At 42.4% G+C, this 144,179-nt stretch overlaps 1 protein-coding gene across 5 annotated transcripts; it reads left to right on the top strand.

The window, feature by feature from the left end:
- Positions 1-59,037: 59,037 nt before the first annotated feature.
- On the top strand, positions 59,038-124,752 carry RMDN2 (regulator of microtubule dynamics 2). 5 transcript variants are annotated; one of them, XM_030557118.1, is made up of 11 exons: positions 59,040-59,211; positions 60,656-61,120; positions 67,001-67,196; positions 69,504-69,606; positions 71,833-71,893; positions 86,876-86,951; positions 91,337-91,414; positions 100,009-100,107; positions 104,873-104,926; positions 105,019-105,099; positions 124,045-124,752. In XM_030557118.1, exons 2-11 carry the CDS (start codon positions 60,666-60,668, stop codon positions 124,096-124,098), a joined length of 1,257 nt encoding a protein of 418 aa, XP_030412978.1. In that variant the 5' UTR covers positions 59,040-59,211; positions 60,656-60,665; the 3' UTR covers positions 124,099-124,752. The 5 variants fall into 5 exon arrangements, with proteins under 5 accessions (XP_030412981.1, XP_030412982.1, XP_030412978.1 ...); XM_030557119.1 differs by lacking the exon at positions 59,040-59,211 and adding an exon at positions 59,335-59,430; XM_030557120.1 differs by lacking the exon at positions 59,040-59,211 and adding an exon at positions 60,344-60,396.
- Positions 124,753-144,179: the final 19,427 nt, after the last annotated feature.

Below are 144,179 nucleotides of genomic sequence, written 5' to 3'. Positions count from 1 at the left end.
AGAGCAGACCTGTATCCATGCTTGCTGCAAAATGGCGTTTCCCTCACTGCAGCCAGTAAAAACAGCGCGAACTGACTGTGTGCCGTTTACAGGAAGGGGGGGGTGAAGCTGTACCCAGAACCACCCAGGACGGGGACTTTGATCACATCATGCACTGGGGTAGTAACCCATAATTCCAAAGGCCAGGGACCCGTGCAGGAACTGTGGGATAGGTACCCAGAATGCAACGCTCAGGGAAAAGATGGAGGCCAGGGAACATGGACGCTCAACATCGATGTAAGTAGCCCTAGTGTGGACGCGCAAAATCGATTTTATAAAGCCTGCTTTATAAAATCGATTTTACCCTGTAGTGTGGACGTGGGCTGAGTGTTTGACAGTCGTTAACAGATTTCATCCTTACAATACTCCTGGGAGGTAGGAAGCTTTAGCTGCATTTTACAGATGGGGAATTGAGGCCCAGGGGAGACCTGTCTAAGGTCATAGAGAAGGGGTGTGGCTGAGCTGGGAATTGAACCCAGCTGGCCTAGTTCCCCATCCACTAACCATCCTAGCAACCTGTTCTTTCCATTGATCCAGCTTTCCCCATTGACTTCAGAGACTGGATCCTACTCCTACTGATCAGTAATGGCCTGATTCTGCCACCCCGTCTTACAGTGAGTAGTATCTTATGCCTCAAGCAGCCCCATTCATTCTATCAGGGCTACTTATGAATAAAGTACTACTAAATGTAAGGATGACAGAACTGGGGACAGAGGCAAATCCACCCCATTCTCTATGGTGCCCCTGGTACTGTGGAAATGGTTCATGGGAGGAGCCTGGATGTGGGAAACAAGATGGGGATGATACACAACCTACATGAGCTTCTTAAATAGTACCATGGGGGAGGAGGTGGGGCATTGCTGAGCTGGGGCCAGGGGAATCCACAACATGAAGGTGTTCCCCCAGTTCATTTATATATCTCTCCAACATCCAGCCTGACTGGGTTTGGGCCTAAGAGTTGTATTCTCCTGTCAGCAAGATTTGCATATATATTCCTTCCAAGTCAACTTCTCAGTGCACCAGTAGGAATTCCCAAAACTCCACTGCTTTGCCAGGCAGGACTTGTAGGTATGGCTGACTGCATTTTCTAGACTTGCACCTCCCCTGCAGATGCTCCGAGTTCAACCAAGAGTTATTTCCATAACTGGGGCATTATGAATATAGGAGTATGTGTGGTTGACAAAAGTTGCCACATTTCAGCTGGCAAACACATCTTATGCCTTAATTTCCTTCACCTTAGTACACACAGGTCATCATCCTATCTGGCATCACAACACAAACAAGTTCAGTGGCATAGCAACATGTGTGATTAAATAACAGGTTCAAACAGGACAGCTCTTGCCATGTGATGGATGTCATAAAGCAACACAACCTGGAGCACCTTCCAGAAGAAGGCTGCAGTAGATTAGGCATGCCCACCTCAGTTTTCCTTCTTCAGAGTCTCCGGTAATTTCCTGTAAGGTTTTTTGACTCATTAATACACTCCTCTGGGCCAACTTATTACCAAAGCATAGTGCAAAACAGTCTTAACTAAAGTTCCAGACTGAGTCCCTTTCTCACCCCCAGCGTATATAGCTCTTGAAATCTGTATCCTCTAGTACTGTGACATAGCCCATACCACACTCCAGCATCCCCACAGACAGGCTCTTCTTTGATCCGCTCTTGTCCTTGTGCCAGGAAAGCCATCCAACCACTTTCAGCTGGAGTGCAACAGCCTCTCTCTGCTGGGAGTTCATCTTTAACAGCGAAGCAGCTATTGTTTCCTCTGTTCCATTAACTTCTTGGCAGGTAGGTCCTTCCACTGTTCCCCTGTCTCCAGCTCTCTAGCCTGGAGACATCAGCAAGTAACTCTTCTGCTGGTCTCCTATCTTCAGTCTTCCCTCAGGAACCACTAACTAACACCTTCCTTCAGGTACCTCCTACAGTCTCCTAGTCTCTGGAAGCTTTCACCTATCAATTTCTCCCTCACAGACAGCCCTCACTTGTCTTTTTCCTGACCACTCTTCTGCCATCTCTGTCTCTCTCCAAGTGCCTTCTTTTAAGCCAAGTTGGGGTCAGCTGACCACTCTGAAGTGAACTAACCTCTCCTTTTTAAAAGGCCAATGTCACCTCTGACAATGGGCCATCTCATTAAACAAAAAGCCCAGCCTAATTAGACAATATCATTCATGTAACAATAGTTTTCTAAGTACTCTAGATCAATGTTTCTCAATGTTTCTTGGTCTGTGGACCAAGGCCAGTCCCTGAAATCTCCCTGAGACAGTTTAGGAAGGCAGCAAGCTGGTCTCTGGTATCTAAAAGGTAGAGAAACCTTCTGGATCACAGGCAACACTTGAAGGCCAGTATTAGAAAAGAGGGCCCACAATTACATTGTGACATCTCTGTAAAAACAAAGTGGAATCACAATAACAGGACCAAATATCACACCTTTCGTATACACATTAATGCTGTGGTCATGAGTAGTAATGTCAACTCTGATACAAGGACCACGTCTCTGATTCTAGGCATGTAAAATAATACATGCTAATGGACTATTATGCAATGTATTAGTAAGTAGAACTACTTGGGAATTTTATGATTTTTTTTTAAATCAGAAAATACCATTTTGTCAAACCCAAAACTATTTGTGGGAAAGGGTCGGCTTAAACTAATCTAATTTGAAAAAGATTATTACATCTTTTTTTTAAATGATCACAATGTCCCGTTTTGACAATTTCCAAAAGTTTTTTATTTCCTAGTTTGGAACAATTTTTTGTTTTAAGACTTTAGTTTATTTATACTGAAAAAGATTAATTTAAAAAAAGATCAAAACAAAACATTTGTTTCAATTGACTCAATCCCCCCAAAATTTGGATTACCGGATCATGAAAAATTTGGACTGTTTGTCTCAATTTGGGACAGGAAAAATATTCAAAAACTTTTGCAGTTTGGAAAAACAGTTTTTTGCCCTTCTAGTAAACCACATGTTCCCAAATATGGCTGTTTTTTAAGGTATTGGATATTAGCTCAGGTTCTCAAACACATGGGCCAGTTCTTCTGCAGGTGTAAGCTGGCATTGCTCCATCGAAGCCAAAGTTTGAACATTTTTTTTCCCAAACCTCTATAATTATTACATTTAGTAGAAAGTTCACTCAAGTACATTAAGGCTAGAAAAATGGATTTATGCGTTTGGTAACTTAGTATTCCAGCTGACCAAGTACATGTAAAACACATTCCTCCCTGAGGCCCATTTCCCTTCATCAGTATAAATAAAATTATTTAAAAAATAATCAGTTAGTTTTGTAATTCTCAGCTAAACTATCATTCTGAGGGATAACTGAAGAAAGAATCCCCTAGCAACTGTACCATTACTAAAGAAGACATGTGTCACTAGATAGACACAGGTGCAGTACACCAACCCATTAAGGCAAATTATGCATTCTTTGAAAATGTGAGACCTTTTATTCTTTAGTCCAAACTGTAAAACAAAACATCAGAAGTACAAGCCAGAGAGTCAAGTAAACCAAAGTCTGCAGAAAAGTTGTTTTGGCAAAATTACCAAAGAATACAGAGCAAAATACAATAGAGATGGGGAGTGTATTCTAAGAAATATGAAGGCATTCACAGTAAAGTTTTACTTTTTTAAATCAGGATTTTTACTAAAAATTGCTACATAAACTGAAAACTTCATTTAAAAACGTATAGTCTGAAAGAGCTTAGTGGACAGGGCTCTTATTTATTAGGTGGGTCTGTGATGTAGGTCCAGGTGGAGGCTATAATGAAAACAGTTTCATGATTTCAATTCAGTTTCCTTGAAGGTTAACCAGCATCCCAGCGCAAGCTGGCAAGAGAAAAAAAAGCCCTAGACTGTATGGAGAGTATGTAAACTTAACTACAAATCACTTGTGGGAGAGTGGCTCAGTAAATGTAACTTTAAATCTTTTGATCATTATTGTGGATAATTTGTAAAATATTATGGTCCAAATTTTCAACAACATGCATGCATCTGTCTTGTATGTGGAAAACACTGACTGCATGTGAATGAGTTCAGGGCTTGCACATACACATACAAAGTGCACACACAACCCTGATTTATGGGCAAGCCGTGGGTGTTGTGTACACTCGAATCAGGGACAATTCTAGACCATTTAAAAGATAAAACAAATAAAAATTGCTCTTCAGAAATCTATGATAGGGCCAGGGATAAGTCATCTGCAAGGATGACTGAGCAGCATGCAGAGGGGAGTGAATTCCACTACAGCCAGGGAAATCAACACAAACATCCTTTCAGGTTGGTGGCAGAATTTTATCAAAGAGCTGATGAGAGGCTCCAAGACCCTCCTGCATCCAACATGTCAAGGAAGTTATGTCTACAGTGCAGCTGGAGAAGTAAATGGCAGCCCATGTAGATGTATTCACTGTAGTCATACTGTAGCTAGCTCACTAACAATAGAAGCCGCACAAGCGGGTACCTATACAGGGGTGCCAGGTGGACTTGTATAGCAGGTGTTGAAGCTCGTGCCACCACATCCTCACTTCTGTTTTTCTGAGAACTAGCTAGAGTACAGCTAACAAGAGCACATCTACGCGAGCTGAAAATCACAGCCCTGACTGCAGTGCAAATGCACCCCGAATTAGCTGGTACTAGAACACAGGATCCAACTGCCCTGCAATCTGGGAAAGTTTGGATTTGGATCCAAACTTCTGGGTGTGAGGTTGTTTCGAACAAAGATATAGGGGGAAGGAAGAAATTCTTGGCTGTAGCCTGAAAAAGCAAGTAAGAGAGTAAGACGAATGTTTCCCTACTCCACAGAAAGATAATAAAGTTTTGCCTGCAGCTATTCTGTGAAAACAACACAGGGCAGATCCTCAGCTAATGCCAATTGTCATAGTTCCATTGGTCAGGCTGAGGGACAAACTTATTAGAAAGAATGCAGGACAGCCAGAGGCGGGAGACCCAATGAGAGGATGGGTGTGGGAGGCCTCTTCTGGAAGGAGAGGCTGGGTAAGGAAAGGCAAAAAGAGATATAGCTGCAGGAGCTAAGGTTACACTGTAGTGGGCCCTGCAAAGGGGCAGGACTTGAGGAGAGGAGCCCTATGGATCAGTGTCCTAAGGAAAGGATGGAGAGGCTGAAACTTCAAACCCGTCAGGAGTGAGAGAGATCCAGTGGTATTTGTTTTGGATGCTGCCGTTGTTTCAGAGGCAGACTGAAAGCAAGTCCCGGAAGGGGCAGAAGACCTTTGGGAGTTTTCTGTTTGCTTTAGTGCTGGCAGAAGACGTTATTTGGAACCTGAATAACATCACTAGTACTGGAAGAGGCAAGACTCCAGAGGAATCTGGCTGGATGGCCAGGACCTGAACAGGAAACCATCAGAAAAAGCCACAATGGGTTGCTCAGGGATAGTAATTCTGCTAAACTACACTATATTATTCTCTTGTCATATGGTAGCTGGTCCCCTGTGGATAGACTAGGCCCAGCTCCCCTGGACCAAAGTAAGTGAATCTAATGTAGCCAGTTAAAGAGGGCTGGGCTACACCTTGGCCTATAAAGGACTGCTAGTAGGCATGAACAGTGCAGATTGACTGAAACAACTGGGAGAGGGATAAAATGTGACAGTGGAGTGATAACAGCTATGGTGAGTCCCCTGGAGCAAAGATGACCAGCAGCTCTGGGAAATGGTCCTGAGGTTGCTGTCCCGAAGCAGGAGCAGAGCTCCCAGAACTGGGAACCTGCCAGAGGCCCCTGAGAGGGGTGGAGCTGACATCTGCAAATAAGGTCTGAGTTAAGTCTGTTTTTCTATTTACTTGCTTTTATTAAGAAAAAACACCTCCTTGAAAGAGACTGGGTGTGGCAGCGCATACTATGGAGCTGGGGAAGCCCAGCCCGGTGACATTCCCCCACTGAATTTCCAATCTAATGCCATTTCAGGTGGCAAAGCCAGACATACCAAGCAGTACATTTTTGTTTGGAGCTGATGTTTGGACACTGGTGAATGTTTGTGTTTTTTTAATCAAATATTTAAAACTTTTGACAACTTTTGTTTAAAAAACAACCAAAACATTTCCACCCGTTCTCTAGTTTTGTAATGATTGGGGTGGCTCAGTAATAGAGTGCACCAAAGCAGTGTATCAGCTGCTGGTAGTGTGCTAAGTCTACTGGGACTCTGAGGCAAGGGCTGGAGGTGCTTCCACAGCTAATAATTGTGGGTGCTGCTAACCCTTGTGGGTCCCACTAACCATGCAGGGTGCATCTACACTGGAGCTGGTAGATAGACATGGGGTAATTCTGCTTGAACTAGTGTGCAAAACCCAGCAGTGCAGCACAGGCAGCGGCTCAGGCTAGCAAGGGGGTCTGGGTGGGTTTGTATTCAGGCCAAAAGCCTGTGCAAAGCTAGTGCATGCCTGCCTACCTGAACTGGGAATCATGTTCCCAGCTGCACTGTAGACCCTCAGACACATGGCTAAGGGAAAGGGTTTTCTTCCAGGGATGGCAGGAAAGGGGAAGGTTGCAAATACCTTGGGAACAGAGGTTTAAACAATTGTAGTTCAACCCGAGCAGTGGTGGTAAATGTTTAGGCTCCTGGTGGCAGTGCAGTCAAGAGCTAGGGCTCATCAGGCCTAATGCCTGGGATTCCCTCTGCAGCCCAATTCAAGCAAACAAGAACTTATGAGTTTTCCAGGCCAGGCCAGGATAGTGTCTCTTAGTAGGATCCCTCTGCACTGGCTCCCTTTCTACCTGCGGTTGCACCTGCATTGGTCCACACAGACCTGTATCCAGCTGTGATGTGTGGCAGTCATGGCCTGTTCCACACGAGGCTGTGCATGTAGTTAGTGGGAATTCTGATCTATACCTGGCTTCTCTGCAGCTCCTGGCTAGCCATGCAGCCACCGCTTCCAAATGGCACCAGGACACTTTCTGGAACTGGACAGGACCTTTCTCCTGCCCTGGCCAGGAGGAAGGGGATGTGCAATGGGGAGGGGGTTGATGGGTGTTGTAGTCCCCTGCTTAGCAGATTCATTATATTTTCTGATTTCTGAACAATTGATGGAAGTGTCATTGACATTTCTTTATTTACTGAAATTTAGAATTTTTACAAACTCTTTTTCTGAGGAGGGGGAACCCTCCACAATATGTATCAGAGGGGTAGCCGTGTTAGTCTGTATCCACAAAAATAGCGAGGAGTCCAGTGGCACCTTAAAGACTAACAGATTTATTTGGGCATAAACTTTTGTGGGTAAGAAACCCACTTCTTCAGATGCAACATTGGAAAATGTTGCCCAGCTTTAATTATATATAAGAATAATGCCCAAAGCCAGTGGACGCTAGCCCTTGCCATGTGACAGGGCTAAAACTTGTTGTAATCCTGTCTCCGGTCATGTGCCTGGGCCAAGAACTAGAGGTTTTGTTTTACCAGCACTTCTGTGCCACTTTCATTACATTGTGGACCTACTTGAGCCGATGTGATTTTGGACTTTGTTCCTTTTTGACTTTACAGAAACTGACCAGAAATACACTGCTTGCCACAGCTTACTGTTTAATCAAAAAACAAACCAACAAAAAAACTTGTGTAACTATAAGAACATACTTCCCTTTATTCAGTCTACTGAAATATGATTTGATAGCCATTAAACAAGCTTTTTATTTCATAATTGTCCATGTTAAGTAGATGCAGTGGTGCTGTAGCCATGTTGACCCCAGGATATGAGAGACAAGGTGGGTGAGTTAATATCTTTTATTGGACCAACTTCTGTTGGTGAGAGACACAAGCTTGTGTAAGCTCAAAAACTTGTCTCGCTCACCAACAAAAATTGGTCCAATAAAAGATATTACCTCACCCACCTGGTCTCTCATGTTAAATATAATTGGTTCTGGAATAAATGTGATACATTGTCTTATAAATATGTATAATCCTTTTTGTTTTCCTTTGACCTCAGTCTATTTTTAAGGCTATTAGTGTTGAAATGGAAACGTCAGGTTTAGTCCCTGAATTTATACAAGCTACTATTATAAAGCTTCACTTCTCTTCTCATAGGGCCCTACTTTGGCTCGCTACAGACAAACCTATTAAAAATGTCCATTTAGTCACCTATGTTAAAATGAAATCGCTTGACTGCCAGAACGTTTCTAGAGAGTTTATTGTGCACTTTTCACTCTTTGTTAGAAATGTTCCAAATCAGACCATGACATCGTCTTGTTCTGAATGTTGCCTTACTGTTTCAACTACCCCACTTGTCCATGCTTACACTAGTTTGAACTCTTCGAGAAGCATGTTAGTTCAGAGGCGTAATTTTTGACTCACTGTTTCCTCCCAAGTCTAAAAGGCAAACAACAGTGAGGTAGTGTGAGGGAAGGGGTTTATTTGCAAGAGTCTGATTCCTCAGAGAACAATTTATTGGCCTGTTTGAAAAGCTGAGGATGTTTTTGTAGCATATAATCCAAGCTGACCTTGATAAAAACCTCTTGGGGGTGCAACACCAGAGTGTTTTCTGCCTTTGGTTAAACCCTTATATTTGGGAATAACTTAAAATGTTGATTGTTTTACTGAAGATTTGCAATTTTCTCAAGAGGCTTGTGAACACTAGTTTCTTCCTAGGCATAGCCTGTGAGTAACCCATAGGGAATTCACCACACTTACACTATATATTTCACTGTATAATCCAGTATATTTCTAGCATGAACCCAAACAAAGGAGACACTGCTGCAGTAACACTGTCAGAAAATAAAGCTCTCTAAAAACCAGATGCAGATTCCAGAACCAATGAAATCAATGGCAGAGAGGGAGGAATACATGTGTTTACAACATGTCTCAAGGAAAATATTAACCCCTTGCCACCAACAGCTGTGGCAGCACCAGCCGCATGAGTGCAGAGAGACATAATCACCCACTCACAAGGGACTAAGGCCTAGTGCTGCAAAGCAAACTAGATGTCTAACTCCCATCCCCAAGATGTTTCAGGACCTAACGCACATTAATTTTAATGGCAGTTAGGTGCCTAAATACCGTTGAGTATCTGGGCCTAGAAAGTATGACTGTAACGGACAACTATTTAAATGATTCAAACTATATAAATGTGACCATCTTCGCGCTGCCTGTGAAAAGAGCTAACATTTGCTTTTTCATTTAACATCATCATAAGAAACAACCCGCTCTGAGTAAAATTGCTTTTTTTTCTCTCCAGTAAACAGCACTAGCACTTCGTGCCTGTAGGAAAAATTATGTGAGACATCTAGGGCTGAAGGAGGGAAAAGTCCATCCCTGAAATCTATTACTATCCTAGTGTTCTTTGCTGTGTTTGTTCTGAAGATCCCATATTCCATAGTGGAGTTCCAGTGTTATAGCTACAGCCAGGGTCTGTCTCGGGTGGTGTTAAGGACTGGCAGTGTAGAGTCGTTAATTACTGCTGCCTCCAGGTACCTGCATTATAGCCTCCCTAAGCTTTGTTTAAAACTAGCAAATGGGGAAATCACTCAAATCAAGTCCCAAGCAATGTATTAAATAATGATTTCCAAGTGATTACAAACGAGCACTGAGAACCAGAATCATGGTGTCCCATGTATGTAGTTAGGCCTTTGCCATGATATTAGAGCTGAAGCTTGTATTAAGGCATCCCAGCACACCAGTCATTCTGTAACCAGCACTCACTCTAGCTACTTTTGATCTTATGGGTCTGGCTCCTTTTGTTCAGTGGACAAACATGCTTTGTATCACCAGTGCTCAAGAAATCCTCACCATCAGCCCCATCACTCTTTCTAAATACTGTTCTTCTATTCACCTCTAACTCAATAGGCTATTTACAATCACTGCGTCGGGTCCTCTCCTAACGGTGTCGTGGATTTCCACAATCTACTTTCCACCCGCTCCACAAAAACTACACCCACCAAAGTCAGGAATCACTTCATCATGGTTAAGCCTGTTGGCCAATACTCCTTTTTCGTCCTCCTTGATCTTTCTGCAGCCTTAGATCATTCCCTCCCCTTTGCCATTTTCTCCTCCCTTGGCTTTCATGGCCCTGTCCTCTTTCAGCATCCACTTTGGCATCCTCTTTTCTGCATCCCTCACTCCCAGTCTCTGCAGGAATCCTTCAAATCCTTCAACACTTTCTTTTCTTCCTCTTACCCTACATATTATTTCCATGTCTTCAGTCTCTTTGCTGATGACTTCCAAATCTGCCTCTTCTCATCTATCATCTTCTCTCTCTGTGGCCAGCATGTGCTGTGCTCTGGCTGTCCCCAGATGGTGGACAGTCCTTTTGGACTTTGGCAGAAATCACAGGGTAAAGTTCTATGGCCCCTGTTATATAGAAGATCAGACTAAATAATTATAATGGTCCCTTCTGGCCTTAAAATTGATGTATCTGGTATACATTAGAGCAGCCCACAAGGTGTTAGCAGATAACCAAAAAGGTGTCACAGGCTCCCCGATTGTCCCCCACTTTTTCCTGCCTGCTGTACTGAAAGAGGTCTGGCACAGCTGAGAATTTTGGCCATTATTTCTAAACCAACACATTTCTTATACCTTCTACACTGTAATCTCTGAGGCAACGGCTGTCTTTATCTGTCGGCACTAAGATCATCAGTGCTTACAAGTAATAAAAAGTAAATGTTAGCTCAACTCTGGTTCTGCATATCCATGATTACAGATAACACTTTGTTAGTTTATAAGGTCAGGTTACTCCTTATATTTCAGTTTTTTTCTTCCAGTCTCCAATCATTAGTATCATGGAGAGATTAAAATCATACATCAAACATAACCAAATTCTGCCATTTCTCTTCCTAATATATGGAAGACGATAGCACATGGATAGATCAATTATATAGAAATATGACAGTTGATCTGAGAAAGCAGAGGCACACGTAGCTCCTTAAAAGAAAAATTTATATATAAGGAATAATGTCCCTACTCATTGCAAGAACATTGCTTTGATTACACTAAAAAGACCCAGCAGCCTTGAACTTATATACAGACTCTGTAATTCAAATAGATCTCATTTGCATCTCAGTCAGTTAAGTTGATAAACATGAATTTAAACAACTAAAATATATAATAAAAATATATTTATACACCTCTTATTGGAAATATATCAAGAGAATTCACTTTCCTCTGCAGATAAAAAAGACATTTAGTAAGACAAGTGTAAAGAAAAAGAAGGGTTTTTAGAAATGAAGTATAATGTTACTAACAGGCTCCCTTTGTTTGTTTGTCAAGTTGCCTGTAGTATTTCAATAGCTACATCACATTGAATGAGCATTTCTAATTTTGGATGGGCAACCTTAAATTGTTAAAAGTATAGTCGGGGCTGAATTAAGGCAAGCCAGGATGTGAGGCATACCATACAGCAAGGCCCCTCATTGCTTTCTCATCAGCCCCATGATCCTGCCTTACACTCTGGCTCCTCTTTTCTCACATTAGGGATGGTGATGATGAAGGCTTGAGCTCGTTGGAAGTTTTCCAATGGAATGTTTTTCCATCAGAAAATGCAGATTCATCCAGAACTGTGGGACGTGTTGATTTCAACAAAACTTTGGATAGAAACCTGCCTGGTTTCCTGGCACTTCAGTAGCCCACCTCAGCAGCCTCTGGGACTCCCAATCTCCTCAGAAGTTCACTGAGGGGCGGCTCCAGGCAGCAGCATGCCAAGTGCGTGCCTGGGGTGGCAAGCCATGGGGGGGGTGCTCTGCTGGTTGCCGCGAGGGCGGCAGGTAGGTTGTCTTCGGCGGCATGCCTGTGGAGGGTCCGCTGGTCCTGCGGCTTTGGCAGACCTCTCACAGGTGTGCTGCCGAATCCATGGGACCAGGGACCTCCCGCAGGCAAGCCACCAAAGGCAGCCTGCCTATCATGCTTGGGGTGGCAAAATACCTAGAGTTGCCCCTGAGTTCACCAGGCAGTGTGCCAGAAAGCCTGGGAGCCCAAGATGATGAGGCCAGAATTTTTTGAAATTTCCATTTCAGTTCTCCTGAAATGGAATTTTTGGAAAATAGCTCTCCTGTGAAAGGTTTTTACATAGCTGACCTATTGTTCCAATTTGGAATGGATGTATTTTTTAAATGTGAAAATTTCTGTAGGAGAAAAATTCCAGAGTTCCTGCACAGCTATAATTGAGATCCTTTCCTAGAGAAGCATGGGCAAGGGCAGCAGCAAGGGGCATCCTTCTTCATTCCAGGAGCTGCAGGAGGTGTACCCTGCTCTTGGGTCCTCTCTTACCTTTGGAGACAGGCAGAAGTGGGTAGTGCACCATTTACTCCAGCAGCGAGGGGTGTCTGCTTAGTTGAGGGACCAGAGCTGCTGTATTTTTAACCTTCTGGCGCACACAGTTCTCTGTTGGGCTGGTATTGATGTACTTCTTCTGCCCCCACCCCCTGAACAGTGTCTTGGAGTTAACAGTCCATTGAGATACATGGGGCAGTTCACTACACTCAGAGCTGTTATTTCAGGTGGGCTGCGGACTGGGCACACATTGCTGCCTCGGTTATGCTCAGATCTTGTTTCAAACTTTTCTTCACAGTCATGAGTGCTAGATGCTTGCATTTTTTAAAAATGAAGGCTGAGATTCTGAATTAATCACGACACAAGGAGTTTAGGCCCTATTCCTATATAGTACCTATGCCTCAATCCAGCTTTGACGGTATTAATTTTCGTTACAATAAAAACACTGGAATAAATTAGCAGGCCAAAGCAGGACAAATGGCAGTTACCTTACTGTAAAGTTTAGTTTTTCCCAAACCCCTGCATCATATAAAATCAGCCAAATCCTGAAGTCCTTATTCAGGCCCTGATTCAGCAAACCCCTTAAGCACATGTTTAACCCCCATTGACATAAGTGCTTTGCTGAACTGGAGCATCACTTCATACTCAGGTGAAGCTTTCATTCAAGTCAATGGAAGTTTTTACTGGTAAAAACTGGGCTTAAACTTTTTACCCATTCTTTGAAGTCAGGAACATTGCACCTGTAAATAAAAATCATTATCAGAGTCTCATTTTACATTGTCCCATCTCTTTTTATCCCATTTAGATTTTTTCTTCAGTCTTCTCCTAATTTATTTTACCACGTATGGGTATTTGTACAAGCACAAACTGAGCAGTACAGCCTTGTAAGGCATCTGGTCAAGAGGCAGAATTAAACTTGTCATGACTAATAGATTTGCCATAAAAACAAGTGAACAGCTCATTCCTCTTTCATTGATTCCATTTTAGGTTGTAAGCCGAGAAGTGAATATTTTGTTAAAAAACCTGTATTGTACACAATACCAGAAGGTTAAACATGATTTTTTTTTTTTTAGCAAGTGCAAGCTTTTGGCTGCAACCCAGCAGACGTTTTTCTTTGTCCATTAAGATGATCTCCTACACAATGTTCCAGGGGAGGATGAAATTCCTTGGGTCATGTTGTTATAAACATTCATCGCTGCAAACACGCTCCTAATAGAAGGAACAGGAGACAAAATGTAAGACAGTGCCATGTTGAATGTGCTCTACATATGGAGACTCTAAAGTTAGGACTGAACCAATAAAGCCAAACACCAAATAAGCCACTGTGAGGCAATTAGAAAAGACAATTTGCAGATAGTCAGGCTCAGTAAAAGTTAGGAGGAGAGACATTGAACTCTGTCACTGTAAACATAAGACACTGTAATATTGAGATGTCAAAGGAAAGAGTTAGGTGTGTTGACTTTTAAATATCTAAACAAACTGGAAAAGTACTGAGATCTCCCTTGGGAATATTTTGCTAAACAGATCTTACCTGGAAGCATGTCAAAACCAAAGAATTAGCTTTAACTTCCTCCATGTGGGCTGGAGGCTCCCTGCATCTTCCTAAGAACTGTGTGGAATCTCTATGTTATCCCATCTCTTCCTAGTCCCTCATCTCCAGTTACTTAGTTCTGCCCCTGAACAGGTTAAGTCTGAATCACCTTTATTTGGCCCTGCTTTTATAGAATCCTAGAATATCACAGTTGGAAGGGACCTCAGGAGATCCTCTAGTCCAACCCCCTGCTCAAAGCGGGACAAACCCCCGACAGTTGTGTGTGTGTTTGTTTTTTTTTAACCCCAGGTGCTAAATAGAACCCTCAAGGATTGAGCTCACAACCCTAGGTTTAGTAGGCTGCTGGGCAAACCACTGAGCTATCCCTCCCCACAAACTATTACCCACTCTGAGGCTTGAACTCAGGACCTTCAGATTATGAGACTGACATGCTGCCAACTGCGCTAAAAAGACCTTTACACTGAAAAATTAGATCGACCTAACTATGTTGCTCAGGGGTATGAAAAATTTACACCCTATGCACCATAGTTACGTCAACCTATTGCCTGGTATAGATGTAGCTACGCTGATGGAACAATTCTTATGTCGACCTATCTACCGCTTCTTGGAGGGGTGGATTAACTATAGTGATGGAAAAAACCTTTCCATCGCCATAGGAAGCATCTACACCATGATGCTACAGCAACACAATTACAACAACGTGGCTGTGCAGCTGCAGTGCAGATAAGTTCTTTGTCCTCTTCCTGTGTCTTTGCTTATTTCCCCACCTCACCCTCCCCAACAGTTTTCCTAACTAGCTCAGATAATTTGGCTTCTGTCCTAATATACAGGGCCTACCCTCAGGTGAATTGCTGCTGTAAACAGATATTTTTTGGCATTCAACCATTGGCGTGTTGTGAGTCAAACTGAAGAAGAGAAATCGGTGTACCCTGCCACCACCACTGGTCTATAATTCATGCATCTGACCTCTCACATTCCACAGGAACAGATTAAAGGGTTGGCTGATGCTACCGCCACAGACACTGCACCATCAGTTCCCAGTCAATCCTAAATGGGTGGTGTCAGGAGAAGAGCAGGTTGTTGGGCAAATGTCCTTAAAAGGAGCTTTCTGCTGCTTTGTCTGCACCCATCTGAGTCCCCACTAAGTTCCCAGCCAGCCAGAGTGCCATACATCCTGCAGCATGGTATCCTGGCTGGTTGGCTTTTAGTCCTATGCCTTGGGCCACCACTACTGATTAATTGGCCATTTTCCCCTTATGGGAGAGTCCTATGGAACTGAATAGAGGTGAAACCAATAAGGTTCTATAGAAATGTAATTCAGTTCTGTTAAATTATTCTGAAAACTTGTAGAATATAATAGAGAATTAAGGCTTTTTATGCAGGGTTTTATTTGTAAAACCAAGCTATATAAATCTATGGAAGGGGTGTAAATTTCTATTAAATTCAGTAGGGTGGTGCAGAAAACCTATAGAAAAGTTATTGTGTTATATTAAATCCTATAGGACTTTTTCATAAGGGCCAAAAGTGTGACTTAGCTTTTCTACAAACAGCACTTCCTGGCTGTGACTGGCAAGCAGCTCCTCCTCTGCAAGAATGGATTTTCTCCATCTTCCTTTGTTTTTTCTCTGTTTCTTCCTTTACTTTCTGCTTTTTTAACTACTCAGTTTTGCCTCTTCTGCTTCTCTGTTCTGTTTTCTGTTTCCATCCTTCCCTCACAATATTTTTCTTCAACGTGTCTCCTGCAGCTCCTATGTTATAGTAACTCAGAGAACATGGGTTTGTTCTGAAACTTTTTGTTTCTGGACAAAATCATGTTTGGCATTTGTGTTTTGTTTAGGAGTCTGTTAATAAACAAATCCCATGATAAGTGAGCCAAGCTCAAAAACAAGAACAAAAAGAAAGGGGACTATACTGCTCTCTGAAACTAGCAAACCCATCATAGTAACTGCTGCCTTGCTGGTGGAGAGATTTGGTATATGCAGGAGTATTAATGTACAATGCCATTCCTTCCTCCGCTAGTATCCTCCATCTCTCCTTCCTTCAAAGCGTCTCTCAGCTTAACTACCTGCTTTCATGATATATCTACAGTGAGCTGCAGCGAGTCTGAGTCTGGTTGACAGATTGTGATGGGTTGGCCTAGAGTAGATCGAGAGGCCTCAGGGTCCTACCACACCTCGTCCCTGAAAGGAGCAGAAGAAAAGTCCTCCAAGCCTCCTAGACTGGTTGTGGTGAAGCTGCCAATGAAAGAGGCTGCAGGGAGCAGCCAGTCAGGGTCCAGCAGACGCGCATAAAAGGAGCTGCAGGGGCAGAGTCAATCAGAGTCTGCCCCAGTCCCGCCCCCACTCCACCCCTTCCCCTGAGGACTGCAGCAGGGGTCGGGCGCCCTGCACTCACTGGGCAGCGGTAAGTGGAGTGACCCAGCCCCAGCCTGCTCCATGCTGCCTGCTCCGTGCCGCTGGCTCCCAGCCACGCCGCCAATGAGTGCTAGGGTGCAGTTCTCCCCTGCTCCCCAGTCTCAAGGCCAGGAGCCAGGGGAGCAGAGCAGAGCAGTCTGGGCTCAGGTCACTCCACTTACCGCCCCTGGGTGAGTGTAGGGTCAGGCCCGCCTTGCACTCACTGGGTGGCAGGAAGTGGAGCGACCCGGCCCCAATCCACTTCGCTCCGCCGGCTCGTGCTGGGGGGTGATTTGCCCCCTGCCCCCCAAGCCTGCTCCTGCCCCCTCACGGAGCGCTGGGGCCAGCCCCCAGGCCCGGGGCCACGCCCCCACCCCCAAGGGGGTGGGGCTGTGTAGGACACCAAAATGGCTATGGACAGCCCTGCTTACAATGAACACATCTGGTGTGTATCTTGTTCAGTAAGAAGCTCTGTGACCAGTCCATATCTGGTACAAAAGCACGACCCACCCAGTTCTTTCCTTCTCAGTCATTCTGTCTCCATTCTCCTCTGTTCCAAATCTCTCTCTTTTCAAACTTCTCTTCTCTTTCAATACCTCTTCCTAGAAAAACTAGTAATAGCCAAATAAAAAAAAAATACTTTAAGTTGTTCAGTTCAGCAGCCAAAACCTTATGTAAAATGTCTAAGCATGTTGGGACCAAGATTGTAAAAACTGGGTGTCTAACTTTAGACACCCATGTTCATATTAAAGCCCCTAAATAAATAAGTGGACTGATTTTCAAAAGTGCTCAGCACCTCACAGTTTCCAGTGAAGTCAATCAGACATTTTTATCAGTGCCTAGCTACGGATTCTGAAGTCACATTTTAGGCCTCCCATAAAAAAAAAAAAAATCTTAGCCCAGCTTTATAGACTTTTACTGAGAATCCCACACAGAGGCTCTTACGAGAGACTTACTGTTTATTGCCACAAGAACATGTAGTAAGACCTTGTAGCATTTCAACATTTCCGTGTTCAGTCCAGAGTGGTATCAGAAAGTACAAAGCAACTGATGAAAAATTGGGGGTGGAGGAGGGACTGCGTATTTTTTAACTTTACAAAAGTTCCTTTCAAGGGATGAAGCAAAGGTTCAGGGCAATTCTTATTTTTATGTAAACTGTGCCTGTCCAAAGTTAAAATAATAAACTAGAAGAAAGAAATACTGGAATGTAGTGTGCATTGACAAGTGTTTGTGTTGATACGAATCATAGGCGCCGACTTCCCCGCTAGCTGAGGGTGCTCGACCTCCCCACTCTGCCCCAGGCCCCACCCCCACTCCTTCCCCATGCCCCTGTCCCTCCTCTTCCCACTCCTGCTCTGCCCCAACCCAGGACCGGTGCTAGAGTTTTTCACGCCCTAGGCGCACGGCCATTTTGCCGCCCTGGGCACTGCTCCCGCAGCTCCGGTGGAGCTGCCGCAGCCATTTCTGCGGAGGGTCCGTTGGTCCGTGGCTTTGGTGGAGCTGCCGCAGCCGTGCCTGTGGGAGGTCCACCGGAGCTGTGCGGGACCAGCGGACCCTCCACAGGCATGCCTGCGGCAGCTCCACTGAAGCCGCGGACTAACGGACCCTCCGCAGGCATGACTGCGGCAGGTCCACCGGAGCCGCCTGCTGCTCCCTCCCTGGCAAAATGTTCGCCCCCCGAAAATCCTGGCACCCTAGGCGATTGCCTAGTTCACCTCAATAGAAGCGCCAGCCCGGCCCCCGCCCTACCTCTTCACTCCTCTTACTGCCCACTTCCCTGCGTTGGCCCCATCCCTGCTCCTCCCGCTCCCTCCCGGAGCCCCAGGCACACTGAGAAACAGCTGTGGGAGTTGGAGGTGCTGGGAGGGAGGGGGAGGGGGAGGAGGGGGAGGGGGAGGAGTAGATCCATGGAGCTGCAGGTGAGTGAGACATGCTGGGGGATAGGAGGGAGCTTGGCTACTGTGAGTGCTGAGCACCCGCTAATTTTTCTCTGTGGGTGCTCCAGCCCCGGAGCACCCACGGAGTGGGTGCCTATGATACGAATAGTGTGCAAGAGAACAGGGCTGAGATGTGCTAGGATAAATGAAGACCTTACACATGCCTCTGTGATCCAGAAGGTGCTGTATAACTCTGGAAAGGCACCAAAAAAAATTCAAGTCAGTGGGAGTAAAAGGGACTCAGGCCTTCACAGGATCAGGCGTGGGGTCGATCCAAATGTTGGGGACTGCTTTGTTTCAGCACTGATATTCATGAGGAAGAGGAGGGGTACTTGCAGCTTCATATGTACAGTTACATCCCTTAAATAGTTATGCTTCAGCAATTGTTTTACAGAGATCTGCCAGGCAGCAAGTTACATTCTAGCCCCCCCTAGTGGATGACCACAAATATGAGCCTGAGATGACATGAAGGTGATGTAAGGAGACCTAATGAATAACCTAGATTTTTTTCTAAAGTTAAAACAAACCCTGTTAATAGTAGGAGGGCCCCCGGGCCACAGGAACTGAGGGTGATCCTTCCTTCTCCTAGAGTCAGCCCAAGAGCAGCCAAATATCAGACATTTTCATGTGCGTGGCTGAAGGTGGAAGTCATAGCTAGCATTTCCAGATGTTCACCTTTTAACCTGTAGGGTAGTAACATACGGTGCAGCTGCTTTCACAGAGTAATGAAGCCCACCTGCCTGCATTGCAATTTCACGCTGGGGATTTTTTAAAAAGGCTTGCTGCTTTGTGATGTAATTTTTGTGCCATAATTGTTTCAGTGCTGAATTAAGCACTTCCAATGTCACCCGTGCTTGTCCAGTACTGTTGGATGTGCTATTATCAACACCTTTTGGACCAAAACCCAACTACAGAGGCTCCATTCCCTTTCCGTGTCCCTATTGTCTCACCCAAGGATGTAAAAAAATACCCAACAACCTGAACATAAAGTAATGTGAACCACCGCGGTCTGCTGCAAGATGGATCTAGGAAGACCATTCACAGGCCAGGGCCAGCACCGAAAGCAGATTCTTAGTGAGATGACATTCAGCACCTGGTTTCCTGCATCAGAGGAAGCAGGGACCATGGAGACACTCCCCCAGAGCTCTTCCCCCTATCAGAAGCAGCAAGGTCAGGTAGAGAAGGTGTTGCCAGAAGATTTGAAAGCAATTGTATTAAGCCAATCATGCAGCCTACAAATGCTGCTCTTAATTTGAAACCTTTATTTTTAATTTATCTATTCTGATCATTAAAGTTTTGGCCTGCCCTGAAGGAGGTTCCAGGCAAAGCCGCGGCTAGCTAACTTTCCCTTGAAAGGACACGATTACAGATCTCCGATCAAGAATAGACAGTCAAGCAGTAAATCTTTGCAAACAAAAGTAATATTTATATAGAAGTGAGTGGCTACTGTAAAAGAATAGGGCTAGATAAATTAAGGTTACAATTAAAAAGGGAATGAAGCGGCATGACAAATAAAAACACTACACTACAATAACAATTTCAATTTAACTCTGGCATACAGCTACTCCTTGCTTAACATCATTGTTATGTTCTTGAAAAATGCGACTAAGCAAAATATTGTTAAGTGAATCCAATTTCCCCACAATAATTAATGTAAATGGGGGGGTTAGGTTCCAGGGAAATTTTTTTTGCCAGACAAAAGACGTATACGTATACAGTATAAGTTTTATATAATTTTAAACAAAGAATATAATATTGTACTCACCAATGATGGTTGTGAAGCTTGGTTGAGGTGGTGAAGTCAGAGGGTGGATCCTCTGCCTGCTCCTTTTACTGAACTTTCCCAACTGGAAAAAACACATCTAGAGATCGTATTGCTTTCCATTTTTTTTTTGGGGGGGGTAAACTTCTTTATTGCAATTCATTACATCACCAACTCCTCTAATCACTCTGGAGCTGCATTCCCTGTTAGGATAGTCATCACTAAGGATTTGCAAGCCAGATTCAGAAAGTCGTTTGGTAGTAAAAATTCAATCGGTTGGTTCTTCTTCTACTTCTTGACCCTCTTCTTCCATTGCTCTCATCACCTCTAGTTGTATCAGTTCTTCATTGGTTAACTCTTCTCCGTATGATTGCAGAAGTTGTGTAACATCGGCTTCTTCCACCTCATCAAAACTCACTTTCTTGGCCAAGCCAAGGATATCTTTCTTCATAGCAGGGACATCTTTAAATCCTTTTAAGTCATTGACACATTCAGGCCACAACTTCCCCCACACACCATTCACGCATGCCTGAGTAACTTCAGCCCAGGACTCACTAATGTTATCAATACACTTGAGGATGTTGTAGCTATGCCAAAATTGCCGAATTGTAGGCTTGCCTTCCCTATCGGTGCCTTTCATGACTGAGCTAATTGAAAGTACAGCATAAGTAATATGCCTTAAATGCAGCGATGGCTCCTTGGTCCATGGGTTGGATGAGTGATGTGGTGCTGGTGGCAGAAAAACAACTTTGGCATTTTCGCACAGGTCATCCAGGTTGACTGACTGAGCCGGTGCATTATCAATAAGTAATAAAATCTTGAAATCAAGATTTTCCTTGGCACAGTGTTCCTTCCATGCACGGATGGCATAGTCAGTCATTTTGAAAAAATAGCTCTAGTTACCCATGCCTTCTTATTGTATTTCTAAATGACCGGAAGGTGTTCCTTTGAGAATTACTTGAGAGCTCATGGTGCTTTGGAGTGGTACACTCTCAGCAGTTTCATCTTCATGTCTCCAGCAGCATTACAACCTAGAAGCAAGGTTAGTGGTCTTTAGCTGCTTTAAATCCGGGAGCTGTCTTCGTGTCTCACGAAATGCAAGTCCGTTCACGCATCCTCTTTCAGTAGAGTCCCATTTCATTGACACTGAAGACTTGCTTGGGTGAATAGCCACCTTCCTTGATTATTTTCTTGAGATAGTCAGGGAATTTTTTAGCTGCTGCAGTATCACCACTAGCTGTTTCACCGGACATCTTGATATTATGCAGGTGGAAGTGCCTTTTGAACTGATCAAACCATCCCTGACTTGCCATGAATGTTTCTGTCTATGATCTTTCACTTTGATCTCTCTTTAAATTGTCATACAAACTTTTTGCTTTAGCTTGTATCACTAGCAAACTTAGAGGTATGTTCTGCGAGTTTTGGTCCTCTAGCCAAGCTGAGAGAAGACACTCCATGTTTTCCATCAAACTGCTTCTTGATCAACTTATTTTAGTAGCACTAAGCGGTGTTACCCACTGAGCACTAGTCCTACTCTTGTCTGCATTACTCCGAATTGTTCTCACAGTGGTCAGAGTAAGACCTAGAGTGATGCCAATGTCTACTGCATGCTCACCTGCATCAAAATGCCTTAAGGCATCTAATTTAATACCCAAACTAATGGTTTTCCTGGTTTTCTTACTGCTACTGCTAGGCACTCCACTATAACTTGCTGGGTGTTTTTGACTCATGATGCTGGGTGATACAATCACAACGGGTTAGACATGTTCAGGGAATACTTGTACCAACACAACGTAAACAATGGCTGCCATACTGAAGCGGGAGTGTCACTTGGCTTATGTCACAAAGTAGTTACCTACTAGCAGGCAGTGGCCAAACAACATTATAACCGAACATTGCATGACTTTAAATGAGTATGTTCTCTAATAAATCAGCGATGTAATAACTAAACAACATTATCCAGGACGATGTTAAGTGAGGAGTTACTGTAAACAATATAAGGTATAGAGTATTAAGTGAATGATTATAACAATCTAATAATTAAACATGTAACAATATATTAAACATTCAGTATTAAATACTTAAAACTAAGCATCTAGTAAGCGCTGGCCTGGTGATTACTAAATGAGTAGGAGAAGAACTTAGGCCACAGGCATTCAGCTTTATTTACAGTCAAAATTCTACGGTCTAGGACAGTGGTGGGCAACCTATGCCCCCTGGGCTGCATGTGGCTCATCAGGGTAATCTGACTGTGGGCTGCGGGACACTTTGCTGACATTGATGTCCACAGGCACAGCCCCCACCAGCTCCCAGTGGCCACGGTTCGCCATTCCCGGCCAATGGGAGCTGTGGGAGGCAGCAGCCAGCACGTCCCTGCAGCCCGCTGCTTTCCGCAGCTCCCATTGGCTGGGAACGGCCTGTCCCCTACAAGGTTTTAGCTGGCTGTCACCCTTATATACAATTTGCAGCTTATTAGCTATAATTTAGGATCGTAATTCAGCCAATCAGCTTTCAAGGATTTGCATATGCTAATTTATGTCAGTGTACCAGCATGGCACTCAAGCTCAGCCAATCAGCTTCCAGAGATTATTATATGTTAGTTATATGCTACTTAGTCCCATGTATTTGTAGGTCTTCCTCTCATAAACTTGTATGGGCTCAATTCCTATTCAGTTTTTCAATTGACCTTTGGATGAACCCTAGCTACTTCCTGTTTGAAAGTCCCATATATTCCTATGGGCTACAATATATATGGGATTTTGCGGAGTCATTCCCCAAAGGAAGTGGAATTCACCATTGCATCACAGAAAGTGATGTTATTACATCATATGCAGTGGACCCCTATGAGCCCTAGAAATGGGATCTCCCACTATATTACATCACCCTATAGTTACCATTACTATTCTTAAGTTTTATTTAATTAAAGACTTATTCCTAAAATGAATTACTCTCCTAAGCATTCCAAGGGGTCCTGATACTATTACCACTCAGTTTATGTCCAATTAAACAGTGCATAATTTTACCGAATTTAAACCCTTTCCGAGGTTTTTCTGCAAATTTCCAATTTAAAGGTTGTTTGCCCACACTACTCCTTTTGGACGGCTATTCTAGAACTCCATTCCTCTGATGGTTAGAAACCGTTGTCTAATTTCAAGCCTAAACTTGTTGAGGGCCAGTTTATATGCATTTGTTCTTGTGACAACATTGCACCTTAACTGAAATAACTCCTCTCCCTCCCTGCTGTTTATTCCTCTGATGTACTTATAGAGAACAATCTTATCTCTCCTAAGCCTTTGTTCTGTTAGGCAAAACAAGCCAAGCCCCTTAAGTCTCCTCTGGTAAGGCAGGTTCTCCATTTCTCTGGTCATCCTAGTAGCCCGTCTCTGCACCTGTTCCAGTTTGAATTCATCTTTCTTAAATATAGGATGCCAGAATTGCACACCATATTCCAGATGAGGTCTCACCAGTGTCTTGTATGATGTTAATAACACTTCCCTATCTCTACTGGAAATACCTTGCCTGATGAATCTTAGGATTGCATTAGCCCTTTTCATGGTCGCATCACATTGATGGCTCATAATCATTCTGTGATTCACCAATACATCTAGGTCTTTCTTATCCTTCGTCACTTCCAACTAATACATCCCCAGTTTACAGCAAACATTTTTGTTGTTAGTCCCTAAACGCATGACTTTTCACTATTAAATTTAATCCCATTTCTATTACTCCAGTTTCCAAGGACATCCAGATCTTCTTGTATGATATTCCTGTCCTCCTCTTTATTGGCCATACCTCCAAACTTTACCTCATTTGTGAATTCTATTAGCACACTCCCACTTTTTGTGCCAATGTCCTTAATGAAAATGTTAAATAATATTGGTCCCAAGACCAATCCTTGAGGAACTCCACTAGTGACTTCCCTCCTGTCTGATAGCTCACCTTTCAGCATGACCTATTGTAGTCTCACCTTTAACTAGTTCCTTACTTACCTTTCAGTTCTAGTATTAATCCCCATCTCCTCTAATTTAACTTCTGTTGAAAAAAGAGACAAGCTTCTGAACTCTAAAACACTCTTCAGGTTACCTGAAAGCTTGACTCTCTCACCAACAGAAGTTGGTCCAATAAAAGATATTACCTCACTCACCTTGTCTCTCAAGTATATTTCAGATCACTTTGTACTGTCCATGACTACACTGACCTTCACACCTCCTGAGGCACCCTTCATGGAACAGGTCCTGCTTTCATTTCTGTTTGGAAATTGTGTCTCTCTCTGTGGGTATTATCACAAATGAAATGTGTAATAAAGCTTAGGTAGCAGGAATGCAAATGAGAGTTAGCAGTTTTTCAAAGGGACACTATTAAGGGCCCAAAAGCAAGCTATTCCGATGGTCAGGAAAGATAGAAAATGTGGCAAAAGACCACCATGGCTTAACCACGAGATCTTGCGTGATCTACAAAATAAAAAGGCGTCATATAAAAAATGGAAATTAGGTCAGATTACAAAGGACGAATATAGGCAAATAACACAGGAATGCAGAGGCAAGACTAGAAAGGCAAAGGCACAAAATGAGCTCAAACTAGCTATGGAAATAAAGGGAAACAAGAAGACTTTTTATCAATACATTAGAAGCAAGAGGAAGACCAAGGACAGGGTAGGCCCACTGCTCAGTGAAGAGGGGGAAACAGTAACGGGAGACTTGGAAATGGCAGAGATGCTTAATTACTTCTTTGTTTCGGTCTTCACTGAGAAGTCTGAAGGAATGTCTAATATAGTGAATGCTTACGGGAAGAGGGTAGGTTTAGAAGATAAAATAAAAAAAGAGCAAGTAAAAAATCACTTAGAAAAGTTAGATGCCTGCAAGTCACCAGGGCCTGATGAAATGCATCCTAGAATACTCAAGGAGTTAATAGAGGAGGTATCTGAGCCTCTAGCTATTATCTTTGGGAAATCATGGGAGACGGGGGAGATTCCAGAAGACTGGAAGGGGGCAAATATAGTGCCCATCTATAAAAAGGGAAATAAAAACAACCCAGGAAACTACAGACCAGTTAGTTTAACTTCTGTGCCAGGGAAGATAATGGAGCAAGTAATTAAAGAAATAATCTGCAAACACTTGGAAGGTGGTAAGGTGATAGGGAATAGCCAGCATGGATTTGTAAAGAACAAATCGTGTCAAAGTAATCTGATAGCATTCTTTGATAGGATAACGAGCCTTGTGGATAAGGGAGAAGCGGTGGATGTGATATACCTAGACTTTAGTAAGGCATTTGATACGGTCGCGCATGATATTCTTATAGATAAACAAGGAAAGTACAATTTAGATGGGGCTACTATAAGGTGGGTGCATAACTGGCTGGATAACCATACTCAGAGAGTAGTTCTTAATGGCTCCCAATCCTGCTGGAAAGGTATAACAAGTGGGCTTCCGCAGGGGCCTGTTTTGGGACCGGCTCTGTTCAATATCTTCATCAACGATTTAGATGTTGGCGTAGAAAGTACGCTTGTTAAGTTTGCAGATGATACCAAACTGGGAGGGATTGCAACTGCTTTGGAGGACAGGGTCATAATTCAAAATGATCTGGACAAATTGGAGAAATGGTCTGAGGTAAACAGGATGAAGTTCAGTAAAGATAAATGCAAAGTGCTCCACTTAGGAAGGAACAATCAGTTTCACACATACAGAATGGGAAGAGACTGTCTAGGAAGGAGTATGGCAGAAAGAGATCTAGGGGTCTTAGTGGACCACAAGCTTAATATGAGTCAACAGTGTGATACTGTTGCAAAAAAAGCAAACGTGATTCTGGGATGCATTAACAGGTGTGTTGTAAACAAGACACGAAAAGTCATTCTTCCACTTTACTCTGCGCTGGTTAGGCCTCAACTAGAGTATTGTGTCCAGTTCTGGGCACCACATTTCAAGAAAGATGTGGAGAAATTGGAGAAGGTCCAGAGAAGAGCAACAAGAATGATTAAAGGTCTTGAGAACATGACCTATGAAGGAAGGCTCAAGGAATTGGGTTTGTTTAGTTTGGAAAAGAGAAGACTGAGAGGGGACATGATAGCAGTTTTCAGGTATCTAAAAGGGTGTCATCAGGAGGAGGGAGAAAACTTGTTCACCTTAGCCTCCAATGATAGAACAAGAAGCAATGGGCTTAAACTGCAGCAAGGGAGATTTCGGTTGGACATTAGGAAAAAGTTCCTAACTGTCAGGGTAGTTAAACACTGGAATATATTGCCTAGGGAAGTTGTGGAATCTCCATCTCTGGAGATATTTAAGAGTAGGTTAGATAAATGTCTTTTAGGGATGATCTAGACAGTATTTGGTTCTGCCATGAGGGCAGAGGACTGGACTCGATGACCTCTCGAGGTCCCTTCCAGTCCTAGAGTCTATGAGTCTATGAGTCTCCATAACCTAGATCTTGTTTTTTCTTCTATTCCCTTCTCCTGTTTCTGCCTCCCCAGAGTTCGGATACTCTTTCCAAAGTGCATATCAATTACTGACTTGGCTGACAGTTATGAGAACTATTTCAAACACTCTTAAATAAAATAATATTTGGTAGTATTTCCTTGGCAATTTACTTGAAGTAGAGTTAAATCATAAAATGAAAAATAGGCATAAAAATATCCTAGCCTGGCCAAACTCAATGGAAAAATGTTACGTACAAAGTATTGAAACATCATCTTGGACCTAAATTTCTGTGTCGTCTTGACCTTTTCTCCTACCCTTGTCAGGAAACACTGCGCCAGCCTCCAAAAGGAAAATTTCTCTCAGAGCCAAATTTAGCCTGGGAGTTAGTAGGTGCAATTCACGCTGAAGTCCCTGAGAGTTGTGCCTTCTTACTGAAGCAAAGAAAGCCTCCCATATGCTTCACCAGGTATGTGTTTGTCTGCCTCCATTGTGACTGAAGAACCTCTATATCAGGGGTAGGCAACTTATGGCATGCATGCCAAAGACGGCACGAGCCGATTTTCAGTGGCACTCAAACTACCTGGGTCCTGGCCACCGGATCGGGGGGCTCTGCATTTTAATTTAATTTTATATGAAACTTCTTAAATACTTTAAAAACTTTATTTGCTTTACACACAACAATAGTTTAGTTATATTTTATAGACATAGAAAGAGACCTTCTAAAAATGTCACAATTATTACTGGCATGCGAAACCTTACATTAGAGTGAAAAAAGGAAGACTTGGCACACCACTTCTGAAAGAGCAGCAAAAAATCCTGTGGCATCTTATAGACTAACAGACGTTTTGTAGCATGAGCTTTCGTGGGTGAATGCCCACTTCGTCAGATGCATATAGTGGAAATTTCCAGGGGCAGGTATATATATGCAGGCAAGCTAGAGATAACAAGGTTAGTTCAATCAGGGAGGATGAGGCCCTGTTCTAGCAGTTGAGGTGTGAAAACCAAGGGAGGAGAAACTGGTTTTGTAGTTGGCAAGCCATTCACAGTCTTTGTTTAATCCTGAAGCTCAGCAGTTTCTCTTTGAAGTCTAGTCCTGAAGTTTTTTTGCTGCAGGATGGCCATCTTAAGATCTGCTATAGTGTGGCCAGGGAAGTTGAAGTGTTCTCCTACAGGTTTTTGTATATTGCCATTCCTAATATCTGATTTGTCCTTTTCCGTAGAGACTGTCCAGTTTGGCCGATGTACATAGCAGAGGGGCATTGCTGGCATATGATGGCATGTTGGTGGGGTTGGCAGGGCAGAAAGAGAGTCCCCAAGATAGGACAGACTTTTCTTCTGGGCTGAGTGTGTAGTTCGATAGATTGACAATATTGCTGGGTGGTTTAGGGGTACCACAGTTGTGGCCCCATGTGGCAGGTAGGAGTTTAGACAGCTTACAGTCCTTTTTCCTTTGTAAAGAGGTGAAGTGAGTAATGTAGATCTCCTGTCTTATTTTAGTGAAGTCCGTTTGTGTGGAAGTTTGGTTATTAATGAGAGTCTCCAGGTTGGAGAGCTCTTTTTTGATGTTTTCCTGTTTTCTGTATAGGATGCTGATCAGGTGGTTCCTCAGTTTCTTTGATAGAGTATGGCATAATCTCTCGCTGTGGTCTGTGTAGTATGTAGATAGCAGAAGAAAAGTCTGTCCTATCTTGGGGACTCTCTTTCTGCCCTGCCAACCCCACCAACATGCCATCATATGCCAGCAATGCCCCTCTGCTATGTACATCGGCCAAACTGGACAGTCTCTACGGAAAAGGACAAATCAGATATTAGGAATGGCAATATACAAAAACCTGTAGGAGAACACTTCAACTTCCCTGGCCACACTATAGCAGATCTTAAGGTGGCCATCCTGCAGCAAAAAAACTTCAGGACTAGACTTCAAAGAGAAACTGCTGAGCTTCAGGATTAAACAAAGACTGTGAATGGCTTGCCAACTACAAAACCAGTTTCTCCTCCCTTGGTTTTCACACCTCAACTGCTAGAACAGGGCCTCATCCTCCCTGATTGAACTAACCTCGTTATCTCTAGCTTGCCTGCATATATATATACCTGCCCCTGGAAATTTCCACTACATGCATCTGACGAAGTGGGCATTCACCCATGAAAGCTCATGCTCCAAAATGTCTGTTAGTCTATAAGGTGCCAGAGGATTCTTAGCTGCTTTTACAGATCCAGACTAACACGGCTACCCCTCTGATACTTGAGACTTTTGAAAGGTTGCTGACCCCTGCTCTAGATGCTCCATAACTTCAGAATCTGCTCTAGTGAGGTGGTGAGTACCCTCAGCTCCCTGTGATGTCAATGGAAGTTGATGTACACAATATTGTTGTAGACATGTTGGTCCCAGGATATTAGGGAGACCAACAGAAGTTGGTCCAAGAAATGATATTACCTCCCCCACCTTGTCTTTCTGATAGAAGTTGACATTCATCACCTCTCAAGAGGATCTCATCACTTTGCAGAATTGGGCCCTAACTGTTAGCATTGGGCACTGCCACACCTCCAGTTAATGAATTACCATTACTATACTTTTGTTTTACAAACTTGTTTCCTATTCATTTAGCAAACTCAGTTATAATATTTCTTCTCACGTTAATGTCTGTAATGCTTAGAGCTAATTGACATTTTTAAAATGAAAAAAGTCCATTGAAAAATGACCCTTTTCCAAAAAAGAAAAATCGTTGCAAAAACCTGTTGACAGGAGATCCCCTGCATCATGACCCCAAAGTACAAGGATCCACCCCTTAGTTAAAGAGCCAGTAGTCAAGCTCAGAAAACAACCAGTGCCTTGTGGGCATGGAGTTGAGCTCCATTTGGTCTTAAGTCTGTGGTAACTAAACTTTTCCTGTCATGCCCCCCCCCTTATCAGTAATGGAATCTGTCCAACCCTCCCTCCCCCATTACTGCATAGTTGGCTCAGCTCAGCAGAGGAGCTTGGCCTGAAGGTGGAGCTGCGGGAAGCATTGGGGATGGAGGAGGATCTGGGGCTAGAGGCAGAGTTGGGCTGGGGGCAGAGCAGGGGATGAAGTGGAGCTCTGGCTGGTGCCAGAGCCAAGCTGGGGATGGAGCAGGTGGCAGAGCTGCGTTGTGGCTGGGGGGCAGAGCAGGGATGGATTGCACTTCCGCCCTGCCTCCTGTGGGGGCAGGGAGGGGCCCAAACATTCCTCCATGCCCTCCTAGGGGGACGTGCCCCACAACTTGGGAACCACTGCCTTAAGTGTCTCAGTCAGACTAGTTCACATTGTAGCAAGCAGCCACTTGGAGCTAAATGTCCTGTACAGAAAAACTACATGAAAAGAATGTTAAGGTTGCAAAGTGAAGTATTCAGGTGTTAGGAAAAGAAAAGGCATAAGGCTGGCCTCTTCTCCATACGTGTTTTGATGCAGTCTTTCATTACACAGTATCTGATTATCCACTATACCCTAGAGGGGCAGCTGTAGGGAGCGAGTTAGGGCTCTATGATTCAGAGCTGGCATGTTCTGGTGCCAGTTATGGCTGCACAGGGGCAGCTGTAAATTATTCCATCAGAGGCTTGAGCATAGCAGACCTCTCCCATACCACCTCCTCCCTGTCCCACCCATGTCCTGAATCCAGAATGCTTGCAATAGGCCTAGGGTTGCCAATTTGGGTTGGATGTATTCCCGGAGATTTCATCACATGACATAGTCTTTAATTAACTTTTCACCTTACATCCAGAGTGGAGAGGGTAGGTAGATTTAAGATAGTTTGCCAGATTATTGCCAAAAAAGAGTTCCTCTGCACAGGGGCCACTGTCGGCTTCTTTAAAGTCACTTTGTGCTGCATATGATATATTGATTCTCCCACCGTATCCAGTCACCCCCACACATGCAGTTACACCTAAATATACAAACTGTCAGACAGTCAGACGACTGGTCATGGCTTTAGCAGGAACAGGAAAAGGCACAGTCTGTCGAGAACTACCAGCGGATGGGAGTATCCCCAACCAGGCAGCAATGTTGAGCAAGATGGGGTGGCTGCTTTCATTAGGAGCTTATATATCTGCCTCAGAGTGACCTGGTTAGATGCTTGCTTATGAATTGGCTGGACCATTAGGACTTGCAGAGAATTACTTCAGGTGACTCATCAGGTTTAGAGCACATCAGGTTCACACTCATCACACAGACTATTGTATAATTTAGTAGGAGGGATGCAAATTATAAACATAAAATAATCTCAGATCCCATTTAAATATAGCAGTAGTTCTGTCTGCCTCACTGGGAACTACTTGTGTTACTGGTTTTTGTTGTTTCCCTCATGTTGGTTGACTTTCCAATTCCACGGGTCAAAATGCTGATTTTAAGCTTTGGCAGTACACAAACAGGAGATGCTCTGGTTCTAATTTAGAATCAGCTCTGCAGAACCTATGGAACCAAAGAGGACTCCATTTATTAAAAAAAACTCAACACTAAAAATGTATGGGAAAATATACCTTCATAGTAAACCCTTCTAGCTGTCCTTACACAACACTTTGAGTTATGTAATGTGGTTGTCTAGAACTGAGCATGTTTCAGATAGAAAAAGCAGTAACACTCTCCTAATGGCCAGAGGTGACAGAAGCTTTGGAAGATATTGATATACCTTTACTATATTGCTTTTACAGGCTTTAAAATTTCTTCAGGGCATTTCCTGCTCTTAAGGGTGAATTCAATTGAATAATACTGAATTCCTGTTTAAAAAAAACGCCAAACACTCCTTTCCTGTAGAACAATTGGAAATTAAAATGCCCAGGATTATACAAAAAGGGTACTGGCAGTTATGAATGTAAAGCTTTAGGAGATGAGATGGGTTTTCCTGTACAAAATTGAAGGAGAACTTGCAGTTTGTTGAAAGCCAGGTAGAGGCATTAAGTAAAGGGTAGAGGGGACTGCCCACCCCCATCCTCTGTTCAAAGTACAAACTGATTGAAAGGGGTCCTGTAGTAGTGGTGGGGGAATGGAATCCTTACCTCCGGACTTTGTTAAAGAGACATACTCTAAGTGTATCAGGGAAAATAAATTACTGGATATTTATCAATATACAATGTTTGCCATAGAATACATATAAATTAAATTAATTTAAAAGTTATAGGGTGGCTTTAGATTCTCAATGGCAACTTTAAAAGATGCAATAATTTTATAACTTTTTGTCCTGTGTCAAATATACTGTATATATATTCTGTTTTCTTTTCCCTTTTGTAATCAGGCAATTTTCAGAAACTGTAAATGTCCTAACTCACTCAGAACATGTCAGAGGCAAGAAATGTCTATATATGTGCTAGCTGGTTAACATCCAGTATTGAGCCACTAGTCATTAACTCTTAGGATTTGTGTAACTTTCAGGTAATGATGGTATTCTAGGATGGCATTTGTGTAAACTGCTGGATACGATGTATAAAAGATTTAAAATGTAAAAATACATTGTGTGTATTTTTCCCCTTTTTCAGGAGCAGGGAATTAACTATCCTTTGAAAAACTGGCTTGTGAGTCCTATTTCTCAGTCCTAGAAATAAAATATACTTAAGTTCATCCACTTCATAGAGTGGTAATTGAAAGAACTTCTGGCATCTTAAAGCGAGATTTAAATGTCTAGATAAACTCAGGTGACACGTGAGAACATTATACTTCAAAAGCTTACCATATTGTCAAGCCAAAGTGTGTAAGATGTTCCTGCCTTGCTGCATGGCACACAAAGTAGCTATTAAACATGGATTATCTTTGAAAAGGCAGAAAGTATTGAGTCAAATGAAAATGATGGATGAAGTGATCTTGATGGGGTACAATTGTAAAAAGTTATGTGTAGAATCCAGGAATATCCAAGCTCCAATAAAAGAACAGAGTTTCTAAGGTACATACTTTATATTTGATTCACTCAGTATTGCAAGGCTATATTGGTTGTGTTAAACTACTTAAAGATTGGAATAGATACTTATTTGTAAATACATTGAAATAAACCACTCAAATGGCATGTATTTATGATCCAGCTATGTAAATGTTTCTTTTTTTACTTTTGTTACACACGGTGATGTTGCCTTGTTGGGAACTCTATTTCTGCAATTTCTCCACCTCAACGTAGCAGGTACTAAAATGCTGCTAAAAGCCTCTACTGCAGGCATATTACATTGGTAATTTATTGCATTACCGTATTGTATTACTAGTGTAAGCCCCATTTTAAACTAGTACAGTGTGCTTATATTAGGGGTTTGCACTGGTGTAAGTGCACTGAGGTATTTACACAACTGCAAATGTCACTAATCTAGATGAGCCCTGCTGAGCCTAATTCTTTCTCTTCCAATGTTTTCAAATTCCTGCCTGAATTCAACTGTGCCTCTGTTATGCATGGCAGAGAAGTGCTAGTCGATTGCATCATCTTCACAGCTGATGCTTAATGCTGTGCGATTATACAATTTATATTAAGCTTTACTTGTTACAGATGGAAACAAGTTGCAAATTTAGGCCCTGATTCAGGCCTCAAATTAAAATTAAGCACATGCTGGAGTACCCTTCCTATATAGGGACATTTTCCTGAATCAGGGCCTAAGACAGTGGAACTGTTGACATAGCTATGTCATTTGCAGCACAGAACACTGCAGCCATGTCAAAAAAGTTCTTTTGACTTGGTGTGAGATATGTTCAGGGACCCAGTTGTGAATTCTGTGCACCTCTCAAAGTCCTGTTGATTTCAGTAGGAATTTTGGATGGATAAGGAATAGAGAATGGGAACCCATGGATTGTTTTACAACTTTAAAATTCTTCTAAATATTAAAAATGCAAGTTTTTGCAGACACACAATTTACTGCATTTAAACGTTTTAATAAAATGTTTTGCATCCTTGAAACAATTGTAAAAAACAAAATAAAATAAAAAAAGTGAGATTTTATTATAGATAGAAAACAGTTTATATTACAGTGGAGTCGCATCTTACGCGGGATTAGGTTCTAACATCAGTGCATAAGGTGAAAATCGCGTATAGTCAAAATTACCTTTGAAAGTCCCTTAAATCGCCCATAAATTACAGTATACTGTACATGGTTTTGTGTATACAACCCTGTACGGTAATATGTATAAATGTATAATGTATACAGTAATGTACAGTATATAATAAAGAGTACATATGTAAAATACAGTTTTACAGTATTGTAATTTTAATTACAGGGAGTTGTCAGGGCTTGAGGTCGATCCAGGAAACGGAGGTGACGGAGAGCTTGGGTGATGGAGAGCAAGTCGTAGATGAAGTGGTTGGCTCTGGTTCAGCTCGAGAAGTTGACTGCGTAGGCTCATCTGCTGCTGGCTGCTTTTCCTTGAAAAACATGGTAATTGGCACCTGTCACTGTTGTCTCTTGAGCTGCTCAAACATTTCTTGATATGGTATCAAATCATCCATAATACTACGTGTGATTTTGAGGGTTTATTCTATAGGATTGTATTCAGAAATTAAATCATTCAAGTGTTTTGCTGCTTGGAACACTTCAGCAAATTTATGAAGATTCCAACTTGCTGGCTCTTCCTGTTCGTTGTCATCATCTTTGTCTTCTGTAGATGATTTTATCAGTTCCTCTAACTCTTCATTAGTCAATGTTTCTCTATGGCTCTCAATTAATTCTTCAATTTCTTCCTCAAGGATGTCGATGAAGCCATCACCACCCACTTGCCTGGCCACGTGAACAATGCATTTCACTTCTTTGTCAATGGTCGGGAAACCCTTAAAATCATTCACACATTCTTTCCATAGGTATCGCCAACATGCATTGACTGTTTCAGGCTTGATTGCATCCATTGCCTGTTTAATGTAAGTGATGCAATCGGCAATGTTGAAGGACTTCCAACACTCCATCACATTAAGATTGGGATCAGCATCCATAGTGCTACATATCCATGAGAATGTAAGCCTCGTGTATGTGGCCTTGAAACAGCAAATCATGCCTTGGTTGAGAGGTTGGAGAATGGAGGTGGTATTAGGGGGGAGAAAGACGACTTCAGTGTCGTTATGTGCAAACCAGAGTGCCACAGGGTGGCCAGGAGCATTGTCTACAATCAGCAACACTTCAAAGTCAAGTTCTTTCTCTTTGAGGTACTGCTTGATCTCTGGAATGAAACACTTGTGGAACCAATCCAGAAATAATGTTGCCGTCACCCAAGCCTTTTTATTTGATTGCCAGAAATCAGGCAGAAGATTTTTGTTCTTGCCTTTTAGGGCATGGGGATTTGCAGCCCTATAGAGCAAGCCCGGCTTTATTAAATGCCTAGCCGCATTGCCACAAAACAGCACAGTAACATGGTCTTTAGCTGCTTTGAAGCCAGGGGCTTGTCTTTCTGATTTCAAAATTTAAGTGCGGTTGGGCATTTTTTTCCAGAAGAGCCCAGTCTCGTCAGCATTAAAAACTTGTTCCGGAAGATAGCCCTTTTCTTCTATGATTTTCTTTAATTTTTCGGGGTAGGCTTTTGCCACCTCTTCATTGGCAGATGCAGCTTCACCACTAGTCTGCATGTTTTTGAGGTTGAAATGGTTCCTAAAACTGTTAAGCCAACCTTGGCCGGTTTTGAATTCTTTCTCATCAGAAGGCTATCCCCCTTTGGCAGGAGGTTTGAACAGCGTAGAGGCTAAGAGCCTTTTCTCACAATGTGTTGCCATACGATTCATGTCTTCCAGCCATGTCTTTTCAGTCTTCATTAAAGTCTTATCATGCACCTGGCTCGTCACCTTAGCAGTTATTGGAGCACTTGATGCCACAGCTTGATGAACTTCTCTCTCTCAAATCTTGATGGCATAGATGCTAGATTCATTGCAGCTATATTTACGTGCCACGTTGGAGACTGACATACCATCTCTCAATAAGTCCAACACAGCCAGTTTTCCTCCAACATTGGAACAGATTGCTGTTTTTTCGGTTGAGCACCAGATGAAGTAGTTGGCTTGCATTTAGGGGCCATGCTGTACAAAAAATACATATCTTTAAACACTAGAATCACACTCAGCGCAGCGAGATGCTCATACTATGAGAGGCACGCGGGAACTGAAACAGACTGAGGGAATAGCAGATTCACATCTCTCATCTCACGCTCACTCCGGTGCATACGCTCATTGGGTGGAATCGCCCACACTATTTACAGGTATCATGCTGTTTTTCTTTTTTTTTGCCAACCGCGTATAGTTGAATTTGTGTAAATTAAATGTGCGTATGATGCGACTCACCTGTGTTTTTTAATCCTGAAGCAACTCTATAACTGAATTCAAAGCCTTCTTATAAATCTTGAAACATTTAAAACAGCAGTGGATAAGCAGTTGCTCTAAAATTCACTACATATTGTGGTAACAGACATTGTCCCACTGAAATTAATACAATTTTGTCAAATTGCATTGAACAAATTATTAATTTTGCAGTCTGCAAGTCTAATCCTGCCATCGCTATCCATGCAGAACTCCAAGTGAAGTCAGTGACAGTTTTGTCTGTGTAATCTGCAGAAATAATCTCTATGATCCTAATTCAGCAATCAATCCCTATTCAGCAAAACACTAAGCATGTTTACTGAATAGAGATGGATTTAAGCATATGCTTAAATGCTTTCCCTAATTGAGTATGAATACTTTATAATATGTAATCACTATTTAATGTGCCTATTAAAGTGCAAAATAATATATTTGGGTATTTGAAAATTTGACAATATAAATTTGTTACTGATATTCCATTTATTATTGTCAGTAAATTTTCTTTTTGAGGTTGGCATCACTAGTCAATCTTCAGATGTGACAAAACTGTTGCTTCACTGAGTTGCTGTATAAGGGCAAAAATTAATGAAAACAAAGAAAACATACGGAGAAAAGCTATAGTGCTTGTGTTCCTCCCACTTAATTCCAATACTGACCTCTGCACCAGAAAAGTGACAGCTAATATCACAATGGCATTGATAGCACTATTGGGTAAGCAGTGTTACTAAGGCTAGGTGTACACTGGTGGGGGTCGACCTAAGATACCCAACTTCAGCTACGGCATATCTTAGGTTGATTTACCTGGCTGTGAGGACGGCGGCGAGTTGATGGCTGCCACTCCCCTGTCGACTCCGCTTCCACCTCTCGTCAAGGTGGAGTTCCAGAGTCAATGGCAGAACGATGATGTGATAAATCGATCCTTGATAGATCGATCACTACTCACCAATCTGGCGGGTAGTGTAGACGTACCCTAAGACTGAGCATCCCATTGAAGTTCAAGAAACTCTCGCTACTTTTTTCATCTTCTGGTAAAGAGTGGATCAGTTTAATTTGTAGCTCATAGTCACCCATGAAAAATGACACCAGAAGATAAAACTGGGTGCAAACGATGGAGGAAAAATAGAAGCCTGAATTTACACAGCGTGACCCTAAGCACCACTGTATTCACATGCTATTGCAATGATGTTTGTACAAAAGATGCCTTGTAAGGTAACTTTGAAAACTAACAGCACACTGGTAATTAATATAATTGCAAAATGCATGTGCTAACCTTATATGAGAAGTTATGAATTCCCTCTTTATAATGTTACTAGGCCAGTTTTAAGAAGACAACCTAGCTTAGGTAAAGGCAATGAACAGGTCTGTCCTACCTCAGTTTACATATAAGCCATAAACAAAACTATTAAGCAAACCAGTGTGTGGTTGTCTTGAGCATGAACTCGAGAGACAGAGATTTAACATTGCACCCGCACCTCAGAAAGACATAAGAGACTGAATCCCCAGGACATCTCCTATCTCTATGAACAAAGACAGTTCTTTGGGAATATAAGGGACAGAGGGAGAGTCCACCTTTTTCTTTCACACCTAAGATAACAAAAGAAACCAACATCTTGTTCTTCTGTGGAAAGTCCTGATGGAGAGAGAGTCAGCCATGCTGGACCAACAGTAATTGGTGAGTAAAACGATCTTAAACAGAAATTGTGCCTTGCAGGATTAAGTTAGACTTTTAAGTGTGTGTTTTCACTTGTATTTGTTTGTAACCATCTCTAGCTTTATTTCTTCTACCTGGCAACACTTAACCTATGTCCTGCTGTTAATAAATAATCTAAGCCATCCCAGTGCTATGTTTGAATTGAAGTAATCGTTAACTCTACTTAATATGGCTAACTGATGGGTATTGTCTCTTTAAAAGAGCAAACTAACTGTATTATTTCTCTGAGTGGCCCAGGAGAGGGTCGGACACTTCCAGGAAGATGGTTTTGGAGAAATTTGGGACTGGAAGTATTTTGGGGTCATCTTGCCAGGTGTAACCAAAGCTGGTGGAAACCTGGGGTGTCTGTTGTGTTGTAGCAGACTGCTGGGGTCAGAAGCACTTAACCAGGGCTGCACATCACATAGACACTTAGGATACTGAATGCTTGTCTGTTGGCTGTTGGCATTCAGGCTGTGAGCCGCAGCAGCAGAGCATTTAAGGCACCAGAGTGACTGAGCAGGCGGTGACACAGCCCCTTACAGGTTTGGATTGCACCCCAAAAGGTGACACACTGTACATTAGCACACCAGTCAACTGCTGAAAAATAAAACCTGAGGGACTTGCAACATCCAAAAGTGTCAGGTGCTTCCTTCTACAGAGCAGAGATGTTTTATAGAATTATTTTTGCTAGAAGCAACCTAAATCACAGATAAAAATTATGGTTGTATATAGCAAATATCCCATAACATATTGTGAATGACTTTTGTGACAGATCCAAACCAGTGGGGTACAGGAGTCTGGTAGAGGGCAAATATATAGGTCACTGGATGAGTAGTTTTCTGTTCCCTGAGTGACCAGAGCAGGGGCTGCATTAGAGTAATCAGGAACCTGCTAGAACCAATTAAGGCAGACAGGCTGATTAGAACACCTGCAGTCAATCAAGGCAGGCTAATCAGGGCACCTGGGTTTAAAAAGGAGCTCACTCCAGTCAGGAGAGGGGAAGCCAGAGGAGAGGAAGAGCATGTGAGGAGCTGGGAGCAAGAGGTGCAAGGAGCTGAGAGTGAGAGGGTGTGCTGCTGGAGGACTAAGGAGTACAAGCGTTATCAGACACCAGGCGGAAGGTCCTGTGGTGAGGAATAAAAAAGGTATTAGGAGGAGGCCATGGGGAAGTAGCCCAGGGAGTTGTAGCTGTTATGCAGCTGTTACAGGAGGCACTATAGACAGCTGCAATCCACAGGGCCCTGGGCTGGAATCTGCAGTAGAGGGCGGGCTCGGGTTCCCCCTAAACCTCCCAACTCCTGATCAGACACAGGAGAAGTTGACCCAGACTGTGGGGAAGATCACTGAGGTAAGCAAATCTGCCAAATAAGTGCAGGACCCACCAAGGTAGAGGAGGAACTTTGTCACAACTGGTGTCAGCAGTGGGATCTAGTGTGCACAGTGCGGTAAAAGAAGGAGGATGTTAAAAAAAAAAAGGCAGAGGGTTTTTTTTTCCACCACAACGGATGACTTAGTGCAGGCATTGATACAAGCTATGGCAGCCCAGGAGGAAGCTACCCGTGTCCAGGCAGCCGCTCAACAGGAGGCAGTGGAGCTGCAGCAAGAGACTAATCACCTGCCGATGGACCAGGCTTCTCAAGACTGAGCTATGTTGCAGGAACTGGTAAACCAGGTAAAGACCCCTACAGAGCTGAACCGCGGCCATGATGGGACGCAGATCAAATGGGCCAGCCATTGGCTGCAGAAAATGATGTGGGAGGATGATGTAGAAGCATACCTCCTGGCCTTTGAGAGGACAGCCCTATGAGACACCTGGCCTCGAGATCAGTGATTTGGCATCCTTGCCCCATTCCTGTGTGGGGAGGCCCAGAAGGCCTACTATGATCTGCCTGAAGAGGCTGCAGCAGACTACCCCCAGCTGAAAGCAGAGATCCTGGCCAGATCTGGGGTAATGACCGCAGTGCAGGCCCAGCGGTATCACAAGTGGAGGTACCAGGAATACAAAACCCTGCAGTCCCAACTGTATGACCTCATCCATCTCGCATGAAAGTGGTTGCGAACGGAGTTCCAGAGTCCGGAAGAGATACTAGAGGTTCTGGTCATTGACTGATACATGAGGGGACTTCCTCCAGACCTTCGTGCCTGGGTAAGCCAGAACGAACCCTCCACCTATGATGAGGTTATTGCACTGGTAGAGAGGCAAAGGACAGCAAGGGAGCTAACCCGACCAGTTAAGGAAGAGGCACCCTGGGTTAAACTAGCAGCACCAAGCCCTAGAGCTCGGGTGACTGGGCAACCAGGAGATCACAGGTGGAAAAAGAGAGGGGCTGAAGGCCCACCAGAAGCCACAAAGAGTCAGAGCACTGAGGGAGAAGAGGATCGTGATGTTAGACTGCCCAAACAAAGAGACCGGGGAATGCCTAGGGCCCCATACAGATGTTATGCCTGCGGGGAGTGGGGACATACAGCTGTACAGTGTCCCAATGTGGAGGAGCCTATGCAGTGTAACCTGAGGAACTGGGCAGACCCATGCTCCCTAATCCGCCTTGTGGGGGTCTCACTACCCCACATATGTACACCAGACCAGTAAAGCTAAATGGGTTAGAGACCACGGCACTGGTTGATTCGGGGAATGCTATCACGCTTGTCTCGGGGAAGCTCATGACGTGTAGTCAGTTGCTACAGGCTAAGGGTATGGGGATAACATGTGTCCATGGGACAGTTGGTTATTACCCCACCATCCCAGTAAAAATCGAGACTCAGGGGAACACTACTGAGGTAGCAGCAGGTGTAGTCCCTAAACTCCCATACCCGGTGCTCATAGGGAGGGAATTCCCAGGGTTTGGAGACTTACTCCCAGTAAGAGGATTGGAGAAAGAGGGGAACCCTGAAGTTAGTGAGACATCCACAGTAGACTGTCAACCCCCAGTCTTCTCCGAAATATCCCGAGATTTATTTTCCATACCCAGACAAGGTAGAAAGTTGAAAAGGGGGAGGAGGGCAGCTAAGGCCTTGGGAACCCAAGTACTGACTCAAAGCCAGAGGGTCACTCTAGTAGGTAGGCAGACCCAAGCAGCTGAAAAGGAGGCCACCCAGGAGGGAGAAGCACCTGAGTCTGACCCCAACCATAACACTTCTGAACCAGTAGAGGCAACAGAGACTGAGCCCCTAGATCTTGGGCAGATTAGCCTCGGGAGAGGAAATTTTGGATGAGACCAGGCTGAAGACCCAAGGTACGACAACATTAGAAAGGAGGTGACTGAAATAGATGGGGTTCCCATGGAAGGGAAAACCCAGGGACCAGGACCCTACTTCATAATGAAGAAGAATCTCTTATACTGGGTTGCACCAGTACAGGGGCAGAAGGTAAAGCAGATCCTAGTACCTCAAAAACACTAGAACACTGTATTAAGTCTTGCTCATAGTCATCTTTTTGTGGGGCATCTGGGGGTGGAGAAGACCCTGGCACGAATCCTATGACGGTTCTTCTGGCTCGGAATACATGAAGAAGTGCGGAGGTACTGTGCGTCCTGCCCGGTGTGTCAGCTGCACAGTCCCCATCCCCACCTGAGGGCACCTCTAGTACTCCTTCCCATCACAGAGGTCCCCTTTGAGCGAATAGCCATGGACCTAGTGGGACCCCTGGAGAAGACGGCTTGGGGCCACCAATATATACTTGTTGTTTTGGACTACGCTACTCGCTACCCAGAAGCCATCCCCCTGAGGAACGCAGTCTCTAAAACAATAGCCAAAGAGCTGGTGGGGATCTTTGCCCTAGTGGGGCTACCAAAGGAGATATTAACAGACCAAGGAACCCCATTTATGTCAAAGCTAATGAAATACCTCTGTACGCTGCTTCATATACATATCCTGAGAACATCAGTCTACCATCCGCAGACTGATGGGTTGGTAGAAAGGTTTAACCGAACCCTCAAGGCTATGATATGGAAGGTGGTAAGTTGGGACGGGAAGGATTGGGACACCCTAATGCCCTAGCTTATGTTCGCTATCCGGGAGGTACCTCAGGCCTCAACTGGGTTTTCCCCCTTCGAGTTATTATACAGGCGTCACCCCCGTGGCATACTAGATATTGCCAAAGAGATCTGGGAAGAGGAACCCAATGAGGGGAGAAATATAATAGAATATGTAATACAGATGCGAGACCGGATAGCCCGGGTCATCTCTATTGTACGGGAACATATGGAAAAGGCACAAGAGGCCCAGAGAACCCATTACAATCACCAGGCAAAATTCTGACAGTTCCAACCAGGGGATCGGGTGATGGTGTTGGTACCCACGGCAGAAAGCAAGCTTCTGGCCCAATGGCAGGGGCCCTATGAGGTGGTTGAACCTGTGGGGGAAGTAACCTACAAGGTACGGCAGCCAGGACGCCAAAAACAAGAACAGATTTATTACATCAACCTTCTGAAACCCTGGCATGCACAAGAGGCATGCAAAACTGTCTGAAAAGACCTAACCCAGGAAAACAAGCCTTCCAAACAGGTGAGAGTATCTCCTGATTTGACACCAGACCAGAAGAATGAGGTGTCTGAGATGATCTTCCAGAACCAAGATGTGTTCTCAACAAAACCGGGTCGAACAACCGAGGCATATCACCACACCGTCACATACTCTGGGGCCAGAATAACAATGAGGCCCTATTGGGTACCAGCGGCCAAAAGGGAGGAAATAAAAGCGGAACTAAAAAAAATGCTGGAGCTGGGGATCATCGAAGAATCCCACAGTCAGTGGTCCAGCACAATTGTGCTAGTGCCAAAACCTGATGGCACCACAAGGTTTTGCAATGACTTCTGGCAACTAAACTAAGTATCTAAGTTCGACGCATACCCCATACCTCACATAGATGAGCTAGTGGACCGTCTGAGTAATGCCCAGTACTTGACTACCTTAGACTTGACAAAGGGGTACCGGCAGATTCCCCTTGCAGAAGACGCAAAGGAAAAGACTGCATTCTCTACACCAGAGTGTCTTTTCCAATATACTGTCCTCCCTTTTGGACTACATGGGGCCCCGGCTACTTTCCAGCGCCTCATGGACAAGCGATTACGCCCGCATACCAGTTATGTTGCTGCCTGCTTGGACGATGTGGTCATTCATACCCCAGACTGGGAAACCCACCTAGAGAAGGTGGAGGCAGTCCTTGATACTTTCAGACGAGCTGGCCTTATAGCAAACCCTGCCAAGTGCACTGTGGGTTTTACGGAGGCCAAATATCTTGGCTACAATGTGGGAAAAGGTCTGGTAAAACCCCAAGTGAACAAATTGGAAGCCATCCAAAATTGGCCTCAGCCACATCACAAGAAACAAGTCTGGGCATTCCTAGGTGTAGTGGGGTATTACCGACAATTTATCCCCCACTTTGCCACAAGGGTGAGCCCCCTGACAGACCTAGTAAAAGCCCATGGACCTGATCTGGTAAGATGGTCTGACGCAGCAGAGGAAGCATTCGCAGACCTAAGGACTGCCCTCTGCAGTAACCCTGTACTGATAGCCCCTGATTTCACCAAGGAATTTATCCTGCAGACAGGTGCATCGGAAGTAGGGTTGGGGGCCATTCTATCACAGATGGTTGGGGAGGAGGAACAACCGATTCTCTACCTCAGTAGGAAACTCCTTCCGAGGGAACAAAAATATGCACTGGTAGAGAGAGAGTGCCTCGCCGTAAAATGGGCCATGGAAGCATTGCGCTACTACTTGCTTGGGTGCAGATTCGTCCTCGGGACCGATCATGCCCCTCTTCAATGGATGCAGTGGAACAAGGAGAAGAACACAAGGGTGACCAGGTGGTTCTTATCCCTCCAACCTTTCCAGTTCCGTGTGCAACACACAGCAGGGAGCTGTCACGGCAATGCCTATGGCTTGTCACATGTGCACTGTCTGGCATCCCAAGCTGCCCAACCCTTTGGTGTTGAGCAGGGGGAAGGGATATGTGACAGATCCAAACCAGTGGGGTACAGGAGTCTGGTAGAGGGCAAATATACTGGTCACTGGATGAATAGTTTTCTGTTCCCTGAGTGACCAGAGCAGGGGCTGCACTAGAGTAATCAGGAACCTGCTAGAACCAATTAAGCAGACAGGCTGATTAGATCACCTGCAGCCAATCAAGGCAGGCTTATCAGGGCACCTGGGTTTAAAAAGGAGCTCACTCCGGTCAGGTGAGGAGGAGCCAGAGGAGAGGAAGTGCGTGTGAGGAGCTGGGAGCAAGAGGCACAAGGAGCTGAGTGTGAGAGGGTGTGCTGCTGGAGGACTGAGGAGTACAAGCATTATCAGACACCAGGAGGAAGGTCCTGTGGTGAGGATAAAGAAGGTATTTGGAGGAGGCCATGGGGAAGTAGCCCAGGGAGTTGTAGCTGTCATGCAGCTGTTACAGGAGGCACTATAGACAGCTGTAATCCACAGGGCCCTGGGCTGGAACCCAGAGTAGAGGGCGGGCCTGAGTTCCCCCCAAACCTCTCAACTCCTGATCAGACACAGGAGAAGTTGACCCAGACTGTGGGGAAGATCACTGAGGTAAGCAAATCTGCCAAATAAGTGCAGGACCCACCAAGGTAGAGGAGGAACTTTGTCACACTTCCTTCCCCTCAATTCTTCTCATTCCACCACTTTTCCTTCTGTATATTGATACGTTAAAAAGCTATGATTTGCCAACTGTGATCTTTTTCCGCGTCTGGTTATTTTCCCCTCATATCAAAAGCCTCCTGGATGGGAGAGAGGTGTCTGAAGCCTCATCCCCCTCCCCCAAGTTTCAGACCTCCACTCTGAACCACAACTTCAAAGCACTGTCTATACAGCTCTTTTTAGAGCAGTAGTGCAAATCCTGCTAGTCCAACTCTGTCAGCCTGGGCTTGGAGGCTCAATCCTGTGGGCTCCAAAATGCTGTGTAAACATAACCCTAGTCTCCAAGTACTGGACTGTGGCAGCCTTAGAGTAGGGCTACAAGAGGGAAGGGAGGAAATCGTTAGCTCAGTCCCTCTTCTGCATCAGTATAGGTGACAACCAGAATTCTGGTGCTTGCACTCCCTGACTGTTACACAGCTGGGTAAGTGGAGCCAGCAGTACTCCACACCCTAAATTGGGGGGTGGGAGCTGGAAGGTAGTATGGCCTGCTCCCATTGCTAGTGCTTAGAGGCTATTGCTGGAAGGACTGCATGCTGCTGATGAGACAGTTCCTGAGCGCACACCCCAGGACCAGTGGAGGCATTCTGCCTGCCTCAGCATTCCTCACCCAACAGCTTTGGCAACTGCCACTTATGTGGTAGAGCTCAACACCAGCCCTACTAGCTGAGTGAGAATTTAATTCCTTGGATACAGCATTAACAATAGCCCAGGTACATATTAGTCAGCCACTGGAAATTTCTGGAAGAAATTTTGCAAGCACAGTGGTAAAACATTCCTAACACATACACCCACCCACATATCTATATACTGGGCATAGAATGTTAGATTACCTCCTCAAATAACAACAATGGAGGGTATTCAGAGGAAGCACTATAGCTTGTATTGTTTCTAAAGGTTGGAAACATTACACTTGGCTGGTCCTATTTCAGCTGGAAGTGGACTAGATAGAGGAGTTGTTCAGGACAGGACTACCTAGTGCCCCTAACAAAGTCTGTTGGTGACATCCCTGTGCTTGGGACAATGAAAATATGTGAGCATATGATGGTACTCCATCTGAAGAACCTAGAGTCCTTGACTGCCAGTCTCTTCATCTCACCAATAGACAATGCTGGAGAACCTGAAATACTTAAATGTATGTATTAGAATTAATGAAATAGTTAATAGTATTGTCATTGTTATACTTCATTTTGATGAATGGGGCAATTCATCCCCCTCAGCAAGTTATTGTTTTAGTTTGTCCAGAGAATTGATAAGACTGCTTTGGTTTATATTCACTTCAAATTCTGAAGATCCTCACTGCAACTGGCTAGAAACTTTTGCATTTAAATAAAAGCATACATCCTTGAGGGACTGACAACTACTGCCACTGTCTAGTTGGAGACAGGCTGAGAACTGGCCCTTAGTGCTTTAGGTGTCTTTCCAAAATTTTTATAATTTATTACCTCTGAGTCCCAACATTCATTCCTCTAACTTGTTATTAACAACAGATCCAAGCCCTGCCAGCCCTCTAAGAGATATTTGCATCAGGAAGCCCAGCCAGAGGTCTAGTTGCATAAGAACCAAATGACACTACAACAGTCCAAGTCACACCTCCTAAGGGGTAGAAGCCCACCCAGCCCAGATGGGAGGACAAGAGGAAAGGCATTAGACTAGATCAGACTCACCTAAGAGAGAGTGGGGTTAATTAGATCAGATGGGTAAGAATGAGTTTGTGGGAGGAGGCAGGCAGGAAGGTGAGACTGGCTCAGCAGGAAACTGTAGTTTGGAATGGCTACCCAATATCAACATGAGCAACTGTCCTGAGTCTCGGAAGGCTCACTCACTTGTGGCTCCTGCAGAGAGATATTGTCACAGCCCTTTTAAATATTCTAAAATTGCACATCAGGGATAAAGGACAGATGGACATCCCATATCTAAGGGCTTGTCTATACTTGAAACGCTATGGTGGTGGTGCTGTAGCACTTCAATGTAAAACACTACAGGAGGAGATCTCCTGTTAATCCACCTCCCTGAGAGGTGGTAGCTGGGTTGATGAAGGAATTCTTCTGTCGACCTAGTGCCATCAACACAAGGAGTTAGGTCGACAACTGCATTGCTCAGGGGGTGTGAATTTTTTACACCTGGGAGCAACATAGCTGCGTTGACCTAACTTTTTAGTGTAGACCAGGCCTAAGGGAAAAAGGCTTAGATAATGTGAAACCTTAATGTTATTTCAAAGTTTGAAGCCTTGGAAGATTTCCTGTAACAGATATGTTCATATATAGCATAAAGAGCTTTCTTGGACTTCTGAAAGGCTATATAATTCTTATACTTGTATGCCATATTCTTAAATTTGTCTTCTGAATAAATCTGCTAATTCAGTCATTTGGAATGCATCCAAGTATTTGCAGCATGGTTTCTGAGTAAGGGTTATTTCTCTGTGCAGGAGGAAATTAGGCCAGCAGTATAGACTTACCCCTTACATTTTCTGTGCCCTGGCCAGCCTGTTAACTTTTTCTTCTCATTTTGAATACACTGTAGAAAATCTTCTATCTTCTGGACAGACAGCTCTTATCTCCTAGGTCAATGAAAATGAACCATGCACTGAGATAATACATTTTGACAAAGATGTCCTTGAGTATCCTGACAAGATGAAGAAATGTATGCAGACAGAAGAACATATTATTTCAAAATAAATACTGCCAAGGCATCAATAACTCTTTACAGATAGTTTCCAGTACTGCAATTTGAACTGTCAGTGCAAAAAAAAAATGTGTTAATCTGAAGGTCAGTGAGCAATCACTCAACCCCTTGTAATTTAGAGGGTTTTTTTAAATTAAGAAGTGTGCTTAGTACATATTTAGGGACATTTGCAGCTTAGATGGATGATGAAGGCAAGTGAGGAACATTCCCCACTAGATTCAAGATATAAAATAAATATTTGGTAATTTGTTAAAGAGGCTTACCTATATGCTTAAAAGACAGTTGCCAAAACAGCAGTAGTTGATCAACTGGCAAGAGAAAGCAGGACAAATGCCCACTTTTGTCAAAAAGTGGGGTCCAGAGGAACATGCGGGAGGTAGGGGAGAGCGGTGATGCCATCCCTGTGCTGGGGGGAGGCAAGGCTTGAGCGAGCAGCGACGCCAGCCCCAGCCTCACGCGAGGGGCAGGCAGGGTTCAAGCAATCAGCAGGGGCAGGGCTTGGGCTAGCCCCATGTGGTATCCTGTTTTCCCTTTGGGAAATATGGTCATCTTAGTAAACCATCTCCTGTTTGTCACAAAGTGTTAAATTGTCTTGTCGCAAACAAAGAGGAGACGCTTTGGTCAAGAAAATTAGATAAGATGCTTCAGTCTGTGCTAAGTAGTTTCTACTCTTAACATTTACAAATAATAAAATACAAATAAAATAGAATATTTCAGATATATTATGTCACAATCTGATATGACTCAACATGATGGGACACCTCATATTATGCATTGCTACTAGTGACACTCTCAAATGGATCCTAACAGCTCCTACCACAGTGAGGTAGAAAGGAGAGGCTTGTTATCCTTACTTGACCGAAGGAGAAACTAAGGCTGAGAAAGGTGAAGTGACTTGTCTTAGGCCATGAACTGCTCAGGGACAATTATTGGACAGAATCAGCAAGATTAATCAGACACATGATTGGTTATGACTTATTTGCTTGGTCTTAAGTTAAAAGAGAACAAAAGGACCAGAGTCTCCTCCCCGTTACCAGCCTCCACCCCGCTCGGCCAATCAGCATTCAGACTCTGGGAGCTGGGAGGCAGAGTCCCAAAGGATGGCCCACGTCACTCTTGGAGCACTATTCCAGCCCTACCTCTTTGTGAGGGTAACCTCATCACCCCACAAAACACAAACATTCTTTGGAGAGGGTGGGAAGAAGGGAAAAGGGAAAAAAGCAGCAAGAGAAGAAGAGAAAGGAGGGAGGGAAAGAGGAAAAGGACAAACACCAACATCCCCAGTGATTCTAGGGGACAAAGTCCTAGATAGGAAATCAAATTCTACCACTTTAACCTAGTGTTTTCTGTGCCTAGAATTCAGCTGGCACCAGGTGGATCAGACTGAACAGATTCCAAACCTCTTGGAGACTCTTACCTTCTAGAAAGGGACATTAGTTTTCTAGCAAAATGAGTTGTAGGAAAGGAGAAAGCTCTAAAAAAGTTCCTCCTCCCACTCAAGTACACCTCCACCCCGATATAACGCTGTTCTTGGGAGCCAAAGAATCTTACTGCGTTATAGGTGAAACCACGTTATATCGAACTTGCTTTGATCCCCTGGAGCACTGCTTTACTGCGTTATATTCAAATTCGTGTTATATCGGGTCATGTTATATCGAGGTAGAGGTGTACATGAATCCTAATTCTCTTTCAGTCCTCAACGAGAAACCCTGAGGAGACTTGCTGCAGCAAGGCCACAGGGGTCTCTGAGGTTGCCCCTGCCCTGTACCTCTGTCCTGCCTGGCTGATGTCAGGGTCTCTCTGTGAGGTCACTGCCTCGCCACCACCTTTGCCCAATAGGCTGAGGTCCTGCAACAGGTCTTTGTGGTGTCACTGCCACACTCACCCCTTCCCTGCAAGGCTGATGTCTGCCCTTGGCCAGCCTCTCTGGATGTTTGAGATGCTCCCTGTGGATCACCCCACTCAATGACAGTTGAGTCTGGGGATCAAGCCGGCTACATAGTAAAGCTTCAGAAGCTGCTCCCTATGCCACACACAGTTTTTCATAAATTAGTGATTTTAAGGTCAGAAGGGACCATTAGAGCATCTAATCTGACCCTTTGTATATCCCAGCCTTCCTGTATAACACAATAGCTAGGTTTTGATCAAAGCACGTGCCAGAAAGGCATCTAGTCTTCATTAGAAGACATCAAGAGATGGAGAATTCACCATTTCCTTTGGTAGTTTGTTGTTCCAATGGTTAATCATGCTCACTGTTAAATATTTGTGCCTTATTTCTAATATGAATTTGTCTGTTTTCAGCCACTCCATCTTGTTATTCCTTTTTCTGTGAGATTAAAGAGCCCTTTAATACTTGATATTTGGTCTCTTAGACACTTAGACACTTTAATGAAGTTACCTCTTGACCTTTTTTATAAGCTAAACAGATCGAGCTCTTTCAATAGCTCACAAGAAAGCATTTTTCTCCAGCCCTCAAAACATTTTCTGTTTGCTGCATGATCTCTTCAATTTTTCAAAAGTTTTTAAAAATATGGACACCAAAACTGGCTGCAATATTCCAATCTGTGTCACTGATACTGTGTCACCTCCCTACCCTACTCACTACTCCGCTCATATGTCTAAGGATGGCTTCAGCCCTGTTCACCAATGCATTGCACTGGGAGCTCATGTTGAGTGGCTTGCCCAGTATGACTCCTAAAACCTTGTCAGAGTCACTACTTTCCTGGATACCACTATTCCGTAGGTGTGGCCTGCATGCTTTGTTGCTAGGTATATTACCTTGCATTTGGCTCTGTTCAAACTTGTTTTATTTGAATGGGTCCAGCTTACCAAGTGCTCCAGATCGCTCTGTGTGACTGCCCTGTCCTCAACATTATTTGCAACTCTGCCAGTATTTTGTCACCCACACATTTTATCAGTGGTGATTTTATATCTTCTTCCAGTTCATTGATAAAAATTATTTAAAAAAATAAGTTCTTGAGAGCCTCTTCAGACCCCTAGTACCAAGTGCCTGCTCCCTGCAGCACAGCAGGAAAAGGCCATTCAGCTCTAGTGTGACATAGGGGCTAAGCACAGAACAAACACATGCTTAGGAGCTGTGTTATCCATAGGCACTGAGCAACATGTGGAGGTCAGCAGATTACAAATGCACTACAGTCCTATAGTGCAGACAGGCCTCAGCTGTGTCTCAGTCTCCAACCCTGTAAAATGGGGGTAATAAATGAAACCTTGATTATCTCTATTTTATAGCTGTGGAAACAGATGTACACAGAGGTGAAGAGACTTGCTCATGGTCACAAAGCCAGCAATAGAAAACGGCAGGTCTTCCGCTTGCCAGTCCTGGACTCTAGCTCTGATTATCCTGGCCTCTCTGCTCTAACTTTAGACTCAGCCCAACTGGAGGTTTTCTTCTTCTTCTCCGTGTCCCTTAACACCACATCACTACAGAAAAAAGATTTTTTGTTAGCATCTGGCTCTACTGCACGGGGATGCCTTTCCAAAAGATGCACATTGGCACAGTCACATGGATGGGTTTGATGGAAGATCCACTTGGTGACACAGTACAGCCTGTTATACAGGAGGTCAGACTAGATGGACAGAATGGTCATTTCTGACCTTAAAATCTATACATTTTCCTGCTGCTAGTAAGATAACTCTTGTCATATTTTTTATCATTTACTTTCAGTTGGAATAATAAAGCAATGCTTATAAACACACTCTACTCAGGGAAATTTATTTATCCAGTATTGGCTCCTAATCCATAACACATAAGCTTTCTTCCTTCGCTGAGCATGTACTTTATCTTGCCTCTTTTCCCACCTCCACCCCACTCTCTCTTCTAACGAACTACCAGCAGTTTGCAGTAATACAGGGTAGAAGCAGGCAGATGAAGAGAGCATGGGAGAGACAGGGTCAGCTAGCAGCAGATACACACTGATTATAGCATCATCTGCTTATTTTTATTAATGAACAATCTCAGAGGTGTGCATATATTTAGCACTGGAAAAGCAATTATGTGTCATCTGGATCCATACAGTAGTGTGCTGTTGTAAGATTTCACAAGAGAAGCAGGGTTGGTTGGTGCTTTGATAAGTGACCTCTAAAGAAAACAATGTGCTGTTGGGAGTACTGTGGATGTTTTAGTAGGAGGCACGTCTGTTTGAGGCAGTTTGGAATCAATGTCCCAGCAAGGTGCTGCTGGACATGCAACTTTTTGGAAGAGATGGAAAATGATGCCACTGACCATGACTCTCGTGCGCAAAAATCCTAGTCTCAGTCTCCTGGCCACATGCCAATGTAAGAAGCTACAATCTGCCTACCCAAACCCTCTTTGAATATAGTACACTTTCTTAAATACCTGTCCTCAACGATTTTCCCACCGCTTGCTCAACTATATCACCTTCCACCCCAGAGGGAGCTGCATTTCAATACAAGATAAAATAGTTCTTCTTTCATAAATCTGATTCAAAACCCAGTGAAGTCAATAAAGTTGACAGAAAGACTCATAATGAGTGTTGGTGCAGGTCCTATTGGCATTAAAGATAGCCTTATTAGATCATATCCTGATCAGACCTTTCCAAGAGTTACTTTGCATAAGAAGAACCAACTATAAAGGTTAATCCTATGGTAAGGCATTCATCAGCCTTCTGAAGATCCCTTGATTATGTCTGGAATTTCAGGGCAGCCAGAGAAGTGAAGAATTCTGGAGTTTAGACACATCTATGATGGGCTTCATTATAAAACAGGAAAATGAATGTAAAGAATTTTTTGGTTTTTACTATAAATTAACTTAATTTTCAAAATGAAGTTGTATCACCTCCAAAAAATTAGAACTTATTTGTTTAGAAAATGATGAAAGTGGTGGGGTGGTCTTTTGATAATTTTGAAAATATTTTTTCAATGTTTTGTTTAAGTGCGGAAATTTGTTGCAACCATTTTTTTCCACGAACCAGGGAGGATAAAAATCAATGATTTAAAAAAAAAAGATTTTTTTAAATTTAAATCAGATTTTTTTTATAAAATGCTTTTTGAGGAAAAAACCTATCTAAAGGTAGTTTTAATTAAGACACATTATAGCTCAAAGATATTTCATCATGGAATAGGGATTACAAATTCTGCTTCTATAGTATGAGATAATATATCCATGTAATGTTTAAAAAAAGTTTTGTAAATGTGTTCCAATAGATTAGGGACCCAATTTTATGGAGCTCCAGGGGCTTTTGTATAGATTATTTAGGTTAATTTTTTTATCTACCCAATGGGACTCAGTGCTCAGTCTATAACTTATCAACACAGAGGCTTAGTTCTGCAGTTCTCAAACTGGATATGTGTCTCCAGAGGTAACATGCTTGTAACAGCAAAAATGTTTTTAAATAAATAAATAATATAGAGGTGAGAAATAAGACCTCAATTCTATTATCCCTCTGCAAATTTGTGTACACAGAGTCAATCCCTTACCCCTCTCTAAAAGTGCAAAGATTCTAAAAGTTCAATGAATAGAAGATTGTTAGGGCCGGAATAGATCTGGACAAGGAGAAGAAATCTGGAGATAAATGTGAGAAGGGAGGGACATATGCTTGTTTTCTTAAAATATTATACGTTTGCTGTCGAAAAAAAATCCAGAATACTTAATGTTGTTGTTTTAGTTAAATAAAACAATTTAAATGTCTGTTTGGTGATGTTCTCTTCCTAATACACCATGGCAAGAAAATCCTCCAAATATTAATGATTAACCTATTGAATTGGAGATAGTTGACTTCCCAATGACTTCATAAATATCTGCTTCAGTTACCTTTGGTAAATGAAATAACCAAACAATCATTTATTTTTTGATATAGCTGTAACACTAATCTGAAAAGTTTTCAAAATAAATCACTCTTTAAAAATGTATAGTGTGTACCTTCTAAAAATGAAACTACATCTATCTCTAAGTTGTTAAGAATAGTATTAAGGTTATAACAACCAACAAGAATGCACAAGTCTTCCAGACTAATGATTTAAATCAAATCCATCCTGCCACGAACAGTTTCGGTTTCAACAAGTCAGCATTTTCCAATGAAAGCACCTTTCATCAAGAAATCCTCACCCTGCTCTAGATTTGAGGGTTAGCCCCATTGCTGCTGTGAAGCTCAAAGTAGCCACGACACAAAAACTATGAGCTAAACTATGAGCTCCAAGATGACCTCTGGCCACTTGCTTAATACAATCCAACTAAAAGGCTAGAATGCTGGATTCAGACACTGCCCAATCTCTCCTGTTGGAGCTGTTCCACTTGGTGTAAATATTCATTGAGCCAGAAACAAAGACTTACTCTATAACCTGGTGAGTAGGAGCCTGAGGACCAAGTCCCTGCACTGGCTGATTCAGTTCAGGGACTTGAGCTGGGGGCTCCCACAACCGAGAAAACTGTCCCAACTACTGGTTATTCTGGGGTCTTTGTTTTTTGTTGTTGTTTATTTTTTTGACAAAAGATTTCAAGAGGACTCATTTTCCTTCTGCACTGGAATGAAAACGAAACTTCAAAACCTTGCAAATTTTTGCAAAACAGAATTGTTGTTTTCCAGTCAGCTCCAGGTACTGCCCCATATGCACTTTGTGGGTCATTGAGAAAAATAAATACATATTCTATGGCAGCCACTTCTAATGTCTGACTGCCTCGCGGTATGTAGCTCATCATGACAGAATGGGTAGAGGGTTGGGCTGGGGCACCACGCAGCCTCACAGTTCAATTCTTTATGAGCAAAATCATAAAATACCTTTTCTTCTTCAACAGGAAGAACAGCTCCCACTGAAGTTAACAGAAGTACCGGACATTTACCCTCATTAGAATTCTTAGAAGTACTTTTGAAAATCAGGCCACTTATCTAGATGCCTCATTTTAGGCACCTACTTTTGAAAATCTCAGTCCTCTGAAACAAAAAATTAACTGGTTGCTGCATCTGTAATCTTTTATTTCAACTTCGTGTTGCATCTGTCATGTGCTAGTAAATCACCTTTGGTAATCCTCTCTAGCTTTATTTGGCTTGCATGAATATATTTGGCACAGTACTTGAAAATATAAATAAAGATTTGCAAACAAGGTTTTTGCTACACTTGTTCCTGAACATCAACACATGAAAAAGACAATTAGCTAGAAGACTGGCACCATCCTATTCTGTCTAAAAATAGCAGCTGTATTATCTAACTTAAAATTATAATTTTCACTATACTAAAATGCAATCCTTCGGAAATAATATACAGTCAAACCTTGCAATAATACGCCCCGCTATAACACGAAATCGCATATAATGCTATCATAGGTTGGCTCCCCTTTAAGGCAGATACAACTTAGATAATGTTTTCACAGCACTATACAGTACCAGTGGTCCCCAACACCACTGCAGGAGAGAGAAGTTGAATGGAGGTGAATGCCTGGCTGCGAAGATGGTGTCGCCAGGAGGGCTTTGGCTTCCTCGACCACGGGATGCTATTCGAGGAAGGACTGCTAGGAATAGATGGCTTTCACCTTTCGAAGAGGGGAAAGGCCTTATTTGCGCACAGACTGGCTAACCTAGTAAGGAGGCTTTAAACTAGGTTCGACGGGGACAGGTGAGCAAAGCCCACAGGTAAGTGGGGAACAAGACCTGGGAGATGGGTTGGAAACAGGAGGGAGCACGGGCTATAATGGCAGAGAGGAAGGAGGGTCAGGGCGAAGCTGGGAGGCAAGATCAAATCAGTATCTTAGATGCCTATATACAAATGCAAGAAGTATGGGTAATAAGCAGGAAGAACTGGAAGTGCTAATAAATAAATACAACTATGACATTATTGGCATTACTGAAACTTGGTGGGATAATACACACGACTGGAATGTTGGTGTGGATGGGTATAGTTTGCTCAGGAAGAATAAACAGGGGAAAAAGGGAGGAGGTGTTGCCTTATATATTAAAAATGTACACACTTGGACTGAGGTGGAGATGGACATAGGAGACAGAAGTGTGGAGAGTCTCTGGGTTAGGCTAAAAGGGGTAAAAAACACAGGTGATGTCGTGCTGGGAGTCTACTACAGGCCACCTAATCAGGTGGAAGAGGTGGATGAGACTTTTTTCAAACAACTAACAAAATCATCCAAAGCCCTAGATTTGGTGGTGATGGGGGACTTCAACTATCCAGATATATGTTGGGAAAATAACACCACGGGGCACAGACTATCCAATAAGTTCCTGGACTGCATTGCAGACAACTTTTTATTTCAGAAAGTTGAAAAAGCTACTGGGGGGAAGCTGTTCTAGACTTGATTTTAACAAATAGGGAGGAACTTGTTGAGAATTTGAAAGTAGAAGGAAGCTTGGGTGAAAGTGATCATGAAATCATAGAATTTGCAATTCTAAGGAAGGGTAGAAGGGAGTACAGCAGAATAGAGACAATGGATTTCAGGAAGGCGGATTTTGGTAAGCTCAGAGAGCTGATAGGTAAGGTCCCATGGGAATCAAGACTGAGGGGAAAAACAACTGAGGAAAGTTGGCAGTTTTTCAAAGGGATGCTATTAAGGGCCCAAAAGCAAGTTATTCCGATGGTTAGGAAAGATAAAAAATGTGGCAAAAGACCACCTTGGCTTACCCTTGAGATCTTGCGTGACCTACAAAATAAAAAGGCGTCATATAAAAAATGGAAACTAGGTCAGATCACGAAGGATGAATATAGGCAAATAACACAGGAATGCAGAGGCAAGATTAGAAAAGCAAAGGCACAAAATGAACTCAAACTAGCTATGGGAATAAAGGGAAACAAGAAGACTTTTTATCAATACATTAGAAGCAAGAGGAAGACTAAGGACAGGGTAGGCCCACTGCTCAATGAGGAGGGGGAAACAGTAACGGGAGACTTGGAAATGGCAGAGATGCTTAATGACTTCTTTGTTTTGGTCTTCACTGAGAAGTCTGAAGGAATGTCTAGTATAGTGAATGCTTACGGGAAGAGGGTAGGTTTAGAAGAGAAAATAAGAAAAGAGCAAGTAAAAAATCACTTAGAAAAGTTAGATGCCTGCAAGTCACCAGGGCCTGATGAAATGCATCCTAGAATATTCAAGGAGTTAATAGAAGAGGTATCTGAGCCTCTAGCTATTATCTTTGGGAAATCATGGGAGACGGGGGAGATTCCAGAAGAATGGAAGGGGGCAAATATAGTGCCCATCTATAAAAAGGGAAATAAAAACAATCCAGGAAACTACAGACCAGTTAGTTTAACTTCTGTGCCAGGGAAGATAATGGAGCAGGTAATCAAAGAAATCATCTGCAAACACTTGGAAGGTGGTAAGGTGATAGGGAATAGCCAGCATGGATTTGTAAAGAACAAATCGTGTCAAACTAATCTGATAGTGTTCTTTGATAGGATAACGAGCCTTGTAGATAAGGGAGAAGCGGTGGATGTGATATACCTAGACCTTAGTAAGGCATTTGATACAGTCTCGCATGATATTCTTATAGATAAACTAGGAAAGTACAATTTAGATGGGGCTACTATAAGGTGGGTGCACAACTGACTGGATAACCGTACTCAGAGAGTAGTTGTTAATGGCTCCCAATCCTGCTGGAAAGGTATAACAAGTGGGGTTCCGCAGGGGTCTGTTTTGGGACCGGCTCTGTTCAATATCTTCATCAATGATTTAGATGTTGGCATAGAAAGTATGCTTATTCAGTTAGCGGACGATACCAAACTGGGAGGGATTGCAACTGCTTTGGAGGACAGGGTCAAAATTCAAAATGATCTGGACAAATTGGAGAAATGGTCTGAGGTAAACAGGATGAAGTTCAATAAAGATAAATGCAAAGTGCTCCACCTAGGAAGGAACAATCAGTTTCACACATACAGAATGGGAAGAGACTGTCTAGGAAGGAGTATGGCAGAAAGAGATCTAGGGGTCATAGTAGAACACAAGCTTAATATGAGTCAACAGTGTGATACTGTTGCAAAAAAAGCAAACATGATTCTGGGATACATTAACAGATGTGTTGTAAACAAGACATGAGAAGTCATTCTTCCGCTTTACTCTGCGCTGGTTAGGCCTCAACTAGAGTATTGTGTCCAGTTCTGGGCACCGCATTTCAAGAAAGATGTGGAGAAATTGGAGAGGGTCCAGAGAAGAGCAACAAGAATGATTAAAGGTCTTGAGAACATGACCTATGAAGGAAGGCTGAAGGAATTGGGTTTGTTTAGTTTGGAAAAGAGAAGACTGAGAGGGGACCTGATAGCAGTTTTCAGGTATCTAAAAGGGTGTCATTAGGAGGAGGGGGGAAACTTGTTCACCTTAGCCTCCAATGATAGAACAAGAAGCAATGGGCTTAAATTGCAGCAAGAGAGATTTAGGTTGGACATTAGGAAAAAGTTCCTAACTGTCAGGGTAGTTAAACACTGGAATAAATTGCCTAGGGAGGTTGTGGAATCTCCATCTCTGGAGATATTTAAGAGTAGGTTAGATAAATGTCTATTAGGGATGGTCTAGACAGTATTTGGTCCTGCCATGAGGGCAGGGGACAGGACTCGATGACCTCTCGAGGTCCCTTCCAGTCCTAGAGTCTATGAGTCTATGAGCCCCGTGCCTGCCAGGGACAGAGAACTCCGAGGCTGCAGGCGCCAGTGCTCTCTGTCCCCAGCAGGCATGGGGCCGCGGCTTCTCTCCGGCTTCAAGAGGAGCCGCGGTTCCCTGCCTGCCAGGGACAGAGAACTCGGGCTGCGGGGAGCCGCTGTTCCTCTTGAAGCCAGAGAGAAGCTGAGGCCCTGGAGTTCTCTGTCCCCGACAGGCAGCAGGCCGCGGCTCCTCTCCCCTGCTGGGCACTAGGGGCACTAGGCGGCACACATCAATGCACCGCTTTGGGGACCACTGACAAATTGACTGGCTTGAAACCCCGCTATACTGCGACCCCACATTTTGTGTGATGGAAGTTTTTGGACCCCAATCGTCATGTTATAGTGGGGTTTCACTGTATCTAATATTTTCATGAAGTTTCCAAGTCACGTAAGATTTTCAAAACTGATTGTCTAAACTGCTGAGCACTCACAACTCTTACTACTGTCGGTGCAAGTTGCAGGTGCTCAGACCTCTGAGACTATATTAAGACTTGACTGAGTACGGACAGCTCTCATCAACTGGAATTGTCAGTGTTCAGAAATTCTGAAAATCAGACACTTTAATCTCTGTTGAGATTATCTCAGTTCCCACTTATAAAATGGAAATAATAATAATTCTTTCTATCAGAGGTGTAGTGAGGATAAATTGATAAATGTATTAGAAGTGCTCAGATAAGAATGTGATGGGAGCCATAAAAGTACCCTGATAAAGCCATTCCTTGTAATAAGTGTTTCAAATGTATCAATCACAGATCAAACTGCAAAGGACTAGGCCTCAGTCTTACAATGTGCTCCATTTGGGTCTGCACCCATGTGGAACCTCAGTGGGCCTCTATGTAGACACAGAGATCAAGGCATGTTAAGTACCTTGCAGGATTGGAGTTTATGACCCTGATCCTGCAAACACTTTTTCACATGCTTAACTTTACCTCTGTGAATAGTCATGCTAAAATCAAAGTGTGTGTGTTTTACATGATTTGGACCTTATAAAGCACTTATATGAGGGTGCAATGTAAAAGCCTGTGTGAGAAATGGCACCCCTTTCTCTATCGCACCAAACATAAGCGACTTGTCTTCACTTTCAAGGTCCTTTAGGACCTATCCCCATCCCACCTATCATCTCTCATTTGCTATCACTGCTTTCATTGCCCACCTTAAACTTTCAAGCATCCTGTGCTTTCTCGCATGCCACTTCTCATGCTTGGGAGGTGCTGCCTGTAAGTATCTGCAAAACTATTTCATTATCCTTCTTCAAAACCCTCCTTTACTGTGATGCCTATAAAAACTTTAGTGACTAAGCCGATGGCATAAAGAGCATGGCCTGTCATCCTGACCAATACTGTCTCATTGTTCCCTTGTCCTCCCCAGCTAGCTGTCTCTCTTGTCTTACACTCAGATTGTAAGCTCTCTAGGGCAGGAACTGGCTTTATGTTCTGTTCACACAGCGCCTAGCACAATGTGATCATGGACCACATCTGAGGCTCCCCTAGGCACTATGGGAACACGAATAATCAAAAATATATCCCAGGTGATGGGAGGGCCTCGCTGCAGACATCCCTCCGCCGCTTTCCCTTCCCTTCTCGGAAGCCACCTGTAAAGCAGCGCTGCTCCGGCGGGTACTGCTGTCACTGTAAAGTTAGCGCCCTGGCCCCCCGGGTCAGTGACTCAGCCCCAGAGAGCAGCTGCCCCGGGAGCCCCGCGCAGGGCTCAGCTGGGACGGATGCACCGGGGGAAGCCCACTGCAGTCACCGGGCGGTTTGCAGAAGGCTTCCGCGGGGCTGGGATTTCACCCCGGGCCCCTGGCCCAGCCGCAGGGGAAGCTGGTTCCGCACTGCCGGCCTGCAGCCGCCGCCGCCAAGCAGGAGCCGCCCCGGGGCTGACGGGCTCCGAGCTAGCCGCAGTCCTCAGGCTCTCCAGCCCCGGAGCAGCCCCGCTCGTCCGGCCCATCTGTATCCGGGTCTCGGCAACTCCTGGGCGGCCCACTGCGCCGCGCCCGCCCCCTCAGTCCTCCTAGGTGGAGCCGCGTCTCCTCTACTAGCCGGAGCCCCGCCACCCCCGCGCTGCCCGGTATGTAACCGGGGCTGAACCGATCCCCGGGGTCCCGCTGCGGCTCGCCGGCCCCCGCCTCTCCCCGGCCAGGAGGCGGCGCCTCTGGCCCAGCTCGTAGCGTGGGGGCTGCAGCCTGCGGAGCTGCCCTCCCCCCTGCGCCCCTTGCTCAGAAACCCGGCGGGAAGGCGCCAGCTCGGCCAGTGCACCTGCCCCCGCCGGGCAGAAGGGGCCTGAGGGGTCAGTGACGCGCCGCAGGTCGGCCCTGGACTGTGCCCTCTGCTCGCCGCTGCGTTCTCTCTGCTCCCTAGTTACCATGTCCCGGCCGGCTGGGGTGCGAGAGAGAGAGGCAGTGAACGCCCCGGTGCCGGGGCAGCTTCCTCTGCTCCCCTAACCCGTCCCTCTTTTCACTCATTTGTGCTTTTAAAAAATATCCTCCCTGGGGACTGAACGGGCCCTGCTTGGGGTCAGGTGGCAGGTGAAGACTTTGCCGAAGTCTGAAGACCATCCCTCCCTTTCGGCTGTTTTTTGATCCAGGGGGTCAGGAGAAGATAGTGCTTCTACCTCTTAAAAAAATGTATGACTACTTTTGTGCAGGGAAATCTCTAAGCCAACCTTCAAACACCAAATTGCCCAACTTGCCCTTAACAGAAGGGTAATCCTTCCTTGCGTGTCTTCGAAAAGAATTTTAAAATGCTGAAGATACAAGCCATTTTTAAAGGCTCCATGTATGCACAATAGACATTTTATTAAACTATGTCAGTGCCTGCTGTAAAACAGGCTCTGCCACTCCATAGTGGCATAGCTAGGGATTTTGTATATGTGCCAACTAAGGCAGCCTCCTTTGACTGGCACAGTTTCTTTCGGGGCACTGCAGAGGGGGCAGATCCACATGCAGAATCTGGCCCTGAGACCCTGATCTTGCAGACCTTATGCATGTACATAATTTTTAAGCATATGAAGGCAGGACCATATCTGAAGTTACACAAAAAAAGTCATTGTAAAATCAGGGCTTACATTTGTAAAGTGCTGTGAAAATATAAATCCTTAAGTAAATATTAAGTATTATTAGAAAATGTTGCAGTTTAAAAACTATAGAATTTTATAAAACCAAACAACATAGGTTTCGTCTCTTAAAACAGAAATGTCCAAGGACATTAACTGCAATATTAAGATAACAAGTGAAAGCCCCAGTCCTGGACACATGTAAGTGTGTTTGTAGAATGGGGGCCTTGAACACAAAAAAACTGGGAAGTACATAAGTTAAGGTCTTTATTGCAACATTGTTGCCCTCATTGCACGTATGTAGTATTTTATTACTACTGAGGCTAATAAATGTGTATGATACCTAAATATATACTATATCTGCTGCCTGTATAGATTTAGCTGTATGGTTTAAAGGTAAGAGAATATTTCCAACAGAGTGAAAAAGCAGATTTCATTCTCCCTCCCTCTTCATTTTCAGATAAACAGAAATGTCTCACTCTGAAAACAAAGGGCTGATATTAGGCATAATGGCAGGGGCTGCTGGAATCAGCTTGGTACTGGTTTGGTATCACAAGATCCAAAAATCTGGGGCAACTGTAAATTTTCCTGCATTTCTAGATTTACGCAACAGATTTCAATATGAGTTTCATTTTGCAAATCTACATAATGAGCAAGGAACAGTAATGGCTTTACAAGGAAGACAGCTTCAGATACTGGAAAAATTGAATGACCTACTACTGAATGTGGAAGAACTGAAGAGAGAAGTGAAGTTTCTTAAAGAAGCTGTTCCAAAGCTGGAAGAGCTTGTTCGAGATGAACTGCAAGGAAAGTCTAGTGTTCGTCGGATTAGCCCTGTACACAGAGCCACCAGAAAAAGAAGAGCTGAGACAGCTTATGGTGCAACAGAAACTACCAGCTCTGAGGAGGCAGATAGTGAAGGAGGGTGAGTCTTTAAAATATTTCATGCATAATACTCTTTAAAATTGGCATGTGAACAACATTTTAGTACTATATATGTGGAATTATGTTCTGTAAACAGCAGTCTAATTTATTTATGTTTCATGGGTACTTATTCTGTATCTCAGCATCTGAAAAAGCTTTCCAAATCAGTAGGGTCATCCTACACCCTACTGTGGCTGATTTGCACAGGTCTTCTAGGAATGTCTCAATTTTGTACAGAAAAAAAAAATCAAAATGAAGCATTTTGGAACACATGGGATGGAATGGTTCAATATTTTATTTCAACATGATTTAATATTGAAATGTATATTTTCTATTATAAAATTGTAGAGGTCAACATCAGAACAAAATGTTTCAATTTTATCAAAACAAAACAGTTTGACTTGAAACCATTTTTTCCAAAATATTTATTTTGCCTGAAATTTTAAGGGTTTTGGGTGTGTTCATATTCAGAATGAAAACAGATTTTGAAATCATGAAATTTCCTGCACAACGTAACTTCTGGCTCCTGCACAGCTCTGCTCGTAACCTTCTCATGGAGGCTCCCATATCGGCACAACTTCAGATGGGATGTTTAATAAGAAGCTTCTTCTGAAATGTGTCAAAAATGTTACTCTTGGATCATTTTTTAAGGGGCCTGGTTGTGTCTAAGAGTTTAGTGTTTTCCCTTCAAAGTGCGTTATACTCCTCACTAATTGTGTTCAATGCTCCCCATTGCCTGAGAAGTGAGTATACTGTTTTCTGAGTGAGGTCATCATTTGCTGGCCTGGAAACACAGAATGTAAGCTCAGTTTCTGGTTTCACTTTCTATAAGTTTAAACAGGTACAGCATGGGCAGTGACAGTACAGGTTTCACAATATTGCCTTGACAATGCATCTAAATCCTGACCTGAAGGACCCACTTCTAGGGTCAAGAGGTCTCCGGACCATTCAGTCCTTGGCCTTTTTGCTAGGACTGCAGATAAATGCCAGTTGTCATAGAGGATTATGTGGAATTTTATTAACAGGTTACTGAAGTGCTTTATAAATATTTTTCCCTTTTAAGAAAAGGAAAGAAATACTACGAGTTTGCCCCAAGCGCGTGTTCTCAACTCTTCAGTGCATATACTGACAAATCTGCTACACCATTTAGAGACTGTGTGCTCTGAAGAGAGCTCTCTTAATGTCCATGCAAATGTGCTCATGGAATGACTGCAGTATTTGAAGTTTATGTAGGCTGTCTTTTAAATTAAAACAGATTAATGTAATAAACTATGATATTCTTGGATTATTAGTTTGACTGTCATAGGAAAATGTTTTAATGACATACAGACTTACCTGAGGCTGAAATAATCAATAACAATTTTTTTTTTTACTAAGTTAACCTGTGAAGGTTAGAATGTAGAACACCACTTTTCTACTGAAATATTTTTTTATCTTGAGCCTGAGTGGATACTCTACAGCTTACCATCATGGCTCTTTGCAACAGTCTTTCCTTTACAAATGCTTAATAACTTTACTTACATTGAAAAGCATATACACAATATAACAAAACACTCAAGTGCAAAGCTGACCCTCTTGTCATTGAAATAGTTCCTTAAGATTCACTTTCTCCATTACCTATAAGAATCACAGTTATAATAAAATATATAATAAAAAATGGAACAGTACCTTTTACTTGAACTATGAAGCTGTGCACGTTTATCCTGGGTCTGAAACATATTGCTTTGAAATCTAAACTTGCTCATAATAGTGCTCTTCACCTTTTGTTACTCTCACTCACTGGATCATTTCTAAGTTTAGGTTCTGATCCTGCAAACATTTATGTATGAGCCTAACTTTATGTACATGAGAAGTCCCATTGACTTCAGTTAGATTACACGCATGGGTCAGTGTCTGCAAGGTTGGCCTTAGATTGCAAGTTCTTTAGGGCTATACTTAATACTTAAGCACATGCCTAAATTTAAGCATATAAGTAATTCCATTGACTTCAGTGGAAGTACTGATGTGATTAAGATTAGGACTGATTAAAATGTGCTAGGTGCTTTCCAATCTTTACTCAAACTTTTAGAACCAGGGTGATATAAAAGGCTACTAGCTTGTTCCAGTGAAACCAGTCATTGTGCTCCTTTTAGTATTTTTCACATCAGTAATTTTTAATATTTTCTTACTTTGTCATTTAGCAATTGGAAGAATTCTCTACTTTGAAGTAGAACAGTCTCTGATTCAAACTGATCAGCTGCATATAATCCTTGCTTTAACGAGAGGATATCTTTGTTGATTAGTTGTCTTTAAATCTGTGTTTTCTTCTTAGTATGTAATGCTTTCATACTGAAAATGTTTAAAATATCTTAAAGGTGTATAAAATAAATATGAAATAATAGTTGGAGATATACCTCTCTCTGAGAACTGGAAGGGACCTTGAAAGGTCACTGAGTCCAGCCCCCTGCCTTCGACCAAGTATTGATTTTTGCCCCAGATCCCTAAGTGGCCCCCTCAAGGCCACTGCTCAAGCCACTGAGCTATCTGCTATCCCTCAAGAGAGAATAGTCAGCGAGTAAATTCATAGGTAGATGAGAATCAATATATTTGTTCTCTGAACCTGCAAACAGTTAAGCAGATGCTTAAATTCTGTCCTTGAGTATCTTCATTGCTCTGTGAAAATAGGGCTACTAACATGTGAAGTTATACATGTGTAACTATTTGCAGGATCAGAGCCATAGATTGTACTCTCTAGGGACAAGTAGTTTTTAACTTGCTATTTGAAAAACTGAAAAGGTCAAGCTAGGAGAAGATTAAAAAAATTGCTGTACTACATCTGGGCTATCAGCATCCATCACTGCTAGGTTTTTTTTGGTGGCCAGTTCTCTGGTGGACTAATTGAGTGTCTTGTGACGCTTTTCAGCAAGAATGGAGTTGTAGTATAATACACTACAGCTCTCAGAAACCAGTGGTTTTGCCTTAATAATGTAACATTGTTTCAGCATGTTTCATTTACTATACCTAGCATTTTTCCTTTGTCATAGATTATTTAAGAGATACTGTTTTCTTTTTTTAAGTATCAAAATGAACAATTCAACAATATCATTAATCTTTATCAAGGGAATGGATTGTCTCCACCACGTATTTGTGAGGATTCACAAGCATGGGAGTGCTACATATGAATATTAATACAGACTAGGAGAGGTTGTGTGTTTTTTTTTTTAATGCACTTCCATGGGATCAGTGGGGGATGATGTGCAAGCCCCTGCCCATTCTATGCCAGCTCACCCTGTCTCCTCCTCCTCCTTCCTCAGCACAGGCTGTGGGCTGGAAAAGGAGTTCTTCCCATTGGTCTGGGAGGTAAGGAAAGGCACATTATGTGGATTGATGGGGATATGATCTGGTCATAGAACATTACTGCTTCCCTGATATTTTTATGTTTTGTTATTGATGAAGCTTATTCACTTGGTATGATTTGATTTCTACAGCAAAATACTGCTCAGCAGTGAGATGCTTATAGATTTTCCAAGTGAAGTTGTAGAAAAATTGTATTTTATGATCTGGCCATCTGGAGCTGATGCTTGGTATTGTCAGGTTGAACCTTTGGAGTTCTCTGGGCTCTCTTGAGTGCTTCTCAGCACAAACTTGACCTTGGCATTTTTTGCTTATATGGGAACATCTTGCAGTAATCATGTTAGTCTGTTTTTCAGCCTTGGACAGAATGTTTTTACAGGGAAAAAAAACAAATTGGGAGATGTTATTTCTGCTAATTATCATTAATGATAATTGATAACACTGAGACCTTGATTCCCATGAGTAAAATCAAACACTTTTAAACCTTAAAGGTTGTTTGATGTGGTTCGGAAAAGCTTTTAACTCTACACTTTTACAGAGTCATACAGGAACAGTTATCGTAGAATCATAGATTATTAGGGTTGGAAGGGACCTCAGGAGATATAGTCCCACCACCTGCTCAAAGCAGGACCAATCCCCAAATGGCCCCCTCAAGGATCAAACTCACAACCCTGGGTTTAGCAGGCCAATGCTCAAACCACTGAGCTATCCCTTCCATTTATAATTACTATTTAATCATTGCTACTTCACACTGACTCCAAGCATTTTCAGTTGGTAGTTAAACAAAACAACCCTCTTTACCTGAAAGTCAGGATTCCAACTGATTTGTGAGATGGTGTTCAACACTGAAGCATGCATTACAGCTAAAGAAGCAGCTAAAAATATACTGCTTTTTTGGTGGTTTATATAGTCATTATATACATCGCTTACATATGCAGTAGCTTTACAACCAGTGCAAAATAATGAAATAGCAACACACTGCACTTTGAAATATGTTTTAGTAGACTGCAGTAAATATTTAACAACTTTCAAATCCTGATTTTTGCCATTGGACTTCAGTGGTATGAGAATTCAGCTCTAAACTTATATAAAAATCTGTTCTGAATATTTCAATTCTTTTATCCATCATACTTTGCTTTTCAATTTGTCGCTAAAAAGCTTTTATTCCTCTTCTTTCCTATACCAGTGGGATAATTTAAGTTTAGAAACTACCATGCCAAATCTGGCAATTCTGTTATTCAATAAGCAGCTGCATACTTATTACTTTAGCTTATCCAAGCAAGCTGTAAATGCATATCATTTTAATTCTGGTGGCTTTCTTAGAGTGATTTATTGAAGTCAGGATTTAAATAAAAGTATCAAAAATCATTTAGCTCTATATTTCCAACATACTGTAATGATCTTATTTCTAGAAAATTATTTGTATGTTTTGGTTGTTCTGAGCAAATTTGACTGAATTATTTATTGCTTAGGGTGTGCAATAAATATTAAAAATATGCAATTTTTATTTTATTCTGGTCATGGTAACTTTGAGCGCTCTGTGCTTGGTAGCAAATAATTTCCAAAGATTACTGGAGAGATTGTTCCATACGAACATTTTCAAAAAATAGATGCCAACAGTTATTCATTTTTTATTTTTGGGGGGGCGGGGGGAGGAGTATGTGTACCTAAATAGATGGCCAGAACTTCAAATGTCTTTGGAGTCAGTGGAAATTGTTGGTGGTCAGCTCTTTGGAAAATAAGGCTACTTCTTTATCTCTGTGTGGCAATTTTATAATATGATTTTTTTTCTTAGTTGTATTTTCCCATAACTCAGTCAGTGAAGTTATGGAACTACTTTAGTTTTTGCAGTGTGGGATATTAATCTTCTGAATGTACAAACTATATTGATGTAACTGATAATGCTTAACATGTGAATAGCATTTGACATCATTAAAGCATTTTGCAAAAAATCAGTTACACAGCATTTATAACATTCTTGTGGTGTTAGTATTTACACCTACATTTCACAGATGGGGAAATTGAGTCACAGAATTCAAGTGAGTTTTTCAAGGCTACTGTAATGGAATGCTAAACTATATTGTACTGTTCAGGCTTTAGATGTCTGTGCATAAAACCATATTTAAGCTAACCTCAGCCATACCTGGCAGTGCCTTAAGGGATCTTATGATGAACACATCTGATAGGTATCTTGCTCAGAAGCAAGCTCTGTAGCCAGTCCATATCTGGAAACAGAACCATGATAGCTACAAAGACAGTGTCAAAAACAGAATAAGAACTCACAGTATTTCTGTGCTCTTACCACTAGGCAATGTCTCTGACAATCGTGTTTTGCAGACTTAATCTTGATGCATTCTGCCTAACTGTTTGCCTAATATGCTAATTATAATGAATCTATTCTCCAGTTCAGAATAGGGATACTGTAAAATGAATGTGAAACTATCAGGAACTGACCCAACTTCTTTAAAGTTGGGGAACTGGCACAAATTGTTCTTGAATGTTTTGTCAATATTTTCAGGCTATATAATTATTGTTTCTATTATTTTAGCTATATTACAGCTCACACTGATACTGAAGGAGAATCTGAAGAAGAAAGAGGATGGATTAGTTTATCTGCAGCCTCTGCAAGAACAGAAAAGGAAACAGAATTATTTAATCTTCTGCAGCAGGTGGACAGTTTGCATTGTGGTTCAGATGATGATAAAAAGGAGAGCTTCAGACTGTTACTTGAGAAAGAGGAAAAGGTAATAAGGGATAAATGTACAATTATTTTCATAGTCCTGGCTCTAGGTTCACTACTGTATACGTCATCCTTTTTAACTCTGAAATATTAGAACTAAAGTACAGAAGACTAGAAGATTTTGTACAACAATTTACATTAAAAACAAAAATTATTTCAAAATATCACCACATCAGTATTTTTATTAGGGTAGCTGTAAAGGTTTAGTTGTTTCGAACTAAATTTAAACTATATCGAGTTCCAGTTTGTTACAGCTTCATAAGGAACAGACATGTCATGGACTTTTTTTAGGCAGTGGGGGTAGTTTTTCTAGCTCTTAAATTTGTCTATATGGCAAAGTCCTATGGAATTAAATAGGGAAGAAGCCAACTGGGAGCTAAATAAATTTAAGGAGTGTTTATAGAAGTAACACTAAAAACCAATAGGGAAAGATTCACTGAAGTCAATGGAGCTATGACAGTTTACATCACCTATGGATCTATGGATCTGCCCCCCAAAAAAATCAAATAGAGTGATCATTAGTGTGTAGTTTTTTAAAGTGTCGTATAGAATTCTATAGGAGGGTATCATGGCACACTCACCTCTTGAGTGCCTTCTAGTGGCTTGGTGTGGTAATGCATACCTTTCTTGCACCTAGCTGTAGGTTGTCAGCCTCACTTGGTGGGTCTTCAGTGGCTCAGCTCTCTAGCCAAGTCTCCCAATCCATATGAATGAATGAACCCCTTCTGGGTTAACAAGGTTCCAACAGGGACTACCAGTGTGTCCTTATTAGTGTCTTCATCAATGTCTGTGGACCCTTTGAATCTAGCCTCTTTATCAGGCATTTAGTAAAGAACCCCACCAGAACTGTTGGTCTACCTTCACCAGGGCCCTGTTTCTTGGCCCTTTAATTCTAGTCCCTTTTCTTGGGCTTTTAAACTAGCTATGTCCCTTTCCAGGGCTTAGACCACTCCAGCACTTGCTGGTGGGGGACATGGGTCCCTCTACTACTCCAGGTCCCTACACACAGCAGCCACTTACTGCTCCCTCCAGTTTGCTGCTGCTATTCCTTGGGCCTTTTCCTATGCAGCTCCCTTCTCTTTGTCCATACCTCAGAGCTGAAGTTCTCAGAGCCTCTTCCTCCTCTCTGAATGCAAATACCACCAGAACCCTTCTGCTTCTCTGGTGCTTCTGTGACCAGAGAGAAGCACCTTTCCCTGCTCCTCTGGTCACAGCCAGCAACTGACCTGCTCAGGCCTTGCAGCTCCTTTTATCTGAGCCTGCTGGGCTCTGATTGGCTCCTTCCAAGTAGCCTGGTTAAAAAGGCCTATAGGACCCACCTTTGCTGCTCTTTTCCTACGGAGGGTGTAGTAGGACTGCAGGGCCTCCAGCAGGGGGCCTCAAAGGCCTAGTAGACCCTGTTACAGAGGGGTATAATTCTCTATTAAATTCTAAAGGATGATTTGAAAAACCCATAGAAAGTTACAATTTTCTGGTAAATTCTCTTGGACAGGGATAGTAAATTATTGTTTGCCAAAGTCCAGATATCTTGGTCAAGGTATAGTCAAGGTCCAGACTCCAGAGAAAACAATAATAATAAAAAACCCCAATAATGATGATAAGTAAAAATAATTTGGGGTCTGTTCAAAAATGTCTAGCAATCCAAATTTGGCCTGCAGTCTGCCTATTTACTATCCCTGCTCCAGGACTTTTCCTTTAAGATGAGCTTGACCTTTCAGCACTTGTGCTCCTATTGAAGTCACTGGGAGTTTTAGGCGCAGTAATTAATACAGTGCCCACTCTTCATACATTTCTTCTGGTTAGACAGATATTTGTGGTTTTGGTAGTGTTCCTCATTTAAGTAAGTGTAGAAAATCGCAGTCAGACTGGTAGATATGATATTGTCAGTGGATGATGAGATTTTTATTTCATGCACAAAGAAAACGTCCTAATTGGATACTGCATGATATTTTTATAATGGATTACCTTTTTATTTGTAATAACGAACAGTTATAGAAAGTCCTTTTGTAAAGAAAACAAAGAAGAAACCTGAACAAACCTCATACATGTGTTCCAGCTAAGTGTCCTAATATTTATCTTCTCTTCCTAGAGGAAAAATTCATCTATCTTGTTCTCCAAACATAATAAACATAGTGTGGCAGGAATAAAAATAGCCAAGGATTCACCCATCTTTCAGTGAGGGGAATGAGGAGAGAGAATAAATATGCTGTTAAATTATTTTAACTTTTGTTCAGGGAAACTATATAAAATTACATTTTTGTTTTAGTCAATTTAATGGTCTAATATAGCTGCTTTTTCCTTCTCCTTTCAGTTTGGAAACCATCAGGGGTTTCTTTGGAGACTTGCACGAGCTTATGGAGATATGTTTGAGATGACTGCAGATGTTGAAGAAAAGAAGAAATACGTTGCTGATGGTAGGGGGGGGCGGGGGGGAGTAAAAACTAGCTAGATAAAAATGATATCTGATTACTGTAGAAAGGCTCATACTGTGAACTTTTTTTAGTGGCACTTTTCCCTGAAATGTCATAGTCCAAGCAGTTTGTAATCTGGTTTTATAAGGATAGCATTTAGACCTTGATGAAAATGTTTTGCATGATAAAACTGCCACGTTTCACTCTACTCAGTTTCACTCTACTCAGAAGAGGTCCAGGACTGGATTAGAAGGGTTTTTGCCAGTCAGGATTGGCTCCAGTCAGTGCTTTTAATACTTAAATGTGAGCCAGACTGAAACAGAACTAAAATAAAAACAAAATCTTCAGCCTTATGACATCTAAATAAATGCCAAGGCAAAGGTGGGGGTCCAGGGTTTCCTTCCCCCCTCTGTGGCCCCACAGTTTTGTAACCTCGTCTCAGGTGAGGAGGGCTGAATATGACTCTTTTGGGAGCCTGGGAATACTGAGGACTAGAAGGAGTGCTAAAGAATGAAAAGCAGAATATGCTGCATCCACTGCACCTAGCCTGTGTATCCAACATCTACTCCTGGATGTCCTGTTGTTAGCTTAATCTCAAACTGGTCAAACCTGAATTCCTGATTTTTCCCTCTCACTACCTCCTTTCTTCCTCTGCAGCTTTCCAAAGCTCCACCATATTGGCCATCACTCAGGTTCATAACTGGGATGTCGTCATTTGCCTTCTCTCTCTGGTCCTGCACATTTAAGATGTATCTAAATCCTGCCACCTCTTCGTCTTCAGTATCTCTAGCATCTTCCTTTCTCAATGAGAAACTGTCACCCAGGCTGTGTTGATCTTAACTACTGCAAAATTCTTCTCTCTTGCCTCTCTGACATCCCCATTGCCCCGTCCCTGTCCATAAAACACACTGCCACTAAAATAATCCTCTTTGCCCATCTCTTTGATTACATCACTCCATCTGTACTTCATCCGTTGGCTCCCCCTCCTCTACAGCATCAAATTTAACTTGTCCTTACTGCCTTCAGAGCCCTACATAGTCCTTCCTCTCCTTACTTAGATCTCTTTGTCTTGTTCTGAGTTTTCATTAACCCACTCTGTTCCTCCAGGATGCCAGCCTGGACCACTCATTTGACAGCTTCTCTCTCACACACCTCTCCGTGCCTTCTTTCATGCTACCCTTACACATACTGTGTCCTTTCTGAGCTGCTCTGCAGGGTACCTACCCTGTCTGCCATCACATCTCTTGTGAAGACTCATCTCTGTCTTGATTCCTATAAGAAACTTGCTAACTGACATTGTCTTGCTTCACGACTAACTTGGATATAATTTATATGCACGGTATGTGTTACACAAGTATAAATTTGTTACTCCCTTCCCCTTACTCACTGTCCATTTGTTTACATATCTGTCTGTACAGAGAGCTCCTTCGGGCAGGGATGTTCCCTTCTTTGTTTGGAAAGTGCCCAGCACACTAAAGCTACCAAAATAGATAATAAAATAATAATAAAACTAGATTTATAGCTCATATAATTTGATGCTGCTTGTAATTAATTTTAGCACTTGTTGATGGGAGATAATGATGGGGCAGAGAGAGATGAGAAGCAATGGTGGTATGTGAAGTGGGTCAGAGGTATTCGTGTGATCAGCGGTGCTGTGTCACAGCCTGTTCAGATATTTATCCTGCAATGGCTGGGTGTTCTGAGTTCTGAAGTCTCTTGCAGCATTTTTTTTTTTAATTTTTAGTTTGGGAAGAGGCTCAGAGAGAACTGTTTCTAAAGTGGACTTGGCACAGTAACTTATTTTTAATTCCAGCTGGACTGAGGATTGTTTGCTTTACCTCTTGTTTTTATAGTTATTTTTAATAATAATAAAAAGTGTGGCTTAATTGGTTACAGCTAAGGCTTTAGAAACAGCAATCTCATCATCTGGACTCCTACTCAAAATGTGAATTTGGCCAAGTCACTTAATTTCTTCATTCCTGAGTCAAAAGCAGAACCATCACTGTAAACCAGTTGGTTGCATCTGAATTGAACTATCCTAAGTAAACAAAAGTATAAAAAATACATTTTTGTATGTATTGTGAATCCATAATGTTACAATATCCCTCTCAGTATTTAAATGGAAAATCAGATTGGTTTCTTTTATATCTAAAGTATATTATCTCACAATGTAGTTCCTGGCCTAATCTAAGATGGAGAGATGCTTTAGTATAACTTTATCTTTTACAGGAAAAATTGTAGCTGAAAAAGCTATTCAGGTGGATACCATGTGCGCTGATAGCCACCAATGGTAAGTTTGAATAATGGAGAAATATTGTTTGTATTGTGGTTTTCTGCAAAGTCAGAAAGATGAAATTATCTATAAACAATGTCCACAACAAGTCCTATAAGAGTTACAGGCTTCATATTTTATCATTGCCGATTATTGGTTGGATATCAGTTTTGCAAGTTACCTGTTTGTAACTTTATATGGTTTTATTTATCCAACATAATGCAGTTACATCTAACAATTACATTAAAATATTTTGAGAAAAGCTTGCTTTAGTACATGAAACCTCAGTTTTTGGTGAAACAAGGTACTAAACAATTTTCCAGTAAGTATGACGAAATGCAGGAATAAGTATTTGATTACACCAGTATTTCATAATGTTCATACAAACCACAATTTTCCATTTTCTTTCTTTTCCTAAACTACTCAAAACAGTTGTTTGACACGATTTTCTTTTTGATGTTATTTCTCTTATCTAATTCAAATGCACCCATCCAAAGCACTAGATGAATTTACAATCTGTAGCAATGAAAGTTAAACAAGAAAGGCCACATTCTGATAGATACTGAGTAGTATCTTTCATTCAAGTATTCCCTCTGGAATCCAGTGTGTTAGACAGGTGCATTGTAATAAATGAACAATATAGTCATAGAAATATTTTAGGAATAGCTAATTATGAAAAAAAGACAAAACATAAAGTAAACAATGTAATGGAAGAGAGAGACAAATGGAAAATTATGGCTTATGTGAACATTTGGAGATATGGGTGTATCCGGATACTAATTTCTACATTTTGTCGTATTGCTTACTGAAATGCTGTTAGTTTGGGACCTCAAGATACAGGCCTAATGTCCATTCAAAATTGAAAATCCTCCCACATCCCCAGAATTAAGACTTTTCCATCACTCTTCCAAACTTAATTCCTCCTCCACACAACGAGAAAGAAACTGTGAGCATAGTTAATGACTTGCAGCATTAATTGGAGGTCAACAAATTTGGTTCTGGTGGACCGATAGGGAAAGGAAGCTCCAAAATCATGTCTTCAGATGCCTGTTATTTAAACAAGGGAATTATTTGCTGCAGCACTTCAGCTAATCTCCTTATATATTGTGAGTAGGTGATTTATGAGGTATTTAGGCCTTTATAGGTTTACTCCAATAACATAAATTACACCTGGAAATGAGTTGGCGGCCAATGCAGCAGATCAGACAGATCAAATGTGATGTGCTCCCTGTGGGGAGCATTACATAGCAAATGGACCACTGCTTTCTACACTATAACTATTTTAGTGTCTTACATTTGAAAATTAATATATATTTTTTCCTGCAGCTTGATGTAAAAATTAGGGTCATGAATAAAATGGCATATGAAAAGTTGGTACTAGAGTTGGGCAAAATTTGGAATTTTTTTTGCATGAGAAATTCCAAATTTCAAAATTGTCCCAAGTTGACATAAAAAGGTCAAAATTTCCTGAAAAAAGAAGCTTCTAAAAATTTAGTTTTGGTGATATCAAAATGACCTCATTAAGGCACTTTGTTTCAGTAAGGTCAAAGCGCTTTGTGTTGACTTTTTTATATTCTACAATAATATTAAAGTAATATAATATAGTTGAAACAAATTGTTTTTACCTTATTAAAATAAAGCATTTATCAAAATCTATCTGTTCCCATGAAATGTTTCAAGTTTGGCAGGTCAGTATTTCTGACAAACATATTCCATCAAAAAAATTTCTGCTCGCTTTAGCTGATGTCTCCTCAGTGCTGCTATTTTATTTATTAATTGTTTACTTCTTTTCTCCTTGCTGATGAAAGTTTTGTTGCTGCTTCTTTCATTCCAGGGTTAGTTTATTAATTATTGCATCAGTTTAGTCTGTCTGCTGCTCCTCTGAGATCCACACGTTGTGTTATCCCTGCACAGGGATTCCTGAGAGAGTTGCTATGCTTTTAAAATGGTGTATTTCCCCCTTCTTTGATGTTAATCTCACTGCTCCTTGATCCAGCTCTGCTTTCTGGCTATGGGCCATTAGAGAGGTATAGTATGGAAGGATAGTTTAGTCTGTGCTAGAGGACATTACCCCTTGAGGCTTTTAATTTATCCTCTCCTCCTTGCTGACTTTGTCATACTTTAGAAGTAAAATACTGTAATGACAGGCCCCGCTAGCAGGGGAAAATAAGTACAAAAGTAAGGAAACAAAAGGTGTCCCAAAATTAGACTGATCAAAAAAATTGTTCTAGAGGTTGGAGTATGGAAGGAAAGCCCATGTTCCTTAAGCTGTGGTGTCTTGTTGCAGAAAAAAATTATATATGTTCTACAGTTTCATCCTTGTATTTCTGTCCTTAGTAAGTTTGGACTTTTCTTTTACTATGCAGCCAGAGGTACGGAGGCTTTCCAAAAGTATAATGGCATTGTAGGTTTCATTAGTTTGGAATGATCAAGTGCTCAGCATTGGTGGCAATTTTTAAGGATTAATATGGTATAGACTGTACAGTAGTTTATAATCCCACTTTGTTTGTGAAGAATATTGTAATATTTGATATTCCCCTGATTAGTACTGGATAAGGGTTATCTCTAATTCACTTTGCAAATGTGATATAGATGGGCTGCAATAATATTATAGTATAATTCCTAGCAGGCAGCTAAGTCTACTTATCTGCTTTGATTAAGGCCATGTTTACACTTGCACTTATGTCGGCAAAGTTTTTGTCGTTCCAGGGTGTGAAAAAAACACCCTCCTGAGCGACATAAATTTTGCCATCATAAGCGCTCATGTGCACATGATGCTCTCCCGCTGACATTGCTACCGCTGCTCATTGAGCTGGTTTTATTGTGTTGACCGGAGAGGTCTCTCGTAGCTACACAAGTGCTACTGTAAGTGGAGACATGGCCTTAGTTTGTACAGTTCTTTCACGTCCTCCTTCATCATTAATTACGCAGATGCTTGTAATCTAATAATATGGGGAGGGTGAAATGAAATTTAATTAAACAACTCTGAATTGTACATCAAATTGTTACTCCTTTTTGTGGAAGAAAATTTGTTTTATAAGTTGGCACTAATATTTCCCTGGATTTTATTCTGTTTGTCTATTGGGAACATAAAATATATCTGCCTCAGAGGATTAGGATAATAGGCTTCTTTGAAAGCTTTTCTCAGAAACTTATCTCTAATAATTAGGAGCTCTAATTAGAACATACATAAATGTCTATATGTACAAGCCAAGGAAGTTCAGCAACCATGAAGTATAATTGATTGATTCCCACCTATACAGATTTTTTAGATTTATTTGACCCAGTAACCATATTCTATATATTACATGTCAACTTGGTGACTTCATTTAGTCTGTTAGAAAAGTTCTATGATATGAGAACAAGTGATGGGCTTTCTGAGCAAAGACAAATATGCCCTTTAACAGAAAAATACTTTCGTGTCTACCTGTCTCTATACTTTAAAGTTTTTTAGCATAGCGTGTTGGTTAGGAGTATGAAAAAAATCACACACTCTCTTACTAACATAGCTGTGCTGGCAAAAGCCCTATTGTATTATATCAGCAAAGAAGTCCTATTGCCAGTATATCTTTTTTAGTTTGCGGAACTAATATGTTATTTATTTGGGCAGAAGCACTCTTTTGCTGCTATAAGCAATGTCTCCATTAGGAGGGTTCGCTGGTATAGCTAAGGTTGTTTTTTAATGACTTTCTACATCTACCTCCACAAAAGTGCCTGGAACTGTGTTTAGTTGTGTGATCTGTCAGTGCAGTAGATAATCTTTTAGGCAAAAAGATATCAGTACCAGAGCTTTCAGTGTTTTTACCAGCAGCTTGCCAGGTATTCAATATTCATCTTCAAATTAAACTTCTCAGTGGGATAAATATAGAAAGTACTGACCAAAACATCTTTTATCAATCAATCAGCCTTGGCAATCAATCTTTTTGCAGCTGCTGCTATATCTCAAAATTAATAGTTGCATCCAGACTTCAGCTGCTGAGTGTTCATGCTTTATTTTATGGTTCCTGGATAGATCAAGATGTTTTTAGATTATTTGATTAGAGATATTTTAATCTGTTATTTTCAAGAAAATTCTTTTGACAATGAAAATCAAAACTGTAATTTTTGTCTGTCTAATCAGTCCAGTCCCCTGTGAAGAGGGATTAGAACTATAGTAAGATTTTAGTAAAAGATGTAAATGTTGATGATGCCTTCATATGTTTGAACACCTTGCAGCATTTTAACTTGTGGAACTTGTTGCTTGTTTGTGATTGTTTTATGACTAGGAGCCCTACCAAATTCATGGTTCATTTTGGTCAATTTCATAGCCAGGGGGTATAAAATTAGTCAACTTTAGGTTTTCAGATGTTTAGATCAGAAATGTTATTGTGTTGTAACCATGGAGGTTCTGACCCAACAGGCGGCAAGGGTTGTGGGGGGTCACAAGGCTATTGTAACAGGGTCATAGGATTGCCACCCTTACTTCTGCCTTGCTGCTGGTTCGGGTGCTACCTTCAGGGCTGGGCAGCTAGAGAGGAAGTCTGCTGGCCAGACGCACAGCTTTAAAGCCAGTCCACTGCCAACAGCAGCTCAGAAGTGATGGTCAGAGGTATATGGGGTTGGTTACCATATGGTTTTCCTGGCAGTCTCCCGCCCAAGTAGGGGGCTGACAGCTGGAGCAGCAGCATCCGCACGCGGGTGTGTGTGTGTGTGACAGCTGGAGCTGCAGCTTCCCTGCAAAGTCTTCTGCACTTTTTCCTCTTTACACTGTTCATATGCCGCTGCTCAATCCACTGTACTCACTTCTTGGATGAGGAAGGTTGGTTACAAACTCTGCAGAGAACAGAAAGATTTCGAAATACATTCTGTTTTCACTGACATTTGTTTACACAGAAAGTTTTCTATACTTAACATGGCCAATGTATATGTTAGCCACAAAAGTAACTTAATGCTGCAGTTAATTATTTATATTAGTTTATAGGATGTCGCTGACTACAGAAAGTCTGAGAGCACATACACACAACTGATTCCTGGCCATTGGAAGCTGTGGCAGCCGGCACTTGTGGCAGGAGCAGCGGAGTCCCTGCCCTGTCCCTCTTTGGGCTAGGAACTGCAGGAACACCAGAGCTGGATAGGAAGCCCCTGCCATCCCCCCACACCTGGGGTCCCAGGCCACCTCCCCCAGCACCTGTGGTGCCCTGCTCTGTCCCCCCGCCCAGAACACCCACCCCTCCCAGCCTAAGTTTTAGTCACAGGAGTATTTTTCGTAAAAGTCACGGACAGGTCATGGGCCCATGAATTTCTGTTTACGGCCCATGACCTGTCCATGACTTCTACTAGAAATGCCTGTGACTAAAATGTAGCCTTGATAAACCATGGTCTCCTTCTTGGTGAAGGGAAATGGTGAATCATGGGAGATAGAGCCCAGTTTATAGAGGAAAATTGGGGTATGAGGCACCTTCTGCAGCAAGGTCCTTTGATTAGTGGCACTCTGGTGGAAATTCTGCAGCAATTCACATAGGTGAATGGGACATAGTTTGGGATTGCGGCATAAACACAGCAGTTGGATGTTTCTGCTAAAATGATCAGTAAGGAAATAACGACAGTTAAATTATCATAGGTTTCAGAGCTAACACTCAGTTGAGATTAACCGAGCTATTCACGCCTCTGAGAACTATTGTTTCACACTGTGCAGATTCATGAAGATGTGACTATTGATTTAAGCTCTCTTAATATTGTCAGAGTTATCTCTGCAGCCGTATGAGATAAAAACAAATATTTAAAAAATAAAAATATAGTTTCTAGGGGACAGTTGTGCTACAAATTCCATGGCCACAGAAATGCAGACGGCCATAATATTCTGTTAATGTTGTTTTGGGTACAGCAAATTAATCTGTATTCAATACTAGTCTAAAATGATGTGCCTTTGGATTCCTCTTTGTGTGTTGCTGGGTCCTTTAAAATGTTGGACTATATGAAAATTCTCCAATTTAGTTTGCATTCATGTGGGTATTTTTAAAAACTGTTGGTTTTTTTCCAGTGTGTTTGCTTATGTTAGCTGCACATGTGTCTGCTGGACCTGACATTTCCATGGAGCTCAGCTTTATTATTTTTATGAGATCTTACAAGAAAAACTAATGTTCCTGCCAGCCTGAATTAACCAATGTGTTCTCTCTGCACTTGCATGGGGCCCCTATCTCAGGGGGGCCATCCGATGACCGGGAATGGGATGGGGGAACCCTGAGCAGCATTGCATTGCAATGCCACTTGCTCAAATTTTGCCTGGCTGCCCCCCATTGATGCAGAACTGGGCAACTAGGACCAGGAGAAGCTTCCCTAGCCCAGGATGGCACTGATGAATGGCCAGCAAGGTTGCGGGGATAGTGGGTGAGTTGGTGGTGGGCTATGGGTCTAGTGAAGAGAGCAATTGGGGATGTTGGCGGTGGCAGGGTTGGAGGCTGGAATGAGGTGCTGAGGACTATGTGAACAGGATGTATGTCTGGGCTTCTGGAATGTGAGTGAGGGCTGTCAGGTTAAGTCTGGGATGGTGGAGGCTTGTTATGTGGAGTAGGAGGGGCACTCGGAGGTCTGTGGGGAGAGTGGGGCATTGGGTAGTATGTGTGTAAAGTGGGGCATGTAGGAGGTGTGGGTGCTTAGCTGTCTATTTTATGAAAGGTTCAGAACACGCAATTTCCACAGTGCACAAGGCCCCAAAATTCTTTCTTCCAAGCCTGGTTCCTGGCAGGGTCTACAGTGTAGACTCTGTTGCGTTCCAAGTAAGGAAAAACCGCAGGACTTCGCTTTGCATCTTGGCAGGCTTGCAGATTCTTAACCCGAACCCCACACTTTCACCAACATAAGTAAATGAGCATGCCACTGATGCTTTACATGTGCCCTGAGACTAATCAGATGCATTTTTATAACTAAACACTCTGTAAATAGTGGTAAGAAAGGCTATAACTTTAGGCTCAAACTCATGATATCTGTAATGTAAAGTAACAGTAATCATAAACAGCACTGTAAGTCACAGAGCTGAGAGTAACTCTATAAGGCATTAACATCTCATTCAAAGCCAGACTAGAAAAGAAGCCTAGGAGGTTGGTTGCACTGGCACATAAGCAATCAATGTGTGTCTGGGGCTGTGAATACTATATACATACAGTAGAGACGGGAGCGGGGAGAGTGCACTGCTCTTCTGGCTGACACAGAAGACTCTGCGGACAGAGTTGGAAAATAAGTGTCCACTGGCGGGATGATCATTGAGAGACAGGACCTCTGAGAGAGGAGCAGTGACAGGGAAAGTGGTGGTGGTGGGGGAGCGAATGAATGGGGCTCCCAGGGCCCAGGGGAGAAATCAGGACTAGCATTTATAACTGTGTGAAAATGGGCCCTTCTTTTCCTTGGCTTTGCATGTATTTGAACATTACCCTTTAAATAAAAAGTTTCACTAAATGAGCAAGTGTGTGTGTGTGTGTGTGTGTGTGTGTGTGTGTGTGTGTGTGTGTGTGTGTGTGTGTGTGATTACAGTACATCTAGCGAACCCAGGCCCATTGAAATGAGAATGTTTGTTTAAAACCTTCCTAGGAGACCTCAAAGCCCTTCCCCTGCGGGGGAAGAGGGGATGGGTTTCCAGTCTAGGGTCCACCTGGGAGGAAAGGGAAGGAGGGTAGGAACTGGAGTGGACTGAGGAAGGTGTGAGTATGTCAGGAGCAGGTCTACAGGGTTGCGTATCATTTCCCTGCCTCTGGGCTTAAGGAACATATCTGGTAAAAGTAACAGTCTTTGCTGTGGATCCGCCTCCTGGTGGCCCATGCAGGTGGCTATGTTGCCAGAGTCCCTGGCTGCTAGCTAATGCCTGTACCCACTCATTTAGAGATGCTAGTACAGTAAGTGAAAGTCATAAATTTAGGAGTGTCTCAATCTGATGCATGTATTACATGTCCTAGGCATAAGGTATTCTTTCGGAATGGACCTTTTAAAGTAGAACGCTCTGCAGTATGAACAAGCAGATCACCCGTGTCATAAACAGATAGCTAAGGGTTAATGTTCTTTTACCTGGAAAGGAGTAACCTGAAACACCTGACCAGAGGACTAATCAGGAAACAAGACTTTTTCAAATCTGGGTGGAGGGAAGTTTGTATGTGAGTCCTTTGTTCTTGGTCTTCTGCCTGTACTCTCTTGGCTATGAGAGGATTTTTCTGCGTCCTGCTTTTCTAATCTTCTGTTTCCCAGTTGTAAGTACAAAAGATAAGATAGTGATTTATATGGTTTTTATTTTGTATTTACATGTGTGTACTTGCTGGAGTGTTAAGTGTGTTCTTTTTGAATAAGGCTGTTTATTCATATTTCTTTTAAGCAATTGACCCTGTATTTGTCACCTTAATACAGAGAGACCATTTTTATGTATTTTTTTCTTTCTTTTTATATAAAGCTTTCTTTTTAAGACCTGTTGGAGTTTTTCTTTAGTGGGGGACTCCAGGGAATTGAGTCTGTAGCTCACCAGGGAATTGGTGGGAGGAAGAAGTCAGGGGGAAAAGAAAATCTCTGTGTGTTAGATTTACTAGCCTGACTTTGCATTCCCTCTGGAAGAAGGGGGGTGGGGGAGAGATTGGCTCTCGGTACTTGTGTTTCCAGGACGGAAATAGGGAGGGTGGAATCCCTCTGTTTAGATTCACGGAGCTTGCTTCTGTGTATCTCTCCAGGAACCCAGGGAGGGAACACCTGGAAGGGGGGGGGGGGAAATGGTTTATTCCCCTTTGTTGTGAGACTCAAGGAATTTGGGTCTTGGGGTCCCCAGGGAAGGTTTCGAGGGGACCAGAGTGCCCCAAAACACTCTAATTTTTTGGGTGGTGGCAGCTTTACCAGGTCCAAGCTGGTAACTAAGCTTGGAGGTTTTCATGCTAACACCCATATTTTGGACGCTAAGGTCCAAATCTGGGAATATGTTATGACAACCCGGGACCAGAGTAATAATGGGATATGAGGCTTCTGTACTAATGACTCTGCCTTTCCATCAACCATCAGGGATCATTAGGCAAACCCCAGCCTCCTCTCTCTTCTCTTTAGCTGTTCTGATTTGGATAGCCTCCTAAGTCACTTAGATGCTTTGGCAAATATTTTAAACTACATCTTGTTTTATTACTGCAGGAGAATAATTTAGGCCCCTTAGCATATCTGCTGCGAATCGTGTTTCTTCTGTCAAGACTTAGTTGATAGATATGTAGAACAAAGGCTCATTCATTCATAAATGTCCTTGTTTTTATGACAGATATAATCCTAGAATCAATCATCTGCATTTTGTCTGTTAACATTTGGGCTGTTTCTGAACATGCAAGGTAAAATGGACTGAATTAACCTGCTGTACTTCTGACTGTACCAGATGTGCCCTAATATGTCTTAGTTTTGCCTGAATGCCATTAGACCGCCTAGAGCACCATCAGGGGAGAGGTTAATTCATTGTATGCTGATCTTCAGGGAGCTCCATGTAGGCAGACCTATCCACCTGCATAGAGCTTCATTTCAACAGGTCTCCATGTGAGCACTGCGGTCTATACAGCCAAAGCTCACTCCAAGATCAAATCCTTGGTGATTGCTGAAAGCTAGCTGATTGTGTGTGTGTGTGTGTGTGTGTGTGTGTGTGTGTGTGTGTGTGTGTGTGTGTGTGTGTGTGTGTGCGCGCGCGCACGCTCGCAAAATTAAAAAAAGTTAACTGCAGGAGAATAATTCTTGTTTTCAATAAGTTTTTTTCTTCTAGAAATCTAGACATTTTACTTTCATTTCTATTTTTCTTGGTTTGTGTGTGTTTGTGTTTTTTCAGTGTCTCTTATATAGTGATTGTACTAAAGCATATTTCCAAGTTCATTATTTGATTTAACTTTAACAGAAACAATGTTTGCTCATACAAAAGTAATTATAACTGTATCTATTGTTTGTTTAATGAGCATGTTTGAATATGTGGGTATTTGTGATATTAGTTAAGTACCAATATTAACTCAGTCGTGGTGTTGTTATTCTAGGTCCCTAGTCTTTAAAGATTTCCTCTTTATTTTTCCAGACCTAGGTATTATAAAGTTTTATTCTCTTTATATAGTATTTAAACATTTTGTTTTTCACAAATTTTATAATACTGTAGTGCAATTACATTGTCATACCAATGATTACTAACTACTCCCCCCTTTAAAGGTGTCTGCTGGTTCCTAATTGAACCACTAGATGGGGCAAGTGACTGTGGGGTGAAGTGCTCGTAAGAGAGAAGTTCCCCAGCAGTGTACAGCTTTGAACCCTGAACATGCAGATAAATGAATTTGGATAAAAGGAGGCTGTTAATATTTCAATATGTGTAGTAAAAGCAATGTTCCAGTTTTATTCCCTTTGCTAGCTTTGCTAATAAATATGCCAGAAGTCCATATAGGGATCTTTATGCACCAAAGACTTTTTCATCTCACTGTTTATTGTTTAATTGTCCTTGATTTCTTTTATCTAGTGAAACATTTTATCAGGTGTGAAATTATTATTATTTGTCTTAAAGTAACATCCAAATTATTGGGCAGGACAATTGGCACATGTCTCTTTTAGTCCCATGCTTTGGTTTAGTGTTTTAAGGTGCTCCTCTAACTAGCCACAGGTGTCCGGATTTGTTAATCCATTTAGCAGATTATCAATTTACAAATAAGGATAAAATTTCAATTTCCCCACCCTCTTTTATTTGCACTCAAACGCATCCAGACCTGGAAATCTGGAAAGTTATGAATTCCGTCTTTAACCAACCACTATCCACAAATGATTGGCCAATGTGCTTTACGCTTTTAACTCTACACAATTAAATAGTTTGTATACACAAATTGCCAGCGTTACTGTTTATTCAGATACAAAAGTGCAAAGTAGAACAATTCAGCAACTGTATGAGAGATTTCCTCATTTTTAAAAAAGGGAATTATTTAAAATTGATATTTTAGCTTGTTTGTTTTTCATTTGGTGTGTATTTTGTTGGGATCTCTTCATATTACAGATAATCGCTCTAAATAAAAGTACTGCTCTGAACTGGTTTAAGCTAGGGCCCTTTTTTCCTTGTCACGCACAGACAGGAAAATACTGCAAGATGCTGGATTAGCTTGCTCGCTTTTCATTGTTTTCTTTTCCAGCAGCAATCCGTTTAGCTATGGTATGCTGAGTTTATCTGATTAGCACCTAATGAGTAAAGGGGGTAGGAGATATGTTGCCTAGATTTGAGTAATTTATGCCAAATAACGTTTTGAGTACCTTTCACCTCTCTAAATACCTGAACTTTCTTGACCTTCCTAGCTTCATTCCTCCTCACCAACTCTTTCCCATATGAAATCATGCTGTTTTAGTTGACAGGAGTACCAGCGTAATTAGCCAGATTCTGCTCAGTGTACATCCTGCTCAACAGTGTTTGACAATCTGTCTGAGGGTCACATGAATTCAGCAACTGTTGTTATGCCCTTGTAGCGCCCTGCCAGGAAATACTGGCAGTATCAGAAATCAACGGTTCATAACATGATTAGTTTTATCATTGATTTTTATAGTAAGAGCATTGGATTTATTTATAAGCAGTAAAATATTTTAGTATCTGTGTCAACAGTTACAGTATGTACATTTAAGAATGTACTCATAGTTTGAACTGTTAAATGTTGTAAAGAATCCAGTAAAGCTGAGATTTAACCATGCTTAAAATAAATGGATACTAACATAGACTGTTTGTCTTTTGCTGTCATTTACTTTTTACGTTTTTTGCATAATTCTCACTTTAATTCTATACTTCAACTTATTTTTTCTCTTTTAGATTACTCCTTATTTTTTAATGCATTGTGAAATCTTAAATGTCTTAGCTAAACTCTACAAGATCTAAGAAGCCATGTTTATGGATTTATGCTGCTTTATTATTTTTATACAGTGGTGTAAAGTGGCCTTAGGGCAAATTAAATCAGGTCCGGGGGTCTGTTTTTTCTCTAGATATGCATGCGTGAGTCCATTATAATTGAAGTAATACGTGCACATGACTAAGAGTGCATAAGCTCCTGGAGTTTCAAGAAGATAAGACTATTGTTCAGCTAATACAAACCTAGAGAGGGAGTCCATTTAAAATATTTCTAAAACAGCATATTTTCCCCAATTATAACTTTATATAATTTTTTTGAATGGCCCTAAATGTTCTTTTGAAATGCTAATGTCACCATCCTAGTAATTTATCGTAATTTGAAAACTCTCATAATTATAGGCAGTTTGGAATGAAGGCCTTGATCCTTCAAGCACTTAATGTACATGCTTAATTTTATGCATATGAGTCATCCCATAGAAATCAATGTACATAAAAGATAAACATTCCAGAATTGGGGCCTAAACTAATAGCTCAAGTGGGACCTCACAGCTGCCCTGTTAAAATGCTGCTTGCCTCCAACAATTGATCATGGGCTCATACTAAAAAAGGCAGGAGGAAAAAAACCCAAGGTATGATAGGATGTTTTTTTTTTTTAAATAGGGGTGAATTTTCTTTGTGAAAATTTTTTTTTTATAAATAGTTAAGGCAACAGGTCCTAAGATGCACTGAGAGGGGAGGAATGTGATAGAAGTCAGTACATAGGTGACTTGGCTTGGAACCATAGAAAGAGCAGCATTGTCTGGTTTGCTGTAACAGAACACAAATTTTAGGAAATTTTAAAAATTAACTAAACAAAGAATACAAGAAACACCAGAACAACTAACGAACATGAAGGAATGGGTAAAAGAGAGGGGACATTCTGATAAGTGATTAAGATATTTGAAAAACTTCTAGAAAGCTAGGCAGCAGCAAAGAGTGAAAACATTACTTAATTCAGTTACAGCAGAAAAAACCATAAATAAAATACATTAGATTTGAAGTATCTATTTATATTCTGATTGTTCACTCATGAGTGTAAGCACATCACAAAGAGCCGCACTTTTAGCTGAGAATACGCTGGTTATACCCAGTGCTACATCATCAAGTACAGTGGAATCTATTTATATACATTTTCATAATGGAAAATGTCCCTTATGGAAAAGTTAAGGTAGCATTCACAAGTCAAGAAATGGCAAAGTTAAGATTCAGAGGGGTAGCCATGTTAGTCTGGATCTGTAAAAGCAGCAAAGAGTCTTGTGGCACTTTATAGACTAACAGACATTTTGGAGCATGAGATTTCGTGGGTGAATATCCACTTCGTCGGATGCATGTACCTTAACTCTCTTCTTCCTTGTACATAAGAACGGCCATATTGGGTCAGACCAATGGTCCATCTAGCCCAGTATCCTGTCTTCCAACAGTGGCCAATGCCAGGTGCTTCTGAGGGAATGAACAGAACAGACAATCATTGAGTGATCCATCCCTTGTTGTCCACTCCCAGCTTCTGGCACACAGAAAGCAGGGACACTCAGAACATGGTGTTGCATTCCTGACGGTCCTGATAATAGCCATTGATGGACCTATCCTTCATGAATATGCAGTCTAGTTCAGTCTTTAATTACATGATCACATATAGTTTCTCAAATACAATATCATAGACTAGTCTCTGTGTAGTTGCATCTTCTACTTCTGTGTGCTTTCCTGTATCTGCCAGACAAACAAAATCCATGAAAGTCATTTATACAGAAGATGTATGTACAAGATCTTCTATGAGCTTTGCACACCATGAACTATCAGTTCTATCCTTTGCTTTCGCTCATGTTTCTAACATCCCTATCAAACCTCTTTGGCACCATGTAACTGATCTGACAATCATTGCATTCTTGTAGTAATTAAGAAACTATTTCTATGAACCTTGCTAGCCTGTGAATACATGAATGATGCAACCATATGATTTGAGAGCCAATCTTGTATTCTTTCAGACAAAGCTGCCAATTGCTGCAGTTACATTCCTATCAAATGTGTGTAGTCCTTCTGGATTTATTAGCCTCTCAGGCATACTGTCAGTAGCAGCTTGATGTTAGGAAATGTGTTTGCAGACGAGGATGGTGTTAATATCTCATGGTCAATTCATGCAGTTAAAATAATTGCAACTCATGCCAGCTGTCCACCTTGCCCCAAGCCCATGCCCCTGAGCACGCCTTGGTATGATCACAAGCTCAGTATTTCCATACTGTCTATAGGATGAGTATTTGTATTTGCTTGTGGACATCACGGGTTTCCGTCGTAGGTGCTATCCATGGCCTATCTTGTCACCCCCACTGGCATTCTTGACATATCACTAACACAACATAGTGTTCAGCTAATCTGCTTGATGCTGCTTAGTTGTGGTACTGTGTGTGCTGATTGCTCCACCATTGAGATGAAATGATTTGCTCCAGCAGATTCACTGCTGGGTTCAGGTTCTGAAAGACAGGATATGATAATGCTGTTTTCTATGTATAGCGAGTTGTGCTCCTTTTTCAAGCTCGACGTGTCATCTGTGGTAACTTTCACCCTTCTCTGTATGCCAGGATATATGTGTGCTGCTTATGTAACCCATATTAAGAGTGTGGCTCTTTCTCCACCTCTCATATCTGGTCCACATAAGGTTAATTAGTTCATTACAGCTGACAGCTAGAACCAAAAGGGTAAAAATTTTCAGAAGTGCCTAATTCCAAACGGGAGGGTGTGGGGGGGGGGGGGAAGTGACCTAGGCACTCAGTAGCCTAAGTCCGCTGACTTTCTCCTACGGGCCTACGTCACTTTTGTAAATGGCACTTTTTTTGGCTTAAGTAGTGGAAGCTCGTACTTTCAGCTCTGAAGGGAGGTCCCTGGTTCAAACCCCATTGAAGGCCTAAATCAGTTATACTTTCTCGTTGTCCGACAACTTATTTGCTGCCATTTTATCATGTTTTTCTATTTTCCAAATATTCACAACTCACATTCAATTTTGGGCCAGACAGTAAATCTTCAGGAATATTCTAGCAATGTATGAGGTAATTATGGAAATATTTTATAATTTGATTCAAAGAGATTTGACTAAAACGATCATAAATGTGTGAACTTTATTTTTGTTGTTTTGCTTTCCCCTCCCCCCACAGGTTTGCAATTATGTGCGGCTATATGTCTGAGTTTGACAGTATACAAAACAAAATCAAGAATGGCTGTCTCTTTAAGGTATGTTTTTTGGTAGTTTCATTAGCAACTATTCTTAATTTACTTTCCCCGATAGTATAAAAGGGAGGGTTTTGCAGCAAACTAACAGCCTCAGGGTATGTTTCAATGCCAGTGTTATGATTGAGAAATTATTTGTATTTGCTCCTACCACATATTGTCCATTAGCTTTCAAACTACAAGGATTTAAGTATGACTTCATATATCAATGGCAAGATTTTTGCTTTATTCTTTGACCTTAGCAAAGTAGGGGAAAGAATTCTGCTGTTGTAATTAAAAAAAAAAATTGAAACAAGTTTAACACCAAATGCAGCCATTTCCTACAGTGATTGCTGTTGCTTCGTCACCCTGGGGAAGTGATAATTTTGTTTCATGTTTTCCATTTGCAGATACATGTATATTTCACATTCAGAAACATGGGCTATGTCACTTAGCATTGTAACATGGGGAAAGGTCTTGCCAGGGACTTTGTCCTTATCCTCCTTTTCTAGCTTTACATCTTTCCCAGGGATTCTCAGACACACACATGGCTTCAATTACCATCTTTACATGGGTGATTCATAAATCTGTCTTTTTGCTCCTGACACATCTCTGGTCCCCCAAGCCTGTATTTCAGCCTCTTTCCAGCATCTCCTCTACAGCAGCAGAGTACACTCCCACAGGGACCCTCAGCCTGCTTTTTGGAGTCCTGGCCCCTAGGATATTGGCAAGAAAATGCTGTGGCCAGAATCCCTGCTTCTATTAGCTATACCAACCAGTGCCCAGTGTCTTGTGTTATTTCCTTTGTAGCTCCAGTTTTGAAGGTTTCTTTTGATGTTTTATTTTTATCTATTACATGGCACCATGGATGTGCATCACACTTTATAAAACAAAAAGAAGGAACTAAGTCTGCCACAGAAAGCTTAAAATCTTAGTTGTAATTGAAAGGTGTCTAAGGAGAAGTTTTGCCATGTGCTATTATATTATAATTGTTATTTATTGAGGCCCACATGCACCTATACGATCCATTTTGAATACCACCTTGCTGCACAAGTAGTCCCAATGAATGTATGAGATCCAGAAATAGAAGGCTGATAAACATGTGCTGCTTTTCAACAAGAGCAAGGATAGCAGAATTGTCCCTTATATAGCACTATTCAGTGGAATCGAGGCATTTTACTTTACACAGTAAATAAATAAATAAATAAATAAAAACTAATAAACACCGATACCAAATAAGGCAGTTTGTATCAATGAAAATGCTTCCATAATTAAGGAAGATTGTTAGCAATTGTCTAAATTGAAAGGTGTTATTTAAGTTGGGATGTGAAAGAGCATATTGTATAACATCAATATAGTACAAATCTCATCTCGGAGAGCATTCCACCCTTACATTACCAAGTGAGTAAAGCCTAGAGTATCTGGACACACAGAAAAGGTCAAGAATAGAAGAAAATGGATCGATCATGAGCCAGATATAATTACAAGAGGGTCATATAATTAAGAAGTAATATTTGCAGTTATAAAAGGAGTGAGTTTAAGAAGAGTCTCAAATGTTAACAGTACAATTTCCAGTAAGAATCTCCTCTTTAGAGGTAACTTCTGAAATCACGTGAATAATATAGAAACATGGGAATTACAGGGAAAAATAGATTGAAAGAGTAGTATATATGTGAATAGTTTGCCAAAAAATGAAATAGGAAGCTCTCAGATCTGCAAGAATATGATCATTTGAGTAGTCCAGATGAGAAGTTACAATACTTTGTACCACTATGTTAGGGCTTGTCTACATCAGAAAGTTGCAGCGCTGGTGAGGGAGTTACAGCGCTGCAACTTTGAAGGTGTACACATCTGCAGGGCACCACCAGCGCTGCAACTCCCTGTTTGCAGCGCTGGCCGTACTCCCGTTTTGTCTCGGGTGTAGAGGATCCAGCGCTGGTGATCCAGCGCTGGTAATCCAATGTAGACAGTTACCAGCGCCTTTCTTGACCTCCGTGGAAGGAGGAAGCCTCTGGTAATCAAGCTGGTTTCCTTTCCCGGTTTGCTCTCTCGGTCCCGGAGCCACCCAGCAAACCGCAGGGAAGGAGACCTGCTTGCTCGGGGTTCCGGGACCGAGAGAGCAAACCGGGAACGCCGCGGTTTGCTCTCTCGGTCCCGGAGCCAGCCAGCAAACCGCAGGGAAGGAGACCTGCTTGCTCGGGGTTCCGGGACCGAGAGAGCAAACCGGGAACGCCGCGGTTTGCTCTCTCGGTCCCGGAGCCACCCAGCAAACCGCAGGGAAGGAGACCTGCTTGCTCGGGGTTCCGGGACCGAGAGAGCAAACCGGGAAAGGAAACCAGCTTCGCCGCGGTTTGCTCTCTCGGTCCCGGAACCCCGAGCAAGCAGGTCTCCTTCCCTGCGGTTTGCTGGGTGGCTCCGGGACCGAGAGAGCAAACCGCGGCGTTCCCGGTTTGCTCTCTCGGTCCCGGAACCCCGAGCAAGCAGGTCTCCTTCCCTGCGGTTTGCTGGCTGGCTCCGGGACCGAGAGAGCAAACCGCGGCGTTCCCGGTTTGCTCTCTCGGTCCCGGAACCCCGAGCAAGCAGGTCTCCTTCCCTGCGGTTTGCTGGGTGGCTCCGGGACCGAGAGAGCAAACCGCGGCGAAGCTGGTTTCCTTTCCCGGTTTGCTCTCTCGTCCCGGAACCCCCCTTGAAGCCGCCCAACAGCGCTGCAGTGTGGCCACATCTAACACCACTTGCAGCGCTGGTTGCTGTAAGTGTGGCCACTCTGCAGCGCTGGCCCTATACAGCTGTACTAATACAGCTGTAACAACCAGCGCTGCAAAATTTTAGATGTAGACATGGCCTAAGTGACTGGCTTAGTTGAAAAAAATAGAGATGTAGGAAAAGTGAAACCTACAGTATCTGACAATTGAGTTATGTTGAGAAGCAAATGATAAATCAGGGTTGAAAAAAACTCCTTCAGGAAATTCCTTTTTTTTTGAAATACTGATTATGCAGAAATAATTTGCCTCAAAAAGTGAGACCTGAAAATGGAGAGAGGAGGGGACAGGTGAGTTTGGAAGAAAACATCTTTTTATTGATTTTTATTATCCTTTGTACTGTTTAATTCAGACCCATTTTATCTCCAGAACTGCAGGGCATGGGCGTAGCAGCTGTACTTCAAGTCACATTTCAATTGAAAAGTTAGATCTGTGGTTCAGTTCCTGTCTTAGACATCTATGTCCAATTAATTCTAGGTTCTGACTATCTGCCGTGGATGTATTTTCATATTATCCACCTCACAGAAAACCAGGTCCTGCTTCTGAATATAAAATGTTATGTGGTGCCATGTTCCACACTAGAGGAGGTTACATTTCAGTGGTTGATCATTTGTTCAGGTATACAGTATCTAGGAAGCAAAATAGGAGTGTTCGCATAGGGTTGATGCGCTGTACTTTTCTAATACCAGATAGGGATAAAATCAGGGGTGAAAGTAACTTACAGGACTTACCAGTACTGCTGGAGTCCCGAGGGGGCATGGCCTCAACTGGAAGAGGAGGGGCCTCTCTAGATTTAAAGGCCATGGGGCACTGGCTGTGGCTGGGAGCCCCAGGACCTTTAAATCAACTGGGGGCTCTCAGCTGCAGAGGTGGGTGGGAGCCCCTGGGACTCAGGGGCAAATTAAAGGGCCCGGGGCTCCAGCTGCCGTGGAGCTCCAGGCCCTTTAAATCCTCACCACAGCTCCAGCTGCCAAGCTGCAGGTGGGATTTAAAGGGCCCGGAGGTCCCCGCTGTGGGATTGAATCCTGGCTCCAGCCTGGCCGCCGAGCCGCAGGCTGGATTGAAAGGGCTCTGGGCTCCCCGCAGCTGCGGCGGGGAGCTCTGAGCCCTTTCAATCACAGTTCCAGCCCGGCTGCCGAGCCGTGGGTGGGATTGAAAGGGCTCTGGGCTCCCCACCTGCTGGGAAGCCCAGAGCCCTTTAAATTCCCGCTGCGGAAGCCAGTGCAGTCTGGCACGGTGTACTGGCTCTGGCCGGCACGGCGTACTGGACCGTACCGGCTTAACTTTCACCTTTGGATAAAACCAAAGTGTAATAGGTTTGGAGTACATCAGTCTTGTTTGTTTGTTTTTAAAGCTCTTTCAACTGTTTGTTTGAACTTTAGAGGAGTTAGGTCGTATTATAAATGCAATGTGTCCTGGTACGTTATGTGCAGAGTTGTTAAATAATTGCGTTTGTGGTTTTCTTCTGTAAGCAAGGGTATTGCCAGTTAAAATATTTACAGATCATTAGAAGAACTGTAGCAAAAGCAGTCACAAAAGATAACTTGAATAAATTTGCACTGATTTTGCAATGCAGTTTTAAAGTTTGAAGGCAACTCCCAACCAGAAATGAATATCCCATTTTCTTTCTTTTGAACTTATTTTTAACAGGAGCATCTAGACAAAGCGATTGAACTTAAACCTCAAGATCCTTGTTTATATTACCTAAATGGAAGATGGTGCTATTCAGTAAGTTGTTTTCTATGCCTAACAGCTGACTTGAGTGTGCTGAAAAATGGTGATGTGTTTACAATGGAATACTGAATACAATGGAATAACTGAAATCTGAGAGAAATGACACATTTATTGAAGTGGAAATGTTGAAATTGTAAACAAAGCATTGCTATGTACTTGTCATGAAATAATTTCTACACACAGTCTGTTATTAATACAGACTGCCCTCAGTATCCATTGTTATCACACTTGTTAACTATACCACGTACTCTTATTAAAAGCCTCTTGTTTTGAATTTTGTTTTATTATTTACACACCTCAGTGAAATGGTAACTAAGATTTGGAGAGGAAGCATGATTGTTTAGGTGTTAGGTACAAGCTGCTTTCTGCAAGCCTCTATTGTTTCTTTTTCCTTTTGTCTGGGACTTCTTCCATAGCTCAGCTTTCCTAGCCTTGCCTCGTTTCAGGGCTTAACTCCCTTTTCAAAGTCCTCACCCAGTCCTGCCCTTCTCGCTGGCCTACAGTCCAGAGGTATTCTCTCCTACTCCCAACTTTTCTTCCCAGCCTTCTCCTAGTCTGGCTAGGATCCTAGAGCTTCCTCCTCCCCACCACTCTATTTTCAGAGACTGATTGTAGACGCTCACTGCAACCCCTTTTCTGCTTTTAACTTCCTGACCTTTTAATAACCACGCAGCTCCTTCCCAGCTGGCACTCATGTTTCATTAAATCTAGCTTTTCCTCCCAATGCATCCAGGAACATAACTGGCCTTCCCAACCCAAATTAGCTCTTTCAGGCCCCAGGTGGGGTACACATCCCATCTTAGTGCTGTAGCTTTGTTAGATTTTCTTGAAAGTTATACAAACAAATACATGGCTTTTTTATAATAAAGTTTTTCATTGCTCCAGTAATGCAAAGGAGCTGTAAACCTGACCTAAGCATCTGGTTGAGATGGATTTATGGCTGCTTTGTATCACAGGAGTGGTACAGAACAGCTAAAACATACCAGTGAAACTGCACCAAGGCCTCTAATAAAGGCTATGTAAGTGTTAAAAGTTGACTCTCTTGAGTTTTCTTTTTGCAAATTACTCACAATTGCCAGACTCTCCCTTGATTTAGCTCAGGTGATTTCAGTGATGTTAAACCAGGGATCAATTTGACCCAACTACTTATACCATATTCTTTGTAATTCTCTTACTCTCATTCACTGGTAAGTGAAAAGCCTATGGAGTTTGTGCTGGATAAATGGGTGGCTACATATGCAGACTGTTATGGCATTTCTCAACTCTTATACTGGCAAACATGAAAGTATTTGTGTTGGAAGCTGATAGTTTACAACAAGGAGGCTGTCTGGTTATTTAATTTCTGCCAGAAGTCCTGAGACATTATACAATTACTTAATTCAATTCCATCTTAATATACTGTAATAAAACAAGAACCTCTCATGATATTTAAGTAGGTGACAGTAATATTTTTGCTAAAATTGAATGGATTGGAAGGTTTTATTGAGGACAATTGTATTGTGTTTTTAGTTAGCTATTACCAAGGAAGCATTGAGGGAGGAAATTCTTTAGGGATGCAAGTCTTTTCCAGGCTGAATTTTCAGATTGAATGGGTTTGTTTCCTTGGTAACAGATTCCTGGTATTTGAAAAAGACTTTGAATGGACACAGTTTGCATTTTGTTAATTGGCCGACAGCACTAAGTTCTGGTACTGCTGGACCCTGGGAGAAAGGGAGGCTGCTAAGAACTTCTCATGTAGCCTTAAAACCTCCAGTAGAGAATGGCAGTCTGTTCCCTGTCCTCCAATAGTAGGATTTTGTATGAGATTTTTGGCAGCCACCACTTCTGGCAGCAGCCTATGGGTAGCTTTCTTTCCTCCAGAGAGAGGCAGCTGCCAGTCCCCATCCCTTCTATTGATACCATGGTTTCTGGAGATGTCTTCTTGATTATTCCCCTCTTTGTCAGTAGGTTGGATATCTTGGTGACCTCTCCCCCTCCAACATAGTAGGGTTAATCGGGGAGTTGATGACTCCTTGGGCTCTCTCCTCTGAGCACCTTTTTCAAGCAGGGAAAATAAAAAGAAGCATGGGAAAGGGAAACGACCGAACCCCCCTCATCCTCAGATAGTAGAGAACTATCGTCTTCTTCAGACTCCCAGATGTATGACAGACTCCAGTGGGGGAAAGCAGGCTTTTTAGGACAGATGCCCTCCAAAAGCTAATTGTTCAGCCTTCAAAATTGATCCTGATGGTGATGTGGATTCTATTCCTCCAAGGGACATCAGGAAACGATAAAATCCTGGGATGATGCCTTGTTTTCAATATCTGATTTCCAGAAAGTATAATGGACTCTGAATGGAAAGACCCCACAGAAAGAGGGGCATCACCAAATTATGCCAGAAGGTGTATAAAGTTCAAAGAGGGAGAGCATCCAAATTCTCCTCAGATCCCAAAGGGGATTCCTCCATTTGTAAGAGCTAATAAACCCACTATCCCAGTAGAAGGGACAGGCACCCTCAAGGATCCCGGTGACAAGAAGCTTATGTTTCTCTTGAAATGAGACCATAATGCTTCTTCCCTTGCCCTTTGCAATGCCGTCAGGGTAGCTTCAAGCTATTAAGTTAGAGCCATGGGCTGGGCTAGCTTCAAAAATCCTAACCTAAGAAAGATTAAAAAATCAATCAGAGGCCTGTGGATGTCTTGTTCTTCTTGTACTGTATTCCTGTGATATCAGCCACGTCCTGCCCTGCTCTCCACTCCCAGGAGGAACCTGTGGTTCTGAACCCAGGAAGCAGACAGTGAGTGAAATTCTGGCCCAATTGAAGTCAAGGGAATTTTGCCACGGCCATTGAGAGGATCCGCATTTCACCTAGTCTTTCTGAAACTCATCTTGTACAGGCCTCCCCAGCTATCTCACACTCTTTAGGATAACCTCAAACATTGTAATTAAAGGGTTTTTTAAAACTGGAACAAGTTTGAGTTCAACAGCTCCAATCTAATTCTTTCCTGGGCATCAGTATAGCCCTGAAACACCTTTTAGAATAGAATACACATTCTGGGCCAACTTTGTGCCTTTTATTTTTGCATCACTTCCATGACACAAAGGGAATGGAGAACAACTCCTGTAGGATGGGTGGGGATTCTCTTTGCATAGAGGAAGCGGTTAGAGTATCAATCTGAATGCTTAAAGCTCTGTAGAAGGCAGTAGGATGCTTATGTATTATCCATAATAATAGTACCAAACCCTGTGCACATTAAATATTGTTAAAAATGAAATATTTCCCATCCATACTTTTAAAATGTAGATAACTGTGTTGCTTTAAATTGGTGTTTCTTTTTAATGTAAAAAAGGCAGAGCAAAGCTATTTATTTTAGTTTGAGCAGTGCAAAAGTGCACCCAAGCCAGCTAAAATACCAAACCAGACTCCAGTAAAGTAATTCTTAATAAATCTGGTAAGAAATCAAGGCAACTGCCAGACAGAACTTGTATTTAAATTTCAGCCTGCAGAATTAGGGCAGCAAATTATAAATTCCACAGTTTAAAACTTGGAAGTTCTCTTCACTATTGCATCATAGTAGGGGTGTGTGTGTATGTGTAAGCAACTCTAGAATTTTGGGTGGTCCAGAGATGTTCAATATGAGCAGTTTCTCTCCCTTCCTTTTTCGTTCTTACCCTACTAATGGGTTCACTGTATCTGGATCAGATGGACCTAAAGATACCAGTAATACCTTCCTCCCACTCTAAGAGAGCAAAAAGCATTGCAGCAATGGGTTGGCTTGAAGAAAGCAATATATTCTTTAAACTCTGCTGCAACCTCTCTATCCCACTCAATAGGTTTTAGAAAATAAAGAGCAGGTGAAAAGTGCAGTGTGAGGAGGAGGAATCATTTTATCTACACACTAGCTGACATTTTTAAGTTTTAACTCACATGCTGCACTTAGTAGCACGATACTGGCACTATGCATTGCAGGGGAGAAACGCCACGTTGTCTTAATGAACAGGAAACCATGAGCTTGTCAAAGAGTATTTCTTTCGAAACCAGGTCTTTGAAAGAGGCATTGGGAGGGAGAAAGATAATGAAAATTGCTACAGTTCCTTCTTAATATTGTTTATCTGCAGAATATTATTTTTAGTGGTTTCAAGTGAAAGACTTACTGACAACATCATTTCTCAGGAACTGGCTTTTGCCAGAAGACCAGCGAGACTTGGCCAGGTTGCTTTGTCTCCATAAAATGCTACTCAAACTTGGCCAAAACGATTGAGGTCAGACGAGAAAATAGTCTGTACACACTTTACTGTTGTATGCTGGCTACATTAATACTTGGCAATGGCATATTTTATAGAACAGTTTATAATAAGAAATATTAAAAAATTCACATCCCATGAAAATTTTAAAATTATAGTGGATGGCAGTGGCTAGGTATATGTTACGATCATTAGTTTTGGATAGATTCTTTTCTTTAATGGAAAGCTATCAGCTGTCAAAATCAGGTGGATAATAGCTGACTGCAGCAGCAAAGAGCAGAGGAGCAACTAAGTAAGGGTTTGAGAGTTCTGAAGCTTTCCATCCCCCATTTTCATTCATCACCAATCATCAGTACTGTAGCACAACAGACATGAATTTTAAAGGCCCAAGTCTTTGGTTGCAATGTGGTGCTCTGTCTAAGCTGAAACAGGGTTGACTCACCACATTTTTCAGCTCCTGGTTCTCACATGAATTCTTCTCATCTCTTCATTCTTTGGTCGCATCCCCTCTTCTCTTGCCCCTCTATGAAGGTCATGCCAGCAGTTGCCAAGGAATCTTAGCCCTGGTCTTTACTACGAATTTAGGTCAGATTTAGCAGTGTTACATTGATTTAACCCTGCACCCATCAACATGACAGACTTTTCTTCAACTTAAAGGACTCTTAAAATCGATTTCTGTACTCCTCCCCCGACGAGGGGATTAGTGCTGACATTGACCTTGCAGGATCGAATTTGGTGTAGTGTGGGGTAGTGTGGTCGCAATTTGATGGTATTGGCCTCCACGAAATATCCCAGAGTGCTCCATTGTGACCGCTCTGGACACCACTCTCAACTCAGATGCACTGGCGAGGTAGACAGGAAAAGGCCCGCAAACTTTTGAATCTCATTTCCTGTTTGGCCAGCGTGGCAATCTGCAGGTGAGTGCAGATGTCATCAGCAGAGGTGACCATGACTGAGTCCCAGAATTGCAAAAGAGCTCAAGCATGGACTGAACGGGAGGTACAGGATCTGATCACTGCATGGGGAGACGAATCTGAGCTTTCAGAACTCCATTCCAAAAGACAAAATGCCAGAATATTTGAAAAAAATCTCCAAGGGCATGAAGGACAGAGGCTATAACAGGGACCCACAGCACTGCCATGTGAAACTTAAGGAGCTCAGGCAAGCCTATCAAAAAAGCAGAGAGGCAAATGGCCACTCTGGGTCAGAACCCCAGACGTGCTGCTTCTATGATGAGCTGCATGGCATTCTAGGAGGTGCAGCCACCACTACACCAACTCTGTGCTTTGACTCTGTCAATGGAGTAGCATGCAACAGGGATGCGGGTTTTGGGGACGAGGAAGATAGCTCACAGCATGGAAGCAGAGAAACTGTTTTCGTCAACAGCCAGGAACTGTTTCTCGCCCTGGACCTGGAGCCAGTACCCCCTGAACCCACCCAAGGCTGCCTCGCGGACCCGCCAGGCAGAGAAGGGACCTCTAATGAGTGTACCTTTGTAAATATTATACATGGTTTAAAAGCAAACGTGTTTAATGATTAATTTGCCCTGGCATTCGCAGCCAGTACAGCTACTGGAAAAGTCTGTTAACGTGTCTGGGGATGGAGTGGAAATCCTCAAGGGACATCTCCATAAAGCTCTCCTGGAGGTACTCCCAAAGCCTTTGCAAAAGGTTTCTGGGGAGGTCAGCCTTATTCCGTCCCCCATGGTAGGACACTTTACCATGCCAAGCCAGTAGCATGTAGTCTGGAATCATTGCATAACACAGTGTATGGTCCCTGGTGTTTTGCTGGTTTGCTGGTGTCAATTCTTTATCTCTTTGGGCCCAGAATCGGTGTTCCATGGCATGAACCTGCCCCATTAACACCATGATGTGCACATTGCTGGAGCCCATACTTTGAGAGAAATCTATGTCCGTGTCCTCATCACTCTTGTCACCACGCTGCCGTCACCTCCTCGCCTGGTTTTGCTTTGGCAGGTTCTGGTTCTGCATATACTGCAGGATGATGCACGTGGTGTTTACAGTGCTCATAATTGCCACGATGATCTGAGCGGGCTCCATGCTTGCGGTGCTGTGGCGTCTGCACTGAAAAAAGGCGTGAAACGATTGTCTGCCATTGCACTGATGGAAGGAGGGGCGACTGATGACATGCCTTAGAGGGAATTAAAATCAACAAAGCGGGTGGGTTTGCATCAAGGAGAAATGCACAGAATGACTCCCTCAGGAATCAGAGGGGTAGCCGTGTTAGTCTGGATCTGTAAAAGCAGCAAAGAATCCTGTGGCACCTTATAGACTAACAGACGTTTTGGAGCATGAGCTTTCGTGGATGCATGCATCTGAAGAAGTGGGTATTCACCCACGAAAGCTCATGCTCCAAAACGTCTGTTAGTCTATAAGGTGCCACAGGATTCTTTGCTGCTCCCTCAGGAACTGAACTCAAAACCCTGGGTTTAGCAGGCCAGTGCTCAAACCACTGAACTATCCCTCTCCTCACTATTCATGGAGGAAGGGAGGGGGGAGCAAATGAATACAAATGAATACAAAACAAATCTGGTCTCTTTCTTATTTTGATCTACTCCATCTCTCTTATACATCTTTGGCTGGCAGCAAATGGTGCAGTATGACTGCTAGCTGTTGTCGTATACTGGGTATTTGCCAGAAGACGGTGCAGTACGACTGCTAGCCATTGTCGTCTGCTGGCTGCTCGCCAGAAGATGGTGCAGTACGACTGCAGGCAGGACTGAATCTCCATGAGACGAAACTTAAAAAGAGAATGACCTGGAGTCACTCCCATGTCTGCCTAGGTGCCCCTGACTGACCTCATCGAGGTCGGCTAAAAGAGCACCCAGGAGATGACGACAACAGCTACCAGTCTTAATGCACCATCTGCTGCCAAAAGGCAATGAGCTGCTGCTGTGTAGCAATGCAGTACCGTGTCTGCCAGCACCCAGGAGATGTACGGTGATAGTGAGCTGAGCGGGCTCCATACTTGCTGAGGTATGGCACCTGCATGGGTAACACAGGAAAGAAAGCTCGAAATAATTGTCTGCCGTTGCTTTCACGGTGGGGGGCCTGAAGACATGTACCCAGACCACCCGCAACAATGTTTTTGACCCATCAGGCGCTGGGATCTCAACCCAGTATTCCAGTGGGCAGCGGAGACTGCAGGAACTGTGGGATAGCTACCCACAGTGCAACACTCTGCAAGTCAACGCTATCCTCAGTACTGTGGACGCACTCCACCGAGTTAATTGTCTTAATGGTCTTAAGTGGAGAAGCACACAATCGACTGTATAAAGTCGATTTCTAAAAAATCGACTTCTATAAATGCGACCTAATTTCGTAGTGTAGACATACCCGTAGTGCCTAACTCCTTAGGCATATGCCTTGTCAGTGCTAATCAATTTCAGTAAGCATCAGATGTACGGTTAAAGTACAGATGTGCAGGAGAATCATCCTGCTTTTCCTCTCCAGAAACACTAGTTTTCCTCCAAATGTTAGTTGGGGGGAAAACAGGTAGTTCCTCCACTCAGTGAAGTGGCATCTCATTTGAGAAAATCAATTTCTCCATCCCTGTATTGTCATCTCTTTGCTGTTTCTGCTTTGATTAGGGATTTGGCGTCTCTGTTCATTGGGTTAGGTGGTGGAACTAAAAATATTATGGCAGTGACCAACCCACTCACTCTCAAGAATCCTTTCTTGTGACTGCTGGAGTATGCCTAGCTATATATGGGAAGGAAATGGCGTACAGTATATGCTGTCGTCTGACAATGACAACACGGAATGAAGAAAACTCCAGAAGGTCCCTTTACACCAGTCTGTAATCCTGGAAAGTGAGAGGCTCCTTGGCATGTACTATGAGTCAGAATTCAAGCGGACAGCTGGGTACCTACTTAGTGATACCTGTGTCAAATCACTGCACAAAAAATGAACTTGTCTTAGAAGAGCATTAGCTTCCCACATAATGACAATATCAACAATTGCCTCTAATGTTCAGAAATATTTAGTAGATGGGCTATCAAGCTGTACCCTCTATTTCAACCTGACATTTTAAAAACTGATGTGGGTAGTGATAATCTCATGTCAGTTTAATCAGTATTTTGCACTGAATTTATCATGATGTGTATATTGTATTTTACAGTAAAAAGGGATTTATTAAAAAACCTTTAAATTATGTCAAATATTCAATGTGTGTATAAGAGATGACTCTTTGGGACAGTGAAACAAAAATATTTGATTAAAGACTCCTTTTGGTGTTCCTTTGCACACCAAATTGTGTAAGTATACAGTATTACAAGGCAATATTTTGCTTCACAACTGGAAAGTAAGCTTAAAGTATATTTTCCTTCTCTGGTTTTATTATAGGTAGCACAGTTGTCTTGGATTGAGAAGAAAGTAGCCACTACTCTTTTTGGGACTCCACCAACTTCAACAGTACAGGAAGCTTTGCAGAATTTCCTTAAGGTAGATCCTATCCAACAGTTCTCCAGAGTAGCTATTTACCAAATACTCTGTGTGACTGTTTTCAAGAGATCAGCTGAACAATTTATCTTCAGCAGCTATAAATTCAAGGTTCTATCACATAGTTCTATAATAACTGTTTTTTTAAGTTAGTATGGAATAGAGTGAGTAGCACCACTTATGTATTTATATATTCACTTTTTAAAAATTTCAGTAATCTCCCAAGTTAATTGCTATCAGATTTCATGTCAAAGCTACAGATGCCTTCGAGTCAACAGTAACCTTAGTGAACAGCTCTTATGTTAAACTAATTTTTAAGGGACTTGCATAAGTGAGGATGATTTTTATGCAATTTCAATGGAAAACTCTGACACTGTGGCCATTTCCTCTTTCTAATCTAAACTTTGCATTCTGCAGCTTTCAGTGGGAAATTCTTCCTTCTGTGGGAGATGAGTAAATACTAAGAGTGCATGTAATATGAAGAAAAATGAATGGTTCCATCACATAGGAGCATGTTCTGTGCATTTGTCTTTGAATTCACAATTTTAAGAAAACTGTGCTCACATGTTAAAGCTGCCATTGGGTAACTTTTATCTGTCACTGCTATTTCTGCAGCTGCTAAGTATAAGACAGGTAACAAATTCAAAAGGGCAAATTTTCATAAATGTGATTACTTAGAATCATAGATTAGGGTTGGAAGAGACCTCAGGAGGTCATCTAATCCAACTCCCTGCTCAAAACAGGACCAACCCCAACTAAATCATCCCAGTCAGGGCTTTGTCAAGCTGCTCCGTAAAAACCTCTAAGGATGGAGATTCCACCGCCTCCCTAGGTAACCCATTCCTGTGCTTCACCACCCTCCTAGTGAAATAGCTTTTCCTAATATCCAACCTAGACCTCTCCCACTGCAACTTGAGACCATTCCTCCTTGTTCTGTCATCTGCCACCACTGAGAACAGCCTAGCTCCACTCTCTTTGGAGCCCCCTTTCAGGTAGTTGAAGGTTGCTATCAAATCTCCTCTCACTCTTCTCTTCTGCAGATAAGCCCAGTTCCCTCAGCCTCTCCCCATAAGTCATGTGCACCAGCCCCCAATCATTTTCGTTGCCCTCTGCTGGACTCTCTCCAGTTTGTCCACATCCTTTCTGTAGTATGAGACCAAAAACTGGATGCTGTACTCCAGATGTGGCTTCACCAGTGCTGAATACAGGGGAATCACTTCCCTCAGTCTGTTGGTAATGCTCCTACTAATGCTGCCCAATATGCCATTAGACTTCTTGGCAACAAGAGCAAACTGATTCATATCCAGCTTCTCATCCATTGTAATCCTCAGGTCCTCTTCAGAACTGCCTCTTAGCCAGTTGGTCCCCAGTCTGTAGCACAGCATGGGATTCTTTCATCCTAAGTGCAGAACTTTGCACTTATCCTTGTTGAACCTCATCAGATTTGCTCACCAATTTGTCTAGGTCACTCTGGATGCTGTTCGTACCCTCCAGCAGGATCTACCTCTCCCCCAGCTTAGTGTCATTCACGAACTTGCTGAGGGTGCAATCCATCCCATCATCCAGGTCATTAATGAAGATGTTGAACAAAACCATCCCCAGGGCAGTCTGCTTGATACCAGCTGCCAACTAGGCATTGAGCCATTGATCACTACCCATTGAGCCTGACGATCTAGCCAGATTTCTATCCACTTTATAGTGCATTCATCCAAACCATACTTCTTTAACTTGCTGGCAAGAATACTGTGGGAGACTGTATCAAAAGCTTTGCTAAAGTCAAGGTATATCACGTCCACCACTTTCCCTGTATCCACAGAGCCAGTTATCTCGTCATAGAAGGTAATGAGGTTGATCAGGCATGATTTGCCCTTGGTGAATCCATGTTGACTGTTCCTGATCACCTTCCTCTCCTCCAAGTGCTCCAAAATGGATTCCTTGAGGACTTGCTTCATGATATTTCCAGGGACTGAGGTGAAGCTGACCAGTCTGTAGCTCTTCTCTTTTTTAAAGATGGGCCCTATATTTGCCTTTTTCCAGTTGTCTGGGATCTTCCCCGATCGCCATGAGTTTTCAGAGATAATGGCCAATGGCTCTGCAATCACATCAGCCAACTCCCTCTGTACCCTCATATGCATTGCACCAGGCCCCATGGACTTGTGCATGTCCATTTTTTCTAAATAGTCCTTAACCTGTTCTTTCACCACTGAGGGCTGCTCACCTCCTCCCTATACTGTGATTCCCAGTGTATCAGTCTGGAAGCTGATCTTGTCTGTGAAGACCGAGGTAAAAAAAGCATTGAGTACTTCAGCTTTTTCCACATCTTCTGTCACTAGGTTGCTCTCCTATTCAGTAAAGGTCCCATACTTTCCCTGATCGCCTTGTTGCTAACATACCTGTAGAAACCCTTCTTGTTACCGTTGCTAGCTGCAACTCCAATTGTGCTTTGGCCTTCCTGATTACACCCCTGCGTACCTGAGCAATATTTTTATACTCCTCCTAGTCATCTGTCAAAGTTTCCACTTCTTGTAAGCTTCCTTTTTGTGTTTAAGCTCACCAAAGATTTCTCTGTTAAGCCAAGATGGTCGCTTGCCATATTTGCTATTCTTTCTGCACATCGAGATGGTTTGTTCCTGCTCCCTCAATAAGGCTTCTTTAAAATAGAGCCAGCTCACCTGGACTCCTTTCCCCCTCATATTAGCCTTTCAGGGGATTCTGCCTGTTAGTTCCCTGTGGGAGTCAAAGTCTGCTTTTCTGAAGTTCAGGGTCCTTATTCTGCTGCTCTCCTTTCTTCCTTTCATCAGGATCCTGAACTTGACTATCTCATGGTCACTGCTGCCCAGGTTGCCACCCACTGCTCCTTCCCCTACTAATTCTTCCCTGTTTGTGAGCAGCTGGTCAAGAGGACCACAGTCCCTAGTTGGTTCCTCCTGTACTTGTGCCAGGAAGTTGCCCCCAACACTCTCCAAAAACTTCCTGGATTGTCTGTGCACTGCTGTATTGCTCTCCCAGCAGATGTCAGGGTGATTGAAGTCACCCATGCAAACCAGGGCCTGTGATCTGGAAACTTCTGTTAGTTGTCCGAAGAAAGCCTCATCTACCTCATCCTCCTGGTCTGGTGGTCTATAACGGATGCTTACCACAACATCACCCTTGTTGCTCTCGCCTCTAAACTTAACCCAAAGAGACTCAACAGGCTTTTCTCCAGTTTCATATTGGAGCTCTGAGCAATTATACTGCTCTTTTAAATACAGTGCAACTCCTCCAACTTTTCTCCCCCACCTGTCCTGCCTGAACAGTTTATACCCATCCATGACAGTGCTCCAGTCATGTGAGTTATCCCACCCAGTCTCTGTTATTCGAATCACATCATAGTTCCTTGACTGCACCAGGATTTCCAGTTCTTTCTGCTGATTTCCCAGGCTTCTTGTGTTCGTGTACAGGCACCTAAGGTAACTAGTTGATTGCCTTATTTTCTCAGTATCTATCAGGAGGCCTCCCTGTTGCATCTTCCTCCTCGTGTTTCCTCCCAGTATCCCACTTCCCCACTTAACTCAGGACTTAGGTTTCCATCCCCTTCTTGAACTATTTTTCAGATTTATTGGACAAACACTTTTTTTCCTCCATATCAAACTTTTTTCATGTCCGTACTTTGTTTAAAAATAAAACAAACAAAAATTCCTGTATTGTTAGACAATACATATCTACATCTACACGACCACCCTGCCTATATAACCAATGCTGATTCTGTTTAAGGGTCACTTCCCACTAAGTCAGTGGAAAAACTCCTATTGACATCAGTAGACTTTGGCTCAGGCTCCACTGCTGTAAAGTAACTGTAGTTTTAAGTTTTCTTCTGCACCTGTCTAAACCTGATGATGTATGTTTGTGCATTTTTTCCATTATCTGGTAATATGCAGTCCCACCAATAACAGCGAATGTTTTGGCCTAAGAAATAGCAGTGGTAGTAAATTCCACTGAGATACTTCATAACTACTGTCCTCTTCGTTACCAAATGTTTTGTGAAATGTTCAATCATCATTAAGATTTGCACCTCTCTTATATGTTCAAAAAGGGGTAATATCTGTGGCTCTTGTGAAATACATTTCTGAGTACATGTATCTAACTCTGCAGGGCATCAGAAGAGTCTATCCAGAGCTCTTACAACAAAATTTAGCATTAGAGGAGCAGAGGGAGTGATGTCAGATGTTTTCAAATATATTTTAAAGTCATCTTGAACTTTCCAGGAGAGAGAGTAAAGAGGAGGGTGGACACAGAGATAAAAGAAGCAAGGAGAGAGAGGAAGGGTGAAAAAAATTGATACAACAACTGTGCATAGTTCTTGCCCATTTGCCTAGAGTGTGCAATGGTTGCTTGGTTATTTGACAGCAGAGTAAAATAACACTGTTTTTTTATTATTATCTTCCACCTGGTATGAATGGATGAATGCTGTTGATTTTGTACCTGGGATGATGCATTTTCTTGATCCTTTTATGAGCATTTAAGAGAGAGAAGCTCCAGGACTTCAGCAAATTCTCAAAAAATTACTTGTCCAGCTTTTGTGTGTTAACCATAAGAATTTTACATGTGTATATATTTTTAAATAGTGCTAAAGAGATTATGGAGCATTGATATGAGATGATTCAGACAGAAGGGACCCAGCCTAAATCTTTGAGGAAGCTTTGTGCTTTACTGGAAATTGTATCTTGACCACATTAGTATCATCACGCTATATTTGTGTCTCTGTTGTTTCCTGTATTTTATTATCCAGGCTGAAGAACTGCATCCTGGATATTCTAAATACAATTATGTGTATTTGGCAAAGGTAACTAAAACAGTTTACTTTAAAAAAATAATTCATAGAATCTGGTATTATAGAAGGCCTGGTTAGTTTTTACACATTTTTTTTTCTTTCAGTGCTATAAAGATCTTGGCCAGAGAAGCAATGCACTGAAATACTGTGATTTTGCATCATCATTGTTACCAGTTACCAATGAGGTGAGTACCGAAAGTGGCTATGAGTTTCTGTTGTGATTGTTGTCGTCCTCTCTGGCACTCATCGCTGCTGTGTCCAAATACACTAGGGTAATAAAGCTACACCTCTTGAAGGTGAAACCCTCCTCCTTTCTTTTTAAGCCAGTTTATTACAATAGTTGATTCCGTCTGTGTGAAATATCTGACGAAATGGTTGTTTGGGAAGCTTCCTAAAGCTTGCTGTAAGGAGTCTGGTTTATGCCAAAGAATCGACCCATTTGTAATTCATCTATTTGTATTAAACTAGCGTAAGCTCAGACTGTTCTGTCTGTCCCTACTAGCCATGCTTGTATCCACACACTCTGGGGCACCCCAACTTTACCTTCTGTGGGCTCAAAGCATAACCCAGTTAATTTAGACACCCCCACCCTTTCCCAGTTCCTAGGCACCTATCCTTACCCAGTTCCTAGAGCTTGGGGCCACCACAGGGCTCAGGGCGTAATCTGGTTAATTTAAGTACCCACCTTTGCCCAGTTTCTAAGGCTGAGAGTGGGTTTGCAGGGCCTTATACCAGTGAAAGAGCCTTGCACAGTAATACCCTTAACTGCTGTTTATTAACAGTTACCAAAACAGAATGCACACACTAAGCATACGATGCTCATCACTCCCAATAAGGCAGACAAACTTTTCCTACTAGCCAGTCAGGATCAGGTCATCCGGGGCTCCTCTGGCTTCTGCATGATATAGCTGGTAGGCTGTTGAGGTCTGGCAACTCTGATCTTGGGCTGTGTCCTGGAGTTAATTTCCAAAGAACTTCCTTTTGGACCCCAGTTTATAAAGGTAAACTTGAGTCCTGCTTATCTGTACCATAACCGAAGTGCTCCAAAACAGTATATTTTTCACCAGTCCTAGCCCATGATGAAACAGTTCTTTAACCAGTCAGACCCCACCACCTTAACTGATATAAATCTTGCAAAATTAGTTATGTAACAGATAGAAACAATCAGAGAACCAGACACAAATCTACAGATAAACAATAGAAAAGGGGGGACCATAAAGGCAAACAATAAAAAAGTATAGATTTCATAATCAACAGCTGTTGATAAGTGATTCCTTGCCAGACCAAATGCTATCAAACAAAGTTTTCTTTTACCATCTAAATATCTGTTTCTTTATCTGGTGATGGTGGGCACTGTTACGACAGGATCACCCCATATTACATTGTTTTGATGCGATTTAGATGGAATGTGAAGATGTAACTTTCTGCTTAGCTCATGTCCTAATGTGGCTGCAGAAAAAGGCCTCAGACCTTACATGCGGAAAAGTTTTGCCCCATGTCCACATTTGCGCTGCACTAAATAATTTCGGTCTCAATGACTCTGGATTCTGGATCTCTGGTTCTGTTTCTAAAAGCAGTGTACTCTGGAGCCTGGTGATTCTGCAAGACCACCGATGCATTGTTGGTCAGTGGCAGAAGGAGGACAAGTTTCAACTTGTCTTCAGCCACACTACTGTTAAACTAGTAAGTCTGAACCAGATGAACTTTACCCAGTTTACATCTGCTGAAGAAAGTCTGTTCTAACTGACTATTAGATCCTTTGTTGACCATTTGGAGTGCTTTTCTGTGTGGACACAAAGCGTTTTATAACTACTCTAGAAACTTTAACTGGTTTAAGTTCTCCAGTGTAGACCAGGTCATGGCAATAAGATCCATACATATTCTCTGATCTCCTGTAGAAGTAAGTTCCATGATTACAGACCTTCCACTGAAAATGTCTTAATGTCCTAGAGCAGGGGTCTTTCAGAAGTGCTGTGCCGAGTCTTCATTTATTCACTCTAATTTAAGGTTTCGCGTGCCAGTCATACATTTTAATGTTTTTAGAAGGTCTCTTTCTATAAGTATATAATATATAATTAAACTATTGTTGTGTGTAAAGTAAATAAGGTTTGTAAAATGTTTAAGAAGCTTCATTTAAAATTAAATTAAAATACAGAGCTCCCCGGACCAGTGGCCAGGACCTGGGCAACTTGAGTGCCACTGAAAATCAGCTCGCGTGCCGCCTTTGGCACACATGCCATAGGTTGCCTACCCCTGTCCTAGAGCATCACAAGTTCAGACCTGAGCTTTATCAGCCTAAGGACCTACTGTGAGCATAGTAGATGTGGTGGGACAGGAGAGAGATATAGAGGTGGTTCCTGAGAGGAAATGGCTCTATCCCATTCAGTTCTTGAAGTTAAGGAAATAAGACCTTTCAGTGGCCTCATAGTTTGATTGACAACTCTGTCAAATGTTCCTGCTCAGAAGACAGACCACTGCCTGCTGCACCAAGAGCAGCTTCTGGTTGGGCCTTAGTTTCAGCCAAAGTTAGGGTATATTGTAATAATAAAATATATTAAATATAATAAATTAAGCATGACATTTTCTGGTAATATTTATTGGAACAAATATTAATAATCTCCTTAGCAGTGTTTCATTCTTTACTTAATGCTAAGATATGCCTTGAGTTTATCCTTTTTTTACTAAAGTTAAGAGGATCTCTCATCAATTAGCAGTACACAGTAGATCTGACATCAGTTAGCAGTACATCTAAATTGTAGAAAAATCAAGACTACTGGATTCGGGGAACAGTTTGTAACTGAACTGGTTTAAGCAGAGTCAGTTAAGTATGTTCACATTAGTCATAGAATCATAAGACTGGAAGGAACTTTGAGAGGTCATCTGTTAAAGTCCCCTGCGCTCATGGCAGGACCAAGTATGCTGAATGGGTTTAAGTTTTGCCCCCGTGTTCACCCTAGTGCTATCCACATGATGTTGTAATGAGCTCCAGCTGAAAAAGTACAGGAAATCATTTCAGCTATTACACAATAAAAATGCATCAAAATAGAACAGACAGATCCCAGAAGGTTATGGTGGGCACACTATCCCTCGAATACAGCAAGCCAAAAGGATCAATTCTCTTCAAGATATATGTGAAAACTGGTTGAAGAGAGCTTGAGCCAAACAACACTATGTTAAAATGCACTACAGAACATTTGAACAGCAGCAGCATCTACATGGACCAACTAATGCTCAGCATATTAGTGTACTTTAGAAATCATACTCTGCAGAGCATAGCACCCCACTGTGTAGACAAGCCTAAGAGTGGGGACCAATTGAGCGCCTCTTAGCAACAAAATACTTGTTCAACTAAAACACTTAAATGATTCACCATTTTTTGTTTTGCATGATTTTAAAGATATCACAATGTTCTGGCCCTGGATTGTTGTTTGCCTGACTTGGCTTTGTTTACATGTGAAATGTTTTGGATTAGATTTCGAAGAAAGTCCAGGAAAAAGAGACATTGGGATCACAGTCAGTAATGCAGTAAAACCAATGTGTGTGATCGTACAACAAGCAAAGTCTGTGAAACAAGTAATATAATGTAGAGATTTGAAAGATGAATTGTGCCAAATGTCAGCCCTAATTACATCTGATTTAGAATATTGTGGATTGTTCTGTTTATTGAATAAGGAAAAGACTATTATTGAAATTGGAAAAATGTGATGGAAAAGCTCCTGAAATGATTCAGGGTTTGGAGATTAAGGTGGGAAGAATATCTAGTAAGATTAGTTTGGGGTGGGAAGAGATTGTACTAAGAATGCAGAGGCTCATGGAAAGAAAATAGTAAATGGATGTCAATTAAGTATCTAAAGTGGAAACAGATCTGAAAATGAGGAGATTATAGATTGAAGATGGAGAGGAGGAGAAGCAATTCAGGCAGAATGTATTCAATGTGAAGGTTACTTCAGTATAATTGTTCAGACTTGAGGTTCATCATCTGCCATGTGGCTTAAGATGCTGTCACAGTCATGCTAGAAATCTGTCATTTCCGACTGTAATCACAGCCATTTTCTCACGTGAGTAATTCAGCAGGGGAATTCTTTGATTATACTCTCTTTTTTTAAAAACTAGTTCTTGTTGAGAAATATGTATATTGACAAAAAAAGCAGAAACATAATATAATAATACAGTGGACAACACTATTATTCTATCTGTCGCTCAGGCCTGTAACCTGGGTGTCATCTTTGATTTGAACCTCTGTCTAGGTCTTCATTTCCAGACTGTGTCTAAGTCCTGAAGATTCTTTCTGTGTAACATCTGTGTAAAATGGCCTTTCGATCCAGCCAGCCAGCTAAAACCTTTGTCCAGGCTCTCATCCCGTGTCTCGATTATTGTGGCATCCTTTTCTCTGGCTGTCACAAATACAATCTTGTCCCACTGATGTCCTTTCAGAATGCTACTACAAAGATCATTTTCCTAGCCCATCAACTTTGACCATGGCACCGCTTTCCTTGCATCTCTTCAGTGACTCTCTCTCCTCTGTCATATGAAACATAAGCTACTTGTCATTAGTTTCAAGGCCATTCACGACCTATCTCCCCCCGATCTATTATCTCTCATTCACTAATGAAAAGTTGACTCCCTCCTCTGAGCAACCCATGAGGCCAGCCTCCATCGCCCACTTGTTAAATTTTCAAGCAGGCGCCTGTGTGCTTTCTCCCATCCTGCCCCTCATGCTTGTGAGACGCTCCCCATGAATATCCACAAAACTAACTCATTATCATCTTTCAAACCCCTCCTTAAAACTCTACTTTGCTCTAGGGCCTACAAAAAGCTTGACTGCAGTTAGGCAGCTGGTGTGCTGAGACCGCTGCCTGTCATGCTGATAAATATTGTCTCATTGTTTCCTTGTGCTTCTCCCCATCTTGTCTATATCCACCTGTTGTCTCTTGTCTTGTAATTAGATTGTGAGCTTTTTGGGGCAGGGACTGTCCTTTTGTTCTGTGTTTGTACAGAGCCTAGCACAATGGAGTCTCAGCATTGCGATGTCTAACATTTAAGTCTCCTGCCACCTAATGGTATTTATTCAGTCTCAAGTTAGGCAGCTAGGATCCCTATACAAAGCATGAGGAGAGTTAGAAGCCAAAGAATGGGAGTCACAAAGGCCAGTATGTGGACAAGAAGCTGCCTAAACTAGCCAGTAGGAAATACTGCGGAGAGAGATGTGTCCTAAGCCTCAGTCCTCAAAGAGATTTAGGTGCTTAACACTGGGCCGGAAGGAGGTGCCTCGTGTACTCGGGATTCATAGCCATGAACCCTCTCCTGGAGTTAGGTGCCTAAACCAAGTCATTCTCTTTCTCACAAAAAAGTGGAGAAGGTGGGGTAATAGTGGCCCCCTTATATCCAGTAGCCCAGTGGCTAGAGCGCTCACCCAGGATGTGAGACCCCAATTCAAATCCCCACTCTGTCTAATTTGCATCAGAGATTTGAACCCAGGTCTCCTCCCTCTCAGGTGAGTTCCCTAACTACTGGTTTCTGAGGTGGGAATCTATCCTGTTGAAACTGTTCCACTTTGTATGAAATAGTTAGATATTCACTGGAGCAGGGACTGGAACCATCAGGTGAGTGCCCTAACCATTGGGCAAGAGAGCTGTCTCTCTCTGTTTAAGTATTTCCTACAAATTGGAACAGTTTCAAAAGTGAGACAGAGTGATCCACCCCAGAACACCCTAAAGCCCAGTGGTTAGGCCCACGCCTGGGAAGGGAAAGAGATCTTACTCCACATCAGGCAGAGTATGGACTTGAACCCTGGTCTCCTAGATCTTGGGTGAGTGTTCTGAGTATGAGGGGGTTGTTGTTGCCATCACCACCTCTTCTTCTTGGGCTGCATTTTTGGTGGATGGGTGCAGGCAGTCTGATAGGTGGCTTCTGGGAATGCCTACCGGATTGAGCCCTGCAGGCGAAAGAGGCAAGGGAACACCTAGTTTGTGGGTTCTGGTGGAGTATAGTCACCAAGCTGTTTGGCGTCGTCAGGAGACTTTACCAGAGGAAACTTAGGTGCCTAGCAGGTTAAGCAGCAATTGAGTAGGTGTTTTGAGGATCTGCATTTTGGGTTTAGGTGCCTAAAGTGGCAGTTACATGCCTAGATCCCTTTGTGGATCCAGCCCTATATGACAAAGTCCCTGGAGTGGTGCAGCAATGGGTTTTAAGGAACAAGCACTTAGAGCACTTTATGGTGCAATTTACATGGCTGCATAAACACTAGAAATAATAGTCAATGATGGCCTGATTTCTCGGAGCTGCTGAGCACTCACAGCTTGCACTGAGTTTGGTGGGGGCTACAGGTACTTAGCATCTCTGAAAATCAGGCCATTATCATATTCATGTTTGTCCCTAATTAATTTTGATCTTAGAAAACATAGGCCCAGATCTTCAGCTGGTTTAAATGAACATAGATCCCATCCAAATATCCTCTTTTTCTCTGCTCTCCCTGTTACAATATGCACTTATGCCCAGGGGGCCGCTTCCAGCTGGGAGCATCTCTAAATAGACAATATCCCTCATGAAGGAAAACAAAGATTCAGTGGGCCAGTATCAAACTGAGAGTAATTCTTCAGAGGGGGCACAAGAGAAGTCTTCAAGTCAAATGACAAACTACTTCTCAAAGAGAATGTATTATCCTTCAGGGTCATTGTTCCTGTAAGTCCCTATATCTTGAGGTTTTGGAAATGGGCAACTTGGCATCTCTGAACAAGGGGCCACAATCATGTACACAGTCTTTTTTAAAACAAGAGAATACAGGAGTAATGTCACAAACTAGATTTGGGGGTTAAATTGGTGGTACAGCACTATATTAGATTTCTTTTCCTTTATCGCTTGTACTAAACAGAAAGCTTTGAGGAATCATATGGTCTTTCACTGGTCATAAATCTCATATTGTAAAGGGGTGTTGAACAGTTAGATGTGCCTGAGACATTACGTTGTCCTGTTGCTCTCCAGGTGGATAACCTCAGGGTCCTGGGAAACATTTGCCCTCTCAGTGAAACAGATCCTCATGTTCAAGGCTGTGAGTGAACTCTGGTTGAATGCATAATGGCTAATCTGTTTGGCCAGTAGTCATTACGACACCATTAGTTTGAAATGTGGTTTGAGAAACTGTGAGTGTGAAAGGCATTATATAAATTCTGTCCAAAGTAGATGTGGCGAACTACCAAAATGAAAACAGTACTTGTTGAAATCTTGGGAGAAAAATGCTATAATTTAATTTGAAAATATGAACAGTCATTTGAAATTTAAAAAGGAAGTCTGAGTGTGTGTGTGCATGTAGTATTAAAATACAGTTCTCATCAGGCAAAGGAGGCCTAGTGTTGCAGAACTGAGAACACTGATTCTTTGTTTTTAAGAAAGAATCTTGTATATTGTCAGTGGTGAAATCTGTAGCAGCAAGAACCTAAACGTATAATTTTAATATGTGCAAATATAAAAAGAAAAACAGGAAAAATAACTAGCTTTATATCCTACATGTGGGCCACAGTGAAGGTACCATGCTTGCCTATTGGGAACAATGAATTCATTGCTATGCAGTATAATAAAAGATTTAGTGACATGTTCCTGGAAAAAATTGGAAGGTTCCAATCATCCATGGCCTCATATAAAAATAAACATGAGGGACTATGGTTATAAACGCCTGCCTCCCCTATCCCCCCAAAAAGAGTTGTAGTTTCAGAAGAGCTGAAAACAGCAAAGCAGGAAGCACTATTCAGTTACACTGGGAGATTTATCAAATCCAGACAAAAATTATATTAAACTGGAGTTAAGATTGAGACTATGTATTAATATTAATGGTGGTACAATGTATCAGAATACTGTAGTTATCAAAAAACTATTAAGGAAAACACAGGAAATTCAGAGTTAAGGCTAAACATCAAAGAAACAAGATGGACGAGGTAATATCTTTTATTGGACTAACTTCTGTTGGTGAGAAAGACAAGCTTTCGAGCTATACCTGAAGAAGAGCTCTTGTGAAGCTTGGAAGCTTGTCTCTCTCACCAACAGAAGCTGGTCCAATGAAAGATATTACCTCATCCATAATCTCTCTCTAATTCCTGAGACCAACATGGCTACAATAACCCTGCAGACATAAAAGAAACACACATTTGAGTGTTATAGAAATGCACAATGAAGACATTGTCAGGAGACAGGACCATAGGCAGTCATGCCTAGTGGTCAGAGTCCAAATGCCAAAGCCCTGGGTTGAGACAAGCTCAGAACCAGGGTCAAAGGTCAGAACTGGAGTCAGAGGCCAGATGACAGAGCCAATGGTAAAGACTGAGTCAGAATCAGGAACCGGAGCTGAGGATCAAAACTGGATTACCAAGGGTCAGGGATGGCAGGAGCAGGTCTGGTTCTGAGGTAAGAACAGGGCTGGGACAGGATGGGAACAAGGCTAGATGCAGGGCAGGATTTGGGCTGGAGCTGTGGAGGAGCAGGGCTTGATGAGAGGCAAGCACAGGGAAGCAGGGAGGCATGGGTGTATTTAAAAACTGGCCTGCTAGCTTCCTGAGCCAATCAGGCAGGGCAGTCCTTCAGGCAGCCTAGCTGGCTCGTTTGCATGTCAGGAATACTGCAGCTGCAGGGCCTTACTCCTGACAGGCATCCACTGCCTGATGACCTTAGTAGGTGAGCAGGTGTTAGAGATTAACTAAAGGTTACAGCAGCTCTTCCAAATATTAAAAAGTCCATGAGGAGGAGGCAGATGGGACTGGAAACAAGGATTAAGATCTGGAACTTGTGGGATCAAGAGTAGAGGGCAGATGAGCCAAGGTACCTAGCTGGGAAATGTGAAAGTCTGAAGAATTCCTTGATATTGGACAAGAATGCAGCAACAGAGGAAGAACTCAGGCTGTGAGGTTTTTTTGTGTATATTAATCACCATGACAGACCTCCCTAGTGATAGATTCACATTTTCAACAGTCTGCATAGGAAAGAGCTAAAGACATTCACATATATATTTTTGCACGATATATAAGTGTGTGTATATATAAATAAAATAAATGAGTGTGTGTATGAGAGAGAGAGTTGCAACGTCCATCAGTTATTTGACCCCTTTGAAAGTTTGATGTTCGTAACACTCCTGTATCATCTTAAATGTGCTTTTCCCAATCTCAAAAACTGTTCACCCTTACTAGATCTTGCCAAGATATTTCAAATAAACCTAATTTGAAATTTCTTTGAAAAGTTGTTTTGTAGATATGGCATGGGAGTACAAAAGTACCAAATGTTAAGTGGAAATTACCTTTATTGAACATTTGGGATTGGGGGGGAATCAGGTTTATTGTCAAAAATAAGTCTCAAAATCAACCATAGAGCGGCTGCCTCTTTTCCATAATCCTGCCATGGGAAGAGAGCTAGAAGTCTTGGTGAACCACCATGGTTATATGATTGGAGCAGAAAAGGAGGGCATTGGGTTATATTTTGTCTGTGGAGAAATTGATACCAAAGGCATTAGATATTGATTTAGTTGCGGATTCCATTTGCACTGAATGTGACTGTCTGAATTTCAATGAAGGGCCCAGCCAGAATAGGCAGTCCTGAGGGCGCCATGATTTACTCTTACAGACTAACAAATAAAACATGCCGCTTAAAAACAGACCATATGTTATAAGGATCTAAATTTATAAAACAAAGGAAGGTTAACACCTTCTATATTCTCCTCTTTTTTCTTTTTCTTTTTTTTTAAAACTTCTCTCTCATACATTATAATCTACATGGTGTTTAAGTTATTGCCAAAAGGCTTGACTTTTTCTATTGCTTACATTCTTCATAGTCCAAAAAAATATGTGGAGAGATGACCTGGATATTTGCATTTTTTTGATTGGGGGCACACTTGTGTGGTGATTTTTTTACATATGAATAACCTATCCTACATTTATGTATTGAGTTTAACATGTTATGATGAAACTGATGATTAGTTTATTACTAAGCACTCATGGCAAGATCCTTTCAAATGTAAGTAGGGTGACTAGACATTCCAAAATTATCGGGACCATCCCAATATTAGGGGCTTTGTTCTATATATGCCTCCTGCCCTGAAAAAAGAAAAAGTCCCGATTTTTCATACTTGCTATCTGGTCACCCTAAATGTTTGAACATAGTTGTCTATGCAATAAAAATATTATGAATTGCAGCAGTCTCCAAAGCATGGGCCATGTTGGTGCAGCAAGGACTAGTTACGGACGTGTAGGAGAAATATCAACTGAGATGGCAGCACATGCCAGGACTGAAGGGAGGTGCAATTAGTTTCATTTTCCTGAAGGGAGGCTCGGCTTTCAAAAATTTGGAATATACTGCTGCTAACTGCTAAAATAAAACCAAATTAATTGGTGAAATTTGGTTTTTGAGGTTGGACAAAGAGTCCGTCAGGATATAAAACTTTACAAAGCTAATGGTCAATATAAATTGAACCTTAAGTCATTTGTAGAAGATATACCTTTGCAACACAAATCCTAGAAATAGCTGAAATATGAGTTTTCAGTCATTTTGATGTTAATTTTTTTAATAAAGTGTAATTAGAACATGCAGCATTACGAACAGTCAACTGCATGTTTTTCATTTTGTTGGCATTGATAATTAGAAGCTTTGAGAAATCATGGCTCATTTCCAGAGGAAGACATTAGAAATATGTAAAAGCAGCAAAGAATCCTGTGGCACCTTATAGACTAAGACGTTTTGGAGCATGAGCTTTCGTGGGTGAATACCCACTTCCTCAGATGCATGCAGGATTCTTTGCTGCTTTTACAGATCCAGACTAACACGGCTACCCTCTGATATTAGAAATATGTGAGACCATAAAACGCCCTGTCTTGTGACATACAGTAACAATGTAGAAAATTGCAAGTGGGTGACTGCAGTGATTTATTGAAATATCTAAGGAGGAAAGCAATATTATGAAATTATATTTAAACTGATGACTACTGCAGTCATGCTTATGAAGTGCCTGTGGTAGTTATTAAATTGGGAACAGGAAGCATTTAGTTTGTATAACTAAATATATTATCCACAAGAGATTTTACTCTAATTGGCCACCATTGTGTGTGATTGGGTCTCTCTTGTACTATACTTGAAGGTGTCTCACGGAACTATATAGAAATTGTATAGCTATAACCAGAAGTCATGAGTGGTTCTCAAAACATGGTAATGTCAATGCTATCCATTTAATGAATATTAGAGTATAGTTTTGGACCCTGATAGCCAAACCCTGAACTGATTAAACAAGCCTTGTAGCCCCATTGACTTCAGTGAAGTATTACATGATGGAAAGCAGTATAGAATTTGGCCCTACTAGCACAAAGTTATGTTCTGGTTAACTGGTGCACCCATTTTGCAATGTTGCCAGGGTGTGTTGACACCGAGTGATGCACAGTTGGGACTTTATCACTAAACACACATAAGTATCCATTGTGCTGAGTATTTCATGCATGAGGTGGGAGGTAAAATAAAGATTTTTATCTTTCTCTCATATATTTATTTGCAGTTAAAGAAAAACATTCAGAAATTAGCTGCAAAACTAGTGCCAGCAAACCTCTCACCCCAACAACCTCTTCTCCCATTCCTGTTCTCAACAATCTCCCTTTTCTCTTTGTCCCCTTTCTCAGCTGCCTCTCTTTACTTTTTCTATCTCTAATCCATCAGATGTTTCTCTCCCTTACTAAATTCCCTGAAGCTGATGGCGAAAGAGAGACATTTAAACAGGAAGGGGGTTGGGGGAAGCGGTAGATGAGCAGTTTATGGCCCACAGAACATATGGAGCTCACATTTGTTTGTAAAAAATATATTAGAAGCATTTAACCAATGCGTGTTTTTCAGTAGAAAGTCAAAGTTGAAAATGGCAATTGGCTCTAGCTGAGTAGGTACGACCAATCTTCAGCCTAGGAGTGAACAATTGAGTCTCTTGCCAACAAACTGCTTTCCTGGTCTGACTAAATCCTCCAAAAGGAGATCAAGACCTTTCCATCCTCCCAGCTACAAATGAATCAATATGATTGTTCATCCCTGGAAGATCAGAGATCCAGTAAATTTCTAAAATGCCTTAAGGGAGAAAGCTGTGCAGATGTGGGAGTAGAGGATCACTGGTCCTGCAACAATCAGTGATCTGCTCCTTTACCTCCACATTGGGCCTGTGTGTGCCAGATTGACCGCCCTGGAATCTGAGCTCTTCCTCCATAAAGCAAGGTCACAGTCAACAGCAGTGCAAGCTTCTCTTCCCTGCCAATGTGCCACAACCCTCGTCAGGAGGGACCGCATATAAAGATGACATAATAGCTCTGTTTCTATTCTGTGTTTGGTTTCTTTGTTGTTATTGCCAGCAAAAATCCCAATAGTTGTGCTTTATGATGTGTGGTCTCTTATCACTTGGAGGGAACTACTCAGTTCACATAGGCCATCAAATAGTCTTCATGCTGTTACCAGTCTCTTCTTTCAAGTAGTTTTTAGAGCAGTCACATTTTGGTTTCTTTCTCTAATTTCTTTTCTTAGCAGCAGAGGCAGAAGCAGGAAAGATTGCCCAACCTTTAGCTCTGGATGCGTTGCAACTATCTGAAAAGATTGCCCAATGTATTAGTCTTGCTTTTCTTCTAAGGAAAGAGAGAAATATGCAAGACTATTTTGGAGATTATTTTTAAATGGGATAATTTGTGGTGTGAATAAAGAACTTAATCTGTCTTTGAAATACTGAACAAAATTCACTAGGATATTACAGAACCTGATTCTGTATTTGTAGCTTTGGGCTGAGAGAATTGTGAAAAGACTAGGATTAAATAGAACTTTTTTTTCCTAACTGTAGAAAGAAAATGCCTGTGCAGTTACTTCTGAGTGTAGCCTTGAAAATCATTCTGAATTCCATTGAATAAACAGTCATAAATTTGTAAACCTATTATACTTCTTCTGAACCAAGATTGTGGCAGTCTCTTGACGTGAGGATTGTGTGTTTTCCAACTCTGTATTAAGAACCTTAGAACAGACACTCTGAGGGGGTGCAGTGGCATGGAATTTCAGAGGTGCAGGATATAATGTGATATTTCTTCCTGTTATTAAGAGTATTTTGGCAAGAGTATACAGGCTGTACAATACGTGCCTTTCAAGACTCTGATAAATTATTAGGTGGATAGTTTAGCCTATTGTTGCCAGTGAGAGCACATATTCAAGGGACTTGTACAGCTAACATATTAATGCCTTAATCCGGCCTGATAGTATAATATAGTTTGACATTTCTTGCATATGTTTTCTATCAGTTTCAAATATTTCTCTTTATTCCACCATGTCATTATAGACAACTAACCAAAATAAAGAGGAGCAGGAGTTTATTCATCCATAAACTATATTTTAAAATGTTCTGCATTTTGTTCCAGTTCTTTGATTGAATAACGCAGTGATCCTGAAATTAAGTGATTACTTCACTCTTCTGGGCTGCAGAATTTTCTTTTAGAAATTTCCTTTGCAGAGTTATCCTGATTGTTGAAGAAACCATGGCTTCTAATTTTGGAAATACTGGTACAGAACATCTAATGTGTGCATGCCTATGCTTGGTGCATGTGAACCCCAAACCTATGTATGTGAATCAGGTGTTTTCACCCCTACTTCTTTGTGTGCATCATGTACAGACTTTTAAAAATGTAGCTTTATCTGAATTGATACTGACTTTGTGAGTTGAAGATGTGTGCATGGGCAGGGAGAAGCAACACTCAGGTAGCAATTTTCAGGAGAAATGTTTCAATAACTAGAATATCATATTTTAGTGCTGATATTTTGTATAAATACACCCCACCTTTGCATAATGGATTATATTTAAAGGCCAAAACTTAGTCATTTATGACCTTCAAAAGAATTCTGTTGGCCAGGTTTTGCCTTTAGGCACAGCCTTGTATAAGCTGTTCGCCTGTATACTGCCCTAGGAGGAGCCCAAAGTTCTTTCCCTGCTCCCCACTAATTTCCAAGTGAGAGTAATCTGCTGTACTATAGCAGTAGCAGATTACTACCTTTTGCTCCCATGCTGCCTGAACTTCCTGGCTATAGTATTGTGGGAGGGATAGCTCAGTGGTTTGAGCATTGGCCTGCTAAATCCAAGGTTATGAGTTTAATCCTTGAGGTGGCCATTTAGGGATCTGGGGCAAAAATCTGTCTAGGAACTGGTCCTGCTTTGAGCAGTGGATTGGACTAGATGATCTCCTAAGGTCCCTTCCAACCTTAATATTATATGAAAACTGTATCACTCCTCACTCACATGTACAGGGGAGGGGGAGCTACCAGGCATGAAGCCCCTTCTCTTTCACTCCATGCCTGGAACTGGGAGGAGGGGAGAACAGGGTATATTGACACATAGGGTTAGGGCAGGATCTGGCCCTAAATCAGTAGGTATGTTTCTCACATTTTCTTGATAATTGGATAATAAGAGTTCCAAAGAAGAGACAGAGAAGCATCCTTTGGGTATGTCTACACTACGAGATTATTCCAATTTTACAGAAACCAGTTTTTAAACAGATTATATAAAGTCGAGTGCACATGGCCACACTAAGCACATTAATTTGGCGGTGTGCGTCCATGTACTGACGCTAGTGTCGATTTCCGGAGGGTTGCACTGTGGGTAGCTATCTCATAGCTATCCCATAGTTTCCGCAGTTTCCCCCGCCCCTTGGAATTCTGGGTTGAGATCCCAGTGCCTGATGGGGCAAAAAACATTGTTGCGGGTGGTTCTTGGTACAGCCTCACCCCTCCCTCCGTGAAAGCAGCAGACAACCGTTTCACGCCTTTTTTCCTGGGTGAACTGTGCAAACGCCATAGCACAGCAAGCGTGGACCCTGCTCAGCTCAAGACCGCAATTGTGGACGTTGTAAACACCTCGCTCATTATTGTGCAGTCTATGCTGAACCAGGACCTGCAAAACCAGGCAAGGAGGAGGCGGCTGAGGCAGCGCGGGGACGAGAGTGATGAGGACATGTACACAGAATTCTCTCAAACCGCAGGCCCTGCGCTTTGGAGATCCTGATGGTAATGGGGCAGGTTGTAGCCATTGAACGCCGATTTTGGGCCCGGGAAACAAGCACAGACTGGTTGGACCACATAGTTTTGCAGGTTTGGGACGATTCCCAGTGGCTGCGAAACTTTTGTATGCGTAAGGGCCCTTTGTGACTTGCTTTCCCCTGCCCTGAAATGCCAGAATACCAAGATGAGAGCAGCCCTCACAGTTGAGAAGCAAGTGGCAATAGCCCTCTGGAAGCTTGCAACACTAGACAGCTACTGGTCAGTTGGGAATCAATTTGGAGTGGGAAAATCTACTGTGGGGGCTGCTGTGATGCAAGTACCCAAAGCAATCATTAAGCTGCTGCTACAAAAGGTAGTGACTGTGGGAAATGTGCAGGTCATAGTGGAAGGCTTTGCTGCAAAGGGATTCCCAAACTGTGGTGGGGCGATAGATGGAACCCATATCCCTATCTTGGCACCGAAGCACCAGGGCACCCACTACATAAACCGCAAGGGGTACTTTTCCATGGTGCTGCAAGCACTGGTGGATCACAAGGGATGTTTCACCAACATCCACGTGGGATGGCCGGGAAGGGTTCATGACGCTCGCGTCTTCAGGAACACTACTCTGTTTAAACGGCTGCAGCAAGGGAATTACTTCCCAGACCAGAAAATAACAGTTGGGGATGTTGAAATGCCTGCAGTTATCCTGGGTGACCCAGCCTACCCCTTGATGCCATGACTCATGAAGCCATACACAGGCAGCCTGGACAGTAGTCAAGAGTTATTCAACTACAGGCTGAGCAAGTGCAGAATAGTGGTAGAATGTGCATTTGGCCTTTTAAAGGCACACTGGCGCACCTTACTGACTCGCTCAGACCTCAGCCAAACCATTGTTACTGCTGCTTGCTGTGTGCTCCACAATCTCTGTGAGAGTAAGGGAGAGACCTTTATGGCGGGGTGGGAGGCTGAGGCAAATCACCTGGCTGCTGATTATGTGCAGCCAGACACCAGGGCGATTAGAAGAGCACACCAGGAAGCGGTGCGCATCAGAGAAGCTTTGAAAACGAGTTTCATCACAGGCCAGGGTACGGTCTGACTGCTGTGTTTGTTTCCCCTTGATGAACCCCCCCACCCCCGATTGACTCATTCCCTGTAAGCAACCCACCTTCCCACTTCAATTATAGCTTGCTTAAGGAAATAAAGTCACTATCGTTTAAAAATCATGTATTCTTTATTAAAAAGTCATTATAAAAAGAGGGAGAGAACTGACAAGGTAGCCCGGGTGTGGTTTGGGAGGAGGATAGGAGGGAAGGAAAAGGCCACTAAAAAAATTTCAAAGTAATGACAGCCTTTTGGTTGGGCTGTTCACGGGGGTGGAGTGGGCGTGTGCACGGAGCCTTCCCCCACGCGTTCTTACACGTCTGGGTGAGGAGGATATGGAACATGGTGAGGGGTGAGGGTGGTTACACAGGGGCTGCAGCAGCACTCTGTGATCCTGCTGCTGTTCCTGAAGCTCCACCAGACGCCGGAGCATGTCAGTTTGATCACGCAGCAGCCCCAGCGTTGCATCCCGCCACCACTGATCTTCCTGCCTACACCTCTGATCTTCCTGCCGCCACCTTTCAGCTCGAGTGTCTCTCCTGTCCTCACATTGGTCCCTCCTGTCCTCACGTTCACTGGCATCTTTCATATAATTTGATACCATGTCGTTCCACTCATTCAGATGAGCTCTTTCATTGTGGGTCACTTCCATGCTTTCCGAGAACATTTCGTCTTGTATCTTTTTTTTCCGCTGCCTTATCTGAGATAGCCTTCGGGATGGAGTAGGGAGGCTTGAAAAATTTGCAGCTGCATGAGGGAGGGAAAAAAGGGAGAGAAGTATTTAAAAAGATACATTTTACAGAACAATGCTTATACTCTTTCACGGTGAACAACACTATTCACCTTACATAGCACTACAAGGGCGCATTTTGCATCTTAATATTGAGTGCCTGCAGCTCTGGCGTTAGAGATCTCACAGACGCAGGTCCAGGCAGCAGAATCCAGCTTGCATGCGTCCATGGTAAGCCGTTATCTTTCTGCTTCTGCAGCCTTCATATACACAGTGCCCTCCTTTCCCAAATACCAAGCAAATCCCATTCAGTGCTGCTTCTTTCCTGTTAACATGCAGCAGCAGAAACCACCACCCCCATCCAATTCTCTGGGATGATCGCTTTACCCCTCCCCCCACCGCGTGGCTGGTATCATGGAAGATCACTGCTAGCCAAATGCGAAAGAGCTCAGCGCCAATCACCCCGCCTCCCCCTGCCTGGTTACCTGCAAGGAAGGATTTCTTTTAAGCAACAGGCAAGCAGCCCAGTAGGAATGGCCATCTCTGTCCCCTTAATTAAATTCCTGAATTTCAACTAGGTTACCATGAACAATATCACTCTCCTGAGGATAAAGCGAGATAAAGAAAGGATATTGCTTGAATGCCAGCAATCACCAGGACCATATGCAGCTAGGCTTTGTCATGCAATGATACCAGATTACTTGCTACATGCATGGTGTGGTCAAGTGTCCTACCACGGAGGACGGAATAAGGCTGCCCTGCCCAGAAACCTTCTGCAAAGGCTTTGGGAGTACCTCCAGGAGAGCTTCATGGAGATGTCCCTGGAGGATTTCCTCTCCATCCCCAGACATGTTAACAAACTTTTCCAATAACTGTACTGGCCGCGAATGCATCCCAAGTCCTCAGGGCAAATTAATCATTAAAAAACACTTGCTTTTAAACCATGTTTTATATTTACAAAGGTACACTCACCAGAGGTCGCTTCCATGGCTTCACTGTCTGGGATAGTGGCTTGGGAGGGCTGGGAGGGTAATTCTGTCTGGGTGAGAAAAAGCTCCTGGCTGTTGGGGAGAATGGAGTGCTGTGTGCTCTCTGCAAGCTCGTCCTCCTCTTCCTCCTCTTCATCTTCCCCGTCCGCAGAATTCTCAGCCATGGCTGAGATTACTACCCCCACCTCAGAATCCACGGACAGGGGTGGGGTAATGGTGGCGGACCCCCTAGAATTGAATGCAGCTCAGTGTAGAAGCGGCATGTTTTCGGTCCTGCCCCGGACCTTCTGTTTGCTTCTTTGGTTTTCTGGTAGGCTTGTCTGAGCTCCTTAACTTTCACATGACACTGTACTGAGTCCCTGGTGTGGCCTCTCTGCATCATAGCCTTGGAAATTTTTTCAAATGTTTTTTATTTCGTCTTTTGGAACGGAGTTCCGTTAGCATGAAATCCTTTCACCATATAGCGATCAGATCCAGTACCTCCCGTGCGGTCCATGCTGGAGCTTTTTTTCAATTCTCAAGAGACTGCATTGTTACCTGTGCTGATGAGCTCTGCGTGGTCACCTGTGCTGGTGAGCTCTCCACGTTGGGCAAACAGGAAATGAAATTCAAAAGTTCGCAGGGATTTTCCTGTCTACCTGGCCAGTGCATCCAAGTTCAGATTGCTTTCCAGAGCGGTCACAATGGTGCACTGTGGGATACAGCCCGGAGGCCTTTACTGTCGATTTGTGGCCACACTAATCCTAATCCGACATGGCAATACTGATTTCAGCGCTGCTCCTCTTATCGCGGAGGAGTACAGAAACCAGTTTAAAGAGCCCTTTATAGTGATATAAAGGGCCTCATTGTGTGGACGGGTGCAGGGTTAAATCGGTTTAACGCTGCTAAATTAGGTTTCAATGCATAGTGTAGACCAGGCCTTAGACACTGTATATTCACAGCATACAAACTTCCACACACAATACAAAGCCAAATGTCTTTTGACCCACACTGTACCCGTAAAAGTGTGGGCCTCCCACCACTGGTTCCATGCTAAGGATGTTACTGGTAAGGCAGAAGAGCTTTGTCAGAGCTGTATGAGGAAGGCTGCCATGGGCTCTATTGCCTCCCACCCTCGTTTTACTTTTGTGATCCCTGAAAAAGAAAAATTAACTAGTTATACGATTTGTAGTTTTAGACATTCCATGACTATTAAATTTATGTAGTATCTTTTGTTAATAGAGAAATGTGCATGAGCATGATAAAACAAACTACAACAAACAGGGCATTCCACATCTAATTGCATGTTTTTGTTTGTTTTCCTGTCTTAGGATAAAGAGGCCCAGAAAGATTTAGAAGCTTTACTTCCAATGCTGCAGCTGTGATGAAAAGCACTTCTAGCTCTTCATGCTGTGATAATATTGTAGAAGAACCATAGAAACTAATCACTCGGAGTCTGATCCAAAGCTCGTTGAAGCTAGTGGAAAGACTACCATTAACTTCAGTCATTTTTGGATCAGGCCCTGTAAGTGGATGGCAATTTGGGTATGAAAATGACGCATTCTATCTTTTTGATTCATAGCTTTATTTTTAACTTTTGGATCTACAGTTTGTTTTAAATTTTTCTTGCTGGAAGTATAGTCTCTCATTATGAAATCCACTGCTGGCAATGGACACCACATAGGCAAGAACGCCAAATGCATTAACTATGTTCTTGGAATGATTAATCAACTAAACTGCAATGCTAGCATAGGATTATATGGAGCAATTTATTTGTTTCTACATTAAATTATGTTTCTACCAATTGATCTATATAAATGTATATGAAGGTACATCATAAACATACGTATGTGTGTGCCTCTGCTTTTATTCACAAGAAATGTATACGACTGATGGAAGTTAAGGAAAAAGGGATAGTCTTAAACTATTTTTACTTTAGCCTATTTTTGATTTTAGATGGAAATGTGAAAACTTTATAAATCATGTTTTAAAGTCATATTTTATGTTACTGGAAAGGAAAATATTAAAAATTTGACCAATGAAATGAAATATTGTGGTTAAATCTGTTAGAATTGTGATACATGAGCCCCACCAGGTAGATGAATCCTGGTCATTTGTCTTTGAATAGTAGCTTGTTGCGGTATTGTCAGTCTGGCTTTGAGAGCCCCTCCCCGCCATGTGTAACATTTGTTGATCTTTCATGTCATTTGTGTAATGTGGCTTATGTATACATATATATAGTAACTGTGACATGCTTCTTCTGCTTAAGCAAACCAAGAGTTTATGGAATAGCAGGAGTCTAAATAATACAGGAAAGGCAGAGAGATTATTTTGTTCAGGATCTGATCCAAAACCCACTGAAGTCATTGAAAAAAACTCCAATTGCCTTTAATGAATTATCATGATCTTAATCTAGATTAAAGTATGTGGCCAGAACAAGAAAATGTTCCCATAAATGAAACATAAATACAGGTGAATATACAAGCAAGAGCAGGTGAATATGTGAGCAAGAGCAAGCATCATTTCAAACAAAGGGCCATATATTCTCCTTTATGTTTAAAACATCCAGGAGAGGAGCACTGACTTCCCTAGTTTCATGCAATGTTGTTGCAGCCATGTTGGTCCAAGGATATTGGAGAGAGAAGGTGGGTGAGGTAACATCTTTTATTGGACCAACTTCTGTTGGTGAAAGACTGAAGGAGAGCTCTGTGTATTTCAAAGGCTTGTCTCTTTCACCAACAGAAGTTGGTCCAGTAAAAGATATTACCTCACCCACCTTGGTTGCCTAGTTTCATCACCTTTAGGGAGCTATTGATTGACTTCATTAACCTCTTGGAACCTTTAGACAGTGCAGAAGAGACAGAGCCACTACGAGTCTATAGCTGTGACCTCTGCTTATCATGCTGACTAGTATTATTGTTTTCTTGTGCTCTCCCAATCTGTTTGGATCGCTGTCTCTTTTCTTATGCTTAGATTGTAAGCTCTTTGGGGCAAGGATTTTTTTGTTCTGTGTTGTACAGGGCCGAGTTCAGTGCTTTACTGCAATAAAAGTAATAGTCTCAGATATTGCTTGCTGATCTCCATCCTAGTCATGGATCAGGGTTACCTTGCAATAGGCACTGTACATTCATATAGTAAGAGACAGTCCCTGCCTCGAAGAGCTTACAGCCTCAGTAATATTTTGTAATATTAATTTGGTAGTTCATATGTCATATCAACAGTAAGTATGTCATAATGAAAATTTTACATTTAGAGAGCTACCATCTTTCATTCTGCAGAATCCCAAAGTTCTTTACAGAGCTTCACTAAATTCACTAAACTACCACCTCTCAAAGCAATGTAGAAGCTGTTCAAAAGCATTAGGTGACAAAATAGTTTAGTAAAAGTGAAAACTTTTATAGCCAATTGAATATATTTTTTAAAACTCTTGTAATATTAAAAATGTCACCAAAAACATGGACAGGAAGCTACCAGAGAAATGTAGGTAGAATGGTTTTACTATCTATCTGCCAAGTTCTGTCTCTGTATAGATCTTTGCATTTTTTACTTCTGCCCCTCACCATTGTATCTGAACATCCTCCATGTAAAGTTGTTGGAACCAGTGAAGTCCCTTGGAATGTCAGGGAGTTTTGGGGATTTACCTACAAAGGAATGTATGTGGTCCTGTGATTTTTAATGGGCACAAGAAGTCACAACCTACACTTGAATTCTTATCCAAAACACAGCAACTCCTGGGTACAGTGACCACCAGTGATCCTTGTTTTCCGTGATATAACCCCCCAAAATTCTCCACTAAAACACACAAATGCATGTTTTTTTGTGTTTAAAATGAAAACTGACAGCCAGAGCCCCACCGCCTGGGGTTGACAGCCAGAGCCGAGCTGCCCAAGGCTGAAGTTTCAATTTCCCCTGTTTTGGTGTATGCACTAGTGGCCTGGTACATGATGATGATTTTTGTCACAAAATGTAAAAACTAAAGATTTTCTGTAAAAATGCAAATTCTATGCAGATTCCAGCCTGGCGCCGCTTACCTTGAGTGGCTCCAAGGTGGCAGTGGTGCTAAGGCAGGCTCCCTGCCTGCCCTAGGCCTGCGCTGCACCACAGTTCTCCGTTCCTGGCCAATGGGACCTGCGGGGGTGTGGGGTGTGCCTGCAGGCGAGGACAGCACGTGAAGCCCTCTGTGCCCTTCCTCCCAATACCCCAGGGGCCGCAGGGATGTGATGCTGGCCACTTCTGGGAGCAGTGCAGGGTTAAAAATCCCACGGGCTGGATTTGGCCTACAGGCTGTAGTTTTCCCATCCATGAGCTAAATTATTGATAAAGATATTGAACGGAATCGGACCCAGAACCGATCCCTGTGGGACCCCACTCATTATGCCCTTCCAGCATGACTGTGAACTACTGATAACTACTCTCTGGGAATGATTTTCCAACCAGTTATGCAACCACCTTATAGTAGATCCATCTAGGTTGTATTTCCCTAGTTTGTTTATAAGACGGTCATGCAAGACAGTATCAAAAGCCTTACTAAAGTCAAGATATACCACATCTAGCGCTTCCCCCCATCCACAAGGCTTGTTATCCTGTCAAAGAAAGGCATCAGGTTGGTTTGACGCAATTTGTTCTTGACAAATCCATGCTGACTGTTACTTATCACCTTATTATCTTCTAGGTGTTTGCAAATTGATTGCTTAATTATTTGCTCCATTATCTTTCTGGGTACAGAGGTTAAGCTGACTAGTCTGTAATTCCCCAGGTTGTCCTTATTTCCCTTTTTAAAGATGGGCACTATATTTGCCTTTTTCCAGGATGCTCCACTTCAGGTACATGTATGCTTCTCGAGCCCTTGATCAGAGATTTTTAGCTAGCAGTGCCCATTTGGCCCACATATGCTCTCTATGCCTCCTTGTGGCAGACAGCAAGGCTATATAGGGGCATGTGAGTGAACCACCCTCAGTTCTTTCTCTGCTTCTTCAGCCCAAGACAGAACACTAGTGTGTCTGCCTATTCATATCCTAATGAACAGGTGTAAGGGGGCTCTCATTTCTGCCCAAAGACTTTCAAAATGGATATTGGGTCGAGTCTGCAGGTGCTCAGCCCACTCGCTGGGAGTGAGAGGACATTTAACCAGATCACAAGTGCCAGCTACGGCTTTTTTGAAGAATACCTTGGTATCTGAGATATGCAGTGCCACTACCAGGTCTTCAGTCCATCATTTTCAAAGCATTACACCCTGTTCTGTGCCATCAGATCTGATGTGGTACTTAGCTCTGCAGTACTATCTTCAGTTCTGGATCCTGTTCTGAAGCTCCTTTCTCCTTCTGGGGATACTGTTTGGAAATCACCTGAAGTGGAGCATCGCTAGGGGCACTACTTGAAGAAAAAGGAAATGTTACTCACCCTGTACAGAAACTATAGTTTTTCAAGATGTTCCCCCTTATGGGTGATCCACTACCCATCCCCTACTCCCCTCTGCTTCAGTCATTCCCTAGGGGATGACTGAGAAGAAAAGGAACTGAGGGTGGTTCACCCACACTCCCGTATATAGCCTTGGTCTTGATGTCTGCCACTAGGAGGCATAGGGCACATGTGTGGGCCGAACGAACACTGCTAGCTAGAAATTTCTGATCAAGGGCTCAAGAGGTGCATGTGCACCTGAAGTGGAGCATCCATAAGAGGGCACATCTCGTAGAACTGCGGTTACTGCACAGGGTAATGTATCCTTTTCAATGCTCAGGAGTCAAATAAGGGACAGGATAGTAAAGTTGGTACAAGTTGTCCAATAACTGGTTTCCCAAACTTAGGAACTCAGATGTTCATTTTTTTCATCTTGCAAATGCTGGAGAGGATCTTCTGGGAGAAATAAGTCTTCTGTAAGACAAGATTGTCTCTTGATATCTGGGGTGGGTAATTTCCAAAACACTGGGTCAAATCATATAATGCCTCTCCTTCGGTTCACAATATAAAGAAATGTATTAAGTTTTAAAGCAATACCTAAGGTTATCAGCTCTTCAAAATAAAAAACCAGGATACTTTTGTAGTAACATTTTTAGTATGACAAAATATTCATATAGTGGTTAATGACATTACCCAGTGGGTTAGATCACTTACCTGAGAGGTGGCAGAGCCTAATCCCTTATCCTTATTAGGCAGAGGGAGGTACTTGAACTTGGGGTCTCCAGCTCATAGGTGAGTTGCACTAGCCACTAGGCTAAAACAGATGTCAGCCTCAGCCTCTTCTTCCTACCCCGGTTTTGTAGCAGTAGATGCCTTTCTGTTTCAATCTGAATTTCTTTTTGTTCTGGATAAATTGATTTTTAAAACTGTGCAAATGAGAATGGAAATCTTTTTAGCACGCGCACAGGCATTGTAGCCAACACTGTCAAATGTGGGTGCCTAAAGTTATCCCCTTAAGTCCATATCTGAATCCTGATGTAAACCCTGTGTCCTGCAGCACTAGAGCAGGGGTGGGCAAACTTTTTGGCCTGAAACTATATGGAGATTGGGTGTCGTATATTAAATTGCTCCCCATAGGAACGTGCTACTTATGGTGGACTACTTATAGCTGCCAGTCCTGTGCTCCGAATGGCTTGATAAGGGGATGGGGAGGGTGGGGGTTGGAAAGGGGACAGGGCGTCCCAGGGGGCAGTCGGGACAGGAAGCGGTTGGACGGTGTGGAGGTTCGGGGGTGGTGGTCAGGGGATGGGGAATGGGGGCGGTTGGATAGGTATGGGAGTCCTGAGGGGCATGTCGGGGGGCGGGAGTGCAGATAGGGATCAGGGCAGTTGGGACAGGGGAGGTTGGATAGGGAGTGGAGTTCTGGGGGGCAGTTGGGGTAGGGGGTCCTGGGAGGGGGCAGTAAGGGGACCAGGAGCAGGAGGGGTTGGGTGGGGAGGGGGGCAGTCAGGGGGCAGGAAGTGGGAGGGGGCAGGGGCTAAGCTGTTTGGGGAGGCACAGGCTTCCCTACACAGGTGTAGTGTATTAAATTGCTCCCCACAGGAATGTGCTTCTAACAGTGTACGCTACTACTCTGGGCTGCCAGTCCTAGTGCTCCATAAGTAGCACATTCCTATGGGGAGCAATTTAATACACTACACCTGGTGGCTCTCACAGCCATGCTACCTGGCAGGAGCTCGCAGCCCCACCACCCAGAGCACTGGCAGCACAGCTAGCTGAGTCTGTGGGGGAGAGGCTGGGGGCAGCTCAAGGGCTGGGCAGGATGGTCCCACGGGTGGTAGTTTGCCCACCTCTGCACTAGAGAGCTGGGAGCTTGCTATTAGCATCTGTTGGTGAAATGGGAGAAGAGCAGCCCAGAGCTGCTTGAGAACTCATGGACATGGACAGAAGCTTTGTAGGTGAGAGAGCTCTGCTAGGCTAGCATTTGTTGGTGAATAAGAGGGAATGACTAACCTTCACCACACTGATGCCCAATTGGGTAGGGGAGCTTTGAGAGAAAGAGAGAGAGAGAAAAGGGTTGCATCCTCTGAGGGGAGGGTTTCTCCTGGTAAGGATTCTGTTAAGGGCCCTGTGTTCTGTAGAGACCTCTCTAAACACCTGAGACAGCTACAAAACAGTGACTAGTGCACAGCTGAGACAGTGGATGGATATTCTAGAACTGAGGTCACGTTGAGGTAGTAGATAGTGCATAGTTGAGGTGGCTTGGGCTGAAATTGCAGAGAGCAGCAGCCTGCTTGAGGGACTTCCTATACAGCAATCAAAGCTGACCTCACTCCAGCTGGGTCAGGTGGTAAAGCCCCTGGAGCAGCACTGACCTGCCAGAATGCTTGGATACCAAAAATCCAGGACAACAAACTGTGAGTAGGAGAGCTGGGGAGGAGGAAATGGGTAGAATGTATAAGCCACTTCCAAGTGCAAGTGGAGATCTGAGGCTGGGAATACTGTTAAAACAGCCTAAGGGGGTGGGAATCTTGCCTAACAGATCTTGTTTGCTGCCTCTCCCAAGTTCCTTCAGTTGTTCACCTCTTCCTTCCCTATCAAGTTCTCTATTTTAAACCCCTGCAGTATTGCTTATCAAGGGCACCCAGGGTGATTGTAAGTAGTTGCCTGGGTTTCTGGGTGGGGGTTCAAGCTGGAGATGTTTGTTTTCAGAACGAATCTCCAGAAAATTGAACCTGGCCCTTTTTGCTGTTGACAGCAGTTGGAACATGTGTTACCCTTAAGTAGTTAATTGTTTTTAATTTTTTTTAAGGGGCTAACAGAGGAATATGGAAGCTGTCAGTAGGGATGTTACCCATAGGCATGATAAGGGATTTCATAAAATAAATACTATGTCCTGAAAAGGAGGACTTCAAGGCCCCAATTCTGCAATTTAGTTCCATGCAAGAAGACACATGCTTGTGTGGAGCCCATTGACTTCAGATAGGTCCCAGTGGCATTTTCAGGGGGCACAAGAGCCTATCTGTGTTGAATCAGTTACAGCACTGGGGCCCTAGTTAATGAAATGAGCCATTTCAGATGTGGATGATTTGCTCTCTCTCTTTGCATAGCCTTCATGTATATATGAGGTGATAAGCGGTATAACAGAATGAAGCATTTGAAAAAATGTTGCATATAATTAAAAATGTTCAGCACTTTAATTTTTAGCAGAATTTCATGTACACTAAAAGTCTTCTAAAATATAGCACAAGGAGAAGACCTTTCATAGTATAAATATGTTTGCCACTTATTGCTGCCTTCTCTGAAAACAGTTAATTAACATTAAACAAATATTTGTGCCTTGAGCTCCAGAATGCTAATGTGACTATTTTACAGTTTTTATAATATTTCTGTGTGGGATTTGTTTATTTGTGTTGTCTTATTTAATCTCTTATACTTCTGTTTACTCTGGTTAATTATAATCTTCACTAATAGACCTTTATAAACTACTGTACCATTGCAGGTCAGATCCTCAGCTGATGGAAATCAGTACAGCTCCTCCTTGTAGCTCTATTAACAATTGAGCTATGACAATTTAGACTGGGGGAGGAGGGTCTGGCCCATTGACCTCAATTAAGCTATGCTAATTTATACCAGCTGAGGATCTGGTTTGCAGTTCTAAGAGAAAACTATTCTATGAGAAGCTTTGAAACAGATGCTAAATCTGCTGAAGTATTTTACAAAAATCGAGAGTAGTAGAAATTTGTTGAGTGAGGGAATATTTCTCCTGATGAACAGTGTGTCATTGAACAATAGCATACAGTGAGGTCTTATTTATGTTGTGTGTTTGAGTTTTATTGGATAAAAATCAAGGGCCTAAATGACTTCATTGAAATCAGTGTAACTCCATTGGCTTCTGTGAAAATATTTCTGATTCACACTGGTGTAAATCAGATCAGATTCAAGTCCTTAATCTCTGCTTTACCTCTAAATACTGAAATGAATGCATAAATATGAAAAATGGATGAGGACTACACTTTTCACTTAACACCATTGAACAGTGGAATTGTGATAAGTTTGACTTGTGCAGTAGCTCATCTTATAGTTAGACAAACATTATTTGGCCCTCTTATGTTTAGAGGTTTGTGAACCCACCTAATGTGTAAAGTGTTTTCCCAAGAGACAGGCAATGATAGGGCATCATGTAGGCCATGTGCAGTGTTGGGTAGGGAGAAAGTTAAAACCACCCTATAAAAAGGGAAGAAATGGCAGCTGACTGCCTTAAGTTCAGCTGACTGTAATAGAACTCAGCTGTGGGGTCCACATGGAGATAATTACTCTATCAGAGGAAGATTTGAGCTGGTTGTGGGCTTTCTGTTAGAGAAGGAGAAGGTGCTAGCTAATAGTCTCAAAATACACACTGATTTTGCTATAGGCCAGTCAGTTTCTGTCACTGGCCATTCCTCCCCTTTTATTTATTTATTTATTTATTTGCAGGGAAGGACAGAAGAAGGGTAAATGTTGTTACAAATCAATGTATTAGTCTTCCTCTGCTAGGGACCTGAGTTCAGATCCTAATCTGAGTGCAAAAAAGGAAAAAAAAAATTTTTCCAAAGCCCACTAAAGTCAATGTGAAGACTGTCATCGACTTCAGTGGACTTTGGATCAATTTTCTAGTTCTTAGCAGGTGTATCCATAATGCATATCACTAAACCACCACACAATTCATCATGATTATAAAAAGTCCCTACTTAAAGGGGGCCTGGAAGTTGCACAGCAAATGTACTGTAGTGGAGGATTGAGCTGCTGTAGGAGAGGTGCATGAGGAAAGCTTACTCAGCACTTTCCCATTCATATGCCTGGCTTCCTTCATCTTCTTGAGCTCTGAATTCACTCTCAAATCATTTTTTAAAAGAAAATGGTTACAAAAAATATAGTGCAGAGGGTATGGATCCAAAACCAATTGATGACCCTGAAGCATAGAAAAAGGCTAAAACATCTGTCCTCCAGAATGTCCTTTTGGAATTCTTAATTTATACTCTTTGGAAGGATAAGGTGGCTTGAAAAAAAGTATTTTCTACTCTTGAGAAATTCCAATGCCTCTTGAATATTCCCATCTTGCATACAAGGCATTAGATACAAGCACTTTAAAATGCCAGTGTCTTTCCTTAATTTTGGTTCCATTTTTTTTTGCTGAGTTCCCTTCCTTGCAGGAAATTATTTCTAGTTGCTTAAACATGGCTGCTATGCATTAGGAATTGCAGCCTAGGTAGGAGTCTGATAAAATTGCAATCTGTGCTTTCAGGGCAGTGCAGAGTCCCTCACTACTTCCCTAGTGGTGCATGGCTCTCAGGAAGGGAGCAGGTGAAACCTCTAGAGAGCAGATGCCTCTAATCCCTACCACATGCTAGCCAGCAGACCAGGCTAGCAGCGGGGAGTATTCCAAACCTTGTGAAGGGGTGTAGCATTGTGCAAGCTTCCTCTGTGCATTGGAGAGCTCTGGGAAGCAGTCTTCTAGTGTTCCTCTGCCTGCCTTCAGGCAGTGTGGCTCTGCCAGAAAAATTTCCTAAATCAAAAGCCAGGCTGTAGTATCTGCCCAGTATAGGATGACTAGAATGTGCATCTGTATCCCTCTTCCCCTCTAAGGAGCTAATAATCTCAAGATTGTAATCAACCACCACTTCGTTCCAGCTTTCTTGCCAAACCAAATGGTATTTTCAGTTGAGTTTCAAGTAAGAAAGAGCCAAAATATAACCTTAAACCAATGAGTTTAGAGCCAGGATTTTAAGGGTTGTTAAGTGATTTTGCACCAAGCAGACGGGCAGGCCATTCAACACTAACTGCAAGCCTGTCAATAGGTTTGTCCTGAGACAGATGAGCCTGTGCCCAGAAAGAAATATGTCCATAAAAAATCAAATCCTGGGCAAAACTGTGTAAAACTTGATGGTTTTAGTTTGCAGGATTTCTGGCAATCGCCTGTATGTTGTTGTCTGTTTGCATCATTCCCACCCCCTGAAGTTTGGCTTTGACTTTTCCCTGGTTCCCCTGACACACTAAACAGTCAGAAAACACAGAAGTGAAGAGTCTTAAAGTAAAATTTGCTCTCCTGCAGCCACATGCAGAGTAGTTTTGATTACTAGTTAGGCTACTTAATTTATATCGTATTTAATAAATACAGCATGGGCAATGCAGTGGATGAGGTGCTGCACTAACTGATGTAGTTTCTGTATCAGTTTGGATCCTTAATCTTGGTTGGATTAATTAGGGATATTTTGATCAGAAGCTGTTTGACCTGGAGTCATGTCATCTTTCTCCTCCTCCTCCCTCCTCCTCCCCCCGCCTTGCCCCAGTGACCTGTCAGGTAGTGTTTTCATACTTTGTTACCCAGAGTACCACAGTGCATTTTTCTATGGGAGATGTATTAAGTACTTTTTAAGTACTCCCCTTTAGAGTCTTTGCTACAGGCCAGCAAAAGCCAGCTGGTGTTTTGGAACACCCCAGAGTGCAAAGCAATTATAAGGAGGCAGTCACGAGATTGAGCCAAATAATTTGGGGTGGAGAGCTACATGGCCGTGGCCATGGCCAAGCCCCGCACTGAGGTATCCTAGTCTGTGGCTGGCCAGCCCACCCTAGCTCATGATTTTTATTCAGAGATGGTACAAATTTAAAGACAACCCCTTTCTTCCCAACAAAATCCATTCTTGCAGGATGTGGGGCATGAGAATAGGATATATAATTTTGTGACCACTCTCTGAATGCAGACTGGCTTTATTCTAAGTGATATAAAGGTAACTTAACCACAAACTAACAATCTCTCCCCTCTCTGCCTTTCCCAAGAAGATATAGTGAAACTGTAGCAGTCTAAGAAATCAGACAAGGCAACTTGAAAGAACAGGCTTCCCCCTCAAGATTCCAAGTGCTGAGTGGTTTCTGCATAACCTTGTTCATGGTATTTCAGCCCAAACCAGGAAGTACAGAGGCACTTGAAAGGTTTAAGACAAGAAAGATTAAGGAAAGTTAATCCAAACATGCCAACCTCCTATTCACTCAACCCTTCTATAATATGAGTGAACAGTGTAACACTGTTGCAAAAAAGGCAAATATTCTGGGATGTGTAATTAGCAGGAGTGTTGTAAGCAAGACACAAGAAGTAATTTGCCTGCTACTCTGTGCTGATTAGGCCTCAACTGGAGTATTGTGTTCAGTTCTGGGCTCCACATTTCAGAAAAGATGTGGACAAAGTAGAGAGAGTCCAGAGAAGAGCAACAAAAATGATTAAAAATCTAGAAAACATGACCTATGAGGGAAGATTGAAAAACCTGGGTTTGTTTAATCTGGTGAAAAGAAGATTGAGAATGGACATAACCATTTTCAAGTGCATAAAAGGTTACAAGGAGGAGGGAGAAAAATTGTTCTCCCTAATCTCTGAGGATAGGACAAGATGCAATAGGCTTGTATGCAGTAAGGGAGATTTAGGTTGGACATGAGGAAAAACTTCTGAACTGTCAGGATGGTTAAGCACTGGAATAAATTGCCCAGGGAAGTTGTGAAATCTCCATCATTGTAGATTTTTAAGAGCAGGTTGGACAAACACCTGTCAGGAATGGTTTAACTAATACTTAGTCCTGCCATGAGTGTAGGGCACTGGACTAGAAGACCTCTCAAGGTCCCTTCCAGTCCTTCATTTTATGATTGTAAGCTGTTTCCCCTGTGGTTAGCAAGAGAAACTAAGGCTGCACTACAAGATCAATATTTTCTTCACAGTGCAAACCATCACATTGCCAAATACACTTCTACCCAGATATAATGCTATCCTCGGGAGCCAAAAAAATCTTACCACGTTATATTGAACATGCTTTGATCCACCGGAGTGTGAAGCCCCCCCTCTTGGAAGCACTGCTTTACTGCGTTATAGCTGAATTTGTGTTATATTGGGTCACGTTATATTGGGGTAGAAGTGTACTATTTCTTTGCCTGTCACCATCTGAAACTAGAAATGTCTCATTCATTAGACATTTGGTGAAAATTTAATTTTCATTAAGGCCCTGATCCAAAGATCACTGAAGCCATGGAAAAGACTCCCATTGTCTTGAGTGGGTTTTGGATCATTTCCATTTATTTATTACCTGCCTTGGACAGTTAATCATTTTGTTTAATTGAAGTATGTGTCCTTTTTAATTATCCATCAAAGAGTATTTTGGCAGTTATAGCAACAAGAAAATAGAAAAGCACTGAGAGAACAATATCTTTATGGCCCAATTCAGGAAAGCACTCCATTTTCAGGAAGTCAAGAGGACTGAAGCATGTCAGTCCTGAATCAGGGCTTTGGTTTTTTGCTCCTGTTTTGTCCCGAAGTCTTGTTTCCCTACTGACAGTCTAGTTCAAATGATGGGTTCTTTTGGCTTGAGCCTCCTTTGCCTGATGACTATAAGATTTATGGAGAGGCAAAAGCAGCTCAGTGAACAGTTTTATTTCTGCCCACTTTGTTTCATTTCCTGTTACATCTGGGACAAGGTGGCAGACCTTACTAAAGACATGGTCCAAAGTCTACTGAAATCACTGGAGGTCTTTTAATTGACTTCTATAGATTTTGGATTAGGCGCCAGCAGAGTGGAAATAAAAATAGATATGATGGAGGAAAGCCCTGTGAAATTACTCACCCATTCATTCATGGAGAGTAACTTTTTAAATGAGTGAGTAGTATTTTTCATTCATTATTTCATAATCATCATGGTAAAAGGTGGGTTGTATGTATGGGTTTCTTTTCCTATTTTGTGAGGTGGCTTTAATCCATTCAACATATATATTTTAAAAAACCCATTAACTACCAGAACAAGACGTTCACTGCACATATTTCTTGGGGAGACGATGAGAGAACAAACAACACTTGATAGATGTTAAATCAAGTTGCTTAATGCACAAGTGGAAGGTGCTCAGAGACTATGGTGATGAGTGCAGTATAAGACTGACTATAGAATGGACTAGACATCATGAATCCCTCTAGGGACTTTGCTATTGATTTTCTGTGGAAGGCACTCAGATACCACAGTGATGGACATCCCATATAAAATTCTAAGGTGGAGAAACAGATTAGGAATCCAAATGCAAATTAGAAAAACTACTGAGCTAAATAAAAACTGAACTGAATGCACCTGGCAGAGAGTACCTAGGCTTCCCTTCCATCCCCCAGCAGGCTGGTAAGTAAGGACAGACTCACACAATGAAGCACAAATCAGAACGCTTTCTCATTGGCTGAATTTACTCTGAGGGCATAGTGCAGTTTGTAGCAGCTTCTGAAAGCTGCAGTTTCCAAATTAACCCGTTCATGGGCATCACGTACACCACAAAATTGACCTAATATATGTACCTGGGATGGGGGGAAATAGTGGACTCCTGAGGTTTTGCCTGCCCATAATCTCAGAAGCAATAAAAAAGAGAGTTGAAAAATCCCTCCAATTTTATCACAGTATGTCTCCAGAAATTAACTGTGAAGTATTTTTGCTACTCCATCCAAATGTTTGCACTGAAAGCGGTTTTTGAGACTTTCTATCTGTGCCTTTTGCCATATTTCCCCCCATGTTAATGTGCAGTGAAGCATGTCTGAGAGCTAGATTTAAAAAAAAAAAAAAATGAAATCCAGTACTAGAGTGGTTTTTCTAGAAGCAACAAACACATGAAAGCACCTAGTTCTACCCCAGCATGGGTAACTATTTAGCTATTCTGATAGTATTGATAGTAGAGAGAAATGAAAATATAGAAAGATGTTGTGAGGGAAACAGTGATAGTGTGCTGCCTGTGCAGCTGCTGAGCAGTTAGGTATGCTGTTCTCTGCCTGACATTTTTTTACTACTAAACGATAAAACATTTTGTTAACCCTGTGCATACTGCAGTTGCTGAACTCTTTAGTATTCACATTATGAAGTCAGGAAAGCTAACATAAAATTATCCGTGTACACCTCTACCCCGATATAACGCTGTCCTTGGGAGCCAAAAATTCTTACTGCGTTATAGGTGAAACTGTGTTATATCAAACTTGCTTTGATCCGCTGGAATGTGCAGCCATGGTTTCCTGACATGATGGTGGACATAGCTTGGTCTGGTCTACACTGAACCATGTTACAAATCTCATCAGCTAATATGCTTGTTGACCCCAATCCCAGGGAAGGATGGGCGTGTGGGTTTAGGGTGCTCACTGGGGACTGGTGAAACCTGGTTTTGATTCCTTGCTCTGCCAAACTTTCTATGTGTGACTTGGGCTGTGATCCAGAAACATTCTTAGGTGCCCAAGTCCCATTTTTAGGCATCACTGTGATACACAAAATGCCCACTTGGCAGCTTCCTGACCCTACAGGTGCCTAAATTCACTCAGCACTTACATTTTTTCAGTAAAAATTCCCTAGGCTCCTATGTGGCTGTCTCTGGGGATGCACACTGCTTCTTCTCTCTGGGCACCTATCTGCCATCTAAGCCCCAGAGTGATGCACAGGCCAGAGAAGAAAGGCCTTTGGCCACCTGAGTTGTGTGTGGGGAGTTGGGGATGAGCAGAAATCTGGTAAGTATGCTCAGAGACCACTTACTAGATGAGGCCCCTCAGGTGAGTGCACACAAACTGGGGAGAGGGGAGGTGGATGGAGAGGAAGCAGCTCTCTCATAACATCTAGCCTCATGGATCGGTACTGACCCAGAATGTGGGAGACCCCCAGTTCAAGTCCCCCCCCCTACTCTGGGGAAAAAGGAATTTGAACAGAGATTGGTCACCCCTCAGATCACTATCCTAACCACAAGGCTATGGAGTCCATTCTAACTTTCTCTGTCACAATTAATATTAACTATTTTGTATAATTGAAGTGGAACAACTTCAGTCGGAGAGATTGAGGGAGACCCACCTCAGAATATTCCATAGCTTAGTTAAAAAGAAACAACTAACTATACCAGTTGCACGTGTCTCTTTCTGTGCAAATACTCAAATGTAGTTAGCAATGTTGCTGCTGCCCATTTGTGGAGATTATGTAGGGTTTTGGTGGTGGTTTTCAATTTTAATGTAATGGTTAAGGGTGAAACCTTCAGAAATGCCAAAGAAGCATGAAAATCAGCATGTGCTCCTAAGTCACTTAGCTGCTTTTGAAAGTCCCTCTTTAATGTTATAACATATGAAAACCTTAGTACGTATTGGCCCACTCATCTACTAACAGTATTATTTCTGTTTCAACTCTTTCCCATATACTAGAAACAGATGACTCTCGTTGTGCTAGGTTCTTATTCTGGGTGTTGAGAGTTCTGTCCTTTTAATGTAACATGTTTTCAGTTCCCCATCAGGTTGGGGAAATCAGTTGTGAATTGCCTTGGCCAAAAGTAAATTGAATGTTTTCCATTCACTGTCACCTGAGTAGCTACCTGATTAGAACCCTTTAGCTATAAAGGTTTAGAAATAAAGTGGAGCCATCACTGAATAACTTAAATCTGTATGTAATCTATTGCATGTGAACAAAGAGACCAGAGAAGATACCTGCTAATGTAATTCTTACAAGCTCATCAGTGGAGTGTGACATGGAACAGAAAATGTGCCTCCTAAATTGGTGTGAGTTTCATAAAAAGATGGAAAAATGCACTTTTTCCTGTGTGGTTTAAAAGAAAAAAGAATTAATAAAGTTGTTGGGTTTTTTTAAAAAAACCCATGTAGACAAATAAGTGGTCTGTGACTCAAAAACAGGCGCAGTCAGAAAAAATGTTTCCAGCTGTGGCATATAAAGCATGTGAATATTCTTAACATCTACCCCCACAAAGCAAACAGCAAGATCTTCTAGTTCCACGAGACATTAGTAATGTACAAACCACCAAAGTACAAATTGATGCTGTTGTTGACTGTGGCAAATCCTTACTGTTGTGCCTGGCCTGGGCACAGGGTAGATGTGTATGGAGAGGTGAGGAATCCCCCTCATCAGAGCCCCTTAGTCAACTCTGCTATACACTGGTGGGACTCCCTGACATCCCAACATCAACCCCTTCCTGTACCTTAGTTGCTCTTTGCAAGGGATCCCCAGAGAATGGGTCTTTTCTTCACACAAGGGCTGCAAACCCCTTGCATGACCCATTCAAATTGGACCTCCCCTTCCACAACAGAACAGCTCTTGCTAACAGTGGCAAGATTTGTCTGTACTCAGACCATCTCCAGTGTTGACAGTGTGTTAAAATGGCTTTTTACTTGGAACTGAACTCCTTGGCTCTGGTAGCATTTGGGAGGCAATAGGCCCAGAGCCCCTCTACCACGTTCACAGCATCACTTTTCTGAGGAGAGTTGTGCTTTCACAGCTAAATAAGATAAGCAACCCATGGATTCTTATGTCCCAACACATGTGGTCAGTACTGAATTAAAGCAACTCAAAGCCCAAAGAACAGCATAACGGGGCTCTTAATGGCACCAACCCTGCAGCCTTGCTCACATGCTCTTGGAGAGTAGAAATGGGGTCCCCTTCCATGCAGGTATTGGCATAAGACCCCTGAGGAGCAGCATTAAGGGTGGTAGCATGGATCCACTCTCTGCCTCTTTCCCCACCCACTAAGAAGCAGAGGCTGCAGCAGGAGACACCCTCATTACTTACCTGAGCAGTTGGCATGTACTTCATCTTTGGTGAGATAGTTTTACAACGTTTACATTTAGCAATGGAAATGGTAAATCAATAAACCACGCTCTTAAATACAAGAGAAACTGCACTGTACCTTATGAACCTTCTAAAATACTTAGGGTGAATGCATTTCCTAGGGTATAATGTATAAAATTGGTTGCATCAGTTATCTATAGATATATGTGAATATGTACAAGCATCAGGAAGGGTATAAGGAAAAGACTCTGTCTTCTGACACAAGTCATTGGGTACTGGTCTTATTAAAACATCATGAAGCTTAGTTTGGGGTTTTGTAGATCTTCATTTTACTGTGGTTTAAGACAATTCTTTTGAGCATGTGATTTTAGTCGTGAGCAGCAAGTGATGAAGGCAAGGAAGAGATCAATAGAGACAGGGCTGGCTCTAGGTACCATCGCTCCAAGCATGCATTTGGGGCGGCACTCTGGCTTATTTATTTATTTATTTTTTTGCTTAGGGTGCAAAAAGCCCTGAGTGGAGGTGAGCTGTGGGGGGTGTGGGGAGGGCCACAGGAAGTAACCCTGGGGTGGGAGCAGAGGAACTGCTTCCCCCCCCCCAGCTCACCACGTCCCCAAGCACGCTGCTGCTCTGCTTCTCCCCCTACCTGGGAGGGAGGGCTAGGAGGGGAAATGCGGCATGCCCGGGGGAGGAGGCGGGGCTGGGGATATGGGGAAGGGATTGGAATGGGGCGGGGAAGGGGAGGAGTTGGGGTGGGGCTGGAGGGGGCATGGGAAATTTTTTTTGCGCAAAAAACTTGGAGCTCACCCTGAAATAGAGATGAGCAAGGGAGCAGAATTTAATTTCTAATTGCATTTTTCTTATTTTATTTGTTTTTGTCTGAATTGCTCCTGCTCATATTTGAAGTATATCTTCATATATTTAATGGATACCCACATTCAAATTATACAGCAAGAAAAGGATTTTAAAAAACCCTGCAAATGTTGATCAGTCAAACAAATGTTTACTTTGTAGTCAGAAGGTAAAAAGACAAATTCCAGAGCAATACACGTTTAGCATATTTACACAACGGATACACAGAAACACACATGTTCATGGTAATAGTATTAAAGTAACTTCTTTTGGAATGACAGGGAGGAAAACTTAAACGTTGAAATATCACAGTTCAGTATTCAACCAAATGATTGAGTTCATGTGCCAAACCAGCACTGGGTAATCAAGTCCTGGTTTCAATCCTTATTTGAAACAGAAGGGCTATTCTGCTTAGTGTCAGTGTGGTAAGAATTCTGACAGTGAAGCTAAATGCCTACAGTTCTCTGTTTCTCAAAGGGGAATTGTCATCATTCAAAATAGTAATAGTGCTAAAACTGATTAAAAGATGAGGGAACTTTCACTGTTGGAGACATGTTCACACCTAAAGATTCCTCCATTTGTTAGGTCCTTTGCTCCTGATGACACTTGTCTTGCCCTCAGGATCAGGAAAGCTCTTGGTTCCCCATGTCAAGTGGTGAATTTTTCTCTTGATTGTGCTGGGATTGCTTTTTAGGGGAGATTAGACAGTGCATAAGGTTCTCATTAGTTGAGAAAACGGAACCATCTGTGGAAGTCATGAATGACTTGCTAGGACAATGCAGGAGCAGAAAAGCCTCTGATGGATCATTCTGGGCCAAGAGATCCCCTGCATTACTCAGAAGGAGCAAATGTGCATGAAATCTGGTCTGACATACCAGAAGAAGGACAATGGTGGCTATGTTACATGGCCTTAACCTCTTCCTACACCAGTGGATGCTTCTCCAGGGAACAACATGGGTTTGGGGTACATCAAGCAGCCACTCAATATGGTATTGTTACCGCTTTTGACAGAGCAGTTAACAAATTTGGGTTTTTGCAGGTTGTTCCAGCTGGGGAGATAAATTGATGGATATAGCCAAGTAACTTCTTCAATGCCATCTTTTTATTTACAAAGATTATGTAAAGTCCTGTTTGATTGCAACTGTGTTCAGAGAAACAGCGGGAGATGGTTTCTCTGCTGCTGTTCCAGCCAGCACTCTGTGCTCAAATAGCTTTCTCTCTCAGCTTTCCTTCAGGGCCCCATTACCAGCATTTCTTGTACTCTCTGCTTGGCTGCTTCTGTGTCTCTGCCCTCCTTCTCACGCTCTCAAACACACCCTTACCCAAACAACAACTGGCTCAGTCCCGGCCTATGTAGATCAAATTTCTGAATGGCCTTTGGTGCATCCTTGTTTCATCTGGAGATGTGGGCTTGTGTTTGAGATGGAGGCAATTGAATTGTTTCAGTCACATGATTACAATGATTTCCTTACATTTATCCTGAAGGCAAAATGGTGGTTACACTTGACTCATAACAAGGTATAACCTAATCCATAATAGTATGCTCTTGTAGGACACTGGCAAACTTCCCAAGGATGAAGTTAATGCTGCTCCAAACAGAAGCTAGAAAGAGAAGCCAATGGGGGAGAGTGAGAGAGAGTGTGTGTGTGTGTGTGTGTGCGCGCGCACACACACACAATGTAAACTGAAAAAACAGAATAAAGGCTGGTCTACACACACTTTTTTGTACTGCTACAACTTTATTAATTTAGAAATCAATATAGTTAAATCAGTACAGCCTGCTAGTGCAGACACATATATATCAGTATATAAAGGTGCTTTCATCAGTGTAGCTTATTCCCTAGGGGTGTCGCCTCTAGAGTAGTTTGTTTTCAACCCATGGACTAATACTTCCAAAGGGTTCTGCACCTCCATCTGAAATTTTTTTTAAGGGTCTACAAATGAAAAAGGGTTGAAAACCATTGCTCTAGAGAAATATATTATACCAGCATAAGCACCTTTATACTGGAATAACTGCTGCCGCATTAGAGGATTGCACTGCTTTAACTAGAGCTGGTTTTAAACTGTACTGTATGCTACTTAACAAATATAGTAAAGATTTGTCTCCGGTTGATTTCTTCCTATTTTCAAGATTTGACCTTGTTTTGTTTTATTTTATTGAACTTTTTTTTTATTTTCTGAAGTGCTTTTTCTCAGGATGTATTAGCGAATTTGCAGTCAACTCGCTGTGGCAGGTGTACTTATCACGCACTTGGAAGATGCTGGCTTGGCAAGAATACACAAGGTGTCAGGAGGGAGACCTGAGAAAGAGAGCTTACAGAAAACACTTCCCCTTTGTTCTTGTGCCACTTGGATAGGATACCCAGGAAGCTTCTCTGCAGGGCATATTGTTCTGCAGAGTAGGTACAGCTTTACCTCCTCTCTGCCAGGAGCAGAAAGATGAGTGTAGTTCTGACACAGAACAAGTGGCAGCATGACACTGTGTTCCAGCAGCTATATGCTTGAACGAACTTCACCAAGGGAAGGAAAAGCCATGTTACAAACTGATTTCTCTTTTTGCTTAAAAAAAAAATCTTCTTGTCATTAGAGTAACTATGAAAGCTGCTGATTTAATCTTTAGTGGCACTGTTTGCTTGAGT

Source organism: Gopherus evgoodei, chromosome 3 (genome assembly GCF_007399415.2).
Source record: "Gopherus evgoodei ecotype Sinaloan lineage chromosome 3, rGopEvg1_v1.p, whole genome shotgun sequence".
NCBI lineage: Eukaryota > Metazoa > Chordata > Testudines > Testudinidae > Gopherus > Gopherus evgoodei.
The sequence above is the reverse complement of the archived record's forward strand: the minus strand, read 5'-3'. Positions and strand labels throughout refer to the sequence as shown.

What these genes read in the sequence shown, in the direction of transcription:
- RMDN2 (XM_030557118.1), top strand. Translation starts at nt 60,666, where the DNA reads ATGTCTCACTCTGAAAACAAAGGGCTGATATTAGGCATAATGGCAGGG. An exon ending in GAAGAAATACGTTGCTGATG is followed by an intron (nt 69,607 to 71,832) that starts GTAGGGGGGGGC and finishes TATCTTTTACAG; the next exon opens with GAAAAATTGTAGCTGAAAAA. An exon ending in TGTTACCAGTTACCAATGAG is followed by an intron (nt 105,100 to 124,044) that starts GTGAGTACCGAA and finishes TTCCTGTCTTAG; the next exon opens with GATAAAGAGGCCCAGAAAGA.